At 45.0% G+C, this 108,659-nt stretch overlaps 1 protein-coding gene across 1 annotated transcript; it reads right to left on the bottom strand.

The window, feature by feature from the left end:
* Positions 1 to 3,810: 3,810 nt before the first annotated feature.
* LOC149457656 (vomeronasal type-2 receptor 26-like) lies at positions 3,811 to 86,126 on the bottom strand. Its single transcript, XM_089683390.1, has 8 exons — positions 85,987 to 86,126; positions 41,163 to 41,454; positions 38,114 to 38,321; positions 28,141 to 28,382; positions 16,369 to 16,492; positions 11,456 to 12,336; positions 8,247 to 8,280; positions 3,811 to 3,998 (listed from the first exon to the last, which is right to left on the bottom strand). Exons 1-8 carry the CDS (start codon positions 86,124 to 86,126, stop codon positions 3,811 to 3,813), a joined length of 2,109 nt encoding a protein of 702 aa, XP_089539516.1.
* Between the last annotated feature and the right edge of the window lie 22,533 nt (positions 86,127 to 108,659).

Genomic DNA, 108,659 nt, shown 5'->3' with positions numbered 1-108,659 from the left:
GAGGAACTCTGCACATACACTTTTTGCCGGCTTGGAATTATTCTTCTTTTCATTCTTCTTCTTCTTCCTCATCCTCATCCTCATCCTCATCCTCTTCTTCTGAGGATGAGGATGAAGAAGAAGAAGAAGAAGAAGTAGGATGAAAAGAAGAATAATTCCAAGCCGGCAAAAAGTGTATGTGCAGAGTTCCTCTATTCTGCAGATACACTTAGAGGAGCTCTGCAGATACACTTAGAGGAGCTCTGCACATACACTTTTTGCCGGCTTGGAATTAATCTTATTTTCATCCTACTTCTTCTTCTTCTTCTTCTTCTTCTTCATCCTCATCCTCAGAAGAAGAAGAGGATGAGGATGAGGATGAAGAAGAAGAAGAAGAAGTAGGATGAAAATAAGAATAATTCCAAACCGGAAAAAAGTGTATGTGCAGAGCTCCTCTAAGTGTATCTGCAGAGCTCCTCTAAGTGTATCTGCAGAATAGAGGAACTCTGCACATACACTTTTTGCCGGAAACCGCTGTATGGAGTGAATGTCCCAGAACTGTCAGAAATAGACTATTTATGACAGTTCTGGGACATTCACTGCATACAGCTGTTTTAACCGCTGTATGGAGGGAATGTCATGGAACTGTCAGAAATAGACTATTAATGACAGTTCTGGGACTGTCCTTCAATGCAGCGGTTGAAACATTGTATGTATTTGTTTCCATAAATGGATCCATTTATGGAAACAAATACATACAATGTTTCAACCGCTGTATGGAAGGACAGTCCCACAACTGTCATTAATAGTCTATTTCTGACAGTTCCATGACATTCCCTCCATACAGCGGTTAAAACAGCTGTATGGAGTGAATGTCCCAGATCTATCAGAAATAGACTATTTATGACAGTTCTGGGACATTCACTGCATACAGCTGTTTTAACCGCTGTATGGAGGGAATGTCATGGAACTGTCAGAAATAGACTATTAATGACAGTTCTGGGACTGTCCTTCAATGCAGCGGTTGAAACATTGTATGTATTTGTTTCCATAAATGGATCCATTTATGGAAACAAATACATACAATGTTTCAACCGCTGCATGGAAGGACAGTCCCAGAACTGTCATTAATAGTCTATTTCTGACAGTTCCATGACATTCCCTCCATACAGCGGTTAAAACAGCTGTATGGAGTGAATGTCCCAGATCTATCAGAAATAGACTATTTATGACAGTTCTGGGACATTCACTGCATACAGCTGTTTTAACCGCTGTATGGAGGGAATGTCATGGAACTGTCAGAAATAGACTATTAATGACAGTTCTGGGACTGTCCTTCCATGCAGCGGTTGAAACATTGTATGTATTTGTTTCCATAAATGGATCCATTTATGGAAACAAATACATACAATGTTTCAACCGCTGCATGGAAGGACAGTCCCAGAACTGTCATTAATAGTCTATTTCTGACAGTTCTATGACATTCCCTCCATACAGCGGTTGAAACCGCTGTATGGAGTGAATGTCCCAGAACTGTCAGAAATAGACAGAAACTGTCACAGAACTGTCCTTCTTCTCATCCTTCTCCTTCTTCTCATCCTTCTTCTCATCCTTCTTCTCATCCTTCTCCTTCTTCTCATCCTTCTCCTTCTTCTCATCCTTCTCCTTCTGCTCATCCTTCTTCTCATCCTTCTCCTTCTTCTCATCCTTCTCCTTCTCCTTCTTCTCATCCTTCTCCTTCTCCTTCTTCTCATCCTTCTCCTTCTCATCCTTCTCCTTCTCCTTCTCATCCTTCTCCTTCTTCTCATCCTTCTCCTTCTTCTCATCCTTCTCCTTCTCCTTCTTCTCATCCTTCTCCTTCTCCTTCTCATCCTTCTCCTTCTTCTCATCCTTCTCCTTCTCCTCATCCTTTTTCTTCTCATCCTTCTCCTTCTCCTTCTTCTCATCCTTCTCCTTCTTCTCATCCTTCTCCTTCTTCTCATCCTTCTCCTTCTTCTCATCCTTCTCCTTCTTCTCCTTCTTCTCATCATTCTCCTTCTTCTCATCCTTCTCCTTCTTCTCATCCTTCTCATCCTTCTTCTCATCCTTCTTCTTCTCATCCTTCTCCTTCTTCTCATCCTTCTCCTTCTCCTTCTTCTCATCCTTCTCCTTCTTCTCATCCTTCTCCTTCTTCTCATCCTTCTCCTTCTCATCCTTCTCCTTCTTCTCTTCCTTCTCCTTCTTCTCATCCTTCTCCTTCTTCTCATCCTTCTTCTTCTCATCCTTTTCCTTCTTCTCATCCCTCTTCTTCTCATCCTTCTTCTTCTCATCCTTCTCCTTCTCATCCTTCTCTTTCTTCTCATCCTTCTCCTTCTCCTTCTTCTCATCCTTCTCCTTCTTCTCATCCTTCTCCTTCTCCTTCTTCTCATCCTTCTCCTTATTCTCAGCCTTCTTCTTCTCATCCTTCTCCTTCTCATCCTTCTCCTTCTCATCCTTCTCCTTCTTCTCATCCTTCTCCTTCTTCTCATCCTTCTCCTTCTCCTTCTTCTCATCCTTCTCCTTCTCCTTCTTCTCATCCTTCTCCTTCTTCTCATCCTTCTCCTTCTTCTCATCCTTCTCCTTCTCCTTCTTCTCATCCTTCTCCTTCTTCTCATCCTTCTCCTTCTCCTTCTCCTTCCTCATCTCCAAGGGCATTTAAATTAAAGGTACAGTGTTCTGCACTAATTTAAAGGCTCTCTGAAGCCTAGAAACCCTTTAAATAAGTCATCTTCGTAGCGGAGAAATTCGCATCGAATCGAATTTCACACTGGAATTCGCCGAATCAGCCGAATCGAATTTTTCATTTCTTCGCTCATCTCTATTACTTACTATTGAGCTATAATTTGATGGCACTTGTCAGGGCTCCTGGGTATGACCAGAGGTGTGTGGACTGACACAGGGAAACGCAGGCTTCAGATATAGTATAAACAATATAATTTATTTGAGACTAAACAATACATAAACGCAGTGCAAGACTAAACATAAACACAGTGCAAACAAACCAAACCAAAACCCCCAACAGATAACAAAAGAACAATACTAAGCGTAGTCGGGCAGGCCGGGTCAGTAGCAAACGGGCAGGCAAGGTACAAAGGAGCAGGCAGAGTGTAGTCAGACGGGCCGGGTCAGGAACAATCAGGCAGACAAGGTACCAAAGGAGCAGACTGGAGAGTGGTCAGGAATAGCAGAGGTCAGGACAGGCGGAGTTCAATCAGAGTCAGGGATCAAGCAGGATCAGACAGGAAGCAGACAGAATGCAGGTACAGGGGCTCTTGGGAAACATACACCAAGGCCCTGATTGCAAGTCTGGCCATTCCTTATATGCACCTCCTGCAATCAGCCTCAGGTGTTTTGGCTGACTGCAGGAGTGAGCTTCTGATTGCTGAGAGCACCCGCTGGCCAGTCCTGGTACTGCAACCCACAAGGCAGGTGAGTCCCACCACTAGTGGCGAGTCCATTCCTGACAGCACTACTCTTTTGTGATGCAATTTTTCAAGGGGGATTTTTATAGACTGAAGGTGCTGGGACTCAAGAGGTTAACCTAAAAGAGAGGTTCTATCAATATACAATAAAAATTGGTAAACCCCAAATGATCAAAAACCCTAAAATACTGCCCCTGAACAAATTTTAAATCTGGAGAATGCACCTTGAACTCATGGTAGAGGCAAACCTGAACCTCATTCCTATTTGTAACTCTTAATTTGTGTAGCCTCATGACATATGATGGACCTTTACATTACATTACAATAATAATTTAAAAAATAAATAAAATAATAATAATAATAATAATAATAATAATAATAATATCTGATTTCAGATCATGCTCAGATCCCTGTTTACCCGGCAGCAGAAAAAAGTTTGGATCTTCAATTCATAAATGTTGCTATGAGTGCATCCCGTGTCCAGAAGGAGAGATATCCAACATTTCGGGTACGATTTGTATTTGTTAGTACATTTTTGTAGGAAAGGGCAGAAGTTACTGCTGTAGTTAAAGTGCATGTCTGAGGAAAAACATATGAAGTACATCTCCGCAATGTGTGCACTTTTCCCCATGTTTTTTCACCCTGACAGTACAGAAAGATACCTGTTGATCCTGCCAGGAGTGCGCTCATAAATCAACAATCAAAAAAAAATCCATAAACAAATCATTTTCCTAACTGTGCCTTTCAATAATAGTGACAAGTATTTCTTCTTTACATCCAACCAAAGTGTCTTCAACACGTGTGGTAGAAATGTTCACTCACCAACCCTAAATGGTCATAGAAGGTCTAATGAGCTTGGCAGACAAAGTCAGATGATGGGATGGATCGGATGGATTGGATGGATCCAATAGCCTCATAAGCTCCAATGCAAATCCTCTCTTATCAATGACTCAAACCAGAAGTGAGGGGAGTGAGAGCTGCTTGTGGAGGTTCCTCTCGGCACCCTGAAAATGTGAGTGCAATATATATATTTGTTATGTGATTTCCCATTCTAAATAAAGTTACTGCACTAGGAGGATATTATCTCTTTGGGCTTCTGGTTGGTGGAGTCATTGATAAGATTGGATTTGCATTGGCGCTTATGAAGCTATTGGATCCATCCCATCCATCCTATCTATCCCATCCATCTGACTTTGTCAGAGCAGACAGCAATGACTGACAGTCACCCTTCTCTGCTCAGAGCGGCTGTGAGAACTCAGCAATCAGTGGTCATGTTATCAGGGCTTCTGTTAGAACCCATGGGGCCCCATACAGCCAACCTGACAGCCCCCCCCCCAACAAAAAACCCTACAGTTTACTATGCTTCAGTTAATAATGAACACAGTGAGTGACCGGTACCAATCACTCACTGTGTTCATTCAGGAGAAAAAGGGGCTGGTAAATGTGACATATTTACCAGATGCTTCCCCCTGTCTCCATCCCGAAGGATCCTATTGTGTTCTTGCAGTTGCTGGTAGAAATGAGAGGAGGGAAACCAGCAGCACTGCGGGGGTAGAGGCACACAAAGGGGCCTGGGCAGCAGGGGGAAACATATGGTGGAAATGGAGGGTAATGGATGCGGCATGGGACAATTACTGGAACCGATCCCCTCTATGGCTCTCTCTTCAGCAGCTGAAAGGGAGAGGAGAAGAAGCCAGCTTTCAGCTGCTGCAGAGAGAACCATAGAGAGGATTGGTTCCAGTAATTGCCCCCCCCCCGCCATGCAGATCACCCTACCTGCCCACATCTGATTCGCCCAATTGACTGAGCCCCCCTGCTGGCTTGGGCCCCATACAGGAGTACTGGTAGTATCCCCTCATCCATGATCGCTGAGCTCTCACACTTAGAGTCGGTGGGGGACAGATGCAGCATTGGACCAATGCTGCCTCCACCTAGGTAAGTATTAAAGGGGGGGGGTCCATGCCTTTCTGTTAATAAGATGACATACTCTAGATATCTTCGAGGTATTTTCATTGTTTCTGTGATGTCCATTTCCGATGTGGTTAAGCAGATCACACTGAGTTTGTAATGTTAGACAGGAATAAGTGAACCAATCCTCGAACACCTTATTCAGAGTTGATCCCCATTTAGTCTGCAGGTCTAATCAGCAATCTATTCTCTAAAAAAAGGACATGGTGAGCTGGGCACTGTCATGGGAGATGTGAAACAATGCAAAAAATATATAATAATATGTCCAGCAGTAGAGAGGATCTATTCCTACCATATGATGTTTCCTCACTGACATAATGAGCCACAACCCGATGATGTTTCCTGGTGAACTAACATGGATAAATGACACGTCTCCTGGCCGCTGAATGTGAACAGACAGATGGGGATGTTGGGTGATGTCATAGACCAAATACAATCATGATCATGTTTGGCCAATGAGAGTCTGCTCTGGTGACAACAATCCCCTTTTCCTTTTGCGACTCCCGGGAATTCACCTCACAACAAAATATAACCTGATAGGTGTTTTAACCCTTCTCTATATGATCCAAAAAAAGTTTTTGAAGTTTAATTCATAGTAGAGGTTCTAAAATCATTATGAGTCGCTGACCACCCCAGGCCCCTCATGCTTGAACTTCCAGTAAATGTTTCATTTTAAGCATTTAAAAAAAACCATTGGTCCCAGCTAAATGAAATGTATTGTTTTGTTGCTCTGGTACATGTTTCCCAGGGAAGTCTTCACCCCCATGTTACAATATTTTGTTGGCAAAAATGCATTTCAGCAACTTCTTCCTTGAACTGTAGCAAACATTCTGCTTTTTACTTTTAAAAGTCCCTGATCCTTTCCAAAAACACAGCGGCTCAAAAAAGCATAGATGTGAACATGCTCCATGGGAAACCATGCTAAGCAGACTGTAGTGCGTTTCAGCAAAAAGCACTAAAAAAAGCATTGGTGTGAACGGAGCCTGAGTGAGGAGAAACCACAGTGACCAGAGGGGGGAAAGTATCCAAATCATCCTAAAGTGTCAGATACCAGAGACACCCATCACCCTTCCAGAGAGGGAAGATTTCACTCACCACCTTCCCGGAAGATAAATATTAAACATTTTCTTCAATAAGCAATAATCGTATTTTTTTTTAGTGTCAGGGTCACTGTAATTATATTGTATGTAGATGATCGTGTCTATATTAATAAATACATTTTGCTTGGCGTATTCTAACATCATTTTAATATTAGTTAACCATTTCAGCTTCGGAAGGTTTTCTCAGTTGCACTCCTTAACGCCCGTTCGGTTTGCAACAAGCTCACCGCCGTCCACGACCTCTTTGTCTCCCACTCCCTCAACCTCCTAGTGGTCACCGAAACCTGGGTACAGGCCACTGACTCCACCTCCCCTGCTGCCCTCTCCTATGGAGGCCTGGTCTGGACCCATTCACCCAGACTGAGCGGGTGCAGAGGCGGAGGGGTCGGTATGCTCCTACCACCGCTGAGCACCTTCCAGGTCCTCCCTAATCCCCCCCCCCCTATCCTTCTCCTTCTTCGAGGCCCACTGCATCCGGCTCTTCTCTCCCACCCCCCTAAGGATTGCGATAATCTATCGGCCTCCTGGTTCCGCATCCCCCTTCCTAGACGACTTTGCCGCCTGGCTTCCCTTCTTCCTCTCCTCCGACCTACCGACCATCATCCTAGGTGACTTCAATATTCCGATCCACGCCAACAGCCTGGCGACTTCCCAACTCCTTCTTCTAACCTCCTCCTTCGCGCTCACACAGCACACACAGTCCTTCACCCACTCCAATGGAGACACCCTGGACTTTGTTTTCTCCCACCTCTGCACCCCCCACGACTTCACTAACACCCCCTTCCCCCTCTCTGACCACCACCTCCTCACATTCTCCATCTCCCCCTCCCTCAACTCCCCCCCCGAAGCGTCTAACCATCACCCGCAACCCCTGCAATCTGAACCCGACCCATCTCCACCCGGCTGCCGGCCATCTGTATGACAGCATCCTCCCTCTGTCATACCCTGACCTGGCCACCACTGCATACAACGACTCACTGTCAGCTGCCCTTGACTCCCTGGCACCCCTAACCACACGTAGCATTAGACCCCGACCGCTTCAACCCTGGCAAAACGACCACACAAAATGCCTCAAATGACGCAGTCGTGCGCTGGAACGCTTATGGCGCAAAACCAGATCCCGTCACGCGTTCTCCCTCTATAAAGCCGCCTACCTCACCTACACCACCTCCCTCCATGCCGCCAAGCAAGCCTATTTCATAACCCTTATCAACACCCTCTCCACTGTCCTCGCTGGCTCTTCTCCACTTTCAAATCCCTGCTCTCCCCCCCCCCACCTCCACCCAGCACCTCACTCACCGCCCACGAGATTGCCAATCACTTCCAAAACAAGATTGACGCAATCCGTAAGGACATTGTCAACTCACAATCCACCTCTCCACCCAGCCTCCCGCCCTCCTCCAACCCCTCAACCCTCCCCCGACCTCATAGCCGCACTACCCCCCACTATACCTAATGCCCCGCACACCATCACCTCCCCTACACTCCGCTCCTTCAGCCCAACTACCCTTGAGGAGGTCTCTAAGGTCTTCACTTAAGCCCGCCTCACCACCTGCCCCCTGGACCCTATCCCCTCACAGCTCCTCCAGTCACCCCCCCTCCATCATTTGCTCCCTCACCCACATCTTCAATCTCTCCCTCTCCACCGGCACCTCCCCTCCCCTCTAAACCAGGCACACATCACCCCCATACTCAAAAAACCCTCCCTCGTCCCCACTAAACTTAACAACCTTAGACCCATCTCTCTGCTGCCTTTCACCTCCAAGCTCCTTGAGCACCTGGCCTACAATCACCTAAGCACCCACCTCACTGATAACAACCTCCTTGACCCCCTACAGTCTGGCTCCCGTCCCCTACACTCCACCGAAACCGCCCTACTTAAAATCACCAACGACCTACTAACCGCCAAAGCCAATGGCCACTATTCTATCCTCCTGCTCCTCGACCTCTCCGCAGCCTTCGACACTGTTGACCACCCTCTCCTCCTTGCCAAACTGCACTCCCTTGGCATCAAGGACGCTGCTCTTTCCTGGATCTCCTCCTACCTTTCCCAACGCTCCTTCGGCGTCACCTACAACACTACCACCTCCCCCTCCCTCCCCCTCTCTGTCGGGGTCCCCCCAAGGCTCTGTCCTGGGGCCCCTCCTCTTCTCCATCTATACCTCCTCCCTTGGCAAACTTATTCCCTCCCATGGCTTCAATTACCACCTCTATGTCGACGACACCCAAATTTACCTCTCCACCCCCCACCTCACCCCCTCACTCTCTGCCCGCATCGCCCACCTCCTAAACGACATATCAGACTGGATGTCGCTCCATTTCCTCAAACTTAACCTATCTAAAACCGAGCTCCTTGTCTTCCCCCCACCCCCCACCCCGCGCCCCTCCCCCCATCCTCTCCATCACTACTAACAACGCCACCATCTCTCCCACCCCACACGCCAAAGTCCTGGGTGTCACCCTGGACTCCCACCTCTCCTTCCTACCCCACATCCAACTGCTATCTAGATCTTGCAGGCTCCACCTCCGCAACATCTCCAAGATACGCACATTCCTCACCCCAGACACCACCAAACAACTCGTACACTTCCTCATCATCTCACGCCTGGACTATTGCAACTCCCTTCTCACTGGCCTACCAAAACGAATGCTATACCCAGTCCAGTCGATCCTAAACTCAGCGGCTAGACTCATCCACCTCACCAACCGCTCCACATCTGCCTCCCCCCTCTGCCAATCCCTTCACTGGCTCCCGATTGCCCAACGCATCAAATTCAAACTGCTAACCCTGACCTACAAAGCCATTCACAACGCCGCCCCAAACTACATAACTGACCTGATACCCAAATACTACCCTACCCTAGCCTCACAGGACCTCCTACTCTCTAGCTCCCTGGTCTCCTCCTCCCACGCCTGATCCCCCATCCTCTGGAACTCCATACCCCAATCCATCAGACTGTCACCCACCCTCCTCACCTTCAGGCGCACCCTGAAAACCCTCTTCTTCAGGGAAGCCTACCCCAACCTCACCTAACACCTGACCTCACCTAGCAACCTCCTCCACTCCTCCCACCTCTCCATCCCCCACAGCCATCTTCTCCTGTATCACCTTCCCCTCCCTCCTAGATTATAAGCTCGAAAGAGCAGGGCCCTCGAACCCCTCGTGTACTGTTTTGTTACTGTCTTGTCCTTCTTGTCCTTGCTCTGTCCCCCTTGCTACTGTACAGCGCTGAGCATACCCTTTGGCGCTATATAAATACTGTATTATAATAATAATGTGTGAGAAATATCTAATTAAAATGACAACTTTGTGTAAAAAAAAACATTTTTGTCATTTTCCAAAAACCTGTGGCAAAAAAATAAAGTCTTCCATTAACTCAGCATGCTTCTCAGTAAATACATTGGGGTGTCTACTTTCCAAAATTGGATTATATGAGTGGGGCTGCTCTTACTATCCTGGAATTTCATGGTCTCTAAAACTGTGGTAGTTAGTAAGGAAGTGAAATGAAGAAATTTCAGCCTTCGGAGACCTGAAGGTGGACATTGGTTTCGGCCCCTGTACACAGCTAGGTCTCACACATGTGGTATCCACATACCTGGTAGAGGTAGGAAAATGTGTTTTGGGGTGTAAATCCAGATACACCCATGAGAAATATCTTATTGCAGTGACAATTTTGTGTAAAAGAAAGAAAACAAATTGTCATTTCCAAAAAATTGTGACAAAAAAATAAAATCTTCCATGAAATGCCTCTCAGCAAATAGCTTAGGGTGTCTACTTTCTAAAAAGGGGTCATTTGGGAGTGTTTGTACTGCCTCGACATTTTAGCACCTCGAGAAATGTGATAGGAAACCAGAAAGTAAAAGCTGCATAAATTCCAGTATATATATCATAGATTGTAGACCAATTACTATATACTTATTGAGATTTTTTTACCAAAGACATGTAGCAGAATACATTTGGCCTAAATTTATGACGAAATTTGAATTTATTGAATATTTTTTATAACAGAAAGTAGAATATATTGTATTTTTTCCAACTTTTCAGTATTTTTCCATTTCAATACATACAATACATAAACCAATTAATATACACTTATTGGGTTTTTTTTTTTTACCAAAGACATGTATCAGAATACATTCTGGACAAAATTTATGATGAAATTTGAATTTATTGGATATTTTTTATAACAGAAAGTAGAAAATATTGTATTTTTTCAAACTTTTCAGTATTTTTCCATTAATATGGCAAAAAGAAAAAAGCCCAGTGGTGATCAAATACCACCAAAAGAAAGCTCTAGTTGTGTGAAAAAAAAAAATGTTTTGTTTGGGTACAGTGTTTCATGACCACGCAATTACCAGTTAAAGTAGCGCAGTGCAGTATAGAAAAACATGGTCTGTTCAGGAAAGGGGTAAATCCTTCCGAAGGGCAAGTGATTAAAAATTATTTTAGAATACACCAATCAAAATGTATGTATTAATATAAACAGAATAATATACATACAATATAAATTAAATGACCCTAACACTAAATAAATGACATCACATTCGGGTTATAAAAGAACATGTTTAATATATATCCTTCTGGAAGGTGGTGAGTGAAATCTTTCCTTTCCTGAGAAATGATGGGTGTCTCTGGTATCTGACACTTTAGGAAGATTTGGATACTTTCCCCCCTCTGGTCACTGTGGTTCCTCCTCACTAAGTGACTACATTGTTCTGTTGCGATCAGTTGGTGGGAGAAACCACTACACCCAGACGGGGACAAGGTTTCCAGCAAATCCAAAGTATCTGATATCATCAGGGTCAAGAGCAAAACTTAGACTCAACGTCCACCAAAGAGGTATTAAAAGTTTAAATTTAACAAAGTTCATTCTCAATACTCTAGCAAAATACTAACATTACCAATAATAGAGATAATTCTAAAACTACAGGTAGCCCAGTGTTGCTCCTCACATATTAGCGGATAACTGTCTTTGTATTCAGGTCAGGTCTGAACAGAATTATGTAACATTTTGGGAAGAATATACAGCCAAGAAGTCCAGAACTTGATGCTATTATAGCAAAGACCTCCACAGCCACCATGTATTTCCCTCTGGTGCTCAGATAGGCCGGGATCATGGCAATCCAGACACTGCAGAACACCAGCATGCTGAAGGTGATGTACTTGGCCTCATTAAAACTGTCCGGTAATGTCCTGGCTATAAAAGCTATAATGAAGCTCACAGCTGCCAGAAGCCCCATATATCCCAGGACAGAGTAGAAGCCGATAACTGAACCCTCATTACACTGAATGATGATCTTGTCCTGATAAGAGTGAGTGTCCTGATCTTGGAAGGGGGGAGAAATAGACAACCAAGTGACACAGATTATGACTTGGACCAGTGAGAAGACACAAATGATACAATTGGGCAGTTTGGTTCCCATCCATTTCCTCCAGGGACTCCCAGGTTTGGTTGCGTTAAAAGCAATACACACCATGATACTTTTGGCAAGAAGAGAAGAGACGGCAACTGAGAAGATGACACCAAAAGAGGTGACACGCAGCATGCAGGTTACATCTACTGGATGGCCAAGGAACAAGAAGACACAGAGGAAGCTCAGCATGATGGAGACCAGGAGAAGATAGCTCAGGTTCCGGTTATTGGCTTTAACAATGGGGGTGTCCCGGTAATGTATAAATATCCCCAATATTAAACCAGCCAGAAGACAACAGAGGATGGACATGGCTGAAAATACTGCAACAATGGTGTCATCAGTGTACGAGAGAAATTCCACCAATTTTGGAACACACCGATCCTTCTGCTCATTTGGCCATTCTTTATCAGGACATTTCATGCAGTTTTCACTGTCTGCAGGAAGAACAATACAAACACAATGAGCATTCTGAGGAAATGAGTTGTCTTGTGTTGTCTCACAGCTAGCAATGGGATTTCCATCAGTGCATTGTGGGAGAGAAAAATAGTTTGGGAAAAAGTTTGAGAAAAAGTTTGGGAACTTTACATATACAATTGAGCAAGATTGGTTATCCAAATACTAGCTAAGCTGAAATTCTAGTGGAATTGTCGGCCCTCAATGAGGAGAATATACCGTATGTACTGTCTTCTCAATTGGACAGATAGCTTGTTGGTCAGACCTTCAATAGCCCCCTTTGTACACCTAATTTCTGGTAGACCATGGTACACTCCATGATTCCCCTGCACTTGCCCAGGGGTCCACTGACCACCGTGTGTTTTTGGAGTTCCCACTTATCTTCTCAGGAAGTGGAGAATTCTTCATGGCAAAAAAATCTGAGAATGTATGTTAACATTTACTGGACTGGGACACACTTATAGGAAGGTAATATTTTATAATTGCAATCTTTATCAATTTCCTTTTCCCACTCCATCTTTGCTGTCCCACTTCCCTATTTTTGTTGTACAGGTACAATGTAACATAAAAAGTACTTCTGATCTGTCCTGGGCACACTTTCTGTGTTATCTCAGAAATTCTAATCATCCCTCCAAGTTCTTATTTGAAGTCTACACAGTGATTGGTGTCTATGGTGTGGATGATAAGATGGGGGTCTGACTGGTTTAACAAAAAGCAAGTGGATGGGGATGACACCACAAAGTCCACAAACTCTCATGTGTTGTCATTCCACAACAGGACTTTGCAGCTGAGGGCATTTCTAGCAGATCATTGGATAATTTTCTGTACTTGCAGGGTCTGTAAAGGTAAAACACAGAGAAATTGTCAAATACTGCAGAGATGTGCTGCACACACACACACACACACACATATATATATATATATATATATATAAAATGTTTTGCTCTGACATACACTTTAATAAGAAGTCTTTCTCTAATTTTTATTAATGGCCTCTGTCCCCCACGGGGAAAGTGCATGCAGTATATTATCCCATCTACCTATGTACTGTCTAAGGCTAGCTGCACCCCCTTCCCCGTAGCCATTTGAACATGCAACTAGCAAAGATACAAATGTTTTTAGAGATGGTTCTTGTCACTAGCTCCAAGAGCTCACCTGCTCATGAGGAATGTGGGTGGGGACAGGGCCGAGACAAGGGGTGGGCAGGAGGAGAGGCTGCCCTGGGCACAATGGTTTACTACAGAGATGGGGGTGCCTTCCTTCTGTTACAATGCTGATGGGAGTAGTGACAGTGGCAGTGATTTTGACAAGCCAGTGACTGCTGGACATATGAGTCCCCTAGGCTTGCACATCATGATTGAGGGGGGAGTGGGGTGGAGCAGTTTGGCATCTTTGCCCTGGGCGCTGGATGACCTTGTCCCAACACTGGATGGGGAAGAGGAATAACAGATACATTTGTTATGGACAAGTAGGCAACTGCCAAAGACAAGTACCCTCTGTCAAAGCATGCTTCTCCATGGTAGCTCCATGGTTGGCTGGCCTCAAAGGGGAGTGAGGAAGTAGTATCTCAATAATCCAAGAGCTTTCTGTTCCAGAGTTAACACCTGTTTATTGCCAGATGAAAGATTTGAGGAACTTAAATGATAAATTGGTGAAACCAGATTATAAATATGTAACAGGTATTTGGCCAGATTGCCCAAATGAAAATGTATCATTCCATTGACTCATTTTTATTGTTCTAGCTTCCACCATCACATCAATTAATGTACATTCTATTACCACTCAGCCAAGAAGAGTAGGTGTTCTAGTGGAGGGCTAGGAGAGGTTTTGCTGCATTAGGTGTACTGTATGTATAATCAGAGAATGCTTGTTATGTGTACAATGACGTAGCATGAATTTGGGATCCCATGCAATGTGGTTTCCTTTGATTAAGGTTGATAGGGAATGGATCTCCTGTCCGAGGTGTTTGACTGAAGGGCATTCCCACCACAGGTGGATCCTATTAATCACCAGCATACCTCTGACACACTAACAAGAAGGTTTTTTATTTCTTTTCTTTTGTTTCCGGGGGTTCTGTATCACCTGGAGATCAGTTTTTACAAAGTTTCCAATGTTTTTTCTATTAACTGAGCTGGTAAAATCCAATGTCCATACATTTCCCATTCACTGCCAATGAAATTGTGAATGTCCTTTACCCTGGCAGTGCAGAGGTGAGCTGTATCTTTTTTTTTGAAGAGGCTCCGGAAGTATGAAGTGGCAATTGTGTGTCTCCAGTCACTTGCCTTGTTGCAGTCTGATAAGTGATAACTGCAGAATTGTAAGGTTACTGACAGGTCCTCTTCAAATATATCATTGTAAGTATTTTGTTAAATGTATTTGATCACAGAACAATTACTACCTATGCCTAAGGGTTTATTCACGCTTGTGTATACATCCTCTCTGCAATTACAGTGCCTTGAAAAAGTATTCATGCTCCTTGAAATTTTCCACATTTTGTCATGTTACAACCAAAAACATCAATGTATTTTATGTGATAGACCAACACAAAGTGGCACATAATTGTGAAGTGGAAGGACAATGAGAAATGGTTTTCAAACTTTATTACAAATAAATATCTGAAAAGTGTGGGTGCATTTGTACCCCTAACTAAAATCTAGTGGAATCGATTGCCTTCAGAAGTCACCTAATTAGTAAATAGAGTCCACCTGTGTGTCATGTAATCTCAGTATAAACGCAGATGTTCTGTGAAGCCCTCATAGGTTTGTTAGAGAACATTAGTGAACAAACAGCATCACGAAGGCCAAGTAACACACCAGTCAGGTCAGGGATAAAGTTGTGGATAAGTTTAAAGCAGGGTTATCTTAAAAAAAAATATCCCATGCTTTGAACATCTCACAGAGCACTGTTCAATCCATCATCCAAAAATGGAAAGAGTATGGCACAACTGCAAACCTTCCAGGACATGGCGTTCCACCTAAACTGACAGGCCGGGCAAGAACATTCATCAGAGAAGCAGCCAAGAGGCCTATGATAACTCTGGAGGAGCTGCAGAGATCCACAGCTCAGGGGGGAGAATCTGTCCACAGGACAACTATTAGTCGTACACTCATCAATCTGGCCTTTATGGAAGAGTGGCAAGAAGAATGCCATTGTTGGAGGAAAGCCATAAGATGTCCCGTTTGCAGTTTGCGAGAAGCCATGTGGGGGACACAGAAAACATGTGGAAGAAGGGGCTCTGGTCAGAGGAGACCAAACTTTTACTTTTTGGCCTAAAAGCAAAACTCCGTGTGCGGAGGAAAACTAACACTGCACATCACCCTGAACACACAATCCCCACCATGAAACATGGTGGTGGCAGCATCATGTTGTGGGGATGCTTTTCTTCAGCAGGGACAGGGAAGCTGGTCAGAGTTGATGGGAAGATGGATGGAGCCAAATACAGAGCAATCTTAGAAGAAAACCTGTTAGAGTCTGCAAAAGACTTGAGACCGGGGTGGAGGTTCCCCTTCCAGCAGGACAACGACCCGAAACATCCAGCCAGAGCTACAATGGAGTGGTTCAGATCAAAGCATCTTCATGTGTTAGAATGGCACAGTCACAGTCCAGACCCAAATATAATGGAGAATCTGTGGCCAGACCTGAAAATTGCTGTTTCCAGACGCCCTACATCCAATATGACAGAACTTGAGCAATTCTGCAAAGAAGAAATGTCCCTCTCTAGATGTGCAAAGCTGGTAGAGACATCCCAAAAAGACTTGCAGATGGAATTGCAGTGAAAGGTGGATCTACAAAGTATTGACTCTGGGGAGCAGACTACAAATGCCACCACACTTTTCACAGATTTATTTGTAAAACCAAGGTATCTTTCTGTACTTGCAGGGTCCTTAAAGGGATAAACACGGGGGAATGTGCACACATTGCAGAATTGTACTATATCTCTTTTTTTATTTCCTAACAAGCTCTTTAATTTCTGCTGAGCCCAATAATAATTTACTAAGAAATACAAACTCTACCGGAAATGTCAGATATCTCTCCTTCTGGGCACAGGGAGCACTCATAGCAGCATTCATGAATTGAAGATCCAGACTTTTTTCTGCTGCCGGGTAAACAGGGATCTGAACATCGAGATATCGGAACCTAAAATCAGATATTATTATTATTATTATTTTGTGAAGGCCCATCATATCACATATAGGTATAAGGCTGAGGATTGTATCTACCATGGGTTTGAGGTGAGTCCTGCAGGTTCAAGGTTTTCAGTCCCATCAAATTTTTGTGCAGACATGCCCAGGGGAATTTTTTTCTTAAGCGTAATGAACTGTATGACCTACAAACTATGGCTATTATTTCATGTACTTATATAGCGCCATCAATTTACGCAGCACTTTACATATATATTGTACATTCACATCAGTCCCTAACCCTCAAGGGGTGTACAATCTAAGGTCCCTAACTCACATTCATACACATACTAGGGACAATTTCGACAGAAGCCAATTCACCTCCCAGCATGTTTTTTGGAGGGTGGGAGGAAACCGGAGTACCTGGAGGAAACCCATACAGGCACAGGGAGAACATGCAAACTCCAGGCAGGTGGTGCCGTGGTTGAGATTCAAGCTAACAACCCTAGTGGTGCCAGGTGGGAGTGCTAACCATTTATCACTGTGCTACCTATTAACCTTAGAGTGATCAATAAGGGGCTTATGGATAAGCCAACCCCCACATTATAAAATGTGGGAGGGGGGCACAGAGCAATATTAATAACATATTGTAAGTAAAGGATAGGAAAAGATGACAAACTGACAAATTAGGATCAATTAAGAAATTGTACTTTAATTCTGATGGCTACCTCTTTGCAGGGCTGTGGATAAGGGGGTACCACCAGGCCTCTTGTATGGGGCCCAGGCCAGCAGGGGGGCACAGGCAGCAGGGTGAATTGGATGTGGGCAGGGAGGGTAATTGGCGCGAGGAGGGGCAATTACTGGAACTAATCCCCTGCATGACCCTCTCTCGGCAGTTGAAAGCTGCCTTTTTCTCCTCTCTATCCCACTGAATTTCAGCTGCTGCAGAGAGAGCCATACAGGGGATGGGTTCCAGTAATTGCCCCACTGTTGCATCTATCATCCTCCCTGTGCACCGTACCATTCCCCTTGATGCTCTGGCCCCCCTCTATACCTCCACTCCCCACCGTGCACAGCCGGCTTCTCTCCTTTATTCCACCCCAGCAGCTGCAAGCACACAATAGGATCCTTTAGGATGGAGAGTGGGGGAAGGGTCCAGTAAATATTTGACATTTACCAGCCCTTCCTTTCCTAAATGAACACAATGTGTGATCATTACCGATCTGTGTTCATTTTTAACTGAGGGGCTTGTCAGGTTAGCTGTGTGGGGCCCTGTGGTTTCTAACAGCAGCCCTGCCTCTTTGGACAATCAAGCAAATCAGTGCTTTTTTGGTTTGTTTTTGTCATTAGGGATTTTTTTTAATTTAATTGTGTTTTGTAGTTGATTTTTCACGGTTACTTTAGCTACTGTTCCACATGTGGGAAACTTTTTTTTACATGTATTGTTTCTTTTTTTTTTGCTGATTATTTTATGTTGATATTGTAGGCTAAACTGCTCTTTTTGCAGCAAGGCTTTCCTTTAAAAAAGTAAGAGTCTGTATCAGGGGTGGTATTTTGGGGATATTCATCATTCAGTTGTTAACCTCCTTAGCGGTATTCCCAAGTGTAGCTCGGGGTCAAATTTCTATACCAAGAGCGGTAACCCCGAGCTACACTCGGGCTTACCATGCGGCGTTCTCTGGGGGTCCCTGCAGCACTTACCTTGTCCTTCGCTCCTGCGATGTGTCCCCTGCAGCGTCCCCGGCCATCTCCTCCGGCCGATGCCGGCATCCGGCTTCCGTGTTCCAGTCCCTGTGACGTCGGGACATACGGCGGGAAATTTGAAATTTTTAAAAAATGTAATTTTTGCTGTCATTGCTGTTTCAATGCATTTCACATACATTTTGTCCCGAGTGCTTTGTCCGGCGCCCTGCCTGCATTTTTACTGTTCTTTCTGCCTGGAAACTGAGAACCGTCCATGGCGTCCAAAAAGCGTCCCTTTACGTCAAAAGTGGTTTTAGACCGGCTAGAGAACAGCGATAGTAAATCAGAACCACTTGCAGAATTGAGTGATAATGATTCGTGGGGGAAATTCCTCATCAGACACTGAAAACGATTCTGCGACTGAGCTCAGCGATGTGCGAACTTGGCGCTCTATTTCACATTTCAGTGTTTTTGGTTTGATTATATTATTGAATTAAATTTATTATTATTATATTATTATTTTTTATGATTATTTATTAAATTATAATTTATGATTTCGTGTTTCAAATTTTATCCTACCCGGGATGTTTACTAGACTCTTGTTCGGACAGATTTCAGTGAGTTATTCCTAAATATTACAGACCTACAATATAAAAATACATATTTCCATGCAAAAAAATGTACCGCTTTCAGCACAAAAAATCGGAAAGAATCATACCGCCGAGGAGGTTAATGACTGTCTGTTCTCTGGCTGCTTTTTGTTCGCAGCACGGTGCTGAATTGTTTGAAAGTAACAAAAAACAAAAAGCTAAGAATAGTGTATGCTCAAAGGATACGTTCTAAAAGGAATAATAGTTCATTAACTTTTGCTTTGTGCCTATTAACTGGTTTATTTTATTTACAAGCTGTTCCCTTGGGATTGAAATGCTGTTATCTATGCACACAATTCTTTTCTGAGAAATTGCAGAAGTTACTACCTTGTTGCATTTTTGTTATGACTAGCTATAGAGTAATTTGCTGAAATCTTTTTTCTCTATTCTGATTGGTGCTTTATGGAAACCGCCTAAAACATGCCGTGTTATCATTTATTACTTAACCACTTCCAGACCGGACACTTTCACCCCCTTCCTGACCAGGGCAATTTTCAGCTTTCAGCGCTATCACACTTTGAGTGACAACTGCGCGGTCATGCAACACTGTACCCAAATAAATTTTTTACCATTTTTTTGAGACAGATAAAGCTTTATTTTGGTGGTATTTATTCACCGCTGGGATTTTTATTTTTTTTGCTATGTAAATGAAAATGTCCAAAAATTTTGGAAAAAAGTGTTTTTTTTAATAAAATTTAGCAAATAAATAATATTTCATCATAAATCTTTGCCAAAATTTATTCCGTTATCTTTTTAGTAAAAAAAAAAAATACAAATTAGTTTATAACCAAGAATTATAATTTTTAAACATTTTTTTTACATTTTTATTTTTTTTTTATATTATTTTTTACTTATTTTTTTTACATACTGTCACCCTAGCAGTACAGTGTCACCATGGTGACACTGTACTACTTGTGGGGGGTGATGAAGATTTTTTTTTTTTTTACACTAATAGGTTTTACACCCATGTAGGATGTAAAAGCAATCATTTCTCTTTCTCTCTCTGTGCATTCTTGCAGCCATTGAGAAGTACTGAGTGAGCTGTGATTGGTCACAGCTTGTCACATGGTACAAGGCTGTTGTGAAAAGCCTTGTACCATGTGACCTCTGTGATCATTCACAGATTTCACACGTAGCAAGCAATGATGTCACAAGTGGCCAATCAGTGATCACATGATCGGGACCTCATACAGAGGTCCCGTCCGACGATCAGTGTTTCACTGTGTCCGGAGGACACAGCGGGCACCAGATTGCGGTGCTGCGCACTCCGAGGGAACGCGCACAAGCAGGGTGCGGGGAGGCCGTTTATAAACGGCCACTTGACCCTGCAGTGCCACCGTCCGGCCATTTATATGCAACGGCCGGTCGGGAAGTGCTTAAGGCTTGATCAATATTAAAAAAGTCAAATTTTGCATCACGCACCTAGGTATCTGGGTTGCATTGTTCCCAAAGTACTTTGAACTGCATGTCTGTATGGAGGAGGGCCGGCCTAAATTGATATTCCTAACAAGTTCTCCTTTGGACAATGTTACATGTTCAACTCGTTTTTAGGGTGGAACATGTAACATGTTCTCATAGCTGTAGCCGTGCCCGCCATCCCTCACCCCAACAGATAGTATGGAGAGAAGTATCCTTGTACTATCTGTCAGATTTGAAAAACACACGACCGTGTGGGGCTCCGCCCACTCGGCTGCGTCACTCATTCACAGATTTCTGTGAGTGAATGCCTACAAGACCTGGCAGCCTTAGCGGCTGTGGGCTTGTAGTTTTCTATGAACTACCACAGTGCTGTGGAGTACCTTGTAGTTCATTCAAGCTTCCTGTCAGTATATCTGCTTGACCGTACATCCCATACACCCCGTACACCCCATATGACAAGCAGATATTCTGACAGATTTGCAGGAGACCTGCATGGTATCAGTGATCTACTGATCACTACTGCAATGCTTTACAGCAGGCATCACTAAATGGCGGACCGCAGTCCAGACCCGGACCCAAAGACATTCCTTTCCAGACTGCAGCCTCACCACACATGGGGCGGTCTGTGATGGGGATAGGGGGTCTGGGATGGGGCAGTCTGTGATGGGGGAAGACGGTCTGTGGTGGGGCGGTCTGTGATGGGGATAGGGGGTCTGTGATGGGGCGGTTTGTGATGGGGGTAGGGGGTCTGTGATGGGGCGGTCTGTGATGGGGATAGGGGGTTTTTGATGGGCGATCTGTGATGGGGGAAGAGGGTCTGTGATGGGGCAGTCTGTGATGTAAAAGGGGGGGGTGACGGTGGGGTGAGGAACTGTGATGTGCACGGGAGGCTGTGATATAAAGAATTAAAGTCATAGCATCAACATGACACTCGGACCTCCGCTGGAAGAAAATTTTACTGACCCCGTGAATTTTAATTCAGTGCCCTGCTTTACAGGCTACCTTGGACAAAAATAATAAATGCACATTTTTTTACATACAAAAAAAGTGCATTTATTATTTTTGTCCAAAAGGTGAACTTATCCTTTAAACCACCTCACATTATATCATTACATTCACTACACCCCCATCCGTATAGATGAAATTAAAGTTAGGCATACACTGGTTAGGCCTATTATCCCTAATTAAAAACTGCTGCTGGATGATAATTTGACCCTGTCTGCCTGCAGTATCCTAAAGCAGGCCATACATGGGTCAAATCCCGAAAGATTTTTCTATCGAAAATCGACAACATCGTTTGTTCTGTAAACCGAAGGTACCACCAATGATTTTGAAAATCTGGCGTTTTTCACGAATTTTCCAGTATGCCCGATAATCGAAATGGGGAGGAACCATGAAAATCATCCAGTGCCATTGCCCCACTAACAGAGTGAAAATCGGATGATTATTCTTAGGTCTGATTTTTGAATGAAAAATCATTTGAAAATCAACCCATGCATGGCCAGCCTAATGCTTGTAGTCAAGCTACACTCTGTGCTTTTTGTCTCAAAAAATGTAGGCCCAGCATTGCTATTTACAATGGCCCTGCTTCTGGCCAGTTATACAGTGCTGTATCATTTGCAGTCGCTTCATTCTTGAAGCAAACCACATGCCTGTTGACTGCCTCCTGTACTTCATAGCTAATTCTTCATAAAATGTTTTGTGGCCAGTTTTGTACAGCTTTATCATCTGCAGTCTCTTAAAGCATACGTTCACCTTTTTTTTTGTAATTAACATTTTTATTGAGTTTTCACATGTAAAAATATACATGAAATTTTGAAAAAAAAAAGAGGAAATTGAGGCTCATCGATGATAAGAACATGAAAAGGTAAAACAAAAAAAAAACATACAATGTCAGTAAAGCAACAGTGGAAGGATAATCAAATCAGTACATCTTGAGCAGGTTGAGCAGAGATATAGGCATCCCATGGGTTCCACACAGCTTCAAATATGGTTACAGAGCTGGCGTGGAGAGCGGTTAGATATTCCATTTGTCTAATGTCTGCAATAATCTTAAATAAGGTCAGTAATGAGGGGGGTGTGGAGGAGAGCTAGCACATCGGAATGCTTCTCCTGGCCGCCGTCAGGACATGCACGGAGAGTTTCCTTGACAGTTTGGGGAGGCCCGGGAAGGGTAGGCCCAATAGAAAATAAAGGGGTTCAAAAGGGAGGGCAGAACATAGTAGCGAACATAGCAGGGACCGGACATCTTCCCAAAAGGGAGAGATGGACCTACATTTTCAAAAATATAATAAAGGGATCCAGATTCCCTCCCACATCGCCAGCAGGCAGAAGAAGCATTCGGGTTATGGGCATGGAGTACAACAGGGGTTCTGTACCAAAACATGATTTTATACAAATGATCCTTATAGACTACACATATCGAAGATCTAGATGCGTTTTCCCATATTTTTCTCCTCTGCACCAAGTCAATGTCACAGCTGAGAGATTGGGACCATTTGCGCATATAGTGGTGAGTGTCATTGGATAAGGGATAGGCGTCCATAAGGAGCTTATATGTAGTGGAGATTATGCCCCTTTGATGTGGGCTCTGTATACATAGGTGCTCAAAGGGAGTAGGCTTTTCAAGGGTCAAAGAGGGTGACAAGGTAGAAAAAAAATGGTGTATCTGCAAATAGACATAGAAATGTTGGGGAGGTAGGTGGGCTTTTTTCTGGATAACAGAGAAAGGTTTAAGTACCTGAGTCACAGGGTGGACCAGATGGCGCAGTTGGAAAAGATCGGCTGAAGCTCAAGGGAGCATTCGGGAGATGGCCAAACTATCTGTAAGGATGGGATTAAAGAGAACATTGGTCGAGGGGGAGCAATCAGAGGCCAGCGTGAATTTAAAGTTGCATCCTTTCCAGATAGGGAGAATTGCATAGGTCCAAGCAAGAGGTGTCAATAAGAAGCGATATCCACCGCCGACGTAGACCAGAGAAGGAAGCATAGGTGAATCAGAGTTAGTTGTAGGGATTCAATCTTGGTCCATATGTTAGGGGCCGTCAAGTGGACCAGGAGATTAGGAATCTGAGGTGGGCAGCATAGTAATAGGCCACAATATCCAGAGCATAAAAGGGATTTCTGAATGCAGTGTAGCTTGGACATAGGGATGGGAATGGGAAGAGTCGCAAATAAGTATAAGAGTTTGGGCAATATGTTCATTTTTATCACATTGATACGTCCAAGGAAGGAAATGGGTAAGGTATCCCAAAATTTTAGAGATCCGGAAATGGCAACGAATAAGGAAGGAAAGTTAGCCTCGTATATGGAGTGGTATGAAGAAGTGAGGTTGGTACCCAAACACTTTAAAGAGTGAATACCCCAATGGTATGGGTAAGATGATTGGAGTGAGGACAGTGCATCAGGTAGGATGTGTAATGGGAGTGCTTCAGTTTTGGATGCGTTGACTTTATAACCTGACAAGTTTTATGGAGAACTGGTAGGGAGGTAAGAGAGTTTGTTAACGTAAGGATGTAGTCTGCAAATAAGGACAATTTGTATTCACGCTCATGAGAATGTATCCCTCGTATATCAGGATTGGACCAAATGGCGATAGCCAGCGATTCCAGACAAAGGATAAACAGTAAGTGGGAAAGCGGGCAACCCTGCCGCATACTGTTTGACAGTTTGACATTTGGATGGAGGGTGAGAGGAACGAGGCTAATCTGACCTGTGAAGAAGGCGAAGAATAAAGAACCTTCAAAGGAGCCACAAATGGACCCTGGAAGCCAAACTTCTCCAAGACCATGAACATGTAGGGCCAGTTAAGGTGATCAAAAGCTTTATGAGCATCCAAGCTTAGCAATATAGCAGGGGTTGAAGATTGGCTGACCAAATCGATCAGGTCAGCGGACCTCCTGGTGTTGTCAGCCAGCACAAAGCCCACTTGGTCCTTGTGTATGAGCTTGGAGATGAATCTGGACAACCTGTTGGCCAAGATATTAGTAAATATTTTATAATTGGAGTTTAATAGAGCAATGGGACAATAGTTATCCGGGATAGAATGTTTTTATCAGGCTTAGGAATTACAGAAATATATGCACGCGAAAATTCCAATTGCCTTCCAATTGCCCAACAATTCAAAACACTAACACTGACGTATAAAGCCATTCATAACACCGCCTCAAATTACATCACCGATCTTGTCTCTAAATACCACCCAAACCGTACTCTCCGCTCCTTGCAAGACCTCCTACTCTCTAGCTCACTTGTTTCCTACTCCCATGCTCGTCTCCAGGATTTCTCCAGGGCTTCTCCCATCCTCTGGAACTCCCTACCCCAATCTATCAGACTATTGCCTACTCTGCTCACTTTTAAGCGCACTCTGAAAACCCATCTCTTCAGGCAAGCCTACCCCGCCCCCATCTAATACTGGAATCCTCTACTCTTCCAACCACTCCATCCCCCACAGTTATTTACCTTTTATACCGCTATCCCCTCCCTCCCAGATTGTAAGCTCCAAGGAGTAGGGCCCTCTAATCCCTCTTGTATTGAACTGTATTGTTACTGTACTGTCTCCCTCCATAATGTAAAGCGCTAAGCAAACTGTCGGTGCTATATAAATCCTGTATAATAATAATAATTCCGCCTGGGGGGGCGACGCCTTTTAAGAGATCCTGGAATAGGGAGAGAAGGTGAGGAGCCAAAGTGCCTATAAAGGTTTTATAGTAGGAATAGGGTAGTCCGTCAGGTCCTGGAGATTTGTGGGATGGCAGTTGTTTGATTGTCTAGAATAGTTCCTCGGATGAAATGTCCACATTAAGGGCCGAGAGGTCAGGAGGTGATAGCTTCGGGAGGGATAGGGAGTCAAAAAAGGCATAAAAAGATGCTTTTTGCAGGGTGGGTAAAGTTCTGGGGTCAAGCAGTTGTAAAGGTTCTCATAATATGTTCCAAAGTGTGAGTTCATTACGTGGGGGTCGTTGGTAGGGTCACCATCCGGTTGGAGTAGGTGATCTGGCAACGCTGAGGGAGATTGTGCTTTGAGCCTATTTACGAGCATGCGGTGTGGTTTATTAGAGAATTTGTAGAATTTCTGTTTCACCCAAAAGAGGGACTGTGAAGATCTATGCGAATCAAGGGCTTTGACCTGGTCACGGAGAGAAGTTACCCTACGAAGCCCAGTAATAGACAGCTTTGCAAGTAATCGACGTTCAGCTGAAGACAGTTGGCAAATGAGGGAAGCCCTGGCACTAGCCAAGAACTTTTTAAAACGAGAGCCCATAGAGATACAGAATCCCCATACGGTCAAGGAAGAGACCACTAAGCCAACGTTGTGTTGAAAATACATGTCTAGTCCTTGAGATAGTTCCTCACGGAGATGAATCGTAGTAAGGAAAGTCTCATTGAGGCGCCAATGAAAGGCCTTCAACAGGGAGTGAGGGAAAAGAAGATTCAGAGTCAGAGAAGCGTGGTCAGACCACGTGATAGAGTTGATTTCAGAAGAAACCAAGAGAGGGAGTAAAGGAACAGAGACAAAGAACTGATCTAAGTGGGAAAACTGCGATGAGGGGAGGAGTAGAAAGTAAACTGTTTGTGCAGGGGGTGTCTGACCAAGCATCAAAGAGACGATGTTCCCTTATCAATTTACAAAAGGATTTTGAGGAGGAACATTGCCGCTTTGAGGGGGTGGATTCAAAAAGGACCTTCCTGTCTTTATGGGCGGACATAATTAAATTAAAGTTGCCTCCAATGATAGTGTGTGGTGTAGAAAAGGAACTCAATTTGGCAAGTGTTTGAGAAAGGAACTGCAGTTGACCCACGTTTGGGGCATACAAATTTAACAGAATAAGAGGAGAGCCTCCAAACATGCATTCCAGAATGCTAAAATGACCCCAAGGGTCGAGTCGGGAGGAAACGACCCAAAGGGAACAATGTGTCCGGATCAAAATCGCTACTCCGGCCTTCCCAGTGGGATCAAAAGCCGAGTAGGATTAGGAGAAAAACCTTGAGGCAAAATGAAAAGAGCCATTTGATTTAAAATGAGTCTCCTGAACAAAAATAACATCTTCTCCAGAGGATTGAAACTCCTTCAAAGCCATCCACCGTTTTTGGATAGAGTTAAGACCTTTGACATGATAATAGCCATAAAGCTCTACTATTATTATTATACAATATTTATATTTATTTTATAAATGGTTTGCTCAGCGCTGGGCTACTGAGCGTCTGCTATCAGTCAAGGTCACTCATGCGCCCTGGTTACATTTTAATGTTACATGTTCCACCCATTTTTAGGACGGAACATGTTACATGGTTCCATTGCCCTTTCTCTCTGTGTTCCCCGTACTTGCCATTACTTTTTGAAAACAGCACGGGAAGGGGTCTGCCCACATGGCCACATCATTCATTTACAGAATTCTGTGAATCAATGAACTACAAGTACCAACATCCTTTGTGGCTGTCTGCTTGTGGTTGCAAATGAACTACCACGGTGGTGTTGAGCTCTGTAGCAGCTCATTGCATCTTCTTGTCAGTGTAACGATGTACGTGCAGACAGCTTACACTCACAGGAGTTATTTTACTAAAGCTGGTTCACTGAAAATCTGGTGCAGCTTAGGGTTAGGGTTTGTAACTATGTTTTTAAAACCAAATAAAAATGTATTATGGAGAAAACAAATCTGGTGCAGCTGTGCATGGTAGCCAATCAGCTTCTAACCTCAACTTGTTCAATTACGCTTTAGGCCTCTTTCAGATGGACATTCCGAATGGGTCTGCCTGCCCGTTTTTCAGGCGAACCCGATCAGAACCTCCATTCTCATGTAAACAGCCATATTCCTTAGGGAAGTGCCAACCCCCATGCTATTTTGATACCTCTTGCCTCTTAGCCCAAAAAATACGTTTTGTTTTTTAATTTAATTTGGCAGATTTGGCTCCCATTTATTTCAGTCAGGATCAAGTTCAACATCCAAACATCTTTGAAGTTCGCCAAAACCTGTTCAAACTGAACCCAGGACAGATTGGCTCATTCCCAACCTAGGATGAGTTAAACGTTAGCTGATCAGATAGCTTCACTCCACCATACACTTCATTCTGTTCTACATGTTTTGTTATTTGTGTCGGGATGATGGTTATCCTTCTCCTGGGCCTTCCTCATAGCTACCAGTGTTGGATGGAGGTCCAGCATGGGGTGGCAAGGGGAGAGGGGAGAGGATGCTGGTAGGTGTGTTTGGGATTCATGTAGCTAGTGGAGTAGTTTGAGCTGTTGTTTAACTTTTGTTGTATTGGCTGAGGGCAGAGCTGCTGTTAGAAACCAGAGAGCCCCATACAGCCAACCGGACAGGGCCCCCTCCAAACTGGGATGTCAGTGGCAGTTAGACAGTTCTCTCCCCAGTGTCTGAATGCCCGCTGCAGTCCCGCAGTCCCGCTATACTCGCTGATTGCCGCCATTACTAGTATAAAAAAATGTATTCCAGTATATATACCGCCATTTTTAAACACTATAACTTTCACGTAAACCAATTAATTTACACGTATTGGGATTTTTTTTACCAAAGACATGGAGCAGAATACATTTTGGCCTAAATTTTTAATGAAATTTGATCTTTACTTTTTTTTATTGGACATGTTTTATAGCAAAAAGTCAAATATATATATATATTATATATATATATACACACACACACACAGTATATATACATATATATATATATATATATTTTAAATTGTTGATCTTGTTTATAGCGCAAAAAAATAAAAACCGCACAAGTGATCAAATACCTTCAAAAGAAAGCTCTATTGATGGAGAAAAAAATGACAAAAATTTCATTTATGTATAACGTTGCATTGTCAAAGTAACGTAGCGCCGTATCGCAAAAAATGGCCTGGCCAGGAAGGGGTGGTAAATCCTCTGGAGGGCGAGGGGTTAAGTACCTACCTCATTACCAGACTTCCATGTTATGGCTTTAGTATTCATTTGCAATTGCTGATCTTCTGGTGCCCAGGATGTAAAATTCCCCACATCATTATAAATCACAGCTCCATCATCCTCATGTATCCAATTTGTTATTTTATAGTGGTAAACAAATTCTCCATATTCATTAAAGAATGGCGCTGGCTCATTCAAACCAAATGCATATTTAATTTCTTTTATTTGGTGATACAACTTCATCGTGAATATAGAATTAAAAAAAAAAGGAAATCAGTCAGTCACAGTGGAATGTATAAGTCATGTTCTGGGCTTAATATCCTTCCCCCTGATCCCCTACAAAAAAAATATGTCTTTTTTCCAAGTGTGTTTGACCTGGTGATATCCCGGGTTGTCTTCCACTAGTGGCAGATGGATCATAACTGCTGAAAAGAGGGTTTCCATGTAATGATGTGGTGACTCCTTCTGCATATTTGGTGTCCTTTGGACCAGAAGACAAGCATTGCTGGCCTGGTGACTGAGTAAGTCTGCAGCTGGTGAGGATATGAGGATAGCAGCCAGAGCTCCTTTTATATTAAACAGTTGCTGTTGACTCAAATTTTGTGGTTTGTTCCCAGAAGTCAGAGGATACAGAAAATACCCCCCCCCCCTGCTGGATACAAATTCTAGACCAGTCAAGCTAATCCCTCAGCTTCACTGCAAGGGAACTCACCGACTTGTGACAACTACATAGCTAGTTAAGAACTCAAAGCTTTCACTTATAGTGAAGCCAAAGGATCATCTCAACTACCACAGATCTGTATCTTTCCGAGGATGGTCCAACTGTGAATAGAGGGTAACCAAGGACACAGGTCATTTTCCCTATAAAGTTGCAACTCCCTTCTCACTGGCCTACCCAAAGGAACGCTATCCCCACTCCAGTCGATCCTAAACTCAGCGGCCAGACTCATCCACCTCACCAAGCACTCCACATCTGCCTCCACCCTCTGCCAATCCATCAGAATGTCACCTACCCTCCTCACCTTCAGGCGCACCCTGAAAACCCTCCTCTTCAGGGAAGCCTACCCCAACCTCACCTAACATCCGACCTCACCTAACAACTAACCTCCTCCACTCCACCCACCACTCCCTCCCCCACAGCCATCTCCTCCTGTGCCACCTTCCACTCCCTCCTAGATTGTAAGCTCGAAAGAGCAGTGCCCTCGAACCCCTCATGTAGTGTATTGTTACTGTCTTGTCTCATGTTCTGTCCCCCTTACTACTGTACAGCGCTGAGCATACCCTTTGGCGCTATATAAATACTGTAAATACGGTATAATAATAATAATAATAATAAAGTGTTTCTATTAATAATACAATTTAAAGATTGTGATCTGAGGTATCGTGAAATGCCTCCATCCCTGTATCCATATATCCAAAGCAAATTTATGGCACTTTAAATGAGGTACTGTCACAAGTTAACCTTCGTTTTCTTGTTTGTGTACTCTTACCTCCTTGCTGCATTGCTGTTCCTGATCCCTTTCACATGTGTGTTTGTCTGTGCTCACCTATGGGCATCGTCTGCTGTTCTCTGGGTTTTATTTCCTTCCCTTCCATCACTTCCTGTCCTGCCTCCTTGTTTGCCTGCCTATATAAGAGATGCTCAGTCTAGGCCACTTTGCCTGAGAAACTTCCTAGTTGTTGAGCTCCTGTGTGTTGCTATCTCCTGCATCGGCTACTCGTGTACTGACCCCAGCTTTGTTCTCCGACTGTGTTTGGTTTTTGCCAGTCATGACCTTGGCTAGTCTATTGGATTTCCTTTTGTCTCCTCCCATTGTACTCTGCTCCTGCAAGCGGTCTCCTCATCCTGAGCTGGACGTACCTGGGGGCCACGACCTGGTCCCAGCTTGCTGCAAGTCCATCCCCACCCATCAGGGGCTCTGGTGAAGAAGCAGGCTGGGGCTTAGACTCCGTGCCCCAGGGAAACCCCAAGTTAACTATCTACAAGGGCTCACTACCACAGGTGCTGACAGGTACAACACACTCAAATAGTATCGTGATTATTCCATATGATAGATATTTATTATTCCATATATACAAATCTCTTAAAATTAAATAAAATCAACATGGAGCTGGTTTGTAATAATACATATACATAGATAAAAATTGCAGAATACAATAATACATGATTATTCTGTTCTTGCACATATAATCCAGTTGTTGACACATGATTCTATAGCACATTGTATCCAAAAATCTCAATGCGTTCCGTGGATCTCAGTCCACTTCCTCAGGTGAAAACACAGAATAGCTGCCTACAAGAAATAAATAAATAGAGATGGTAAGATATCATCAAACAAAACTTGCTACAATTCAATAGATAACCCTAATACTTCCAGACCAGCTCAAAAAGTAAGTGACAACAGCTGGGATATTAGGTCGTCGGGGACGTCTGCCCCGGGAGCTGTGGCAGTAGGACCTGCAAAGTTCAAAAGGGACCAAGGAAAGGCAGACCAAAAATTGGATAGATGTAAGTCCATTGTATGATCCATAATAGCACCCACAGCAGATATAAGTTATATCTGTGAAAAATATGAATTGTCATTACTGTGTAATAAGTGTATAAATATAAAAATAGTATACACACTGTGAATGTTGTATAGACCAAAGAAGTCAAAGAAAAGGGGGTGAAAAGAAAACTAAGTCCATGAAAAGACAATACAAATAAAAACAGAACCAATATACACTGCTCAAACAAATTAAAGGAACACTTTGAAAACCCATCAGACCTCAATGGGGACAAATCTCCTGCTGGATCTCTATACTGACATGGACGGGTGATGTGTGAGGAACGTAAGGACGCCCCATCGTTTGATGGAAGTGAAAATGATCGACCTACAGAGGACTGAATTCAAAGACACCCCGAAAATCAAAGTGAAAAAAATTCTACAGCAGGCTAGTCCATTATGCTGAAATTTCATTGCAGCAGCTCAAAATGGTCCTCAGTAGTCTGTATGGCCCCCACATGCTTGTATGCATGCCTTACAACATCGGGGGAGGCTCCTAATGAGACGATGGATGGTGTCCTGGGAGATTTCCTTCCAGATCTGGACCAGGGCATCACTGAGCTCCTGGACAGTCTGAGATGCAACCTGGCAGTGTCGAAACATGATATCCCAGAGGTATTCTATTGGATTTAGGTCAGGTGAGCTTCATCCTCCAGGAATAACCTGCATACTCTCACCAGGAGGAACCCAGGACCCACTGCACTGACGTTGGGTCTGACAACGGGTCCAAGGATTTCATCCTGATACCTAATGGCAGTCAGGGTGCCATTGTCTAGCCTGTAGAGGTCTGTGCATCCCTCCATGGATATGCCTCCGCAGACCATCACTGACCCACCACCAAAACGGTCATGCTGAACCATGTTACAGGCAGCATAATGTTCTCCATGGCTTTTCATGCCTGTCACATGTGCTCATGGTGAACCTGCTCTCATCTGTGAAAAGCACAGGGCACCAATGATGGACCTGCCAATTCTGGTGTTCAATGGCAAATGCCAATGGAGCTCTGTGGTGCCGGGCAGTGAGCACAGGGCCCACTAGAGGACATTGGGCCCTCAGGCCACCCTCATGAAGTCTGTTTCTGATTGATCAGAGACATTCACACCAGTGGCCTGCTGGAGGTCATTTTGTAGGACTCTGGCAGTGCTCATCCTGTTCCTTCTTGCACAAAGGAGCAGATACCGGTCCTGCTGATGGGTTAAGGACCTTCTACGGCCCTGTCCAGCTCTCCTAGAGTAACTGCCTGTCTCCTGGAATCTCCTCAATGCTCTTAAGACTGTGCTGGGAGACACAGCAACCCTTCTGGCAATGGCACGTATTGATGTGCCATCCTGGAGGAGTTGGATTGCCTGTGCAACCTCTGTAAGGTCCAGGTATGGCCTCATGCTATCAGTAGTGACACTGACCCTAGCCAAATGCAAAACTAGTAAAAAACAGTCAGAAAAGATGAGTAGGGTAAAAAATGTCAGTGGCCTCCACCTGTAAAACCATTCCTGTTTTGGGGGTCATCCCATTGTTGCCCATCTAGTGCACCTGTTGTTAATTTCAGTAACCCCAAAGCAGCTGAAACTGATGAACAACCCCCTCTGCGACTTACCTGACCAGATCAATATCCCAGGAGTTTCATTGACTTGATGCTAGACTCGGATTACAAAGTGTCCTTTTACTTTTTTGAGCAGTGTAGGTAGGACATATCCAGTAGAGTAACAGCAAATTGGTGAAAGGAAATGTAAACCAGTGTCTTGGTTATGTTGCATGCCAAAACTGAATATATAAAGAAAGAAAATAAATAAACCAAAATAGGATTGAGCCCCAGATATGACCCATCTAATGAAAGAAAGGAACCAGAAAAAGTATAGAAAATAAAATATAATCAAGAAAATATAAAGGACAGATAGCATGACCAGTATGCATATCGAAGCTGTAATCCAGGGTATGGTTAATAGTGTCCCAAACACCATGCAGGGAGAACATGTTGGATCTATCACAAGTCCCAATGAAACAACAGTGAATCCCTCCCAGTGACCATGATATATGGCCACACAGGTGGAAAGGGGAGGGGCTTGCTAAAGATTCATATGTCAACAATTGGATCATACAGAATGTGCATGATACTAAATAATCATGTATCGCTGTATTATTCTATTTATCTATGTACCTGTATATGTATTACGAACCAGTTCCATGTTGCTTTTATTTAATTTTACGAGATTTGTATATATGGAATAATAAATCTGCTATCATATCAAGGTGTAGCAATCTGCGCAATCACAAATAGTGAATAATATACGGTGCCAAAATTGTTAATACATGCCCAAAAAATTATGAATCTAAAGGACGCTCTGCTAAACACTAAGTCTGGGTTCACCTATATGTGGTGCAGCATATTGCATGTGATTCCCACAGAAACCGCACCGCATTACTGTGTAAATCACATGTGAATTCTGTGCAGTGCGATTTGAACCATACATTTTGTATGGCTCAAATCGCACCACAGCCGGACCAAAAAAGGTGCAAGACCCTTTTTTTGGTCCGCACTAGAATCGGATCTCATGGGTATTCACACCCATTAGATCCGATTCTGCACATCGCACCCTTTAAATTTATGGCCAGTCTCGAGGCACCCTTTAAAATGATGGACAGACCCGAGGCACCCTTTAAAATTTTGGACAGTCTTGACGCACCCTTTAAAATTATGGCAAGACCCGAGGCACCTTTTAAAATTATGGACACCCTTTAAAATTATGGGAAGTCCCGAGGCACCCTTTAAAATTATGGCCAGTCCCGAGGCACCCTTCAAAATTATGGCCAGTCCCGAGGCACCCTTCAAAATTATGGCCAGTCCCGAGGCACCCTTCAAAATTATGGACAGCCCCGAGGCACCCTTCAAAATTATGGCCAGTCCCGAGGCACCCTTCAAAATTATGGCCAGCCTTGAGGCACCCTTCAAAATTATGGCCAGCCTCGAGGCACATTATGGCCAGCCCCGAGGCACCCTTAGAAATGATGGCCAGTCCTGAGGCACCCTTAAAAATTATGGCCAGTCCCGAGGCACCCTTAAAAATTATGCCCAGTCCCAAGGCACCCTTAAAAATGATGGCCAGTCCCGAGGCACCCTTAAAAATGATGGTCAGTCTCGAGGCACCCTTACAAATTATGGCCAGCCTTGAGGCACCCTTTAAAATTATGGCCAGTCCCGAGGCACCCTTCAAAATTATGGCCAGTCCCGAGGCACCCTTCAAAATTATGGCCAGTCCCGAGACACCCTTTAAAATTATGGCCAGTCCCGAGGCACCCTTTAAAATTATGGCCAGTCCCGAGGCACCCTTTAAAATTATGGCCAGCCCCGAGGCACCCTTTAAAATTATGGCCAGTCCCGAGGCACCCTTTAAAATTATGGCCAGTCCCGAGGCACCCTTCAAAATTATGGCCAGTCCCGAGGCACCCTTCAAAATTATGGCCAGTCCCGAGGCACCCTTCAAAATTATGGACAGCCCCGAGGCACCCTTCAAAATTATGGCCAGTCCCGAGGCACCCTTCAAAATTATGGCCAGCCTTGAGGCACCCTTCAAAATTATGGCCAGCCTCGAGGCACATTATGGCCAGCCCCGAGGCACCCTTAGAAATGATGGCCAGTCCTGAGGCACCCTTAAAAATTATGGCCAGTCCCGAGGCACCCTTAAAAATTATGCCCAGTCCCAAGGCACCCTTAAAAATGATGGCCAGTCCCGAGGCACCCTTAAAAATGATGGTCAGTCTCGAGGCACCCTTACAAATTATGGCCAGCCTTGAGGCACCCTTTAAAATTATGGCCAGTCCCGAGGCACCCTTCAAAATTATGGCCAGTCCCGAGGCACCCTTCAAAATTATGGCCAGTCCCGAGACACCCTTTAAAATTATGGCCAGTCCCGAGGCACCCTTTAAAATTATGGCCAGTCCCGAGGCACCCTTTAAAATTATGGCCAGCCCCGAGGCACCCTTCAAAATTACGGACAGTCCCGAGGCACCCTTTAAAATTATGGCCAGTCCTGAGGCACCCTATAAAATTATGGCCAGTCCCAAGGCATCCTTTAAAATTATGGCCAGCCTTGAGGCACCCTTTAAAATTATGGCCAGTCACGAGGCACCCTTTAATATTATGGCCAGTCCCGAGGCACCCTTTAACATGATGGCCAGTCCTGATGCACCCTTTAAAATTATGGCCAGTTCCGAGGCACCCTTTAAAATTATGGACAGTCCCAAGGCACCCTTAAAATGATGGACAGTCCCGAGGCACCCTTAAAATGATGGACAGTCCCAAGGCACCCTTTAAAATGATGGACAGTCCCGAGGCACCCTTTAAAATGATGGACAGTATCGAGGCACCCTTTAATATGATGGACAGTCCCGAGGCACCCTTTAATATTATGGACAGTCCAGAGGCACCCTTTAAAATGATGGACAGTCCCGAGGCACTCCTTTCTAAAATGTGAAAAACTATTCTAATAGTTGTATATAACGCAGCACATTACAGGTGATTTATTCCTCTAAAGAAAGTACACTTTTGCACGCTGGTACTGACTAGTATTCTGATGTTTCTCTTCTCCCTCGGTTTTTCTCCATCACTGAGCTAGTGTGACCCCCAGCACTGATGGAGAGGAGGGAGGGTCAAACTAGGATGCTAGTAGAACTAATTTGGGTTTTTTGTTTTTTTTTTTTACTAAAAAGATAGATGAATACATTTTGGCCAAAATTTATGAAGAAAGATTATTTATTTGCAAAATTTTATAAGAAAAACACTTTTTTTTCAAAATGTTTGGATTTTTTTCATTTATATAGCAAACAAATAAAAATCTCAGCGTTGAATAAATACCACCAAAATAAAGTTTTATCTGTCTCAAAAAAATGCTAAAAAAATTCATATGGGTACAGTGTTGCATGACCGCACAATTGTCATTCAAAGTGTTGATATAAATAAAATGTGTGACAAAATAATTGAAAAAAAACTAATACGTAATTTGGCGTTGCATCAACACTAATACACATACCCATAAACTGCGTCAAATTGATTAATAATAAATGAATAAAACGCGTCGCGCTCCACCTATTCAGCTTGTAATAAATACTTGTCGGATTATATGAATTCTAGCATTATAGCACTTTTTATTTATAATTTATTAGTATTGCACATTAATATTTTGGTATTTTTAGCACGTTAATATTGATATAGATGGCACACTATAATATATAATATATAATAGATACATTTATATGGTGTTATCAAATTTATTACAAGCTAAATAGGTGAAGTGCGACACATTTTATTCATTTATTATTTGTCATTCAAAGTGTAATAGCGCTGAAAGCTGAACATTGGCCTGGACAGGAAGGGGGTGAAAGTGTCCGGACTGGAAGGGGGTGAAAGTGTCCGGACTGGAAGGGGGTGAAAGTGTCCGGACTGCAAGGGGGTGAAAGTGTCCGGACTGGGAGGGGGTGAAAGTGTCCGGACAGGAGGGGGTGAAAGTGTCCGGATTGCAAGGGGGTGAAAGTGTCCGAACTGGAAGGGGGTGAAAGTGTCTAGACTGGAAGAGGGGAAAAGTGTCCGGACTGGAAGAGGGGAAAAGTGTCCGGACTGGAAGGGGGGAAAGTGTCCGGACGGGAAGGGGGGGAAAGTGTCCAGACGGGAAGGGGAGGAAAGTGTCCGGACGGGAAGGGGGGGAAAGTGTCCAGACGGGAAGGGGGGGAAAGTGTCCAGACGGGAAGGGGGGGAAAGTGTCCAGACGGGAAGGGGGGGAAAGTGTCCAGACGGGAAGGGGGGGAAAGTGTCCGGACGGGAAGGAGGTGAAAGTGTCCGGACGGGAAGGGGGGGAAAGTGTCCGGACGGGAAGGAGGTGAAAGTGTCCGGACGGGAAGGGGGGGAAAGTGTCCGGACGGGAAGGGGGGGAAAGTGTCCGGACGGGAAGGGGGGGAAAGTGTCCGGAAGGGAAGGGGGGGAAAGTGTCTGGACTGGAAGGGGGTGAAAGTGTCCGGAAGGGAAGGGGGGGAAAGTGTCCGGAAGGGAAGGGGGGGAAAGTGTCTGGACTGGAAGGGGTTGAAAGTGTCCGGACTGGAAGGGGGTGAAAGTGTCCGGACTGGAAGGGGTTGAAAGTGTCCGGACTGGAAGGGGGTGAAAGTGTCCGGACTGGAAGGGGGTGAAAGTGTCCGGACTGGAAGGGGGTGAAAGTGTCCGGACTGGAAGGGGGTGAAAGTGTCCGGACTGGAAGGGGGTGAAAGTGTCCGGACTGGAAGGGGGTGAAAGTGTCCGGACTGGAAGGGGGGGAAAGTGTCCGGACTGGAAGGGGGGTGAAAGTGTCCGGACTGGAAAGGGTGGGAAGTGTCCGGACTGGAAGGAGGGGGAAAGTGTCCGGAGTGTCCGGACTGGAAGGGGGGGGGTGAAAGTGTCCGGACTGGAAGGGGGTGAAAGTGTCCAGACTGGAAGGGGGTGAAAGTGTCCGGACTGGAAGGGGGTAAAAGTGTCCGGACTGGAAGGGGGTAAAAGTGTCCGGACTGGAAGGGGGTGAAAGTGTCCGGGCTGGAAGAGGTTAAAGAAGGCCGTCACGGCTGAAACATGTTCTCTATTTTGTTCCGCATTTAAATGTTGCCTAATCAAGAATTTGGAATGCATTGGGTTGCTGGCTAATTTCTTTTATGGATGCTACTAATGATTTTTGTTTTCTTTTTTTGTAGAGGGGATGAATTTTTAAAATTTTACAGTTTCAAATTTCAAAAAGATCATCGAATTCCAGTACAGTATCATTTTATACATTTCCAGAAATCCCTGAAGATTATGAAGATTGTGCACCCTACCTTATGGTGATACAAATGATGTCGCTCGTTGTACAAGTTCCCTTTATAGAACAGGTTCATGTCGTGCAGCGCTTGGGCCATAGCTTCCACCGCATAATAAATTCTTGGAGAGAGTCCTTGATGAACAAAATTAAATACATTTGTGTGCATTTCATAATATATAGTACCATTATCATCATATTGACATAGTAAGGTACGATTTCTACTTTCTTTGTTGGCAGACATACACTTGGCAATTGATAAATAATATAAAGAATTTGTTAGTTCACTTAAGGTATACAGCTTGTCAATTCCATCAAAAAAACGTTCGTGATTTGGAAGGAGTAAAGGGTACAGTTCCACAGCCAAGCTACCATTAAAGGCAACCATTGGATCACATCCAGAAAGGCTGAGAGACCTCAGAGGAGGAACAATAAATGTTTTATCGGAGGTAACATTATTATCTTCAAAATAACTATTAAATATGTTCTGACTGATATAAGACCCGCATAATACAATGACGTTAGCAGTGGAGCGTCTAATAACCGAACGAGCATTTGTTATCGTGTGGTCTGCAGAAATGTTATCACTATAAATAGAAGTCCCAAATGATAATGTATATTCCACACAAATACCAAAACGTTTCATGTATTTCATTAATATCTCCTTGTCTTTGTCTCCGGTATCATCTTGTGATGCAAATATTCCAACCCAGGTCCAGTTAAAATGTTTCAACAGTTTAATCACAGCCATATAATGGACATGGTCATTCTGAACTGTCCGGAAGACATGAGGATAGAGAAGTCTATTGGTCAGAGAATAGTCTGTAGCTCCATAACTGATCTTCAAGACGGAAAAGAAAAACAATCATTATTTTCAATGTCTGCACCAATATTAGGAAGCATTCCTAAGGCTCCATGTACACGGGACACTTCTGAACGATGGAAACTGACTGCTGGAAAACGTAGGTTAACCCCCCTGGTGGTATTCCCGAGTGTAGCTCGGGGTATGTATGGGCCACACTCATGAAGGCCATGCAGAAGAGTACGCTCACCCATAGGAACACATAGGGTTACATTACACGTGTGCAGTTGGAAGAAACATTGGGCAAGACATTTTGCTTGCAAAGGCTGTGTGGTTCTGAGCAGGGCCTCATAGTGAAGATTGTGTGAAAGGGGAGGAAACTGAATATTTTACCAGGTGGGCTGCACTCGGGGGGGTGGAGGGTTTAATTAAGGACAACATGCCAAAGCTACAGTTGTCTTTTAAATTGTAATAATAATATAAGGGGTGAGTTCCATGCACAAAAAATGCATTATTTCATGACTAGTGTAGAAGAGATGTGCTGGCTCATGCTAAAGCAACTAAAACCATACCAACCATGGGTGAACTGACCACTTGGAAAATCGGGCACTGCCCGAGGGCCCGGGGTCAGTAGGGGGCCCTATGAGATGCCCCTGGTACCTTTTTCATAGGCTTTTTGGAGTTTGGGCAAGTTCACAGGGGCCCCATGATCCCCTATTGCCCAGGGTCCCCATGAGTTGTCAGTCCGCTCCTGATACCAACCCAACTCTCTTGAAACCCCTTCCCCCATAAAGGAGACCAAACACCGTTGGAGTAAAAATGGCCTTCATGGCCTTTTATTAACAATTCAACTTAAATCACAAAAACATTCCTTACAACAGAAACATACAGGATAAGTTGTTGGTCTAGGAAGGCACCAAACAATATTGATCTCCCCCTGTGGAACCTTAACTTTCACACTAGGCCTCCAGCCGCAACGCACGGACTCGGAGACAAAAGCACACCTTCCGCAGTGTAGAACAGCCACCTCCCAGTTAAACCTTGGTTAACTGGAATGCACCCAGGCACACCATACCACCGATGGGTCCAACCATACACATTTGCTCAAAACAATTTTCCACCTCCAAAGACCAACAACTGCCCCCAAAACTAAATAAATCAAGCACGGAAAGACCCAAAACACCCCAGGGGAGGGCGGGAGGAAAGTTTCTTCTTCAGCTGCTATACCAGCACTGGATAGCCCGACCCCCCAGACACTACCCAAAATCATCAAAGATCCCACCCCGTGCTACCATCACCAATCAGGTAACCTTCCTGTTTTAACCCTTTAACCGCATGCCGCCCAGCCACTGTACATATACGGTGGCAGGGCGGCACTCACAGGCAAAACCATGTTTTGAAACGTGTGTTTTGTAAACAAATAGGGGGCTTGCGCGAGGCGCGCTGCCGCCCTATTTGTCCTGTGGATCACCGCCGCAGATGTCAGTTGCCGGGTCACAGCTGCTCGCTAGCGGCTATGTCCCGGCGATCGGCGGTAAACAGTGACAGAGAGCACAGCTGCAGTAGCTGTGCTGTCTGTCACCTCTCTGTCAGCGCGAGGATAAGCTGATCGAGAAAGAATAGTTTCACTTTCTCGATCAGCCTTGTCCCGCCCAGTACACAGCCCCGCCCCCTAGTAAAACACTCCCCTCACTCCTATAACCCTTCCCTGCAAAATAAAGTTACCCCTTCCTCCCCAGTGCCATTAGTACAGTGTCAGTTTTTTTTTTTTTCACTGATCACTGTATTAGTGTTTTTGGGGATGTCAGTGACCCCAAGTCAGTGCCCCCCAATGTCAGAATGTCCGCAGTCCCGCCATAAGTCACTGGTCGCTGCCATAAGTCCCTGATCGCCGCCATAATTCGCTGATCGCCGCCATTATTAGTATACAAAAACCCCTAAAAATCCCAGTATCTTTCCCGCCATTTGTAAACGCTATAACTTTCACGTAAACCAATTAATTTACACGTATGGGGTTTTTTTTAGTAAAGACATGTCGCAGAATGCATTTTGGCAGAAATTTATGACTAAATTTGATTTTTGCATTTTTTTTTTACTGGACATGTTTTATAGCAAAAAGTCCAAAATATTGTTTTTTTTTCCTCAGAATTGTCAGCCTTTTTTTTTATAGCTCAAAAAATAAAAACCGCACAGGCGCTCAAATACCACCAAAAGAAAGCTCAATTTGTGGGGAAAAAAAGGATGTAAATTTCATTTATGTACCATATTGCATGACCGCGCAATTGTCCGTTATACTAGCGCAGCGCTGTATAGCAGAAAAATGGCGTAAATTGCAGTATCTATACCATAGTTTGTAGACGCTATAACTTCCACACAAAGCAATCAATATACACTTATTGGGATTTTTTTTACCAAAAACATGGAGCAGAATACATTTTGGCCTAAATTTATAACCAACTTTGAGTTTACTATATATTTTTTATAGCTGAAAATAAAAAATATTGTTTTTCTTCAAAATTTTTGGTGTTTTTTTGTTTATAGAGTAAAAATAAAAAGCGCACAGGTGATCAAATCACACTGAAAGAAAGCTCTTTTTGTGTGAAAAAAAGGACGTAAATTTAGTTTGGGTGCAGCATTGCATGACCGCGCAATTATCAGTTGAGTTAGTGCAGCGCCGAGTAGCAAAAAGAGGCGTGGTCATTAAGGGGGGTAAATCCTCAGGAGAGCAAGTGGTTAACTTAACCCCTTCCTGTCTTTCTTTCTCCTCCTCACCTAGTCATGTCTTCCCTCCTCTATTCTGCTCTTTCTTTTCCGCTACAGGCACCACTTTATTGCTGCACTTTGTGTCTTGAATGCAAAGATATAAAGCTGAGCACCCACCTGTGTATATCCATAGATGCCAAGTATTTCTGCCATTGGAATTGTTGTCACTGAATAATGGTCTCCAATGAAGCCCACCAGCGGAGGTTCTCCAGACCACGAGTAATTAGGGACTGTCTTCTGTGGTCCTGATAAAATGTTTAGAACGTTCCTTACAGCCAAACTAGCATGCAAACATGAATCTAGTATGTGAAATCCCAGAGTAATATTGGGTAAAATGTCTGGATTCTGGTTCACATTGTGAATTGCAGAAAGAAAAGCCAAAACATTTATATGTGTTTCTTGGTTAAAACTGCAAAGAAAAAATATTTATGGCAGATGAGGGTCAATTGTAATTGTAAAATGGACTTACCGTATTTTTCGCTCCATAAGACGCACCCTAGGTTTTAGAGGCAGAAAACAGGAAAAAAAAAATTCTGAACTAATGGACTGCAGACATAGTAGAGGAGATGACCAGAGACTGCGGACATAGTACAGGGATGACCAGAGACTGCGGACAGTACAGGGATGACCAGAGACTGCAGACATAGTACAGGAGATGACCAGAGACTGCGGACACAGTACAGGAGATGACCAGAAACTGCAGACACAGTACAGGAGATGACCAGAAACTGCAGACACAGTACAGGGATGACCAGAGACTGCGGACAGTACAGGAGATGACCAGAGACTACGGACACAGTACAGGAGATGACCAGAGACTGCGGACACAGTACAGGAGATGACCAGAGACTGCGGACACAGTACAGGAGATGACCAGAGACTGCGGACACAGTACAGGAGATGACCAGAGACTGCGGACACAGTACAGGAGATGACCAGAGACTGCGGACACAGTACAGGAGATGACCAGAGACTGCGGACACAGTACAGGAGATGACCAGAGACTGCGGACACAGTACAGGAGATGAGCAGAGACTGCGGACACAGTACAGGAGATGACCAGAAACTGCAGACACAGTACAGGGATGACCAGAGACTGCGGACAGTACAGGAGATGACCAGAGACTGCGGACACAGTACAGGAGATGACCAGAGACTGCGGACACAGTACAGGGGATGACCAGAGACTGCGGACAGTACAGGAGATGACCAGAGACTGCGGACAGTACAGGAGATGACCAGAGACTGCGGACACAGTACAGGAGATGACCAGAGACTGCGGACACAGTACAGGAGATGACCAGAGACTGCGGACACAGTACAGGGATGACCAGAGACTGCGGACAGTACAGGAGATGACCAGAGACTGCGGACACAGTACAGGAGATGACCAGAGACTGCGGACAGTACAGGAGATGGCCAGAGACTGCAGACACAGTACAGGAGATGACCAGAGACTGCAGACACAGTACAGGAGATGACCAGAGACTGCGGACAGTACAGATGACCAGAGACTGCGGACACAGTACAGGAGATGACCAGAGACTGCGGACAGTACAGGAGATGACCAGAGACTGCGGACAGTACAGGGATGACCAGAGACTGCGGACAGTACAGGAGATGACCAGAGACTGCGGACACAGTACAGGGATGACCAGAGACTGTGGATACAGTACAGGAGATGACCAGAGACTGCGGACACAGTACAGGAGATGACCAGAGACTGCGGACATAGCACAGGGATGACCAGAGACTGCGGACAGTACAGGGATGACCAGAGACTGCGGACAGTACAGGAGATGACCAGAGACTGCGGACAGTACAGGAGATGACCAGAGACTGCGGACAGTACAGGAGATGACCAGAGACTGCGGACACAGTACAGGAGATGACCAGAGACTGCGGACACAGTACAGGAGATGACCAGAGACTGCGGACACAGTACAGGAGATGACCAGAGACTGCGGACACAGTACAGGAGATGACCAGAGACTGCAGACAGTACAGGGATGACCAGAGACTGCGGATATAGTACAGGGATGATCAGTGACTGCGGACAGTACAGGAGATGACTGCTGACTTTTGGGGAAGGAGGGGGAGCGGGTACCTGAAATTGAGAGTTTTTCTTTGATCTTACCTGTTCCTCTATCCAGCCGCGCGCTGTCTACCCGACTTCTGTAGTGTGGGCGCTCGGCGGACAGCCCGATGCCCAGTGCGCATGCGCAAGAAGCGCTGCGCTTTGTGATTGGTCCGGCGGCTTCTGGGATCTGTCATGTGTCCCAGGTACCGCCTTACCATTCACAAAGAGCACTGCTTCTGGTGCATGCGCACTTGGGACCCGGCTGTCACCAACACTACAGAAGCCGGGAAGACAGCACGCCGCTGGATAGAGGAACAGGTAAGGTCCCACTGCAGAGCTGAGCGGCCGGCCCGGTATTCTGACACGGCGGCGGTGAAAATACCGGACCGGCCGCTCTATATTCGCTCCATAAGACGCACTGACATTTTCTCTCCTTTTTTGGGGGGAAAAAAGTGCGTCTTATGGAGCGAAAAATACAGTACATCAGATGGGCTCCTCTGCACCCATGACAGGACAGACACTTACCTGTCCTTGCTCTACTGAAATGTGCAAATGCCAACCAGGGGCGGACTGACCATTTGGAAACACGGGCACTGCCCGAGGGCCCGGGGTCAGTAGGGGGCCCCATGAGATGCCCCTGGTACCTTTTTCATAGGCTTTTTTTAGTTTGGGCAAGGACACAGGGGCCCCATGATCCCTTATTGCCCGGGGGCCCCATGAGTTGTCAGTCCGCCTCTGATGCCAACTTACCACTGGAATGAATAGAGACTGCAGTTTGCCTTGTCAGGATTTTGCAGTGTGAACTTTAATGATTGGATTTAGCATATTATGTTATAGAAGACGTGAAGAAATGTTCAAAAATCTGCTGAGACTCACAAGTGAAGCTTGGAGGAATCTAAGATAACAACTTACATATGCAGTCTAGATGAATACCTCGGAAGAACAAAGATACTATTTTTCGTTATTTTTTTTTTGTAATAAGGGCAAGCGAAACATATTAATAAAATGAAAATAAATAATTTTCCAAAAGATTTTTGCCTCATTTTCTTAACCACCTCCCGTTTGGCTGTTGTATATAAACGGCCAGACGGTGGCAGTGCAGGGTTGGGTGGCTGTTTATAAACAGGGAGCATGCAGCACCGCGATCCGGTGCCCGCTGTGTCCTCTTAACACAGTGGAACACCGATCGTTGGACGGGACCTCTGTGCGAGGTCCCGATCATGTGATCACTGATTGGCCAATCCGTGATCACATGAATAGTAGTAAGCAAGATGTTATTTCCTGACATCATTGCTTACTACGTGTGAAATCTGTGAATGATCACAGAGGTCACATGGTACAGGGCTATTCACAGCCTTGTACCATGTGACATGCGACCAATCACAGCTCATCAGTAGTTCCCAATGGCTGCAAGAATGCAGCTAGAGAAGAGAAATGATTGCTTTTACATCCTTTATGGGTGTAAAAGCAATCAGTAAAAAAAAAAAAATCTTCATCACCCCCCACAAGTAGTACAGTGTCACCATGGTGATACTGTACTGCTAGGGTGACAGTATGTAAAAAAAAAAAAAAATATGAAAAAAAAAAAAATTTTTTTTAAAAATTATAATTTTTGGTTATAAACTAATTTGTTTTTTTTTGTTTTTTTTACAAAAAAGATAACGGAATAAATTGTGGCCAAGATTTATGATGAAATATTGTTTATTTGCAAAATTTTATAAGAAAAACACTTTTTAAAAATTTTTGGACTTTTTAATGTTTTATAGCAAAAAAAATAAAAATCCCAGCGGTGAATAAATACCAGCAATATAAAGCTTTATCTGTCTCAAAAAAATGCTAAAAAATTCATATGGGTACAGTGTTGCATGACCGCGCAATTGTCATTCAAAGTGTGATAGCGCTGAAAGCTGAAAATTGGCCTGGACTGGAAGGGGGGGGGGGGGGGGGGGGGGAAGTGTCCGGACTGGAGGGGGGGGGGGGGGAAGTGTCCGGACTGGAAGGGGGGGGGGGGGGGGGAAGTGTCCGGACTGGAAGGGGGGGGGGGGGGGAAGTGTCCGGACTGGAAGGGGGGGGGAGTGTCCGGACTGGAAGGGGGGGGGGGGGGGGGGGGGGGGAAGTGTCCGGACTGGAAGTGGTTAATATGTGCACTACAAAGAGTTTGAAAAAAAAAGCATATTGATAAAGCTGTATTTCCCAACCTCGAATAACAATCTCAAAATGCAAAATGTAGAAAAACCAAAGAAACCCGAGTCTGGGGCAATGTAAACAACTGTCTTGATGACATTAACTTAATCAGAACCCCCCCTTTACAACAAAGGCTCCCCTTCACATCAGAGCCCACCCTATACATCAGAATCTCCCTTCACACCAAAGACCTCCCATCACATCTGAGGTCCCCCTTTACATCGGAGGTTCCCCATCACATCAGACCCACCCCTACACATCAGAATATCCCTTCACATCAGAGGTCCCCCTATCACATCTTAGGTCCCCCTTCACATCAGAGGTTCCCCATCACATCAGAGCCTCCCTTACACATCAGAATCCCCCTTCACATCAGAAGCCCCCCCTTCACACCAGGGGTTCCCCATCACATCAGAGGTTCCCCATCACATCACTGGCCCCCCATCACATCCGAGACCTCCCTTCACATCAGAGGTTGCCCATCACTTCAGAAGTCTCCCATCACATCCAAGACCTCCCTTCACATCAGAGGTTCCCCATCAAATAAGATCCCCCTATACATCAGAATCCCTCTTCACATCAGAGGCCCCCCCATCACATCTGAGGTCCCCCTTCACACCAGTGGTTCCCCATCACATCAGAACCCCCTCTACACATCAGAATATCCCTTCACATCAGAGGTCCCCCTATCACATCTTAGGTCCCCCTTCACATCAGAGGTTCCCCATCACAGCAGAGCCCCCCTTACACATCAGAATATCCAATCACATCAGAGGCCCCCCATCACATCTGAGGTTCCCCATCACATCAGAGCCTCCCTTACACATCAGAATCCCCCTTCACATCAGAAGCCCCCCCTTCACACCAGGGGTTCCCCATCACATCAGAGGTTCCCCATCACATCACTGGCCCCCCATCACATCCGAGACCTCCCTTCACATCAGAGGTTGCCCATCACTTCAGAAGTCTCCCATCACATCCAAGACCTCCCTTCACATCAGAGGTTCCCCATCAAATAAGATCCCCCTATACATCAGAATCCCTCTTCACATCAGAGGCCCCCCCATCACATCTGAGGTCCCCCTTCACACCAGTGGTTCCCCATCACATCAGAACCCCCTCTACACATCAGAATATCCCTTCACATCAGAGGCTCCCCTTCACACCGGAGGTTCCCCATCATGTCAGAGGTTCCCCATCACATCAAAGGTTCCCCATCACATCAGAAGTCTCCCATCACATCCAAGACCTCCCTTCACATCAGAGGTTCACCATCAAATCAGAGCCCCCTTATACATCAGAATCCCCCTTCACATCAGAGGTCCCCCTTCACACCAGTGGTCCCCCTTCACATCAGAGGTTCCCCATCACATCAGAGGTTCCCCATCACATCAGAGCCCCCCTTACACTTCAGAATCCATCTTCACACCAGTGGTTCCCCATCACATCAGAGGTTCCCTATCACATCACTGGCCCCCCATCACATCCAAGAGCTCCCTTCACATCAGAGGTTCCCCATCAAATCAGAGCCTCCCTATACATCAGAATCCCCCTTCACATCAGAGGTCCCCCATCACATCTTAGGTCCCCCATCACACCAGAGGTTCCCCATCACATCAGAACCCCCTACACATCAGAATCCTCCTCCATATCAGAGACCTCTTATGTCAGAGGTCCCCCTCACATGAGAATTTTCTCAAATGTAGTGTTTACAGGATGCAGTCTACTAACCAGAATCTTCAGTTTAGGTTTTTTTGCTCACCTTTATTAAACCTTACATTTCAATATCACACAGAAGTTTACCCTTGCAGGGAATATTCAGTGTTCCACTTTGAATGCCACAACACAGAAACACTTTTCTTCAGCCTCCTGGCTTTCTCTTGTAGCACCCACCACTGCTCTGGCCCTCAGGCTTAGGCCCTTATTTCTTCCCCCAGAAAACACTCAAACTGTCTTGATCAGACGTGCATCTCTGGCTGCTCACTTGCTCCTGGTCAGGGTGGAGCCCTGAGCCGCAGTTATTTCAAAACTAAAAAAGCTGTTGCACATCTTAACAATCAGTGGAATTTGGTTGCTCACAAAATGTGGACCCGTGGTTAGAGACCTCATCCCTCCAAAGGCTCTACAAAGCCCCTAAGTTCAAGGACGAAAAACTAGGATTTATCAAGCTTTGAGCAAACCAACAATCTTGTTTCATGTTTTGGGAGTCTGTGACGGAGATCAGAAATATTATGTTATTTTTGTGTTGTTTCATTGAAATTAACAAGTGTGTCCAGCAGTCAACTTGTCTGCTTAATTATATCTATGAGTTCCTGTGCCCCGCAGGGGGTGGGAGATGAGGTTGATCTCAGCAGAAGGCACAAACAGCACGGTGTCCTGTGGCTGGGGAAAGCCAAACATGTCAGCACCAGGGGCTTTGAGGTTTGGTCAAATTATAAGGACAATATAATGTCCCTATGCTGGGAAAAAACTCTCAGAATGTGCAGAGCTTCAGTCGTGATGGACAGAGGCGCTCATGGCTGCAGGCCTTGCTAGGAGATGCATTAAACTGCTGAGACAGATCTGTATGGGCTGTGATTTGCTTTTGCACAGCTGGTACTTGTAGTTCTTACATTGTTTGTGTGGCTTTCCAGACACTGGGACTTTATTCTACCCTCTGCTCTTCTGTCAACTGCTGTCTATGTGGTCTTGAAGCTGCTGCCAGGACACACAGTCCTCTGAAGACCCATGAGAAGTCTGTACTCTGGACCTCCTTCTCCATGCCTGTCTGCCTAGACTTCCTCTGCTGAGGCCACTGATGAGTCCCTGAATTGCTGCCCTGTGCCCCGGACTTTACTGTATCGGTGTGTGGCCTTCTACTCCCTGGGCCTGTATTGGTGCTTTTGACTCTGGACTAGGCCCTGATGTACTGGAGTGCCACACTGTGCCAAGGACTTTGATCTGTGTGCTGGACTTAACCCTATTCTGCCCCAAACCCTTTGCCCTGGGTGCTGGACTTAACCCTATTCTGCCCCAAACCATTTGCCCTGTGTGCAGGACTTACAGTCATGGCCGAAATTGTTGGCACCCTTGATATTTTTCCTGAAAATCAAGTATTTCACACAAAAAAGGTATTGCATTAACACATGTTTTGCTATACACATGTTTATTCCCTTTGTATGTATTGGAACAAATATAAAACAGAGGCAGAAAAGCAAATATGACATAATGTCACACAAAACCCCAAAAATGGGCTGGACAAAAGTATTGGCACCCTTAACTTAATATTTGGTTGCACACCCTTTGGAAAACATAACTGAAATCAGTCGCTTCCTATAACCATCAATAAGCTTCTGACACCTCTCACCCGGAATTTTGGACCACTCTTCCTTTGCAAACAGCTCCAGGTCTCTCTTATTGGAAGGACACCTTTTCCCAACAGCAATTTTAAGATCTCTCCACAGGTGTTCAATGGGATTTAGATCTGGGCTCATTGCTGGCCACTTCAGAACTCTCCAGCGCTTCTTTGCCATCCATTTCTGAGTGCTTTTTGACGTATGTTTGGGGTCATTGTCCTGCTGGAAGACCCAGGATCTTGGACGCAAACCCAGCTTTCTGACACTGGGCCCTACAGTGCGACCCAAAATCCTTTGGTAATCCTCAGATTTCATGATGCCTTGCACACAGTCAAGGCACCCAGTGCCAGAGGCAGCAAAACAACCCCAAAACATCATTGAACCTCCACCATATTTTACCGTAGGTACTGTGTTTTGTTCTTTGTAGGCCTCATTCCGTTTTCGGTAAACAGTAGAATGATGTGCTTTACCGAAAAGCTCTATCTTGGTCTCATCTGTCCACAAGACGTTTTCCCAGAAGGCTTTTGGCTTACTCAAGTACATTTTGGCAAACTGTAGTCTTGCTTTTTTATGTCTCTGTGTCAGCAGTGGGGTCCTCCTGGGTCTCCTGCCATAGCGTTTCATTTCATTTAAATGTCGACGGATAGTTCGCGCTGACACTGATGCTCCCTGAGCCTGCAGGACAGCTTGAATGTCTTTGGAACATGTTTGGGGCTGCTTATCCACCATCCGGACTATTCTGCGTTGCAATCTTTCATCAATTTTCCTCATCCGTCCACGACCAGGGAGATTAGCTACAGTGCCATGGGTTGCAAACTTCTTGATAATGTTGCGCACTGTGGACAAAGGCAAATCTAGTTCTCTGGAGATGGACTTGTAACCTTGAGATTGTTGATATTTTGCCACAATTTTGGTTCTCAGGTCCTCAGACAGTTCTCGTCTCCTCTTTCTGTTGTCCATGCTTAGTGTGGCACAGACAGACACACAATGCAAAGGTTAAGTGAACGTCTCTCCTTTTTATCTGCTTTCAGGTGTGATTTCTATATTGCCCACACCTGTTACTTGCCCCAGGTGAGTTTACAGGAGCATCACATGCTTGTAACATTCTTATTTATCCGCAGTTGTGAAAGGGTGCCAATACTTTTGTCCAGCCCATTTTTGGAGGTTTGTGTGACATTATGTCGAATTTGCTTTCTTTCCTCCCTTTTTTTGTTTTGTCCCAATACACACAAAGGGAATAAACATGTGTATAGCAAAACATGTGTTAATGCAATACGTTTCGTGAGAAATACATGATTTCCTGGAGAAATATCAAGGGTGCCAACAATTTCGGCCATGACTGTAACTCTATTCTGCCCAGATCCCTTTGACCTGTGTGCTGAACTTAACCCTTTTCTGCCCAGATCCCTTTGACCCGTGTGCTGGACTTAACCCTATTCTGCCCTGAACACTTTGCCCTGTGTGCTGGACTTAACCCTATTCTGCCCAGATCCCTTTGACCTGTGTGCTGAACTTAACCCTTTTCTGCCCAGATCCCTTTGACCCGTGTGCTGGACTTAACCCTATTCTGCCCTGAACACTGTGCCCTGTGTGCTGGACTTAACTCTATTCTGCCCGGAACCCTTTGCCCTGTGTTCTATGAACTTACCATCCTGTTGTGCCCTCATTGCTCTGTCCTGTTTTCCCTGTGGACTCCCTGCCCTCTGCTGCCCCATGTTGCCATCCTGAGAATCATTCTTCATTGTGGTGTCTTGTTTTGTTCTGTGGACTAGTTTTTCTATTGTCTGTACCTTGCGTCTCCCCAATAAATGCCCGCACGTCTGGTTTTGTGTGATCTGCCTCTGTGTGCTCTCTCTCTGTGCTCCTAGTTCATCACAGAGCCCCTCACCCTGTATGGCTGAGAACCCTAGGTAACACGCAACCAGGGGCGGACTGACAACTCATGGGGCCCCCGGGCAATAGGGGATCATGGGACCCCTGTGTCCTTGCCTAAACTGAAAAAAGCCTATGAAAAAGGTACCAGGGGCATCTCATGGGGCCCCCTACTGACCCCGGGTCCTCGGGCAGTGCCCAAGTTTCCAAATGGTCAGTCCGCCCCTGCACGCAACCCTTTCATGATCCATCACTTCAGTCTCTCCTGCCAAACTAAACTCTAAGAGGCATTTTCCACTGTGAGATGGCATCATCCTGTCACAATACATGTTTAGCGCTGTCACAATGGAAAGATGCAGTTAATTCCTGATTCAGCAATGAAATTAGATGTAAGACTCAGTGGAATCATATGTGTGTGTAAGTGTGGACCCAGAAAAGGGGGTCAGGCTTGCCAGCCAGGGGCCCTTCCTCCTCATCAGGGTCATGCTGCAGGTACCAATGTATGGACATACACACTGAATTTGTGTGTCTCTGTGTTCTAGCCTGTTTGGCCTTTGATATAGACAAATCTGTCCAGGCCATCACCTGAGGATAACATTTATTGTCTCTATGGAGACAGATCGTGGGTCTAAACAAAGCAAAATAGGAAGCTAAAGGTTTTATATTCTATGAGATGGTGAGAGCCCCTGCTAGTTCTGTACAACTTTGTTGATGAATAAAAATGGTCCAAGCTCTTGAAAGCTCCACATTTAAGGCCCTTACAATCTACACTGCCCAAAAACATTAAGGTACACTTTTTAATCTAGCATCAAGTCAGATCAACTCCTGGGATATTGATCTGGTCAGGTAAGTAGCAGAGGGGGTTGTTAATCAGTTTCAGCTGCTTTGGTGTTCATGAAATTAACAACAGGTGCACCAGATGGACAACAATGAGATGACACCCAAAACAGGAATGGTTTTACAGGTGGAGGCCACTGACATTTCTTTTCCTACTCATCTTTTCTGACTGTTTTTCACTAGCTTTGCATTTGGCTAGGGTCAGTGTCACTACTGGTAGCATGAGGCCATACCTGGACCCTACAGAGGTTGCACAAGCAACTCCTCAAGGATGGCACATCAATATGTGCCATTGACACAGGTTTTCTGTGTCTCCCAGCACAGTCTCAAGAGCATGGAGGAGATTCCAGGAGACAGGCAGTTACTCTAGGAAAGCTCGACAGGGCCGTAGAAGGTCCTTAATCCATCAGCAGGACCGGTATCTGCTCCTTTGTTCCTTTGTGCAAGGAACAGGATGAGCACTACCAGAGCTCTGCAAAATTACCTCCAGCAGGCCACTGGTGCAAATGTTTCTGACCAAACCATCAGAAACAGACTTCATGAAGGTGGCCTGAGGGCCCAACCTTCTCTAGTGGGCCCTGTGCTCACTGCCTGGCACCATGAAGAATGTTATGCTGCCTGTAACATGGTTCAGGATGACCGTTTTGGTGGTAGGTCAGTGATGGTCTGGGGAGGCATATCCATGGAGGGGCGCACAGACCTCTACAGGCTAGACAATGGCACCCTGAATGCCATTAGGTATCGGAAAGAAATCCTTGGACCCATTGTCAGACCCTATGCTGGTGCAGTGGGTCCTGGGTTCCTCCTGGTGCAGTGAGTCCTGGGTTCCTCCTGGTGCAGTGGGTCCTGGGTTCCTCCTGGTGCACGACAATGCCCGGCCTCATGTGGAGATAGTATGCAGGCAGTTCCTTGAGGATGAAGGAATTGATACCATTGAATGGCCCCCACGCTCGCCTGACCTAAATCCAATTGAACACTTCTGGGATGTCATGTTTTGGTCCATACGACGCCACCAAGTTGCACCTCAGACTATCCAGGAGCTCAGTGATGCCCTGATCCAGATCTGGGAGGAAATCCCCCAGGACACCATCCGTGGTCTCATTAGGAGCCTCCCCCGATGTTGTCAGGCATGCATACAAGCACGTGGGGGACCACACAAACTACTGAGGACCATTCTGAGTTGCTGCAATGACATTTCAGCACAATGGACTCGCCTGCTGCATCATATTTTCACTTTGATTTTCGGGGTGTCTTTGAATTCAGTCCTCTGTAGGTCGATCATTTTCATTTCCATCAAACAATGGGGCATACTTACGTTCCTAACACATTACTCCGTCCATGTCAGTATAGAGATCCAGCAGGAGATTCCTCCCCATTGAGATCTGATGTGTGTTCAAAGCGTTTCTTTAATATTTTTGAGCAATATATATACTGTGTTTATTTATCATTCAGATTACCTAATATGACTTAACCACTTCCCGACCGTTCTATATAAACGGCCGGACGGTGGCAGTGCAGGGTCGGGTGGCTGTTTATAAATGGCCTCCCTGCCCCCTGCTTGTGCGCGCTTCCTGGGAGCACGCAGCACCATGATCCGGTGCAACACCGATCATCGGACAGGACCTCTGTACGAGGTCCCGATCATGTGATCACTGATTGGCCAATCAGTGATCACATGCAGAGTAGTAAGCAAGACATCATTGCTTACTATGTGTGAAATCTGTGAATGATCACAGAGGTCACATGGTACAAGGCTATTCACAACAGCCTTGTACCATGTGACAAGCTGTGACCAATCACAACTCACACAGTATTTCTCAATGAGTGCAAAAATGCAGCCAGAGAGAAGGAGAAATGATTGCTTTTACAGCCTATATGGGTGTAAAAGCAATCAGTGTAAAAAAAAAAAAAAAAATCTTCATCACCCCCACAAGTAGTACAGTGTCACCATGGTGACACTGTACTGCTAGGGTGACAGTATGTAAAAAAATAAAATAAAAATAAAAAATAATAATATAAAAAAATAAAATAAAAATGTAAAAACAAAGTTTAAAAATTATAATTTTTGGTTATAAACTAATTTGGATTTTGTTTTTTTACTAAAAAGATAACGGAATAAATTTTGGCCAAGATTTATGATGAAATATTATTTATTTGCAAAATTTTATTAAAAAAAACCACTTTTTTTCAAAATGTTTGGACTTTTTAATTTACATAGCAAAAAAAATAAAAATCCCAGCAGTGAATAAATACCACCAAAATAAAGCTTTATCTGTCTCAAAAAAATGGTAAAAAATTAATTTGGGTACAGTGTTGCATGACCGCGCAATTGTTATTCAAAGTGTGAGAGCGCTGAAAGCTGAAAATTGCCCTGGTCAGGAAAGGGGTAAAAGTGTCCGGACAGGAAGGGGGGGGAAAGTGTCCGGACTGGAAGGGGGGAACGTGTCCAGACTGGAAGGGGGGAAAGTGTCCAGACTGGAAGGAGGGGAAAGTGTCCAGACTGGAAGGGGGGGAAAGTGTCCAGACTGGAAGGGGGGGAAAGTGTCCAGACTGGAAGGGGGGGAAAGTGTCCGGACTGGAAGGGGGGGAAAGTGTCCGGACTGGAAGGGGGGGAAAGTGTCCGGACTGGAAGGGGGGGAAAGTGTCCGGACTGGAAAGGGGTAAAAGTGTCCAGACTGGAAGGGGGGGAAAGTGTCCGGACTGGAAGGGGGGAAAGTGTCCGGACTGGAAGGGGGGGAAAGTGTCTGGACTGGAAGGGGGGAAAGTGTCTGGACTGGAAGGGGGGAAAGTGTCCGGACTGGAAGGGGGTGAAAGTGTCCGGACTGGAAGGGGGGAAAGTGTCCGGACTGGAAGGGGGGTGAAAGTGTCCGGACTGGAAGGGGGGGAAAGTGTCCGGACTGGAAGGGGGGTGAAAGTGTCCGGACTGGAAGGGGGGGAAGTGTCCAGACTGGGAGGGGGGAAGTGTCCAGACTGGAAGGGGGTGAAAGTGTCCGGACTGGAAGGGGGTGAAAGTGTTTGGACTGGAAGGGGGTGAAAGTGTTTGGACTGGAAGGGGGGGAAAGTGTTTGGACTGGAAGGGGGTGAAAGTGTCCGGACTGGAAGGGGGGGAAAGTGTCCGGACTGGAAGGGGGTGAAAGTGTTTGGACTGGAAGGGGGTGAAAGTGTTTGGACTGGAAGGGGGGGAAAGTGTTTGGACTGGAAGGGGGGGAAAGTGTCCGGACTGGAAAGGGGTGAAAGTGTCTGGACTGGAAGGGGGTGAAAGTGTCCGGACTGGAAGGGGGGGAAAGTGTCCGGACTGGAAAGGGGTAAAAGTGTCCAGACTGGAAGGGGGGGGAAAGTGTCCGGACTGGAAGGGGGGGAAAGTGTCCGGACTGGATAAAAAAAACAATACTATTTGCCATTTAATGACATTTCCTTACTGGCTTCATTTATTGAGAAAGACCATTCTTAAGCATCATATCCCCCCCCCCCAGGTCTGTAATCAAGGAGGAACTGAAGTTAAATTATCAGCATCTTAACATGATCCTTTTATTACTAGTCACTAGCTGTGTATTTGACAAAATAAAACACATTTAAAGAAAACAATAAAAATGTAAAATATTACCATAAAATGCTACTTACTCCACACAGTTAAGTATCAGGTCATTGCTTCCTAAATCTGTATCATTTTTAGTAGAAGTAGACATTGTGAACACTCCTCCAATGATAAGGTCACCCTCTTGATAAAATTTAATATCATCTTCCCTAAATCCTAGCTGGACATGAAAGTTCGGTGATAAACTCTGAGCCTTGTATATTAAAAATGTCATCGACAGAACAATCCAAAAGAGCCGGCCTTTCTGGGTATTAAATGAAGGTTGGGTATTCATAGAAAATAAACACAACTCTGCCATTAGGAATATCATGGATGGACGAGATAATTCTGTGATATAATTGATCATAGAACATTGATGAGTGCATTGTCCATAGAAAGATGGAGTCAGTGTAATCATCATTCCCCTCCCTCTTTTTTTTTATCTTTTTAATACTTTTCAGGGAATAGGTTTAGACTTAGCTAGTTTTTGACTGGAATTCCACTTTAAAGTAAAAACATAACAACAAATTATAAACAAAATGACAAAATGTCCATTGTATCAGCATGGCTCTCTTTCCAAAAACCCTTAAAGTAAAGGTAAACTTTTTTTTGAGTTAGACCCTCTGAAAAGTTAATATTGCTATTTATTTCAGGTACTATTGGTTTTCTTGCTAAGGAGTTGTATTCCTGTAACTGTCCTGATGACAGGACAGTAAGGGGAAAGTCATCCAATGAGGACACATGTCTTTGCTGCAATTTTCTCACACTTCTTGTAGCACCTCCAAGACAGGAAGTCTAATGAGACCTCTGTAGTAAGACAGCAGGAAATAACCTGTTAGGGTTTAGTAAAACAAAAATACAGCATTTGAATGACATCTACACTTTAAGACCTGAAATTCATTTCTGTTTATTTGAGATATACATATCTTATAAGATGTTGGGGGGTTGAACCTCAAACAAGAGGATAGTTGCATAAGGAGCGTGACATAGCAGCTCCAAGGTTCTATCATGCCATTTTATTTATATTTATTTATTTATTTCAGGTACTTATATAGCGCCGTCAATTTACGCAGCACTTTACATATATATTGTACATTCACATCAGTCCCTAACCCTCAAGGGGTGTACAATCTAAGGTCCCTAACTCACATTCCTACATATACATACTAGGGCCAATTTAGACAGGAGCCAATTCACCTCCCAGCATGTCTTTGGAGTGTGGGAGGAAACCGGAGTACCCGGAGGAAACCCACGCAGGCACAGGGAGAACATGCAAACTCCAGGCAGGTGGTGGGGATTTGAACCGGCAACCCTAGTACTGCGAGGTGGAAGTGCTAACCACTTAGCCACTGTGCTGCCCGTAAGGTGCCATTCATGTGACAGACAGCTGCATGTCCAAGCCATGAAAGAACAGGACATGGAAGCCATCTCAATATCAATCTGATACCAATCTCCATGGCTGGGACGCCAGGGAGGCAGAAGGGACATGTGCCCTGTGATCAGTGTTGATATGTGGAGGGAGGAGGCAATTTGGGAGGTACAACTGCTTTGTTCTCCTGCACCCTGCTGACATGAGTGACTGCAGAGTCACTCCTGTCAGAAGGAGCTAACACCATTATATCTCCTCTAAGAAGCATTTTGCTCTCTCCTCCCTCCAATAGCAGCCTGCTGTTGGCCAAAGAAAGTGGGTGCCCACTGAGAACATCCCACTGCATTGCAGAGTGAAGGCAGACTTCCCTTCTTCCTGTCTCTTCTTGTTTGTGACATATTATATGACCAGAGATGGGGAGAAGCTGACTTAATTCCCAACAGGCGCCATTCCAAGAGTAAATACACAGAGGGGGAAGGACAACTCAGCCCTTAATCTCCCCTCTCCCTCTCAAAACCCTGAAGAGCCCATTAGCCTCCTACCATCCACAGAACCTTTCACTACCACTTCCTCCCTGATCCACACAGAGCCCACCTCCCGGATCTCCTGCCCTCCTTCATGCCTGAGACATATATGCCAAAGCAGTCTTCCTTAGACTGACACCACCAATGCAGGGGCATTTTTTTCCTCCAGAGACACCACTGATTTAGGGACATTTTTTCCTTCCAGTGATGCTACCAATGCAAGGGCATTTATTCTTTCTAGTGACACCACTAATGTTGGGACACTTTTTTTCCAGTAACCCCACGCCCTGGGTACTGGATGACCATGTCTTGGCATTGCCAAACTCCATCAATCTCCATTTTATTTGCATTTGCAAACTCTGCTATCTCCCAGGAAGAAACAAGATGGTGCTCCCTCCCACCTCCCTCCCACCAAGCATTGCTAGCTTGCTTCCGAGTTTTGGACGCACATATGATTGGACACTGCGATTTGGCAGCAGGTTTTGGCCAATGATTTATGGCTGAGACCTGCTGATCAGCTGTGTCCAATCACAGTGCAGAGTCCTGTGTTTACAAACATAGGGGACTTTGTATGCAGAGCAGTGATCTGGCTGTTTCTGCTCCCTGACAAGTAGGGAGAAAAAACAGCCAGATCTCTTAGTAAAAGCAGCACATATTACACACATTACACTTGTGTGATTAATACATGTGACCCCACCCCATGTGAGGTCCCCGGGAGAATCTACCCCTTACATATTTAAGAACCGTCAAGCCAGCTCAGAGGCAGAGGGCTGGAATCCAACGTCGGGAACAGAACCCTTTTTTTTTTTTTTTTTTCGGGGCAGCGACGACGGGCATCGTGATTGACGTTGGATCTACTGTGGGGGACATTCTTTTAGTTTCTTCTTCTAATAAAGGATTTGTCAAAGACTGTGTCCTGTCTTTTTTCACACTACACGTTTTGTTTTTTTGTGAATGGGTAGCGGTACCATGTACTCCATACTCATTCACATGGGGGGGGCAGGATCTGGGGGCCACCTTGTTAAAGAGGGCTTCCAGACTCCGATAAGCTCCCTGCCCACAGACCCCCACAACCACCAGCCAGGGGTGTGGGGAAGAGGCCCTTGTCCCCTTCAGCATGAGGACAAGGTGCTTTGGGGTGGAGCCCCCCTGCCCCAAAGCACCCCCCCATGTTGAGGTCATGTGGCCTGATATGGCTCAGGAGGGGCGCTCACTCATCCCCCCCCTTTCCTGACCTGCTGGGCCGCATGCTCGGATAAGGGTTTGGTATAGATATTGGGGGGGGGGCCCATTCTGTTTTTTTTTTTAAATTTTGGCACGGGAGTTCCCCTGAAAATCCATACCAGACCCAAAGGGCTTATTATGGATGGGAGGGGGGGTCCCACACTGTTTTTTGAATAATTTTCAAAATTTTCAGCTGTCAGTGGAGAACCTCGGTGATGGCTGAAACATTAGCACATGGTTGTCACTACTAAAATACAGCATGACTTGATAAAATAACTCCTGCAATATTTTAGCAGCGTTTATTTTTTTTCTGACCTCTGGAACGGATTAACTGGTTTTCAATGCATTCCTATGGGAAACAGCATTTCAGTTTCCAAATTTTTCGGTATACAAAAAGTCCTACAGAACAAATTAAATTTGTAAACCGAGGTGTTACTGTACAGGTGAAACGTGAAAAATTAGAATATTGTGCAAAAGTTCATTTATTTCAGTGCAGCAACATAAAAGATGAAACTAATATATGAGATAGACTCATTACATGCAAAGCAAGATAGTTCAAGCCGTGATTTGTCATCATTGTGATGATTATGGCTTACAGCTCATGAAAACCCCAAATCCACAATCTCAGAAAATGAGAATATTCCATGCAATCAATAAAACACGGATTGTACATAGAACAATATGGGACCTCTGAAAAGTAGAAGCATGCATATGTCCTCAGTACTTGGTTTGGGCCCCTTTTGCAGCAATTGCTGCCTCAATGCGGCATGGCATGGAAGCTATCAGCCTGTGGCACTGCTGAGGTGTTATGGAAGACCAGGATGCTTCAATAGCGACTTTCAGCTCTTCTGCATTGTTCGGTCTCATGTCTCTCATCTTTCTCTTGGCAATGCCCCATAGATTCTCTATGGGGTTCAGGTCAGGTGAGTTTGCTGGCCAATCAAGCACAGTAATCCCGCGGTCATTAAACCAGGTTTTGGTGCTTTTGGCAGTGTGGGCGGTGCCAAGTCCTGCTGGAAAATGAAGTCAGCATCTCCATAAAGCTCGTCTGTGGAAGGAAGCATGAAGTGCTCCAAAATCTCCTGGTAGACGGCTGCGTTGGCCCTGGACTTAATGAAGCACAGTGGACCAACACCAGCAGATGACATGGCTCCCCAAATCAACACAGACTGTGGAAACTTCACACTGGACTTCAAGCATCTTGCAGTGTTTGCCTCTCCATTCTTCCTCCATACTTGGGGTCCTTGTGCCTCTCCATTACTCCTCCATACTCGGGGTCCTTGTGCCTCTCCATTCTTCCTCCATACTCAGGGTCCTTGTGCCTCTCCATTCTTCCTCCATACTTGGGGTCCTTGTGCCTCTCCATTCTTCCTCCATACTCGGGGTCCTTGTGCCTCTCCATTCTTCCTCCATACTCGGGGCCCTTGGGCCTCTCCATTCTTCCTCCATACTCGGAGTCCTTGTGCCTCTCCATTCTTCCTCCATACTCGGGGTCCTTGGGCCTCTCCATTCTTCCTCCATACTCGGGGTCCTTGTGCCTCTCCATTCTTCCTCCATACTCGGGGCCCTTGGGCCTCTCCATTCTTCCTCCATACTCAGGGTCCTTGTGCCTCTCCATTCTTCCTCCATACTCGGGGTCCTTGTGCCTCTCCATTCTTCCTCCATACTCGGGGTCCTTGGGCCTCTCCATTCTTCCTCCATACTCGGGGTCCTTGGGCCTCTCCATTCTTCCTCCATACTCTGGGTCCTTGGGCCTCTCCATTCTTCCTCCATACTCGGGGTCCTTGGGCCTCTCCATTCTTCCTCCATACTCGGGGTCCTTGGTTTCCAATGAGATGCAAAAGTTGCTCTCATCAGAAAAGAGGACTTTGGATCACTGAGCAACAGACCAAGTTTGTTTTCCTTTAGCCCAGGTAAGATGCTTCTGACATTGTTTGTTATTCAGGAGCGGCTTGACAAGAGGAATACGACATTTGAAGTCCATGTCCAGGAACCGTCTGTGTGTGGTGGCTCTTGATGCACTGACTCCAGCCTCAGTCCACTCTTTGTGAAAGTCCCCAACACTTTTGAATGGCCTTTTCCTGACAATCCTCTCCAGGCTGCGATCATCCCTGCTGCTTGTGCACTTTTTTCTTCCACACTTTTCCCTTCCACATAACTTTCTATTAATGTGCTTTGATACAGCACTTTGGGAACATCCAACTTCTTTTGCAATTACCTTTTGATGCTTTCCCTCCTTATGGAGGGTGTCAGGTCAGCAGTCTTTCCCATGATTGTGATTCCTACTGAACCAGACTGAGAGACCATTTAGAGGCTCAGGAACCCTTTGCAGATGTCATGGCTTAATTATCTGATTACAGTGGGACACTTTGAGCCGAGAATATTGAACCTTTTCACAATATTCTCATTTTCTGAGATTGTGGATTTGGGGTTTTCATGAGCTGTAAGCCATAATCATCACAATGATGACAAATCACGGCTTGAACTATCTTGCTTTGCATGTAATGAGTCTCATATATTAGTTTCACCTTTTAAGTTGCTGCACTGAAATAAATGAACTTTTGCACGATATTCTAATTTTTGGAGTTTCACCTATACAGTGGGGCAAAAAAGTATTTAGTCAGCCACCAATTGTACAAGTTCTCCCACTTACAAAGATGAGAGAGGCCTGTAATTGGCATCATAGGGAGACCTCAACTATGAGAGACAAAATGAGAAAACAAATCCAGACAATCACATTGGCTGATTTGGAAAGAATTTATTTGCAAATTATGGTGGAGAATAAGTATTTGGTCACCTACAAACAAGCAAGATTTCTGGCTCTCACAGACCTGTACCTTCTTCTTTAAGAGGCTCCTCTGTCCTGCACTCATTACCTGTATCAATGGCACCTGTCTAAACTTGTTATCAGTATAAAAGACACCTGTCCACAACCTCAAACAGTCACACTCCAAACTCCACTATGGTGAAGACCAAAGAGCTTTCGAAGGACACCAGAAACAAAATTGTAGACCTGCACCAGGCTGGGAAGACTGAATCTGCAATAGGCAAGCTTGGTGTGAACAAATCCACTGTGGGAGCAATAATTAGAAAATGGAAGACATACAAGACCACTGATAATCTCCCTTGATCTGGGGCTCCACGCAAGATCTCACCCCGTGGGGTCAAAATGATAACAAGAATGGTGAGCAAAAATCCCAGGACCACACGGGGGAGACCTAGTGAATGACCTGCAGAGAGCTGGGACCAGTGTAACAAAGGCTACCATCAGTAACACACTACGCCGCCAGGGACTCAGATCCTGCAGTGCCAGACGTGTCCCCCTGCTTAAGCCAGTACATGTCCGGGCCCGTCTGAAGTTTGCTAGAGAGCATTTGGATGATCCAAAAGAGGATTGGGAGAATGTCATATGGTCAGATGAAACCAAAATAGAACTGTTTGGTAGAAACACAACTCGTCGTGTTTGGAGGAGAGAGAATGCTGAGTTGCATCCAAAGAACACCATACCTACTGTGAAGCATGGGGGTGGCAACATCATGCTTTGAGGCTGTTTCTCCGCAAAGGGACCAGGACAACTGATCCATGTACAAGAAAGAATGAATGGGGCCATGTATCGTAAGATTTTGAGTGCAAACCTCCTTCCATCAGCAAGGGCATTGAAGATGAAACATGGCCGGGTCTTCCAACATGACAATGATCCCAAAAATACCGCCTGGGCAACGAAGGAGTGGCTTCGTAAGAAGCATTTCAAGGTCCTGGAGTGGCCTAGCCAGTCTCCAGATCTCAACCCCATAGAAAACCTTTGGAGGGAGTTGAAAGTCCATGTTGCCCAGCGACAGCCCCAAAACATCACTGCTCTAGAGGAGATCTGCATGGAGGATGGGCCAACATACCAGCAACAGTGTGTGCCAACCTTGTGAAGACTTACAGGAAACGTCTGACCTCTGTCATTGCCAACAAAGGATATATAACAAAGTATTGAGATGAACTTTTCATATTCACCAAATACTTATTTTCCACCATAATTTGCAAATAAATTCTTTCCAAATCAGCCAATGTGATTGTCTGGATTTGTTTTCTCATTTTGTCTCTCATAGTTGAGGTCTCCCTATGATGCCAATTACAGGCCTCTCTCATCTTTGTAAGTGGGAGAACTTGCACAATTGGTGGCGGACTAAATACTTTTTTGCCCCACTGTATATCTATATATATATATATATATATATATATATATATATATATATATATATGTGTGTGTGATTTTGCGCACCCTTGCCGCCCTGTAGCAGTATTTTTTCTACAGGGCAGATGGGAAGCGGTTAATTTTATTGGCTAGAATAAATCAATTCTGTGGATGGAAATGAATTACTGCTCAAGTGCTAAACGTGTCTAGCTTTTAGGTGCATTTAGGCACATTTACCAGCTTTTAGTAGCTTTTATTAGCATCAAGCATTTTTGCTGCCCAAACTACGCTTTTCCTGGACTCACTGGCAGTGGGGTTTTTTTTCTGCCTCTAAAAGCTTCTAAAAGTCTTTGTGTGCATAGACACATAGGGCAACATGGAGAGGCATTTGGAAAGAGTAACAAATAATGCCTGATGCTCCAAAAATGCCCTGTGTGCATGAAGCCTTATACTTCATTAATAAATGGTGGCTTAGTGGTTTTACACTCTGTGGAGCTTTTTCTCCTTGGTGATGTCTGGCCTGGTGTGTGGATTCCTGGATTGGATGAGATATCAAAGTGGGAGTGTGCTGTGGAATATCGTCTAGTACCTGGAGTGGTCTGCCATTCACAGCCGCTGCAATGGATTCCACCAGATGGAACTTTCCTGGATCCTGGAGGACACAGCTCATTGCATCGAGCTTGGGGGAGCTGGAGGGTAAAACATTTGAGACAGAATCTGATTATTCCTTCAGGTTCTTACACTTGTCAGGAAACAACCAGGTAGCACGCAGTGTCGGGACAAGGTCATCTAGAGCCATAGAACATGCCAAACTGTGCCCCCCAAGAAGTACTGTATGTGCATTATGAGTCAGCAAAAATCCCCCACCCCCCAAAAACAGAGTGAGAATCTGCATGCTTATCCCCAACCATAAATCCCCCCTTCTCAATACAAATGCCCCCCCACACTGAAATTCTCTTCCCAGCACAAATCTTTGCCCCCATCCCTGATCCTATCATGTCACCTCTTCTAGCACACAGCACACAAACCCCCCTACTAGCACTAATCCTCTTCCCCCATCCCCCTCCCAACACAAGTCCCCCAAATCATCACTCCTAGCACACCTCCAAATTATCCCTCCTAGGACAATTGTTAACCCCTGCCATCCCGCAAATTTCCCCTCCCAACAAATATCCCCTCCCCCACAAATCTCCTAGCAGCTCCCCCCACCTCACATGATACCATAGTGCCCAGGGCAGCTGCCCCTCCTGCTCACCCCTTGTCCTGGCCCTGCGAGCACCATTTATACACATCATGTACACAGTATAATTTATTGACTGAAGTAATTTCTCCGACAGAAAATATTTAATAAATACAAAATGTAGGTGTGCATGTGCTGGAAATGAAACAGTTACACTGATGGTAGGAGGTAATACAGGAACCTAAATCCAGTGTCACGTTAGATTGTCAAACGTGGATTTCCATTACACATATACTGACTGTAACTAACAAGCTGATGCTTTGATCTGTCCTTCAAAATCTCCCTCATTTCATAATTGGTTAGTGAATAGTGATGAGCCAAACACCCCCCTGATTGGTTTGTGGTCAAACATCCAAACCTATAGAATGTTCTACCATGAACTTTGAACACGAACTGAACAACTGAGTGGTATCATACGGCATCTGAGTATGTGGTAAGATCCCGCTCAGTTACTAAAATCTGGCATGAGTTATATGATGAAGTCATGCGGTATTCTAGTAGTGAGACATTCAATCATGTTTCCGCTGTCGGTGGGGTTCACCGCTGACAGCTGAATGTCAAAAGAATTGCCAGCATTTCCTGACAATTAAGAAAATTAAAAAAAAATGTTCTGAGGTCCCCCCTCCCATCCATACCAAGCCCTTCAGGTCTGGTATGGATTTTGAGGGGAGCCCCCACACCATTTTTTTTAAAATAGCGTGGGGATCCACCTAAAATCTATAATAGACCTTTATCCGAGCATTCAGCCCGGCAGGTCAGGAGGGGGGGGGGCAAAAACCAATGAATCCATTCCAGAGGTCAGAAAAAAATAAACGCAGCTAAAATACTGCATGAGTTATTTTATCAAGTCATGCGGTATTTTAGTAGTGACAACCATGTGTTAATGTCTCAGCTGTCACCGAGGTTCCCCACTGACAGCTGAATGTAAAAGAATTGCCAGCAATTAAAAAAATTATTCAAAAAACGGTGTGGGGCCCCCCTCCCAGCCATACTAAGCCCTTTGGGTCTCGTATGGATTTTGAGGGGAACTCCCGTGCCAAAATTAAAAAAAAAAAACGGCGTGGCCCCCCCCCCGCAAAAATCCATACCAAACCCTTATCCGAGCATGCGGCCCAGCAGGTCAGGAAAGGGGGGGGGTGAGCGTGCGCCCCCCCCCCTCCTGAACCATACCAGGCTACATGCCCTCAACATGAGGGTTGCTTTGGCACTAGGGGGTCCCCCCCAAAGCACCTTGTCCCCATTTTGACCCGAGGAGAGGAGGATCCAGGCTGCTCTGTGCAAAACTACTGCACACAGCAGGTAAGTATAGACATGTTTGTTATTTTAACCCCCCCTCCCCCAAAAAAAAAAAAAAAAGTTAACATTTAGAGTTGCTTTAATTTAAGGTTTAATAAAGGGGTTACATTCTTCTTTTTTTACTTGTCCGGTTACTTTACCTGACGTCATCTGCCAATCAAAGTTCATCTATTTAATCTGTAGACGACTGAAACAGAGTAGATACAAATGCAGCAATGTTTTACTCTATTCTTTTCTATTTTATTCTTTTCTTTTGTATTCTGTTCTATTCTTTTATTTTTTATTCTGTTCTTTTTACTCTATTCTTTTCTATTACATTATATTCTTTTATTTTCTATTCTATTATTTTCTATTCTATTTTATTCTATTCTTGTTTTCACATTCAAATTTGTTTTTTCATTTGTTTTAAATTCTAATTTGTTTTCAAATTTGTTTTTTGAATTTGAATCAATTCAAATTTTGGCCAAATATTGTTTAGTTATTTTGGATTCGTGTAAATTCATGCTATTGTAATTCTGAATTTGGATACATCCAAATCTCCTAATAACAGAAAATGTGTCTGAATTTCAATGTAGTTTTGTCACCCTATAACAGGAAATGCTTTAGAAAGGTATTATTCTAAGTCACATTCAGATTAATAAATATTGAAAATTATTAATTGAGTTTACATCTACGTGTTTTATTTTCTGTGTCCATGTTTTATTATTATTATTATTATTATTATTATTATATATCTCTTTAGTAATGATGAACTGTTACATGTTTACAACATTTGTCTGCCTTTTAGAATATTTTCCTTTTGCCCTCAGCCTGTGTGGTTTATGACCTGTTATTTGCTGAGACTATCAATAACTGGCATGTAAGGGGGGCATTAAAGTCAAACTGTGACTTTTGAGTTTATACACTGCTCAAAAAAAGTAAAATGAACACTTTGAAAACCCATCAGTGGGGAAAAAGCTCCTGCTGAATCTCTATACTGATATGGACGGGCTAATGTGTTAGGAAGGTAAGGACGTCCCATCGTTTGATGGAAATGAAAATGATCGACCTACAGAGGACTGAATTCAAAGACACCCCAAAAATCAAAGTGAGAAAATGATTCAGCAGGCGAGTCCATGTTGGTGAAATGTCATTGCAGCAACTCAGAATGGTCCTCAGTAGTTTGTATGGCCCCCACGTGCTTGTATGCATGCCTGACAATGTCGGGGGAGGATCCTAATGAGACCACGGATGGTGTCCTGGGGGATTACCTCCCAGATCTGGTCCAGGGCATCACTGAGCTCCTGGACAGTCTGAGGTGTAGCCTGACGGTGTCAGATGGACTGAAACATAACATCCCAGAGGTGTTCAATTGGATTTAGGTCAGGCGAGCGTGGGGGCCATTCAATGGTATCAATTCCTTCATCCTCAAGGAACTGCCTGCATAATATCTCCACATGAGGCTGGGCATTGTCATGCACCAGGAGGAACCCAGGACCCACTGCACCAGGAGGAACCCAGGACCCACTGCACCAGGAGGAACCCAGGACCCACTGCACCAGCGTAGGGTCTGACAATGAGTCCAAGGATTTCATCCCTATACCTAATGGCAGTCAGGGTGCCATTGTCTTTCCTGTAGAGGTCTGTGCGTCCCTCCATGGATATGACTCCCCAGACCATCACTGACCCACCACCAAAACGGTCATGATGAACCATGTTACAGGCAGCATAACATTCTGCATGGCTTCTCCAGACCCTTTCACGTCTGTCACATGTGCTCAGGGGGAACCTGCTCTCATCTGTGAAAAGCACAGGGTGCCAGTGGTGGACCTGCCAATTCTGGTGTTCAATGGCAAATGCCAATCGAGCTCTATGATACTGGGCAGTGAGCACAGGGCCCCCTAGAGGACGTCGGGCCCTCAGGCCACTCTCATGAAGTCTGTTTCTGATTGTTTGGTCAAAGACATTCACACCAGTGGCCTGCTGGAGGTCATTTTGTAGGGCTTTGGCAGTGCTCATCCTGTTCCTCCTTTCGCAAAGAAGCAGATACCGGTCCTGCTGATGGGTTAAGAACCTTCTACGGCCCTGTCCAGCTCTCCTAGAGGAACTGCCCATCTCCTGGAATCTCCTCCATGCTCTTGAGACTGTGCTGGGAGACACAGCAAACCTTCTGGCAATGGCATGTACTGGAGCAGTTGGACTCCTGTGCAACCTCTGCAGGGTCCAGGTATGGCCTCATGTTACCAGTAGTGACACTGACCCTAGCCAAATGCAAAACTAGTGAAAAACAGTTAGAAAAGATGAGTAGGAAAAGAAATGTCAGTGGCCTCCACTAGTAAAACCTGTTTTGGGGGTCATCTCATTGTTGCCCATCTAGTGCACATGTTGCTAATTTCATTAACACCAAAGCAGTTGACACTGATGAACATCCCCCTCTGCTACTTACCTGACCAGATCCATATCCCAGGAGTTTCATTGACTTGATGCTATACTCAGATTACAAAGTCTTCCTTTAATTTTTTTGAACAGTATATAATAAAAGAACACGTTTCAAGGAATGGAAACTGCGTTTATTTTTCAACATACTCCCCTGCTACATTTAAACACTTATCTCAGCTTCAACATAGAAAGATTTGTCAGTACTCCTGAACCATCCCAGGACAGCCAACTTCACTTCATCAGTGCTGAAAGAAAGATTAGTCTCTTGTACAATTTCACATCAGGTTACGCATTGATTATCCAGGATCAAGTGCTTCATGTGTGGAATGTTCACAGGAATGACTGCTGTAGACTGGGAACCACCATGGCCCATATTGTTACCAACGGAAACACGGCCAATTTTGAAAAGGTTACGCCATTCAAATGTCTTACTGCAGCTGAGCGCCTCATCGCTGTACAGGATGGCCCAGAGTAAGAAGAAAAGAAGACCTGAACAAAGGGCCGGCATGACAGGGGTTTAAGGGGGTTGGAATAGGCAGAGTCCCATTAGCATAAGGGGGAGTTAAAAATAGTTAAGGAAGGAGTTGGCGGGGCCATGAGGGGCGGTCTTACAGGATGTGGCAGCGTTTTTTTTTCATTCTGAAGAGAGTTTTCACAAGGCAAGCTTCCCTCCCGTCCATTGTTTGATGGTTTGTCTTGCTGGTGGTTGTGCCATATTGGTGCTGGGGGATGTCCGGCGGGGTGCAAGGTCCTTGTTGGTTAATGTGGGCACAAGAAAAGGCATTTTGTAGGAACCCCTCTGAGGTACGGCTTCCAGTTGTTCTGGTGGGGGTATCTGCGGTGGTGTCTCCGAGTCGGTGATGTTGCTGCTGGAGGCCTAATCAGGACGCAGATATTCGTTTTTCTTAATGCCTAGTGGGATCTTGAAAGAAGGTACGTTTATACTGTGTTTTCTGTTATATAAAAACATTATATTTATTGATGGTTGTAATAAAAGGTCAGTTTTGGGCCATTAACTCCATTTGTTGTCAGTGTGGTTACTTAGGTTAAGTATGGGGGTTAGGTATTGGTTTAGTGGGACTTACAAGCCATCTTTAGTCCGCTGGTCATGTGCGTGAAGTCTTCTGTAGATATCTGCTGGTTTTACATCTTCATTCAGAAAAAACGTCATCACCACACACTGTTCCATGTATTCATTAACCCTTTTTGCCGTCTTGATTAATGGTCTTTGGACTGGCCCCCGACATGTGCGCTGCATATCAATAATAGACAAGACATACCTTGCTGAAACTCCAATAGCTTGCACATGCATGTATCTATTAGGTGCTACGGGGGGTGTAACCACATATTAACACCAGAAATTCCGAAGGAACCCTCTGCACACTGCTATATACACTTTCCATCAAACTTTGCCATTAAAAATAGAGATTTTTAGTTCACACATGTTGCATACATGCTTAAGCTGGCCAACTGCGTCAAAGTAATCCCTCTATAGCCAGTCCTACTCTGCTCAAAGCAAATCCTACTGTGGACACAATGCCCATATGGGACAAACAGACACAAGAATTTCTAGTATTAACACATGGCTACACCCCTTTAGCACCTCATAGATAAATGCATTTACAAGCTATTGGGATTTGAACACAGGTATATCTTGCTTTTACTGCATAGTAGGTCAGTAGCCAGACCTAACCATGGTATCTCTCCGCCACTTTGTATCTGTTTGCCCCGGGTTGACATTGTGTCCACAGTAGTATCTGCATAGGCAGAGCAAAGTAGGACTGGCAATAGAGGGTTACTTTGATGCAGTATCACAATCACAATGCATTGTGATTGGCCAAAGCAATGCACCTGACCACAGGTCAGGTGCAATGCTTTGGCTATTCACAGTGCATGATGATGTCACAAAGGGGCGGGGTCACCCAGTTCATCGGGTGGCCCTGTCCCTTAGATATTTAAGAACTGTCAGGTTGGCGCAGCTGTCAGACAGCCAGGAGCCAAAGTCGAGAGCGTAGTGTTTTTTGTTTTCTTGTTTCGGGTCAGTGGTGGCAGCGCGCATCGTGATTGATGGTGGATCTACTTTGGGGGACATTTTTTAATTTTCGTTTTTAATAAAAGACTTGTTAAAGACTGTCTTCTGTCATTACACTACACTTTTTTTTTGTGAATGAATTGTGGTACCATTTACCGCATATTCACTCACATGGGTGGGTGGGATTTGGGGGCCCTCTTGTTAAAGGGAGCTTTCAGATTCTGATAAGCCCCCCTCCAGCAGACCCCCACAACCACCGGCCATGGTAGTGGGGAATAGGCTCTTGTCCCCATCAACATAGAGAAAAAGTGCTTTGGGGGGAGCCCCCTCCCCAAAATCATCCCCCCATGTTGAGGGCATGTTGCCTGGTATGGTTCAGGGGGGTTCACTCACCCCCCTTTCCTGACCTGCTGGGCTGCATGCTCAGATAAAAGCCTGGTATGGATTTTGAAGGGGAACCCCACGCCATTTAAATAAAAAAACAAAATTGGCATGCGGGTTCCCCTCAAAATCCATACCAGACCTGAAGGGCTTGGTATGGATGGGGGGAGGACCCCACACCATTTTTTTTAATTGCCGACAATTCATTTTTAGATTCAGCTGTCAGCAGGGAACTCCACTGAAACCTGAAACAGTAAAGAATGTTTTCACTACTAAAATACTGCATGACTTCATAATAGAACTCATGCGGTATTTTAGTACCTGTGCGGTATCTCACCACATATTCACATGCAGTAAGAGAATTGTCCTGTTTCGAAGTTTGTGGTCGAACTGTCGTTACTTGAATGCTCGACCGTGAACCAAACAGGGGGTGTTCGGCGCATTACTAGTTATATGTTTGCCATGTAGTTGTCCAATCAAACAATGCATTCAGGTTTGCTTAGAAGTCAGAGACATCTTGTAGGAACTTCAGTTCACTACATATCTTGGTGGGAAACACAGAAGAGGGATTTCTAACTTGAGACTCTATACCTCTTATAAACAGGTGATTATAGTAACAGTCCCAACACTGAACTTGGAATACACAACTAACCACCTTACACCATTCAGAATGTGAATCATTAAACACTACCCTCTGAGTACAATCTATAAACCAGTTTTCTGTCCAGAGGCAGGAGTGTATTTACCACAAGGCAAACTAGGCACCTGCCTAGAGCGGCATATTTCAGGGGGACAGCACCTCCCCCAGAAGAAGGGATGGAAGAAGGGACACGTAAGCCATGGGAACCAGTCAGGATCTGAGAGAGGCTATGGGCTGCTTGATGGTGTATGTAGAGCCGGACTCTCGACACTCATTCCCGGGGATGTCGGAGATGAAGATGAGTGTCTTTTTCTCCAAGTAGTGGAAGGCTCTCCCAGGTTGGACAGGGGTGTTGTTGGTCAATGTCAGGCTCTCTCCACGGGAGGGGGAAAGGGGGGGGGGGGGTTGGTGCTGCTCGGTGTCCATGGGGGAAGATGATTTTTGTGTTGCCTAGGGCAGCACAAAACCTAAATACACCACTGCCCAGAGGACTGACTTTTCCAACACTAAGGACCTTATCTCTGGAGAACTGTGCCAAGTGTTCTATCAAGACAAAGTATATACTACATTCACCAGAACATTCTCTTAGTTTGTGGTCTCCTGATCAGTAATTGGTCTTTCATGAATCCATGCTGGCTTTCACTTACTGCTCTTTAGCAGATATCTTTGTACTGAATTTGGTCCTTTATCAAACCCTCAAATATATTTTTCTATAGATGTTAAGTGTGTTGATTTGCCCCTAGCATTGTCCCTGAAATAGGAATTTTGTACAGTTGTTGTTTAACCCCTTGGCGCTGGTGCCTCCTGGTCCTTTAAGGGTTTCAGAAGGCGGGAGGCAGGGCGGGGTTTTATGGTCATGTGACCTCCGTGATTCGCTGTCACGGCGGTCACAAGAACGGGAAAGGTCCTGATCGAAAGAGAAGATCAAGACCTTTCCGTGAGTACCGACATGGGTGCTGGGAACGCGCAGGGCGCGCGCTCTCAGCACATATGTTTTCTTAATTGCACGCAAGACCCAGACGCCGGGAGGCCGCACATTTGCGTGTTGCCAGTGCCAAGAGATTAACCACCAAAATTTACCCTGCTCCCCCTCTCAGTGGTGACTGCAAACATCCAGCATTCTAATCTCAGCATCTTTGACAGTCTTTGTAATGTGAATAAAGCTGGGCACACACATTATATCCCGGTCACATCGGGTGCGACTTGGCATGCCATTTGCATGCCATGCGACTTGCAAATCATATGCCAAGTCGCACCCCATTGTCCACAATTACAGCGGTCAAATCGGTGGTCGGAGCCGCACCGATTTCTGAAGTAGTACATGCAGGGCCGCTGATAAGGGGGTGCCCCCGGCCCTCCTGTAGAGGGTCCAGCCCCATCAGCTGCAGAGGGGGGCACGGGCAGCTGACAAGCCCATCTGCAGCTGCTAAATTCCATTGTTAGCCTCCTGTCATGACTGTTGGACTTGCAGAATCCCCGAGGCTAATACTTACCTACACCCCCTAAAACCACCACCACCCCTTCAAAACCTTCCCACCCAAATAAACACGCAACTCTCTTTCTAGTGTAAAAAAACGGCCATAGCAGCCATTTATTTAACATAACTCAAACATAACATTTCTTACAGTAACTCAATTGATAACTGACAGTAAAAATCCCAACCCGGGTCCAAGGTCTCTGAAGGCACCATTACTCCCATCACCAACTTGGCTGTATCTGATACCCAATGAAAGGCCCCCAGCCGTTACTACACCGCCTCGGGGACAATACTACCGTTACTTAACCCAGATACAGCCAAAATGAACTCCCACATTACCAACATGACCTTTTATTGGGAAGGGACACCCATACCTACAATGGGCCCAACCCATAATTCATCAACTTGTCACTCCACCACCGCCTTCAAAGACCCATCGACCCCTGCCAGCTGCCATGACAAACGAACAAACACTTCAGGACACAACAGCTGGCCCGACTCTGAACAAACGCCATGAACCCACATAAAACAAACCACGAACACCCACCAAACAGCAAAACAACACCGGGACAAACACAAGGACAAAACTATAACCAACACAACAAACAGAATACAAACCAACTTCAGGGCGGGAGGGCGGGAGAAACCACCTCAAGCTCCGACTGACTCCGACAAGACCCAACCCCCCTTTTCAAATCCTGCAAGACCACCCCACAATGCTGCGTACACCAATCAAGTAAGTAACCACCCCCACCCCCCTTTTACCTTGCCTAGACTCTACCCAAATTACACTCTCCGCCTCGTCTGCACGCCCCAGTCATGCTGGCCCTCCCTTATACTTCGCTCAGTCCACGCCTTGACTTTCTATCACACAGCCGCTCTGTGTTGGGATGTTGGAGGAGTTCCAGCTCCGTTCCACAGGTTTGACACTGTCAGGATTCCTTCTGCTTATAGTTGATTGCAACTTTGTTCCTCTCCCCCAGACTGCTGATCCCTTTCTGTTGACTTGACATCCCCCCCCCCCTTCATCACCTGTTCCATCTCTGCAAATCTAGGTATCACCTTTTTATGTAACTATTTATTTCCTGATCTTGTCAATGTGTCTCATTTCCTATCACCTCCAGCTCAGATCTCGCATTATTATACGATTGCTGATTGTATCTCACCAATAGTCTGATTGAATTCACAATTCCTGGTCAGTCCCGTTCCCTGACCTATAATAACCTTTAGGGCCAGTTCACACTACATGTGCTTCAGTTGCTTTTTTTTCTGCATTCAAAACGGATAACCCATACGTGATATGGTGGTCAGTGTCATAGTTCACATCAGCGCTTGCAGTTCCGGTGCGTTCCTGTTGCAGAAAAAAAAGTACCAAAATTCACCAAAAATGTACTGGAACGCACATACAGTATCCCCAATAAAATTGAAGAGAAAGAGAGAGGAAAAAATGAACTGGAATGCATAAAAAACGCACTGGAACGTGCTACAAATGCGAAAAAAACATGCCTGCAAAAACACATCCGGGACACATCTAGACTGCGTTTCTATAGTGTGAACCGGCCCTTAAGACTTGTTCACACCATTCGTCCAATCACAGCTGATCACATGTAAACAGGGAGGGTTATCGGCATTTCTCTTCTCACGAGTTGTCACGCTGACAGAGGAGAGGAGAGCTGGTAATCAGCATTACTCAGAGGGGACATGTACACTGATCATCAGGGCACTGATGATCTATGTAGCCCCAGCAGTGCCACCTGCCAGTGCCCATCAGTGCAACATCAATGCCACATATCAGTGCCTACCAGTGCACATCAATGCCACATATCAGTGCCCATCTGAGCTTCCTTTCATTGCCACCTATCAGTGCCTATCAGTGGGCATCGGTGCCGCCTATCAGTCCCCATCAGTGCTGCCTAAGAGTACCAGTCAGTGCCGTCTATCAGTGCCACCTATCAGTGCTGCCTATCAGTGCCATATATGAGTGCTGCCTTTCAGTGCACATCAGTGATGCCTGCCAATGCCCATCAGTGCCACCTACCAGTGCCTCCTCATCAGTGCCCATCAGTGCCACCTATCAGTGTCCATCAGTGCCACCTACCAGTGCCTCCTCATCAGTGCCACCTAACAGTGCCTCCTCATCAGTGCCCATCAGTGCAGCCTATCAGTGCCCATCACTGCAACCACATTAGCGCACATCAGTGAAGGAGAGAAATCACTTATTTACAAAAACCACCCACTGATTCCCACTCTACAGGCCACAGCACCCATGTGAATGAGCCCCAAGACCTCGATTACACACACAGCTTTATTTATGAACTCAGTACAGTTTTATCATTTAGATTTCACAGGAATGTGGTTGGGATTATGTCCATTAATAATGTTTTTAGTGTATTTTTACCATAAATATAATTTGGATATTTTCTCTGTTGGTGGGGGGGGCTGTCAGGTAGGCTTTACGGGGACCCGTGATATCTAACAGTGGCCCTGAGTACATGCACTACTTTTGGTGTGATTTCCATAGACATCGGTGTCAGGTGTCTTGCAGAACACACCTGAAATCGACATCTCACCTGGCTTTGAAATCGTGCGACTTCTACCGAACCTGGAGAGCTAAATCTGGTGCGGCTGTGCATGGGAGCCAATCAGCTTCTCATTCCAGCTTGCTCAATGAAGCTTTGACAATAAATCCTGGAAGCCGATTGGTTTCTGTGCCGAGCTGCACCAGATTTTGCACTCTCCAGTTTTAGCAAATCAACCCCTATAAGTTTTTTTTCATTCAACCCAATGGGCTGAATGGAAGAAAACGGACAGATGGCCACACTGACAAGCGATTTACCTCGCTGAGCCTTTGTGTTCTGGCAATGGGACTTACCCTCAACCAGAATGCAAGTGTACAATCCAGACGCACACGTTCCTGCATTACAAATGGCGGTGTGTATAAGTGGGTGCTGCAGCAACCATCGGCTGGAACCGAACAGAATCAGCAATGGAGAATGTCACCAGCACACCGAGGATCACCAATATGGCCCCAAAAGTTTTAATGAACGATCACATAGTTACAGCAAGGCAACGTTTCGGAGTCTCAGGACCCCTTCATCAGGCATGTGGTCCTGCAAGACTCCGAAATCTTGCCTTGCTGTAACTATGCTATCATAGTCTATGACTACTGCAACTCCCTCCTCACCGGCCTACCCCAGTGCAGGCTCTCCCCGCTTCAGACCATCCTCAACTCAGCGGCTAGACTCATCCACCTCACCACCCGCTCCACCTCTGCCACCCCCCTCTGCCGCTCCCTCCACTGGCTCCCTATCGCCCAACGCATCAAATTCAAACTACTCACTCTGACCTACAAAGCCATTCACAACACTGCCCCTAACTACCTCACCGACCTGATTCCCAGGTACCACCCTACCCGTACCCTTCGCTCTTCACAGGACCTCCTTCTATCTTGCTCCCTGGTCTCCTCCTCACACGCACGTCTGCAAGACTTCTCCAGGTCCTCCCCCATCCTCTGGAACTCACTACCCCAATCCATCAGACTGTCACCTTCCCTCCTCACCTTCAGGCGCTCCCTGAAAACCCACCTCTTCAGGGAAGCCTACCCCACCCTCACCTAACTGCTGCTCTCCTTCATTCCTCCTACCACTCCATCCCCCACAGCCACTTCCTCCTGTACCACTACCCCCTCCCTCCTAGATTGTAAGCTCGAAAGAGTAGGGCCCTATAACCCCTCGTGTGCTGTTTGTAGTTGCTGTAATGTTTCATGTCCCCCCCCCCCCCCTCTATTGTACAGCGCTGAGCAAACCCTTTGGCGCTATATAAACTCGATGTAATGTAATGTAATAATTCATTAAAACTTTTTAAAAATCTCATCAGAACCAAACTGCCCAGGGGGGTCATGGGGAAGCCATAGGCGCGACCAGTTGATGAGCCCATATAGCCTTGGTAAAAATCCCAGCATCAGAGCGTCCTCTGACCACTAAGGGAGCTTCCCCTGGTCTTGCCCGGACCTTCACCTTATAAACCCTTTTTCTGTAAACTGTCCAATAGTGGGTGGCACCACACCCACTACGGGAGGGGCTAGCAGAAGGGTTCCGCGAGGATAAAGAGTCATGTTCAACCACCATATTCGTTATATGAAAAGTCACACTTTTGCTTCTTATCTCCCGAAAAACCTCTTCTCATCTCCCCCAGAACTAAGGTTTTCTAACTTAGATGTCCTTAAACAGGTTTTTATCTCCTAATGCAGGGGTGGCGAACACGCGGCTCCCGGCCAAAATGAATGCGGCTCTTTGCTCTTACTTCTTTGATCTTACCTGTTCCTCTATCCAGCGGCGTGCTGTCTTCCGGCTTCTGTAGTGTGGGCACTGGGCATGACAGCCGGGTGCCAAGTGCGCATGCGCAAGAAACGGTGCTTTTTGTGAATGGTAAGGCGGTACCTGGGACACATGACAGATCCCAGAAGCCGCCGGACCAATCACAAAGCGCAAGTGCTTCTCGCTCATGCGCACTGGGCACCCGGCTGTCATGCCGAGCGCCATTACAGAAGTCGGGAAGACAGCGCGCGGCTGGATCGAGGAACAGGTAAGATCAAACAAAAACTCTGCAGAAGTAAGAGCGGGTACCTGTCAAATTCAGGTACCCGCTCCCCACCTCCCCAAAGGTCAGCAGTCATCTGTACTGTCCGCAGTCTCTGGTCATCCCTGTGCTGTCCGCAGTCTCTGGTCATCTCCTGTACTATGTCCGCAGTCTCTGGTCATCTCCTGTACTATGTCCGCAGTCTCTGGTCATCTCCTGTACTATGTCCGCAGTCTCTGGTCATCTCCTGTACTATGTCCGCAGTCTCTGGTCATCCCTGTGCTGTCTGCAGTCTCTGGTCATCTCCTGTACTATGTCTGCAGTCTCTGGTCATCTCCTGTACTGTGTCCGCAGTCTCTGGTCATCTCCTGTACTGTGTCCGCAGTCTCTGGTCATCTCCTGTACTGTGTCCGCAGTCTCTGGTCATCTCCTGTACTGTGTCCGCAGTCTCTGGTCATCTCCTGTACTGTGTCCGCAGTCTCTGGTCATCTCCTGTACTGTGTCCGCAGTCTCTGGTCATCTCCTGTACTGTGTCCGCAGTCTCTGGTCATCTCCTGTACTATGTCCGCAGTCTCTGGTCATCCCTGTGCTGTCCGCAGTCTCTGGTCATCCCTGTGCTGTCCGCAGTCTCTGGTCATCCCTGTGCCGTCCGCAGTCTCTGGTCATCCCTGTGCCGTCCGCAGTCTCTGGTCATCCCTGTGCCGTCCGCAGTCTCTGGTCATCCCTGTGCCGTCCGCAGTCTCTGGTCATCCCTGTGCCGTCCGCAGTCTCTGGTCATCCCTGTGCCGTCCGCAGTCTCTGGTCATCCCTGTGCCGTCCGCAGTCTCTGGTCATCCCTGTGCCGTCCGCAGTCTCTGGTCATCCCTGTGCCGTCCGCAGTCTCTGGTCATCCCTGTGCCGTCCGCAGTCTCTGGTCATCCCTGTGCCGTCCGCAGTCTCTGGTCATCCCTGTGCCGTCCGCAGTCTCTGGTCATCCCTGTGCCGTCCGCAGTCTCTGGTCATCCCTGTGCCGTCCGCAGTCTCTGGTCATCCCTGTGCTGTCCGCAGTCTCTGGTCATCCCTGTGTTTTGTAAGGGGAAGAAAGTGTTATGGTGAATAATATGGTTTTAATTATGTGTTTTTGTGTGAGTGTTTGTCTGTTTTGGCAGGTCACTGCGTGGTGTGGCTCTTTGTGTCTAACTTGTTCGCCACCCCTGTCCTAATGTGAGTTTACTAGATGTCATCAACATGGTTCATTCCATAAACAAGGTTTTAGCATACTCTCAGCAGAATATCTTGTGACTCTGTTCCTTTGACCTAGAGAAAGTAACACATCAGTCACCTCTCATGCTCCTGGCATTTGGGCAACAATGCTTTATTGTAAAAATTACCCAAGAAACAAAGGGTCCAAGGCCAACACATATCATAGGCATTACACACACCTTTCCCAGATGTATCGTGTACATGACATTTTCAGAGAGTCAACCTACCTGTGTGTAATGGGGATTGAAGAACCCAGCCATGGTAAGTGTTGGTAAGACAGTGGAATCGCTCATAAAACCAGCAACTTCCAAGATTTCCACACCAGAGTAGGTCAGAGAGTTTCTCATACACCCAAAGAGTCTCTTTATAATGGAATCTATTGATTTGGTAGGATACCCGGATGTATCAAACACGTGATAGCCCACAGCAGTGTTGGGAAGGAGATGGGGATCCTTGTAAATCTCAATTGCAAAGAAAAATGTCATCAAGGATTCATATTTGGACAGATCCAATCTGTGAAGAATTTTGGGAAACAATATTTAATCTTATGCAGAGACCTCTGAAATTTGTAATATGATTAGAAAGATTGAAGAAATGATAAATACCTTTTGTGACTCACCTAGTAATGCCGATAAACACATTGGTTAAAGCTGTACCATTCCTTTAATTAAGGTTTAATTCCAGGGAAACAAATACACCTTCGTAATTCTATCCAGGCTGTCCTGAAATTTACACATCTCTGCCCTACAACCCAGCTAGGCTTTAGACCTGACATGTCTCTATATCTACCGGTAAGTCTCCTTCTAGTCCTGTGATTGGACAGTATACCTTCTTTACTCTGCTGTCTCTTTCTTTGAGTATATATACAATGCAGCACACATACTGTATCTGAGAGCTGTTGTATAGGATGCGTTTGGTGCTTTATAAATCCTGAATAATACCAATAATAATAATAATAATGAATTGCAGCACCAAACATATAGTAATAAATGCACGTATCGCTCGATTAATCAAACAATAAATAAATATAAATTATATATATAAGCTAAAAAATATATATAGCCTATATCACCACACAAAAATGTGAGATAATTTATATCTATAACATAATATAATTCAAACTGTGATTGGAGCTGCTATTTTCAATAAATTCAAATAAAAGAACCTAAATAAGTGAAGACCACCATAAACAGAGCTCACTAATGAGATGCAATTCAATCCCCAAAACTGTGTGAAATATAAAACAATGGAAAATTCATAATTAAATATAAATACATAAACAATAAAAAATAAATATAAAAATAACTAAATAACAAACAACACTTCCACCAGACAGTGCAAAAGTGAAAAAAATATCAGTTCATAATATAAAATAAAGTTTAGATCTTACTTTCAAAAAATATCCACCACAACCGTGATCTCTGATTTGTTCAACACCCCATCAAAGCGCAAACTCAGCAGATGCTGGTGATTAATCAGCATTAAATCAGATACCAATAGATGTGGAGATTCATTAAACCAGATCGGCTCAGATGTAATAATGGTCACTCATCAGATGGTCAATCCATAAATAAATATATGTCAACTGTTGTAAAATGTATCAAATCTAATTTTATATATATATATATATATATATATATATATATGAAATATAATATTATATTAATATATATATATATATATATATATATATAATAAATAAAAAAGTTCATACTCAATAAGGTGCAATCCTGCAATCAAATCTTCCAAGTATGAATAATAAGACACCTTATATTCAAAAAAAAAAAAAAAACTAAACAAATAAAAAAAATTCAAGCATATAAATTTTAATTATTAATGATTAATCAAATTAAAATAAAAAATAAACAAACAAACAAAATAATAGTTGAAAGAAGGGGAAAACGGAGTCATTTAGGACTGATTAGGGTTAAAGTGGTTGTAAAGGCTGAAGGTTTTTTACTTTCATGCATTCTATACATGAAGGTAAAAAATCTTCTGTGTGCAGCAGCTCTCACAGCCCCCTCAATGCTTACCTGAGCCTCCTCGCTATCCTCGGCTGTCCCGGTTACCTGCATTCTCATTGGCTGAGACAGCAAGTGGGAGCCATTGTCAATCAAGCCAGTCAGCCATTGAGGAGATAGAAGGGGGTGGGGCTAAGCTGCTGCTCTGTTTGTGAATGGACACATGGAGCAGCGGGTACCCCCATAGCAAGATGCTTTCTGTGGGGCACCTGACAGAGAGGAGGAGCAAGGAGAGCTTGCGGGGGACCTGAGAAGAGGAGGATCCAGGCTGTTCTGTGCAAAACCACTGCACACGGCAGGTAAGTATAGACATGTTATTGTACAATAAAAAATGAACCTTTAGAATTGCTTTAAGAAAGTATAACAGTGTCTTTCACAAACTGGAACCACAAATGTCAGAAGTGAGATCCCGGGGGAGAACTACAGGTGAAACTCGAAAAATTAGAATATTGTGCAAAAGTTAATTTACAGTGGGGCAAAAAAGTATGTAGTCAGCCACCAATGGTACAAGTTCTCCCACTTACAGAGATGAGAGAGGCCTGTAATTGGCATCATAGGGAGACCTCAACTATGAGAGACAAAATGAGAAAACAAATCCAGACAATCACATTGGCTGATTTGGAAAGAATTTATTTGCAAATTATGGTGGAAAATAAGTATTTGGTCAATATGAAAAGTTCATCTCAATACTTTGTTATATATCCTTTGTTGGCAATGACAGAGGTCAGACGTTTCTTGTAAGTCTTCACAAGGTTGGCACACACTGTTGCTGGTATGTTGGCCCATCCTCCATGCAGATCTCCTCTAGAGCAGTGATGTTTTGGAGCTGTCGCTGGGCAACACGGACTTTCAACTCCCTCCAAAGGTTTTCTATGGGGTTGAGATCTGGAGACTGGCTAGGCCACTCCAGGACCTTGAAATGCTTCTTACGAAGCCACTCCTTTGTTGCCCGGGCGGTATGTTTGGGATCATTGTCATGTTGGAAGACCCAGCCACGTTTCATCTTCAATGCCCTTGCTGATGGAAGGAGGTTTGCACTCAAAATCTCACGATACATGGCCCCATTCATTCTGTCCTGTACATGGATCAGTCGTCCTGGTCTCTTTGCGGAGAAACAGCCCCAAAGCATGATGTTGCCACCCCCATGCTTCACAGTAGGTATGGTGTTCTTTGGATGCAACTCAGCATTCTCTCTCCTCCAAACACGACGAGTTGTGTTTCTACCAAACAGTTCTATTTTGGTTTCATCTGACATTCTCCCAGTCCTCTTCTGGATCATCCAAATGCTCTCTAGCAAACTTCAGACGGGCCCGGACATGTACTGGCTTAAGCAGGGGGACACGTCTGGCACTGCAGGATCTGAGTCCCTGGCGGCGTAGTGTGTTACTGATGGTAGCCTTTGTTACGTTGGTCCCAGCTCTCTGCAGGTCATTCACTAGGTCCCCCCGTATGGTCCTGGGATTTTTGCTCACCGTTCTTGTGATCATTTTGACCCCATGGGGTGAGATCTTGCGTGGAGCCCCAGATCGAAGGAGATTATCATTATTATTATTGTGTTGCGCTTCTTCTATTATCACCTCCATGATATTAAAAGATATTTTTCTAATATGATCTTTATATGACCTCTATGCTAAATCTAAAAACATTTAGATTGTTACATGAAATGGTATAATTCCTTCCTAACACTTTTGCTCAGTCCATGTCCCACCATTAGTGACCTTTTTGTGACATGTTTTGCCACCTATGATGGCCTCATCAGGGCAATATAACTGAGGACTTTTAAAGGAGTATTGTAGACACCCTTTAGAAGTCTATCAGAGCAGCACCAAAGGTGATATTGCTTGTTCCTGGTTCATGGACCTGTGGGTGGAGCCTGATGGGAAACTGAGAGACTAGCTCCCCGTCAGATCTGCTTTTCTTTTGATGGACAGCACAAGTCTGGGCAGATGCATAGTCGCTATTCAGTTCAATAGTGGCCCACTGCTGTGTTCTGTCAATCTAAAGTGAAGAGGACCTCCACCCACCTAGTGACCTGCCGTGTTACAAATATTGGCCTTTTTTGGATAATCACCTCACCTGTATCCTCAGGGTATGTGTTTTCCTTTAGTTTTTGGCTGGGAAATCTTCAGGCCAACAATTGAATGGGGTTGAGGATAGAGCCCTGTGTGAGGTCACACACGACAGCTTCCCAGCATGCCCGTGTTCCACTCTGATTATTGTCTGCCTTTGTACGTCAGCTCAAAGCTGGTCTCAATTCTTACTGGATTCCTAATCAGCAAATTGGTGGAAATTCTTAAAGAATCTTTCACTGCCATTGTGACAAGCTTTTAAGGTGGCGTCTCAGTTTCAGACAACCACACTAAGCGATTTATCAGCTGTTTTAACTTTGGTTCCACAGTTTTTGTTTAGCACCTCAAAGACCAGACCAGACATCTCCTCTTCTGTCAGTAGCTTCATGCAAAAATACTAAGGAAAGTTGTCAGTTCTGATTTGTGAACAGTTGGTCATCTTCACTCTGTTCTGCTTGCTTCACAGTTGGCATGAGCTCAGTCTTAAGCTGGCCAGAGTGGCAGCACCTGTGGTAGTGAGCTCTTCTTGTTGATACTCACCTTAGGGTTTCCCAGGGCACAGAGTCTAAACCCCATCCTGCTTCTTCACCAGAGCCCCTGATGGTGGGGATGGACTTGCAGCAAGCTGGGACCAGGTCACGGCCCCCAGGTATGCCCAGCTGAGGTTGAGGAGCACGGTTGTGGGAGCAGAGTATAATGGGAGGAGACAAACGGAATCCGATAGCCTAGCCGAGGTCAGGACAGGTGGAAAATAAGCAAGGTCAGAGAATGAAGCCGGGGTCGGTACACAAGTATTCAATGTAGGATTCAGGCAGTAGTAACACAGGAGCTCCGACAACTAGGAAGTTGCTCAGGCAAAGTAGCCTAGTCTGAGCACATCTTAAATAGATAGGCAAACAAGGATGCAGGCCAGGAAGTGATGGAAGGGAAGGAAATAAAATAAAACCCAGAGGACAGCATACAACACCCATAGGTGAGCACAGACAAACACACATGTGAAAGGGATCAGGAACAGCACTGCAGCAAGGAGGTCAGAATACACAAAGAAGAAACTGCAGGCTAACTTGTGACACAGAGATACTGTAGATAGAATTTGAAAGGAAAATTTAGAAAATTCTCAGAACATTTAACTGTCCTTCAAAAGAATATGTTTCCTTTTAACATTCGACTTTGGAATGAATGGACTTTACCCAATGAACACCACTTTTAGACATTCATTCACTCGAGAAAAAAAATCCACCCTACTTCTTTGGATTTTCTCATCACTGTGGTAAAAAATGAATGTCATTTTGGCCCAATAATGATTAAAATAACAAATGAACTTTCTTAGAACATTCAACCCATCTATGGCCAGCTTTACATTTGGATGGAACCGTGGCTGTTCGGATGTTTAGGGCATTCAGCATAGATGAATGTGAAAACTTCCAGTTGTCAATGGTTGCTAAGGAAGCAGTGGGTGCCACCCGACCCATTCACTTAACTACTCGGGAATACTTGGCCATGTAAGCAGATTGGAGGGGATTGGAGCAGTTACATCGTTGCTTAATTAGGGACACATGGGTCATATTTGGCCAGTAACATTACTAAAATAGAGTCATGGCCATAGTTGGACAACAATGCCAACACTATCCCTTATATAGCTGATTACAGCTTGTGGAGTTGTCAGTCAGCCAATGGTACAATCGGGATTGGTGGTGTGTACTGGGTCATCAAGTCGATTGGTAGTGGGCATCGTTATTGATAATTAATTTACAACGAGGGACTTTTTTGGTGATTCTTTTTTTTTTTAATGATCTTGTCAAACATTTGGGTGTCTGTATTTTTAGGTTACAATTTTTCACTATGTACACCTTACTCATTCACATTGATAGGGGCATTTTCTGGGGTCTCCCTTATTATTAAAAGGGACTTTAAGATTTCAAAAAGACCACCACCCACATACTCTCACAACCACTGGATGGAGTTTTGGGGAAGAGGCCCTTGTTGAGGGCACATGGCCCGTTATGGTTCAGGAGGGGGGGGGGGCAGCACACTGGTTCCTCCCTTTTTGAGACCAGCCTGCATGCTTAGATTAAGGGTCTTGTATGGATTTTTAGGGGGACTACGCAATTATTGTTATTTTTTTTTGCATGGTGTCCCCCTTTAACATCTACAGTATGTAGTTGTTTGACAACTACAACTGGCTTTAACCCCAGAAAATGGACATAATTGATTTAACAGATTTGGCTCCTGTTGACTTCAATGGAGTTCAGGTTCAACAATCCAAGTCAGTTCAGCTCATCACTACTCCTCAATTTCTATCTGATTTTGGGCTCCAGAGGAAAGGTGGAAGTCATGTTTCTTATCTTGGCAAGTACTATCAGAACCAGTATTGGAGACCGACCATCACATGGACTAAGGAAGAGGAGGATCTCACAATATAGTAGATCGAAAGACACATTTCCTCATTCGGGGGGAATTACTAAAACTGGAGCACTCAGGATCTGGTGCTGCTGTGCATGGGAGCCAATCAGCTTGTACAATTAAGCGTTAACAATAAAACCTGGAAGCTGATTGGTTTCTGTGCTCAGCTGCACCAGATTTTGTACTCTCCAGTTTTAGTAAATAAACCCAATCTGCCATTTCTGTCACTTCAATCTCCATTTTGGGATTGCAAATGCTAGGATGAAATGGCTCCCCAGCTGATCATTTCCCTTTTGTACCATCTAGTCTTGGCCCTTCTGCTACATTGAGAGGAAATTGACAATTATCTCTTCCTTATCTCCACATTTCTGTCTAGATGGAAGTCTCTGACTCTCCTTTTCGGTAAAGCTGGACTCCAGAAAGATAAAATATACAAATGAATTTGGCTTTGTGATGAATAATGCATTATTAAATGTATTTTCTAAATACAAGCACTGCACAGCAGAGCTCAGAATGAGAGAAGGAGAAGCAGCGTAGGGAGCCAATCAATTTTCTGCAGTGTTCATGTACTAACAAAGAACATACTGATAGGTGGAGAGAGCAGAGTGATAGAGAGGCATGTAATAAAGAAAAATCAGGTCCGCTCACTACCAGGCTGGTTGTCCTTTGTGGTAGAGATGTATAAATCTCAGGACTGGATTGACAGATGTAAAACTCCTTTAGTAGACAAAACAGATTTCTTATACAATATGTCATTTATCTGTGCGCTTAGCTGTCTGACTGGAGATCATCTTTCATTTCAGGCACATCAGCAAAATTTTGGCAATTGGCAGTATGTTAACTACTTGCCCTCCGGAGGATTTACCCCCCTTCCTGACCAGGCCATTTCTTTGTGATATGGCACTGCGTTAATTTAACTGACAATTGCGCGGTCATGCAACGCCGCACCCAAATGCCATTGATGTCTTTTTTTTCCCCCCACATATTGAGCTTTCTTTTGGTGGTATCTGATTGCCTGTTTTTTATTTTTTCGCTATAAACAAAAAAAGACCGCCAATTTTGATAAAAACAATATTTTTGGCTTTTTGCTATTAACCACTTGCCGACTGCAGATAGCCGAATGATGGCTTCACTGCAGCTGGCCAGTTCTGGGAGGGCGTCATATGACATCTTCCCAGAACACATCCTCCCGCGTGCCCCCAGGGATGCGCACCTGGCCATCTCTGTGGTGTGGTAAAAGGCCAATCACAGCGGCTTTTTACCAAGTGATCAACCGCGTCCAATGACACAGAAGATCACTGGTAAATGCAGTTGCCGATAACCGGCAATTGTCAGAGGACGGATCGGCACCTATCATCAGGGCACTGATCACCATGCATGTAGGTGAATTGGCTCCTGTCTAAATTGTCCCTAATATGTGTATGTAGGGAGCTTAGATTGTACGCCCCTTGAAGGTTGGGGACTGATGTGAATGTACAATATATGTAAATTGATGGCGCTCTATAAGTACCTGTAATAAATGTTTGAGACAAGAAGAACAATGTAACAAGCTCACTTAAAGTGTAACATGCCAACAGATGGCAGCACAAGGCTGCACAAACAGTCACAAGGAGCACCTTCATAAGTCAGTGTGCCAAAGGATATCATCCTGTGTACATCGGGAGCTGTGCAACTGGTGCTATTATAATCATGTGCATTACCATGTCTCCTATGTCATTATGGACAGCAAGCTAGAGCAAATGTGAAATTCTGCATGAAACTGGACAGATCTACCACAGAGACATTTGGCAATGAGTTGACGTGTTTTGAGCGGCTCGCGAGGTGTTTTGAAGAACATGACTGGAAGATGACGAGAGATCAGAAAGACTTTCAACGAGCTCAACCCCTGAAAATGTCAAAACTATTTGGCAACTTGTGCGTGATGATCGACAGAGGAAATCTGCCATTGTCGGCGTGTCATACGGAACAGTCCAGGCAATCCTCACGTGTGATTTGAACATGTACCGAGTTGCTGCCAAGTTCGTCCCCTCCTGCTGACGCAGGAGCAGAAGGAACACCACATTGAAGTCTGTGGATGACCCGTCCTTCATGTTGAAAATCATTACCGGTGAGGAAAGTTGGGTGTACGCATTTCACACTGAATATCACATTTGCTCTAACTTGCTGTCCATGATGACATAGCAGACGTGGTCATGCCAAATGTCTCTGTGGTAGATTTGTCCAGTTTCATGCAGAATTTCACATTTGCTCTAGCTTGCTGTCCATAATGACATAGGAGACATGGTAATGCACATGGTTATAATAGCACCAGTTGCACAGCTCCCGATGTACACAGGATGATATCTTTTGGCACACTGACTTATGAAGGTGTTCCTTGTGACTGTTTGTGCATGTTACACTTTAAGTGACCTTGTTACATTGTTCTTGTCTCAAACATTTATTACAGGTACTTATAGAGCGCCATCAATTTACATATATTGTACATTCAAATCAGTCCCCAACCTTCAAGGGGCGTACAATCTAAGCTCCCTACATACACATATTAGGGACAATTTAGACAGGAGCCAATTCACCTACATGCATGTCTTTGGAGTGTGGGAGGAAACTGGAGGACCCAAAGAAAACCCACGCAGGCACAGGGAGAACATGCAAACTCCAGGCAGGTGGTGCCGTGGTTGGGATTTGAACCAATGCCCCGAGTACTGCCAGGGAGAAGTGCTGACCACTTAGCAACAGTGCTGGCCTGAACTTCAATAAAAGTCTTGAAAAAAAAAAAGAAAGAAAATGCAGAGGCTTTTCCAATATTAATATAAAGATATTAATATTCAGATATTGTTTGTAAACCTACAGAGGGGTCACATAGGATGTCACTTTCTACAACATATGACGTGGTTCACACACATGATCACAGCTACATTAGTCTGCAGGAAGTCACGACGTCTGTTTTCTACAGACGTCATAAGAAACATGTAAGGCGAGTCATTCCAGGAACATTGCCCAATGACAATTATTTTCCTGGACATATTGATGGAGATCTGTCCAATCTGTGGAGAATCATTAAACCCGTGAACTGTGATTGGCTGATTACCTGAATTTTGTAATTCTCTGCATATCAGATGGTCAGGGCTGTGGATAAGGGGGTACCACCAGTCCTCCTATACGGGGCCCAGGCCAGCAGAGGGACCCAAGCAGCTGGGTGAATTGGATGTGGGCAGGGAGGGTGATTGGCACGGCGAAGGGCAATTCCTGGAACCGATCCCCTGTATGCCTTTCCCTGCAGCAGCTGAAAGTTGGCTTCTTCTCCTCTCCCTCCCGCTGGCTTTTAGCTGCTGCAGAGAGAGCAATACAGGGGAACAGTTACAGTAATTGCCCCCCCCAGGTGCAGCCATCTTTCACCCAGTACGCCATACATGTCCCCCTGCTGCCCCCATCCCTGTAATGTTGCCAGCTTAACTCCTCTCATTCCCAATGGCAGCTTCAATCATAAAATAGATTCCTTCAGGATGGGGTGTGGGGGAAGGGTCTGGTGAATATGACACATCTACCAGCCCCTTCCTTTCCAGAATGAACACGATGAGTAATTGGTACCAATCAATCACTGTGTTTGTTCATAAGTGAAGCTTAGTAAGCTGTGTTTTTTATGTGGGAATTAGGGAGGGTTGTCAGATTAACTGTATGTGGCTCCTTGGTTTGGGGGGCCCTGTCAGGTTGGCTGTATGGGGCTCCATGGTTTGGGGGGCCCTGTCAGGTTGGCTGTATGGGGCTCCATGGTTTGGGGGGCCCTGTCAGGTTGGCTGTATGGGGCTCCATGGTTTGGGGGGCCCTGTCAGGTTGGCTGTATGGGGCTCCATGGTTTGGGGGGCCCTGTCAGGTTGGCTGTATGGGGCTCCATGGTTTGGGGGGCCCTGTCAGGTTGGCTGTATGGGGCTCCATGGTTTGGGGGGCCCTGTCAGGTTGGCTTTATGGGGCTCCATGGTTTGGGGGGCCCTGTCAGGTTGGCTGTATGTGGCTCCATGGTTTGGGGGGCCCTGTCAGGTTGGCTGTATGTGGCTCCATGGCTTGGGGGGCCCTGTCAGGTTGGCTGTATGGGGCTCCATGGTTTGGGGGGCCCTGTCAGGTTGGCTGTATGGGGCTCCATGGTTTGGGGCGCCCTGTCAGGTTGGCTGTATGTGGCTCCATGGTTTGGGGGGCCCTGTCAGGTAGGTTGTATGGGGCCCCGTGGTTTTTAACAACAGCTCTACAGACAGATCTACATGTAGGCATTCAGGAGAATTATAAAGTGATGAATCTCTGACTCTGCTGATCGGATGATCTGTAAATGTGAGTGGTCTTGCTGCTCTTCTGTGTAGTAGTGTAATGTGTGTGTGCTGGTGCCTGGATTGCTTACACCCATGTAGATCGGCACACACAGGCTACACTCCCCCCCCCCTCCTGATCTCTCCTTACAATATCATCACATTTCTTCCCTGAAGACATCTGTTGTACGGATGATGAATACAATGCACAGTGACATGGATGGGGGGAGGGTGAAATGGGGACCCGTCATCTGCTGGACACTAGTACAGTACATGGGACAGAAATACGGAATTATAATGAATGTGATCTCTGAAAATCCTCACAACGAACACTGAGCGTTGTGCTGACCCCCCCATCACACTGCAATCCCTCTCTATTGTCACAGCTACATGACACCGATCCGTGTGTACTGTGTATACCAGAGTCAGAGCCGAGAGAATGATCTCTGTTACCTGACATGTTGTAGAGGACAGTCCCTGATCTGGGGGGAATGGGGATAACTAACAGCACGGTCCTGCCACACACAAGGACCGGGGTTCCCCTTTATACTTCAGAGCAGGAACTTTGAGGAAGCTTGCAGTCTTATTACTGGGGGAGTAATGGGATTTTACTACAGAGGGATACAGTTATTACTGGAGGGGGGGGGGAATAGTATTTTATTACATGGGAATCAATTATTACTGGGGAGATAATAGGATTTTATTACAGGGGGATACAATTATTACTGGGGGGGGGAGATAATAGGATTTTATTACAGGGGGATACAATTATTGCTGGGGGGGGATAATAGGATTTTATTACGGGGATACAATTATTACTGGGGGGATAATAGGATTTTATTACGGGGATACAATTATTACTGGGGGGATAACAGGATTTTATTACAGGGGGACACAATTATTACTGGGGGGATAATAGGATTTTCCCTATAAAGGGAGACACAATGATTCCACATTTTACATATCATCAGGACCTGACTCTTCCCCTACCTGACTCTTCCCCTACCTGACTCTTCTCCTACCTGACTCTTCTCCTACCTGACTCTTCTCCTACCTGACTCTTCTCCTACCTGACTCTTCTCCTACCTGACTCTTCTCCTACCTGACTCTTCTCCTACCTGACTCTTCTCCTACCTGACTCTTCTCCTACCTGACTCTTCTCCTACCTGACTCTTCTCCTACCTGACTCTTCTCCTACCTGACTCTTCTCCTACCTGACTCTTCTCCTACCTGACTCTTCTCCTACCTGACTCTTCTCCTACCTGACTCTTCTCCTACCTGACTCTTCTCCTACCTGACTCTTCTCCTACCTGACTCTTCTCCTACCTGACTCTTCTCCTACCTGACTCTTCTCCTACCTGACTCTTCTCCTACCTGACTCTTCTCCTACCTGACTCTTCTCCTACCTGACTCTTCTCCTACCTGACTCTTCTCCTACCTGACTCTTCTCCTACCTGACTCTTCTCCTACCTGACTCTTCTCCTACCTGACTCTTCTCCTACCTGACTCTTCTCCTACCTGACTCTTCTCCTACCTGACTCTTCTCCTACCTGACTCTTCAGCCCTGTGTGTGCCGTGGACTGAGGACAGACCTGAGCTGTAATATACAGTATATAACAGACACATACAGTATATACAACCATTCATACATATACATCTGCAGTGTGTAATAATGAGCCCCTCACCCCTGATGCTGAACGCTGTCGCTGGGGATGTCTCTAAAACAAAAGAATATAGACATGAAAATGATCAGAGAATACTGACTGGTGACAACATGTTAGATCACATGGACCATCACTCAATTCCTCCCTTTCGGTGGAGACACGTACAGAGAAGGGACCTCCGATGATCACATCTCCTGGCCGGGAATAGTCACAGTCTATTAACATCTGCTGAGGATAGAAGGAACAGACAGGAGCATGAACATCACATGTATATGGGAAGTAATGTTCTCCTTGTAGGATGAACACGAAGCCAGAGAGGACAATGAGGACCAGAAACCCGTCCATGACAAAGGAGATCACCGGCAGCTGTGTGCGTCCTCCACACTGGAGGGATCATCTCCAGCACTTTATATACAATATCTCAGACTGATTTACACTCTAAGAGAAATATCTGAGGAAAACTCTTACAATAAAATAAAATCCAACTACAATAACAAGTCAGATAATTCATAACATCCAAAATAAAATTTGAATACATAATATTTATAATATAATATAATAAAACTGAATAATAATATCTGTTCTCTGGGTCCTTCAAGCTGAAGGTTTAACCAATGATTGTCCTACAAATCTTGTCAGATATCTCTGTGATATGGGAGGCAGCTGAAAGGACAGAAGGACAAAGTGTGGACTGACATATGTGTGTGATGGTAGGGAGCAGTAAAATGTAAGTTTTGTCAGATGTTACCCTACAGTCCAGGGGCAGACTGACAACTCATGGGGCCCCCGGGCAATAGGGGATCATGGGGCCCCTGTGTCCTTGCCCAAACTCAAAAAAGCCTAAGAAAAGCCTATGAAAAATGTACCAGGGGAGTCTCATGGGGCCATAGGGGATCATGGGGCCCCTGTGTCCTTGCCCAAACTCAAAAAAGCCTATAAAAAAAGTACCAGGGGCATCTCATGGGGCCCCCTACTGACCCCGGGCCCTCAAGTTTCCAAATGGTCAGTCCGCCCCTGCTACAGTCCAATTCTAATGCCATTCATTTTATTGCCCCGCTTCCCCCACCAAACCGAATCCCCCAACACACCACAAGTGACAGTTCAAAAGCAAAAAGGACTGGGGGCTCAGGGCAGATTTATATCTATGTTTTCCATTGAAACAAAATAAAACAGTTTTATAGTGCGTTGCCACAATGCACGAATCCCAGCACCATTCACCTTGCCAATCCAAAGCAGGGGCGGACTGACAACTCATGGGGCCCCCAGGCAATAGGGGATCATGGGGCCCCTGTGTCCTTGCCCAAACTAAAAAAAGCCTATAAAAAAGGTACTAGGGCATTTCATGGGGCCCCTACTGACCCTGGGCCCTCGGGCAGTGCCCGAGTTTCCAAATGGTCAGTCTGCCCCTGATCCAAAGAATCATGATGTTTTATTAACCCCTCGCCTACTGGGCACTTATACCCCCTTCCTGACCAGGCCAATTTTCAGCTTTCAACGCTGTCGCACTTTGAATGACAATTGTGCGGTCATCCAACATTGTACCCATATGAAATTTTAATAATTTTGTTCTCACAAATAGAGCTTTCTTTTGGTCATATTTACTCCCCGCTGGGTGTTTTATTTTTTGCGCTATAAACACAAAAAAAAGCAAAAAGTTAGAAAAAAAAAAGTTTGTTTCTATTAAAAAATTTTGCAAACAGGTAATTTTTCTCCTTCACTGATGTGCGTTGATGAGGCTGCACTGATAGGCAGCACTGATGGGCACTGATAAGCAGCACTAATGAGGTGGCACTGATTGGCGGCACTGATAGGCGGCACTGATGAGCTGGCACTGATGATGCGTACTGGTAGTCAGCACTGATAGGCGGCACTGATGAGCTGGCACTGATCATGTGTACTGATAGGCGGCACTTTTAGGTGGCACTGACTGGCAGCACTGCTGGGCACTGACTGGCGATACTGCTAGGTGGCACTGACTGGCGGCACTGCTGGGTAACACTGATGAGCACTGATAGGCACAGGTGGGTGGCACTGATGGGAACAGGTGGGTGGCACTGATGGGAACAGGTGGGCAGAACTGGTGGGTGGCACTGCTGGGCACTGATCATCAGGGCACTGATCATCAGTACCCTGATGATCGGTGCCGATCCCTGCTCTAACAACTGCCGATTCTCGGCATTACTTTCCTCACGCTCTGACAGTGTAGCCGAAAGTGCAGCCGAGAACCGGTAATTGCATTTCCCGGTGATCAGCGTGTCATTGGAAACGGCTGATCACGTGGTAAAAGGCCGCTATGATTGGCCTTTTACCACATCACGTGATCAGCTGTGTCTGTAGGACACATCAATTATGGAGATCGCTGGGTGCGTGCCCCCAGGGGTCCGCAGGAGAGTGCATTCTGGGAGGACGTCATATGATGCCAGTCGTAGTGCAGCCGTCATTCGGCTACCTGCGGTTGGCAACTGGTTAAAGGTATTACTGGTATTTATATAGCACTGACAATGTACACAGTGCTTTTCCTACCAGGAGCGGACTGATAACTCATGGGGCCCCCGGGCAATAGGGGATCATGGGCCCCCTGTGTCCTTGCCCAAACTCAAAAAAGCCTATGAAAAAGGTACCAGGGGCATCTCATGGGGCCCCCTACTGACCCCGCGCCCTCGGGCAGTGCCCGAGTTTCCAAATGGTCAGTCCGCCCCTGTTCCATACTGTACATTCACATAAGTCACTGCGCTTAAGGGGCTTACAATCTAAGGTCTCATATCACATGCATACACACATGCTAGGGCCTATTTGGACACGAGTCAGGGAAAACTGCCTTGCCAAGTGCAACTTCCCAGGCAAAATGAACAGCCCATTTGATTTTAGTAAACCAACCCCTAGAGGTGCATGTCAGTGGGAGTCATCTAAGAACAGGCTCTCTTACCAACCGGACCAACGGGTCTTGGCATACGAGTTGAAGATGCAACTACTGAGCAGGAGACAAGTTCTTTGGGACAAGTTTTGCACACACTTTTCTCATGTTCAAACCGAGAGTCACAATTTCATGAACAATTGACTTGGTAGTTTCCGTTTCCTCACCAATCATTCCTTGCCGTCGGTCACAGTTGAGAACAAACCTCTGCTTGTGTTGCCGAAATGTTCCCCCAGTCTGGTACTTAGTGCGGTGTGGTCCTACCGACAGTTGTACTCCACACTAAAGCACATAGACTACATTGAGTGAGGAACGGGTAATAAAAGATTTAACCCCTTTAGTACCGCGCTATAGCCGAATGACGGCTACAGCGCAGTTGTCCAGTTCTAAGAGGGTGTCAAATGATGTCCTGCCAGAACGTGCCCCTGCAACGCACCCCAGCTGCGCACAACCAGCTCTGTCTGTGATCGCCGTGACCAAAGGTGTAAAAGGCCAACCACAGCGGCCTTTTATCATGTGATCAGCAGTGTCCAATGTCACAGCTGATCATAATGTAAGTACAGTTACCAGTTATCGGCAGTACTTTCTTCACGTTGTCACAGCATGAGGAAAGTACTGCCGATAACCAGAAACTCTCACAGGAGACATCTGCACTAATAATCGGGGCACTGATTATCAGTGCAGCCCCAAAAGTGCCCAACAGTGATGCCCATTAGTGTCAACATTGCTGCCCATCAGTGTCATCCATCAGTGCCCAGCAGTGCCGCCCATCAGTACCCAGCAGTGCCGCCCATCAGTGCTGCCCAACATTGCTGCCAATCTGTGCCCATCAGTACCGCCTATTAGTGCCATCAGTCAGTGCTGCCATTCAGTGCTGCTGATTAGTGCCCATCAGTGCCACTTATTAGTACCCATCATTGCTGCCTATCAGTGCCCATCAGTGCTACCTATCAGTGCAGCATCATCAGTGCCTCCTCATCAATGCCCACCAGTGCCGCCTCATTAGTGCAGCCTATCAGTGCCCATCAGTGTTCCATATCAGTGCTGCCTCCTCAGTGCCCATCAGTGCTGCCTATCAGTGCCCATCAGAGCTGCCTACCAGTGCAGCCTCATCAACTCACATCAATGAAGTAGAAAAAATTAAGTTTCCAAAATTTTAAAATAGAAACAAAGAAAAACTTTTTTTTCAAATTTTGTGCTCTTTTTTTGTTTATAGCACAAAAAAATAAAACACCCAGAGGCGATTAAATACCTCCAAAAGTAAGATTTTTTTTTTGTTTTTCAAAATATTCACTATTATTTCTATTATTTAATTTATAGTGCAACAAATAAAAACACACACCAAAAGAAGGCTTTATTTGTGTGAAAAAAATGATAAATATTTCATATGGGTACAGTGCTGCATGACTGCGCAAATGTCATTCAAAGTGCAACAGCGCTGAAAGCTGAAAATTGGCCTGGGCAGGAAGGGGCTTGAAGTGCCCAGTAAGCAAGTGGTTAATAGCAGAGGCGGACTGACAACTCATGGGGCCCCCGGGCAATAGGGGATCATGGGGCCCCTGTGTCCTTGCCCAAACTCAAAAATGCCTATGAAAAAGGTACCAGGGGCATCTCATGGGGCCCCCTACTGACCCCGGGCAGTGCCTTAGTTTCCAAATGGTCAGTCCGCCCCTGGTTAATAGAATAACTTCCCTGTGTAACTGAGGAGGTAAACGTTTCTATTCTCCTTTCTTTACATCCATTGATTTGGCAAACAGAGCATTTCTGACACGACAAAACCCTTTTACATCTTGGAAGAAAGAAAGATCTAGGGAAGGGTTTAAGATATTGGGGGCAATACAATCTTTCAATGAGGAGGCCCCTCAAAATATAACTTGTGGTTTTAAAGGCAATTTGAAACCCATAACCCAGCCCTTTTGTAGAATGTGCCAATGTCTACATAGTTGCATGATTAGTCTGGCTGAAAAAAAGACAAAAGTCCACCCAGTTCAACCATAAAAACAAAAACAAAAAAAACAAGTTATAATCCTACACCCACAACTGATCCAGAGGAAGGCAAAAAACCCAGCAAAGCATTATTATTATTATTATACAGGATTTATATGGTGCAAATAGTTTGCTGAGCGCTTTACAAAATGAAGGTAGACATGACAGTGACAATACAATTTGGTACAAGAGGAAACAGAGGACCCGGCTCGTTAGAGCTTACAATCTAGGAGGAAGGGTTGAGTGATACAAAAGGTAATAGCTGTGGGGGGGGATGAGCTGATGGAGGAAATAAATGGCAGTTTACTAGGTAGAAGCAGGATAGACTTCTTTAAAGAGAAAGGTTTTCAGGGATCGTCTAAAGGTGGATAGATTAGGAGACAGCCGGACAGATTGGATAGAGAGTTCCGTAGGATGGGAGAAGCTCGGGAGAAGTCCTGGATGCGAGCATGGGAGGAGGTGACATGGGAACTAGAAAGCAAAAGGTCTTGGGAGGATCGAAGAGGGCAATTAGGTTGATATTTTGAGACCAGGTTGGTGATGTAGCTGGGGGCAGAATTGTGGATGGCTTTGTAAGTTGTTGTTAATATTTAGAATTGTATTCGTTGAGCGAGTGGAAGTCAGTGCAGGGATTGGCAGAGAGGGGTGGAGGACACTGAATGGAGGCCAGTGGAGGGATTGGCAGAGAGGGGTGGAGGACACTGAATGGAGGCCAGTGGAGGGATTGGCAGAGAGGGGTGGGGGACACTGAGTGGAGGTCAGTGGAGGGATTGGCAGAGAGGGGTGGAGGACACTGAGTGGAGGTCAGTGGAGGGATTGGCAGAGAGGGGTGGGGGACACTGAATGGAGGTCAGTGGAGGGATTGGCAGAGAGGGGTGGAGGACACTGAATGGAGACCAGTGAAGGGATTGGCATAAAGGGGTAGCATACACTGAACAGTTGGTAAGGTGGATGAGTCCGGCAGCAGTATTCATGAAGGACTGGAGGGGGGATAGCCTATGTAAAGGTAAGCTAATGAGGCGGGAGTTGCAGTAGTCGAGTTGAGAGATGACCAGGGAGTGAATTTGTGGTATCCTTGGTTAAAAAGGGGCGTATTCTGGAGATGTTGTGGAGGTTGAGGAGGCATGATTTGGACAGGGATTGAATGTGGGCCTGAAATAATAGTTCAGAAGACCTAGCACCTTGGCATGCAGGAATGGGTTGATAGTGATGCTATTGATCCTGACTGAGAAATCTGGGGAAGAGGCATGTGGGGGAGGAAATATTTTGAGTTCAGTTTTGGATAGATTGAGTTTTAGGAAGTGGTGGGACCTCCAGACTGATATGTCTGTTAGTAAATCGGTGATACGTGAGGAAACTGATGGGATGAGCTGAGGAGTAGAGAGATAGAGTTGTGTGTCATCAGCATAGAAATGGTATTGGAAACCATGGGAAGCTATCAAATGACCCAAGGAAGAAGTGTAGATTGAGAATAGGAGAGGTCCAAGGACAGAACCTACTCTCCGACAGTAAGAGGAGTAGGAGAGGAGGAAGTAGAATTGTACGTGACACTGAAGGTGCGGTGAGATAGGTAAGATTCAAACCAATGGAGAGTATAGTCACAGAGACCAAGTAAATAGAGTTTTTTGAGGAGGAGGGGGTGGTCAACTGTGTCAAAGGCAGCGGAGAGGAGCAGGAGTACAGAATAGTGACCATTGGTTTTAGCGGTTAGTAAGTCGTTTGTGAGTTTTAGGAGAGCAGTTTTTGTGGAGTATTGTGGGTGAAATCCAGACTGAAGGGGATCGAGAAGGTTATTTTCAATAGGGTGGCAGCTCAGCCCATTGTAGACTAGACGTTCAAGGAGTTTGGAGGCAAAAGGGAGTAAGAAGATGGGTCTTAGATTGCCAAGATTGGCGGGGTCCAGTGAGGCTTTTATTTCAGTATGGGGGTGACTATCGCATGTTTTAGAGAGCTGGGGAAGATGCCAGTAGAAAGGGAGAGATTGAAGATATGAGTTAAAGAATGAAGGATAGAGCCAGAAGGTGACCGCAGTATTTGCAAGGGAACAGGGTCCAGGGGGAGATGGTTTTGTGGGCTTTAGAAAACAGTTTACCAACCTCCTCTATAGTAGCTAGGTTAAACAAGGGAAGTATATATTGTGTGGGTGGACAAGGAGTGTAGGGTGAGGGAGATATCTGTATAGTGGAGATCTCCTCACGAATTGTATCAATCTTATTTCTGAAGTGATTAGCGATCTCCTGGGCAGTAAGTGAGTTAGTGGGTGGAGGTAGAGAAGGACAAAGTAGAGAGTTAAAGGTAGAAAAGAGTTGACGGGATTGCATGAGAGGGTGTGAATGAGAGTGATAAAATAGGTCTGTTTGGTAGTATGGAGACAGGAATTGCATTTTTCAAGGGCAGATTTATATTGGTCAAAGTCTTGCTGGGTCTTAGTCTTACGCCATAAATGCACAAGAACACGGCTATGTTTTGAGGCATCTGGTATTGTCTGTTTGCCAGGGCTGTTGCAGTCGGGGCCTAGTTTTGTGTGTAGTGAGGGGGGCCAATGTGCCCAGGGTGGTTGACAGTGAACTATTGTAGACAGAAGTGTCCAGGTTGGGGCAGGACAGGGCTGAGATTTTGTTATAGAGACAATCTGTTGCCAAAAAAAGAAGAGAAGAAGAGTTAAGATAACGAAGGTTTCTACAAGTAACTATTTGGTAGTTGGAAGACAAGGAGGAGGAAGCCAAGGTAAGAGTGAAGCTAATAAGGGAGTGATCAGAGAGAGGAAGAGGAAAGTTGGTGAGGTTGCAAGGAGTGCATAGGTAGGAGAATACAAGGCCGAGGCAGTTACCATTCGAGTGAGTAGAAGCATGTGTCCATTGTTTTAGGTCAAAAGAAGTGGTTAGGCTCAGAAGTTTAGAGGTAGCAGGAGTGTTAAGATTAACAGGAATGTTGAAGTCACCAAGAATGATTGTGGGAATTTCAGAAGAGAGAAAGTAAGGCACCCAGGCAGAGAAGTAATCAAGGAAGCTTGATACCGGTCCAGGAGGACAATAGATCACAGCAATTCTTAAAGAAACTGTAGAGAACAGACGAATACAGTGAACTTCAAATGAGGAGTGGGACAGAGAGGGAGGTGAATGGAGGATCTGAAAAGTGTTGTGAGGGGAAAGAAGGATTCCTACTCCACCTCCTTTCCATCCACTATGCCTGGGAGAGTGAGTCCAGAGGAGACCACCATGGGAGAGGCCAGCAGGAGAGGGAAAGTCAGATTCATGAAGCCAGGTTTCTGTAACTGCAAGCAAGTTAAAGGAGTTTGTGATACAAAGGTCATGGACAGAGGTGAGTTTGTTACAGACAGAGCGGGCATTCCAGAGGGCACAGGAAAAGGGGAGGCTGGTTCTAGGAAGAAGAGAAATAGTAAATAGATTGTGTGGATTGTGGCTGCTGTTAGAGGATAGGGGGTGCTGGATGTGTTGATCAAAGGAAAAAGTTGGCGGCCCAGGATTTGGGGAAATGTCTCCAGATGTTAGGCGATGCAGAAAGGTGAGGGAGGTAATATGGGAGTATGACTTATATGGAGGGACAGGTTCCAGTGTCCTGGAGGTTTTATTATTGTGTGGGTTCAGAATTACCAGGAGTTGATGAGTACAGTAATAAGGTGAAGAAAGGAGTGAGGGTGATATAAGCTGTGGGGTGGAGAAGAGGGGTGAAGGAGAGAGAGTGTTAAGAGAGAGGACACAACTGTGAGAAGGAGGAGTAGGGAGTGTATGTTACAGAGTGGTGAGTTGAAGAAGCAGACTGGAAAAGAGCTGAAAGAGCTGGATGGGGAAACAGGTCACCTGTAGTCTGATTAGTATTTGAAGTTGTCTGCTGTTGTTTCTCGCTTTGTGCATTCGCTGAAGTGCAGAGCTGAAATGTAATACTTAATCCATGATTACATCTTTATCCATGATGATAGTTGCCAATGCTACCCCTGGCTGTGCCTCCCCTAAGGAAGGCCTAAATTTATACTGAGTTGGGTGGGGAAATTGCCAATTAATCAATTAGAAATGCTTAGCAGAGACACATGACTAGCAGGGCAAACTTCTCACACCAAAGGAAGACTACAAGAGACAAGAGGGCAGAGTTGTAATGATTAGGATCAGCTCATAAATTTGGGTTAGACAATAGGAGTAAAATAAACACCACAGTAAAATGGACCAGAGTTAAAGATTTTTGAAGCAGTAAGAATGACCAATAAGGACATTAATAGTTATGAATCAGCTTCAGTTAGAGGTGGATATTCAAAGCAGTATAGATTACCATATAGCAGTGCAGGGTGAATTAGCATTAATACATGGCATGGGCGATATTACCGATGGATATAACTACCTGTGATGGGATAGAGAAGAGTTATTCAGATGATGCAGAGCCGAAGTGTAATACTTAATCCACGATTAATACTTTATCCATGATGAAAGTTGCCAATGCTACCCCTGGCTGTGTTGCCCCTGGCTGATCCAATTTGCTCCTGCAGGGGAAAAAATTCCTATCTGATCCCCCCGAGAGGCAATTGGATATCCCTGGATCAACTTTACCTATAAATGTTATATCCAGTTATATTCTGTGTATCCACTGTGCATCCAGTGTATTATACATGGAGATCATATCCCCCTCTTATGTATTATACATGGAGATCATATCCCCCTTATGTATTATACATGGAGATCATATCCCCCTTATGTATTATACATGGTGATCATATCCCCCCTTATGTATTATACATGGTGATCATATCCCCCCTTATGTATTATACATGGAGATCATATCCCCCCCTTATGTATTATACATGGAGATCATATCCCCCTTATGTATTATACATGGAGATCATATCCCCCCCTTATGTATTATACATGGTGATCATATCCCCCCTTATGTATTATACATGGAGATCATATCCCCCCTTATGTATTATACATGGAGATCATATCCCCCCTTATGTATTATACATGGAGATCATATTCCCCCTTATGTATTATACATGGAGGTCATATCCCCCCTTAAGTATTATATATGGAGATCATATCCCCCCCTTATGTATTATACATTGAGATCATATCCCCCCTTATGTATTATACATGGAGATCATATCCCCCTTATGTATTATACATGGAGATCATATCCCCCTTATGTATTATACATGGAGATCACATCCCCCTTATGTATTATACATGGAGATCATATCCCCCTTATGTATTATACATGGAGATCATATCCCCCCTTATGTATTATACATGGAGATCATATTCCCCCTTATGTATTATACATGGAGGTCATATCCCCCCTTAAGTATTATATATGGAGATCATATCCCCCCCTTATGTATTATACATTGAGATCATATCCCCCCTTATGTATTATACATGGAGATCATATCCCCCTTATGTATTATACATGGAGATCATATCCCCCTTATGTATTATACATGGTGATCATATCCCCCCTTATGTATTATACATGGAGATTATATGCCCCCTTATGTATTAAACATGGAGATCATATCCCCCTTATGTATTATACATGGAGATCATATCCCCCCCTTATGTATTATACATGGAGATCATATCCCCCTTATGTATTATACATGGAGATCATATCCCCCTTATGTATTATACATGGAGATCATTATTATTATTATTATTATTATTATACAGTATTTATAAAGCGCCAATAGTTCGCTCAGCGCTGTACATTACAAAGGGGGACAGAACATGTGACAGAACAATAACAATACAATGCAAAACATGAGGGGATCGAGGGCCCTGCTCTTTCGAGCTTACAATCTAGGAGGGAGGGGATAGTGGCACAGGAGGAGATAGCTGTGGGGGATGGAGTGGTAGGAAGAGTGGAGGAGGTTGGTCAAGTTAGCAGGGGGTAGGGTAGGCTTTCCTGAAGAGATGGGTTTTCAGGGTGCGCCTAAAGGAGAGGAGAGTAGGTGATAATCTGATGGGTTGGGGCAGGGAGTTCCAGAGGATGGGTGACACCCTGGAGAAGCCCTGGAGGCGGGCATGGGAGGAGGAGACCAGGGAACTAGAGAGAAGGAGGTCTTGTGAGGAGTGGAGTGTGCGTGCTGGGCGGTACTTGGATATTAGGTCAGTGATGTAGTTCGGGGCAGTATGGTGGACGGCTTTGTACGTCAGTGTTAGGATTTTGAATTTGATCCGTTGCGCAATCGGAAGCCAGTGGAGGGATTGGCAGAGGGGGGTGTCGGAAACGGAGCGGTTGGAAAGGTGAATGAGTTTGGCAGCCGTATCATATCCCCCCCTTATGTATTATACGTGGAGATCATATCCCCCCTTATGTATTATACATGGTGATCATATCCCCCCTTATGTATTATACATGGAGATCATATCCCCCCCTTATATATTATACATGGAGATCATATCCTCCCTTATGTATTATACATGGAGATCATATCCCCCTTATGTATTATACATGGAGATCATATCCCCCTTATGTATTATACATGGTGATCATATCCCCCCTTATGTATTATACATGGAGATCATATCCCCCCTTATGTATTATACATGGAGATCATATCCCCCCCTTATGTATTATACGTGGAGATCATATCCCCCTTATGTATTATACATGAAGATCATATCCCCCCTTATGTATTATACATGGAGATCATATCCCCCCTTATGTATTATACATGGAGATCATATCCCCCCTTATGTATTATACGTGGAGATCATATCCCCCCTTATGTATTATACATGGAGATCACATCCCCCTTATGTATTATACATGGAGATTATATCCCCCCTTATGTATTATACATGGAGATCATATCCCCCTTATGTATTATACATGGAGATCATATCCCCCTTATGTATTATACATGGAGATCATATCCCCCCTTATGTATTATACATGGAGATCATATCCCCCTTATGTATTATACATGGAGATCATATCCCCCCTTATGTATTATACATGGAGATCATATCCCCCCCTTATGTATTATACATGGAGATCATATCCCCCTTATGTATTATACATGGAGATCATATCCCCCTTATGTATTATACATGGAGATCATATCCCCCTTATGTATTATACATGGAGATCATATCCCCCTCTTATGTATTATACATGGAGATCATATCCCCCCTTATGTATTATACATGGAGATCATATCCCCCTTATGTATGATACATGGAGATCATATCCCCCCCTTATGTATTATACATGGAGATCATATCCCCCCTTCTGTATTATACATGGAGATAATATCCCCCCTTATGAATTATACATGGAGATCAAATCCCCCCTTATGTATTATACATGGAGATCATATCCCCCCCTTATGTATTATACATGGAGATCATATCCCCCCTTATGTATTATACATGGTGATCATATCCCCCCTTATGTATTATACATGGAGATCATATCCCCCCTATGTATTATACATGGAAATCATATCCCCCTTATGTATTATACATGGAGATCATATCCCCCTCTTATGTATTATACATGGAGATCATATCCCCCCTTATGTATTATACATGGAGATCATATCCCCCCTTATGTATTATACATGGAGATCATATCCCCCTCTTATGTATTATACATGGAGATCATATCCCCCCTTATGAATTATACATGGAGATCATATCCCCCCTTATGTATTATACATGGTGATCATATCCCCCCCCTTATGTATTATACATGGAGATCATATCCCTCTTATGTATTATACATGGAGATCATATCCCCCTTATGTATTATACATGGAGATCATATCCCCCCTTATGTATTATACATGGCGATCATATCCCCCCTTATGTATTATACATGGAGATCATATCCCCCCTTAATCTCCTCTTGTCAAGAGAGAATAAATTCAGTTCCTCTAATCTTTCCTCATAGCTGATCTCCTCCATGCCTCGTATCAGTTTGGTTGTCCTTCTCTGTACATTCTCCAGTCTATGCACAGTTGCCCCAGATTTTGCACTCTCCAGTTTTAGTAAATAACCCCCAGTGTGCTCATAGGGGTGGCATGATTCCTCATCTCAATGGTGCTAAGGTAGGAGGCTCTTCACTGATCTGCCTGGCTGTTCTACCACAGCATAGGTGGTCCTTCAGAACCTGCATGTATCTGATGAGGACTGTGGAAGTGTGACCTGTGTTGTCCACTCTACCACTGCCAAAACCTGATGTAGAGATTGCCAGTCATTTCAAGAGCAAGATTGACACAATTCGTGATGAGATCTCCAGTGTCAAGGTTCCTACTCCAACCAACATTCCAGACCCAACACCACACTCAGCACTCTCCTCCTTCGACCCTGTTACCACCAAGGAAGTTACCGAACTCCTTTCCAAGGCCCACTTCACCACCTGTCCCCTGGATCCTGTCCCCTCAGGACTGTTGCAGCCTCCTTCCTGCTCTATCCTAAACTCTCTAACCCACATTTTCAACCTCTCACTTTCCATGGGCACCTTTCCCTCCTCGCTCAAACATGCACTGGTTACCCCCATACTCAAAAAACCTTTACTGGACCCCACCTGTTTGAATAACTTAAGACCCATCTCCCTGCTCCCGTTTGCCTCCAAGCTTCTCGAGCGCCTTGTTCACAACCGTTTGAACTGCTACCTCACCGACAACAACCTTCTTGATCCCCGACAGTCTGGCTTCCATCCTCAACATTCCACAGAAACTGCCCGACTCAAACTCACTAATGACCTACTAACTGCTAAAACCAACAGCCATTACTCCATACTCATACTCCTAAACCTTTCCACTGCCTTTGACACAGTCGACCACCCGCTCCTCCTCAGTTAACTCCACTCCATCAACCTCCATGACTCTGCTCTCTCCTGGTTCTCCTCTTACCTTTCTCAGCTCACTTTCAGTGTCACATAAAACTCCTCTCCCTCTTTCCATTGGGGTACACCAAGGTTCTGTCCTTGGGCCTCTCCTTTTCTCTATGTACACCTCCTCCCTGGGCCAATTGATAACCTCCCATGGCTTCCAATACCACCTCTATGCTGATGACACCCAGATCTATCTCTCCAGTCCCCAGCTCACCCCCTCAATCTCCTCACATATCACAAATCTACTAAGCGACATATTAGCATGGATGTCACACCACTACCTTAAACTCAATCTTTCCAAATCGCCCACTCCCCTCCTCCCAAGACATCTTTCTCTCTAGCTCCCTCATCACCTCCTCCCACTATCGCCTCCAGGACTTCTCCAAAGCCTCTCCCATCCTCTGGAACTCCCTACCACAGTATGTCTGGTCAGCCCTTCCCTGTCTGCCGTTAGGCAATCTTAATAAACTCACGTATTCAGGGAAGCCTACCCCACCTCCACCTAAGAACTGTATTTGAATCACCTCCACTAGATCATCCCCCGCAGCTATCACCTTTTGTATCACCTCCCCCTTCCTTTAAATTGTAAGCTCCGTGAGCAGGGACCTCCTATTCCTTCTGTACTGAAATGTATTGTAATTGTACTGTCTCCCTTATATTGTAAAGTGCTGTGCAAATTGTTGGCGCTATATCAATCCTGTATGCTAATAATAGAAAAAATAAACCTAGTAGCAAATGCTTTTATTATGCGCATGATTCACTAATAAACCCTTTATTAAGAAACCATAGAGAGCTTGTGCTGACATTACCCCTTAAATCTGCAACCTTTATTTGAGTGTCCACTCTGTCCCCAATATCAGGCTCACCAACTCCTAAAAGTTTCAAGTTATGCTATAAACTTGAATCCATTGCCATGGATGTGGTTCATATCTGTGGAGAGAGGGACAGTCCAGCAGATACAAAGGTGCACATGAGAATTCGTGGGGACACTGGTGCCATAGAAGTACTCAAGGTGCACAGGAGCCACAGGATGATGAAGGATTCACAGGGGTCATTGGATGACAAAGGATGATAACATGAGGTCAATGGGGTAACAGAGTCACTGGAGCCAAAGGAGCATTGGGAATCACTGGAGACAATGGGGTTTATTGGAATTCACAGAAGTATTGGGGTCATTGGATATGCTGGGGTCACTGGAGTGCACAGGAGCACTGCAGCCCCAGGAGACAGTGGGGTGGCTAAAGTGTTGAGAACACACAGGGATACTGGAGTTGCAAGAGCATTGGGATCACTAGAGACACTGGGTTCACAGAAAACACTGGGGTGGCTGCAGACACTGGCAGGCACAGAAGCACTGAGGTCATGGTAATGCACAGGTGTGCTGGGGTCACATAAAGCACTGTGGTTGCTGGAGTGCAGAGGAGCACAGGGTCAGTAAAGGTACTGGGGTCAATGGAGTGCACTGGAAAGCTGGGGTCACTGGAGGCACTGGTGTCATTTGAGTGCACAAGAGCTCTGGGGTCACTGGAGGAACAAGGGTTATTACCGTGCACAGCAGCTCTGGGGTCATAGGAGACACTGGGACCACTGGCATCTTCAGGGTTACATAGGGTCACATGAGGTGCAGAAAGGTTCATTTTAGGAGTAGCAATTTGTTGCTCACACCTCAAGCCATGTATTGCTTCAATATTTAAAGCCAGTGCCAATAAGGAGAGCTATTCCCTGACTGGCACCAGCACTTTGAAGGAAACCTAAAAGTGCTGGTGATAGAGTGTTGAAAGGGAGGTGAGTGATATACATACAAAGGGAGGAAACATAGGAAGGCTGGTATGATGTAGATGGATGTGATGGATGTGCGTGTTGGGGGGGGATATCATGTATTGCAAAGAAGCACCAAAGTTGAAAATGGAAATTTTACAGCAAAATTGATTTGACAAAAATTGGGTTCTTGGGTTGATAGATGGGCTAATGAGCCAAATATTTACTCTGATCTTGGATACATGGAAACATGATAAATAGGTCACCTCTAATGTATCTCTGTTCCAAGCTAAGCAGAAGGGTTTAGAACTTTATTCAAATGTTAATGATGTCTGTGTCCCAATAGGGGACCATCCCCCTTTATTTTCTTCTTGGTGATAATGCTGAATGAAATGAAGAAAAATGTAATGGCTCCTAAAGGGACACAGACAGCAATGACAACTCATTCTATAACAGGGTCTAGAATGGTGACAGGCTTAATGTTTTGCCCCTGTTGGAGATTTAAGAACACATCCTATTCCAATAAGAAGTGTTAAAGAATTAGGATTGACAGTATAAATAAATTGATTGTGATATTTGTAAACTGCTACAAAGACTACAGAAATCATACCTTAATCCTCTACAATGGGGTGTTATGGGGTTTAGTAATTCTATACAAATACAGATGTTTCTGCCCAATACCCTATAAACTCCCATAACGCCATAGTGGCTCATCTTACTGATTTACCATTTTATGTTGTGGATTTTTCCCACCAGAGTGACTTTTGGATCCAAAAACCCAACAAATCAGACTTAATTTTGAGTGACTCATTCACCCCTATTGGACATTCACTTTCAATCCTGTGATGTAAAAATGTAATTTTACAAAAAAAAAAAAATTCAAATATGAAATAAAAGAATAAAACAACTTTATTGGATCAGTTACATTTTCCTATATAGGGTTTGTATTTTCAGATTGAATTTACCATTCTTCCGTTCTTTGTTCTGTAGTGTAAATCGGTCTCAGTCGATGTTTCTATTCTTCCATTCTTTGTTCTGTAGTGTAAATCGGTCTCAGTCGATGTTTCTATTCTTCCGTTCTTTGTTCTGTAGTGTAAATCGGTCTCAGTCGATGTTTCTATTCTTCAGTTCTTTGTTCTGTAGTGTAAATCGGTCTCAGTCGATGTTTCTATTCTTCAGTTCTTTGTTCTGTAGTGTAAATCGGTCTCAGTCGATGTGTATAAAGTTCTGGTGATTGTGTCTCCTCCTGAGCATATCTGCCGGTGATTATCAACTGGGTGACATGAAATACTATCTGCTGTTCTGTGTCTGTTGCCTACTGTTCCTCATCCTTCCCATCACATATTATGGAGTCGTATTGACCCGGAGCTCAGCACCTGGTTGTAGGCTTAGTATGATAATGCCAAGGTTTGAGTATGAATATTACCAGGAGGGAGATTTCATTATCGGAGGATTGATTTCTGCTCATACTATGACCAAATATCAGACAAAAATTGAACGTGGAACTATTGGTTTGCCTGGTTCACCAACATGTTTTTCCCATTGTGATTTGTAAGTCTCTGTTTATTATCTCTCGCTCTGTATAATTCAACAAAGAGTAAAAATGTAATTCTTCAATTCCAGTGTAATATTTTTTGAAAATGTACAAATGCATATTCTGATGATTTTTATATTTTCACTATTAGTTTACAGTCTTCGTTTTACCAATATACAGGACATTGAATACATAGGGCCTCCATCATATTTTGTCTTTAGCCCGCCATGTTTGGAATTTTTATTAAATAGCCATGTTGTGTCCTTATAAGACAGTACCTGCAGACTGTAAATCCAAATGCTCCAAAATATGCCGGTAGAAAAGGAAGGAGGCGTGCTGTCATGCAATTGCTTGCTAGTATAATAGCTTGCTATTCATGCCTATGCACAAAAAGGCTATTCACAGTATAACAGTATATCAGTCGGATGAAAATGTAAGGGCATATTTATAAAGCAGTGAACGTTGTATTCTCCAAGCATTCACTGCAGGTGACTCTCCCAATTGTGTGTGTTTTAAATGACAGTGATTGATTCACTAGGAGTAAAAGCTTGGCAAAAGCCAAAACCACTGCTTTATAAATACTATATGCAGGGGTGGACTGACAACTCATGGGGCCCCTGGGCAATAGGGGATCATGGGACCCATGTGTCCTTGCCCACACTCAAACCATACCCAAAAAGCAAATAAAAGGTACCAGGGGCATCTCATGGGGCCCCCTACTGACCCCGGCTCTCGGGCAGTGTCCGAGGGCCCGAATGGTCTTTCTGCCCCTGACCAGTGTTGCTTTCTCCAACTCATCATTTGCTTCTCATGGATGAATATTACATAACTATATGCAAAAATAAGGTTTTCCTAACCCCTTCTCTACCAGTGACTTAAGGCATATGGTGGCAAAGGGCTGCTTCCCGTTGGTCAGAAAAGTATGTCTTAATTTGGCTGCATTTCTCATACTACTCTAAGCTCACTTCGGCAACCACAAACTTATATCAGAGTGCTTTCCTGCCTCTCCTGATTCCCAAATAATTGAATAGCTGTGATCAAGTCACTAATCACAGCAATTCATTTACAAAGTGACCCACCTTCCATCTGCTGCTACCACCATCACCTACCTAGACCGGGTGCTCCATGGACATGGATCCTATCTGCTGTGGACAGGCAAATAAAAATTGCTGGTCTCCTGCAAAGCCCAATTCCCCTGTGTTCTCCAATCCCCATGCTTTTCTCCCCACTTCTAGAAGCGTAGACAGTGGACTTTGCGGGGAAAAGAGTCTCAGCTTCCCTCTGGGAGAAATGATCGTTCAGGATGGCTGAGTGTAGGGTTGATAAATATGTATGTCTTATTTACTGATACTTTGCTTGTCCTGAATGAACACAGAAGTGAGCTTTACTGAACCAAACAGTATTATATAGTTTTCACACAAAAAATATAATTTTTTTTAGTGCAATGTGATCCTCCAAGTCACTACTTCTTGTGAAATGATCGTTTCTCCAAGAGGACCAACATCTGTGTCACTCCACCCTTAGCGAAAAAAATGGTTCTTGAAATACTGTTCACCTTCTTAGTTGGATATTATGATTTGATTTAAAGTCATGCAGGATTTTCCCAACAATTGGGGCTGATCTCTGCTTCTGCT

The sequence above is a fragment of the Staurois parvus genome, unplaced genomic scaffold (genome assembly GCF_062004578.1).
Source record: "Staurois parvus isolate SC_StPar_1 unplaced genomic scaffold, SC_StPar_1.0 ptg000308l, whole genome shotgun sequence".
NCBI lineage: Eukaryota > Metazoa > Chordata > Amphibia > Anura > Ranidae > Staurois > Staurois parvus.
Note: the sequence above shows the minus strand (reverse complement) of the source record. Positions and strands in the feature narration are given on the sequence as shown.

Excerpts from the sequence above, each read along its gene's own strand:
- LOC149457656 (XM_089683390.1), bottom strand. The coding sequence starts at position 86,126 with ATGATTTTCAACATGAAGGACGGGTCATCCACAGACTTCAATGTGGTG. Across the intron at positions 12,337-16,368 it reads AGAGATATCTGACATTTCCG|ACAGTGAAAACTGCATGAAA; the intron begins GTAGAGTTTGTA and ends TTCTTCCTGCAG. Across the intron at positions 3,999-8,246 it reads GGTGCTCAAGGAGCTTGGAG|ACATGCACTTTAACTACAGC; the intron begins GTGAAAGGCAGC and ends GTTTTTCCTCAG.